This window comes from Falco cherrug, chromosome 7 (assembly GCF_023634085.1).
Source record: "Falco cherrug isolate bFalChe1 chromosome 7, bFalChe1.pri, whole genome shotgun sequence".
NCBI lineage: Eukaryota > Metazoa > Chordata > Aves > Falconiformes > Falconidae > Falco > Falco cherrug.
The window spans coordinates 13,986,962-14,123,950 of NC_073703.1; the positions used below are offsets into that span (position 1 = coordinate 13,986,962).

A 136,989-nucleotide genomic window follows, 5' to 3' on the forward strand; every position below is an offset into this window, starting at 1 on the left:
GGACGCTGAGACAATCAAAGCTGTCACCAAAAAAAAAAGTGTTAGTTAAAAGAGAGGGTGCAGCAGTGTCCTTATTCCTACAGATACTTCCCCCTCTGCAAAACGCCGAGAGAGACTGCACATAAACATTTTTATTATCATGTCACATGATGGTGCTGCATTGACGGTGATAGATTTCCTGGCAAATGTTTGTGTAGAAAGGCAAACATATGGCAGAGTGATCTACTATGAAACGGCTATTTGGACCTCCGCCCAGCCCTTCAGGGATTCTCTGGATCAGTGAGAACCAGTAGGTTCGTTATAGTATGTGTGTGTGTGTGTGTGTGTGTATGAGAACGTGTGTGAGAGAGAGAACGAGTTCATATTCAATGAAATAAAGGAATGTGTATGACATTCCTGATGTCTGAAGGTTTACATCAGCTTTGTGTGTGCATCCTTCACTGAATACATTTCTATATAATGTATGTATACAGTTTAAGTAACATTTAGTATAAATTTAATCTTCTGATTTTTCATTAGTGGTGTGTAAGTGTGCAGAACTACAGAGTATTTATAAGACTGAAATTCTGTCTGGAGAACTCAAATGCAGAATCTTGCTGGTTGTGCAAGTGGGCAGTCAGAATTAATAGGAGTTTACACTCGGCAGGCTTGTGTGAGTGTGCTCCCTTTCATTGCCTTGTGCAGCAGAGGACTGGGTACACCAGGTATACACTGGCCAAATTATTCCTTCTATTGGTGTCAGCAGAGCTGCACCAAAAGCATTTGGCCTTTTGGTCAAATAGACCCTCGTTGCAATTATTGCAAATTACATTTTTGCTGAGAAATTAATTCCTTGCTTTAATTCATATACCTGTTGTCACTTTATTAACTTTGGAAAATGAGCACAAAATGGAACCATCTTCTGCCTGTCAGTCCCATTGCTGAAACAAACAGACAAACAAATTGCACAAAGTCTATATAATGGCCAGTACTAGATGTAAAACAGCTTATGGTTTTCAGTTATAAATAATAGCCTGCTGTTACTGGTTTATATTACTGTCCTGAATCTCAATTGTTCATATCCCTCGTTAACAATGTTCATTTTATGTTATGCAGGCATTACTGATAAATAGTTTATATTGGTTTGAATCCTTCTGTGTTGGATGTTGAAGTCTACATGCTATGAGTTCCCAAAGCTACCACTGTAAACCAAAAACTATCCTGAAAGGCTGGCAGCAGGCAGAGGAGGACAAAGCACGGGAAAGCAAACTGCAGCTCATTTCAATTTCATGCCACTGCTGCCCGAGGTTTGTCCTTCACACAGATGTATGGAAAAGGGGATCTTTTCCTGTTGGCGGGGTCCAAAATGACACATAGGTCCAGAACTAGACCTCAGTTTAAGGGCAGCACAATTTAACTAAAGGCCTGTGGTGCCTAACCAGATGTACTAATTCTTGCCTTTCCACTACTCCTCTGCTAGCTATGCTCCAGAAATTCACTGTTGTTCACTGGATGACAAAAAGCAGCTGCGAGTGTTCAGACTTTCCCCTCTCTGGGCACCATGGGCCACATGGCAACACAGACTGACTTTTATCTTCATAGGGCCAGCATCTGCCCAGTACGGCAGGCTGTCAGACCCTATGAAGTTGCAGAGGGCAGATGTAATACAAGTAATTAATACAGGCACCATAGAATGGACAGAAGATTTGGGTATCACTGTCGGTCCCAAAGTCCCTGCTCATTTCTAGACAGGCAATATGCCCTTTGAAAGTTTCAGTGGGAGGTTTGCCTGAGTAAGAGAGGAGCATCATGTCCAGTGGGAGTACCAGTCTATAAATACCTGTCCATTATAAGGCTATCATTGCCAATTCTGTTTGGCTGCTTCATCTCATAATATTCTCTTTGACTTTCTTAATACTAACCAGCCTAAATATTTTATGCTTGTCTTCCAGCAATATACTAAGCCCCTTGCTGTTATTCAGTGAAGATAGGTATCATTTTTCTGTTTATTCTGAAACATTGTAGTTCTCTGAACTACAGTGGGGAGGTTTGAACTAGTGCTTATGTTCGATAAGATAGCATCCACTTAAACATAAGTGACAGCTAAAGAAGAAAATAAGTGGCCAGAAACAGGCCACTTCCTTACCAATCACTATGTTCTAATTAAAGAGCGATGTTGTCACTTCTCTACAAATATGTACATTTCCTAACTCATAATAATTCCTCTGAAAATCTGTTAAGATGTGTATTATTTTGTAATATTTATATTGTCTTTGTATCTTACTGAGATTTTACATTTTAGCAACTCAGTTTCTCAGTGAAATGAATCAGGAGCAACTTCATTGTATCCAAAGCAAAGTGGCATAAACAGCAGCAGAAACATACTCTTTGACTTCTAAGAGACCTAGTGCGCATTGGCTGTTTGCTAGCAGGTGCAGTAGCCCTGATTTATTATTATTCTATTTATTATTTATAAACATGTAACTTTCCAAACTCAGAAGAAGAAAACCATGCCGCCTTTGAAGATGGCAATGTTGAGGAAAACAAAGTCAGACTATGGGGAAAGGGATACATTATACAACAAAGGGATGACTGAAATGCCAGGCAAGGTGATGTTAATTGCAAGTTATAATCTTAATTGTTATTAAGCATGCTAACTTCCTGTCCTCCTCCACATCCTACTCGTGATCTTTTCTTCCCATCCTATATACCACTTTAATTCCAGGCTCTTTACATTCCTATGCTAACCCTCGCTCATTAGAGATGTGGTAGACCTAATCAGCTGTCCTGGGTGTCTGGGAGGGATGGAGTTTTGGGCAAGGAATTCAAAAGAAATGAGGCTGTGATTCTTGAGAAGCAGGATATGAAGGACATGTCACGAGCAGGGAGTATAGGCTGGAGATATCCGAGAGACAAATAGGTGAGCAGGATATTAGGTTTGGCATGGTTAATGGGGAAACAATCAACATGTGGCTGCCACATGACAGAATGTAAAGTAGGAAGGGGCAGTCTTGCAGGCCATCACCAGAAACATGATCTGGAGGTAGTGGGTATGTGGAATGTGTGAAGAAATGTGCTTTTAAGAAGTTCTCACGGGAGCCAGCTGGAACCAGTTCTTGCATTGTGCAGGGTGGTGTGCTGAACTTTCAGAGTATACCAGAAGGCTTAAGCGATAGCATTTCAGGCCAAGTGTGGTGGTGGTGGATTCGGCAGCTTCAGCCCCTCCCTTCCAGCTCCCCGTCACTCCCTGGAGGAGAAAGTAGCAGCCGCCCAGAGAGCGGGGGCCTTCTTTGTTGCAAATGAGGGAGGGAAAGAAAATAACTTGCCCCATTTCTGCCTGGTCAGTGATGACTGACTTCCCCTGCAACCCACCAGGCGCAGTATCATCCGTATCTACTTCCCCAAGCACTTCCTCATGCTCATTTTCATCCTGGCACCCATCAGGGTCACCACACTCAGCATCACCACAGCCACACAGCCTGAGGGCTCTCCTGACTGCCTAATGCCTTCAACTTCATGGTACAAAACAGCCACAACTTCAAGAAGGTGCACGCTAGCCACATTATTTCTCACTGTTCCTCAGCTTCTGACACTGTCATTCAGGTGACACAAAAATGAAGTTACAAAGCTCCTTAAATAAATATGTTCTGTTGTCCATGTTGGGATGTAATTATTCATTAAGTCCCATTCCAAAAGGCACTTTGATGAATGTAGCAGAGGGCATGTGAGAGAAATCTTTTTCTCCGGTATTTATGAGAGGAAACTACGATGGGGTAAGTGTCATGAATCTGGCACTAAATTTACTGTTCCTGTCAACTCTCAACATATTTCTCACCCAATAAATCTCTGAGGCTTTAGATGACACATTTAAAATATTTCACCAGAGGAGAAATGTCTGTTGCAGGTTTTCCTTCCTAGGTATTATGGCTTTATAGCTTTAGAGATGGAGTTTCTCACCTGGCCATTTGAAGAGGCATTTTATAGATTAGTATATCAAATGGAGCTGAGAAGTCATTAGTTTCATTGTAATGAATGATGTCTCTACCAAACACTAAAATTATGGGAACAGAGAAGTAGACTGTGCAACTTCTGTCCAAATAGATAATCTTCATATCACATGTAATGTTTACTGCACATTAATGGAAGTACTAGATTTTGATGAGTGTTTCTCAACAAACGGCTGCTGAAGCATCTCACATGCCACAAAAGAAAATTCAAAGAACAGTGAAGTTGCAAAGTCAGGGAGTCAAATGTTGGGAAATACTGGGGCTCAGGTTGCTGGTGCAACCTTAATTCTGCTGTCTTCTTGGGCGGTTTGTGATACAATCTTTAATAATCTCTTTCTGGGTTGGTTGGTTGTTTTTTCCCCCCCATAGAGAATCTCAGGCTGGTTACCACTGAAGAGTTTCTAGTAGGTCACAGAGTCTAATACCTTTGAATGCAGCGTCAAGATTTCCACATAGGCTGATGAGTTAACTGGCAGCATAGTAAGAGATCTTAGTCTTTAGATGAAGGAGTAACTGCCAGAGAATGAGGTGTACTGGGCCACAGAATTTTGTTAGATAAAGTGTGGGGTTTTTTGATGTATTCTAAGATATTTGGAAATCTTTGTCTTCTTACCCTTGTGGCTGCTTTGCTTTTACCTCTGTCTCCTAATCCCTTTCTGCTTTTCTCACATCCTTCCCATGCTTTAGCTCCTGCTCCCCTTCCAGCTTTTCCCAGTTCTCTCTCTGCATGCACATCTGGTCACTCCACCCCGGTATACTGGCTAGGTACTCGGAGGGAGACAGCCATTTTTTCCTCTCACGAGCTTTGCTTCCAGTCATCTCCCATCATGAGCTGAATCACATTCACTTTAGCCTGGAGCATGTTTAGTCCAGACAGACCATCTGAGACTTGTTTACCAACCCCTATTGAGTGCATATGAACGCTTTTCAGACTCTCACAACTTGGCTACATTTGTATGGTACCTGGCAATCTGGTAATTTTACAATTATTTCTTCTACTGTCATTCTCAGAAGAGTTTTGATTTTTAGCCACACTATGGTCATGGAAAATTTCAATTCTAATGGTTAAACGATAAAAAGTAATCAAGGAACTGAAAACAAAGGTTTGAATCAGAACTTGTTAAGCAGCATTGACGGTAGGCATCTTTTGTCTGGTGTAGCTTTAGCTGAAATGCCTGTGGAGAACAAGGAATGGCAGCAATGCGTACTTGCTGATAACATTTCCATCCCATACAAACCTTTTCAGCTCATAGCAGCAAGTTCCCAACCAGAGAAGAAGTTAATTTTAACTGAAGTGCTCTGGTCTTTTCTGCCTCTGGGGTACATGCTCACACCTCTGCAACATGTAAAGCAATCACCTTAAAGATTGTCTAATTTAACATGATTAGGAGATTGCTCCAGTGTATAACATAAGATTCACGAAACTGAGTATAGATAACTTGCTCCAGCTATGATACACACCCTTCTCCCTTCTACCATTATTACAGAGAAGGCTTGAGATCACCCGGTGAGCTTCTTATCTCAGCAATTAAGAATATCTTAATGGGCATGGTAAGTGCCTTTCTGTGCATGTTGGGATGGACATATAACATCGTGGCCTCTGTTTGCCTGACATGAAGTAGCTCTGTAATTTCAGACAGCGCTCTCAGACATGTCTTGCACCAGGGAATGGCTCAGTTGTGACTCAGAACAATTTCTTATTAAAATATTTAACAGACAAGCGCTAGCTTACTGTGGACATAGGCAAAATACTAATCATCACTGACATATTTTTGCATGCAGGGAAAGGAAATACAGAAGACAAGAACATGATATCAGCTATAGACGGATAAGTAAAAAGAAATAATTTTATTTCAGTATCTTACAGTAAAGTTGATTATACAAGTGGCCATCCTGCAGAGCATTTATAGCTTGATCTCAGAAGGGATGTGAGTGGGGAAAGCAAAAATTTTAAGGTGGCCAGGGACAGAATTACAGAGTTAAATATAATAATCTGTGTGGCTTCTACGGACACAATACAGACAGCATCTCACAAAACAGCAAGTGTGAGATGGCAGCATTAATAGGGTCCACATACAAGACAGCTGACATATAAATATATGTGTGCAAAACTATGATCATGGAGTATTTCATGTAAAACAACGTATGTTTAAAATTTTTTTCATTACTTTGGAGGGTTCTTTTGAAATTAGACCTTTTCTGTCCACATGCTCTTTTCTTAAAGATTGCTCCACACTTTTCCCCAATCAATGGAATTGTTTCTCTATGAAAATTTTCAACCAGGAATGTAGCTATTTTTCTCCTCATATGAATAGGGACTAGCTTCAAGCTTCTCAAGAGCTTAAGAACACTGTTTCCTGGAATTGTTGGGAAAGCAAAATTCAGTAGTATAGTAGTGGCTTCAAAACAGTCCGTCCTGGGTCTCACGGTTTCACTACTGACCACACCCCTGGCGCTGCCACCTCTCTGTATGGTCCTGCTGGGCCCCCGGCTTTACTCCCTTCACCTGCTCGCACTTGCATATACTGCCCTGGGCTGGAAACACAACCTGTCTGGCAGGATGAGAAGTGAGAGGGAACCTGGTCTTAATGTTTTGGGGAGCTTCGGGGGAAGGAGAGAGCCATCCCTGCTGCAGGTCTCCCTTGCTCAGTAAGAACGTGGTGCTGCTGCCTCTGTGACCTGCTGATCTTTGTCTGAGCACAAAGCAGACACAGCTGTTGACTTCTGCAGACTTGGGACCTGGCCTATACACATGTAGCACATATATATTAGCAAGCCTCTGCATCCCTCCATTCACAGTCATGATGTGAAACTGCTCTTGAAGTGTTTGGAAGAAACTCTCTTCGCTTCTCTGTTGCCACTTCTGTGTAGAAGGGGCAGATGAACTCCCCTTTGTAACAGAAGAGAAAGGAACAGAATACTAGTGACATAGCAGGAGATCTCAGGCTTTGTATGCTGTGCTGAGAGGCTGATGGGGTTATGCACACTAAGAAACTCTTTTGCCGTTTGTACTGAAGTGGTTTTCTGTGCTGTTAATGTGTGGAACATTTAGTTTGGCTTTTCATTTATCAGCAGGGAAATTTGCTTCTTCTTCTCCATTCTTTCCCAGCACCTTAAACCATGGCTTGATGGAGGAACTGTCTGCAAAGTGTGTTTAAGAGCTTTAAGCTGGCCAAACCTGAGCAGAGTTCTTACCTTGGCAACTCATTTATGCTTTGCAGTCTATAGACAAGAGGAAAAGAGCGCTGCACCCTTGCATGTCCATGGGATGGGTTTTCTTTGGAGCTCTGGCGTGTGATTATCTTCACTGCAGACCAGAAACGCTATTCATTCACTGCGTTCTCTGCAGACACCAATGCTGGGACTAAAGGAAGTAAAAAAGCAGGCAGTTCAACAAGATGTTTGGGTTCAGTAACACTTTGGATTTCGCTATTCTGACATTAGCAATACATTGTTGCATGGATGTGTATGTAAGGTGTACTGTCTCCTTTTGGAAGAAATTGGCATACATCCCACTTCTTTCTGATTTAAGGTCACTAAATAAGTTACTAGAAAGAGCTATTCATATCTGACATGAGAAGCAAATAATATATTTTTTTAAAAAAAGAGGTGGCTCCACCTCTCCAGTAAGTATTCTGGAGGTAAGGCTGGCCTGGGGAGATAATAGAGGTATGGGAGGCAAGACACAGCACATTGGAGCGTTCTGGACAAACTCAGATCAGGGTTCCCAGCTCCTATACTCAGAGATCTTGTATTACATTTTTCTGAAGGGAATTTGAACCGAAATAAGGTATCAATTTAAAAGGATGCAACATCCTAACCGATGTGAAAGTGAAAGTGAGCTGTTTGGCCACATGTCTATACAGAAGGTGGCTGCGTTGGCAACCCCATTACTGATCTCAGTACTTCAGAAACAGATAACAGCATCGAGCACAGTGCAGGCTAATCATCTAAATGTTTATCCAGCTTCTTGGATTTGTTCCCCCCCATTGTTAGTCTGCTACCGATACCTGAGCTAATGATTTTACGGCAGTGCTTCCCCCGGTAAAGAAGTGCTTATTCTATTTTATGTCCCAGAGTGACAAACTTTATTGACTCGTACTACCAACAGCAGCATTTGGGTACCAGAGCCACATCTGGGGACACCATAAGCAGTAAGTCTTCTTGGTTCTGTTCCAGCCCAGGAACAGATAGATGCCAGAAGCGCTTCTTTCTCCTCTTTCTCTGCCGTTACCGGCCCTCACAGAGTGCTAGTGCTCTCTATGGTCCCCTCATGGACCCCGCAGCCTTCAGCCTCCCGTTCCCTTCTTCATCGGCAGGGACTGCCTGTGGCCAGCTGCTTTCCGGGGGGGCTCAGTGAGGCACCCTGCCAGAGCTGCCTCCCTAAACCCACGGGGGTATTTGCCATCTTGCCTGTGGGAACAGTTGGGAAACCCACTGCCAGGGGTCTCAGCCAACCCCCGCCGCAAAACCCTTCCTAAGCTTTCGTGCCTGCGGCCCAGCTCACAGGTGCCTTCCTAGTTTTGCTCCTCTAGGCAATACTCTGGTATAATAAATATCAATAATAATTGATTTCTGAGCATTACAACTTAAGTGGTAACATTATGGTGAAAACATCTGGGTTTGTTTTTTTTTCTGGGGGTTGGGATTTGTAAGCTCCCAGCATTTGGCTCCCGCAGCGGCGTGTTGGTGACCACCGGTGTCCCGGGCGAGAGCCCAGCCCCAAAGGCCTGGGGGGGAACCCCTGCGGCTTCAGGCAGCCCCCAAGCCCAGGCCTCTGTGGTTGAGGGGGCAGGGGTGGGTTTGTGGAGGCTGATGAGGAAGGCGGAGAGGCTGCCGGTGGGGAAGGGGCTGGCTGCGGCCCCTGCGAGGCGCGGTGCCAGAGCCAGGCCTGGGCCGGGGCCGGGCTGCCCCGGGCTGCCGGGGGGCAGGCAGGGCGCTGCGGGCACGGCCCTGCGGCACCCCGGGGCGGGCGGCGCCGGGGCAGGGAGGCCTGCTGAGGGGGTGCGCCAGCCGCGCCGGGGGCCGCCGAGCCCCGGAACCGGCCTTCGCTGTGGCCCGGGGCGCACGGCACCCCCCAGGCCCCAGGGCTGGCAGCCTCTGGGCAGGGGAATTCGGGGGCCCCGCTGCAAAAGTCAGCCGGGCTCGGCAGGCTTCCCCTGGCCGCCCAGCCTCCATGTCGGGCGCGCATAAAGAACCGTGTCATGCTTCAGCTGGGAAGGAAGGGCCGGGAGGGACTGGAGCCGCTCTCTGCTCTCCTATTTTCATAGAAACCGATCTGTGTACCTAGAAAATAACAGGAAGGGAAAGCGCGGGGGGGGGAGGCGCGGGGTGGGGGGTGGGGGGGGATAAGAAGATCCTGTTTTCGGTCGCTGCCCGAGGAGTAATTCGGAGGAGACGGCTCCATATTCCCGCGGCCGCGGCGGCTGCGGCGGGGATGGAGCGGGCGGCGCGGGCGGCGTAGCCAGCTCGCACGGGGGGGGCCGCGGGCAGCGCCGCGCCCGCCCGCCGCCGCGGGGTGAGGGCTCCCCGGCCGCCCCCGCCCGGCCAGGCGCCCCGCCGCCAGCCGGCTCCCTGGTACCGGGGGCTGCTGGGGTTGTGTCCAAGGCCTCCCCCTCCCCCGCGTACACACTCACACACTCACACACACTCGCACACTCACACACGCACACCCCATCTCCTCCTGCCGCCGCCGCCGCCGGAGAGAGCGGGGATTGCCCGCGGCCCGGCCCCGCTCCCGGCTGCGCCCCGTGCCCGGGCGCATCGCACCCCACGGGGGCTCGCCCGGCTGCCCCCGGGGCGGCGTGTGCGGGGCGGGGGGTGTGGGCGGGCGGGGGGACACACGGCGGCTCCCGCGGCGGCTCCCGATGGCTCGTCCGCGGCCCCGAGAATACAAGGCTGGAGACCTGGTGTTCGCCAAAATGAAGGGGTACCCGCACTGGCCGGCCCGGGTGAGTACCGCGGCGGGGGCGCCCGGCCCCGGCCCCGCGCCGCCGCCGCCGCCCCCCTCGCCCTCCCGCCGGGCGGAGAGCGGCCGGGCCGCGGCGAGCCTCCGCCAGAGGCCCCGGCCCCGGCCCCGCCGGACGGGGGGCCGCCGTGCGCGCCCACCCCGTTATTATTGTGCATCTTTTCTTTGATCTGCAGATTTCTCCCCGGCCCCCCGGGAGGAGGAGGAGGAGGAGGAGGAGGAGGAGGAGGGAGCGAGGGAGGGAGGGAGGGGGGCGAGCGCGGGCTGTACCTGGGTTGTTATCGCGGGGAGGAGGCTTGGGGAGCCGGCAGCCCTGCCCGCATGACAGCGATGCTGTTTATTATACGCCCTCCCTCGCCCCGGCCCCCGGCTCCCCCGTGGGGCAGAGGGGCCCCCACCCCCCGCCGCGGCCGGCGCAGGGGCAGGGCAGGGCAGGGCAGGGCGGCCGCCTCCCGCGGGCCCAGCGCGGCCCAGCGCCCGGGCCGGGCACCGGGCTTCGGGCCGGGCCTGCGGACCCGTGCGGGGCAGGGGCAGGGCCGGGGGGCCGTGCGGGGAGGCGGCGAGGCCCGGCGGCGGCGGCGGGGTTGGGTGAGGTGAGGCGCGGCCCGGCCCCGAGGTGCGGCGGGGTCCCCGCGGGGGCCGGCACCCTGCGGCCCCCTGCGCACGCAGGCTCTGCGTTCTGCCTGGTTCTGCCGTGTACCGTGTTGACCGTCTTTCACAGTCCTTTGTCATTTTCCGTTTGACGCTGCCATGATACACCCGAGGTGGAGAGGCACCGTGGGCGCTGGGCGGCCAGAGAAGCGCCCCATTGTACTTGCAGACCCGCTTGCGGGGCCGCTGCCATAACGCGGAGCAGCGCGTTCCGCAGGGCTTACACGGCCTGACCCAGCCCTCCGGTTCCCTCGCCGTGGTGTAAACCGGCTGCGTAACACGTGTTGCCTTAACTCCTCGGCAGGCACCAGCCAGCGGGCGCCTCAAGTTCCTGGGCTTCTCCAGCCTTACTGGGACTGCTGGGCAGCGCATCACACCATCGCCTTCTAGTCAAGGGAAGTTGCCGGTCTTTATCGGCCGTCCGGAGCGTGAGGCGTTGCGTGCAACAATAGATGGGCAGGGTAAAGCTGGGCTGACACCAAGCATCCCCCTTGGCGAGAGTGCCCTGGAGGAGGCTGCTGTAGTGGTGGAAGGGTGCCCGAGTGTCGCTGCGGAGGCAGGAGGAGTGGGACGCGACAGCAGGCACACCATCCGAGGAGGGATGGCCAACACCGCAGGCTTAAGCAAAGGTTGGTGAAGAAAAAATAGTGAGAGGGTGCTAAATATCTAGAAGCACGTAAATAAGGTAGTGCATTCAATTATTTTGGCAGAGCAGGCTAAAATTAGCATGCAGAAGGCCAAACTTAATCAACGCTGGGTTGCAGTTTTGTTATTCTGTGATTATACAGGTTAGTGGCTGTACTACCTAAAAAATGGCAATTTATGTCAGCAGAACAGCACGAGTCACTGAAAATTGACTTCGTTTCCTACCTCTGTCATGGTTTAATTTACTGTGAAAATTTTAATGTGAACAGTTGAGACCATTACCACGTCGAAGCATGTTAATTCCTTTCCTTTTTGAGCCTTTGTAAAACTCCCATTTGTTTACCCAGAAGCAGAACAGGGCCTTTTGTTTTAATGGTATTTTCTTTCCTTTAAAAAAATCATTATATGCTATGCAGCTGGTCATAGCCTTTGCCTGGATGTCTAAATAGGTATCTGAATGGCGATAATATCCAACGGAGTACATCGTCACTAGGAAAAATAGGTGTGCTGTTAACATAACATACTTCCTTTGTGCAGACTAACAGGATGTAAAGTTCAAGTGAAGACAAAGCAGTCTCTGCTTTTAACATGACTTAGCAAGCGGAGGTAGAAACTGTAGAGAGTCCAGAGTCTGTCATCGGGTAGGAAGAGAGCAGTCGGGCTAGGGGAGCATTAGCACAGGGGTTTAGTTCACCTGAGTTTCCAGAGGCAGAGAATATGGTCCCGTAACCCGTGATGGAGTTACATACAACTTCATGTTAGGTCAGGCTGATGTCTGCCTGAACCTAATGTGTTGCTTGTGAAAAACACAGTTCATACCATCTTTACTAGGGCTTCTCTTCGTCTTGGCTGCCAAGTTTTGCCTGATGCACACTTCCTTTAAGTGAAGGAAAAACCTAGTGAGGACACAAGTCTTTATTGTGTTTCCCAGAAAACACTGCTATATACAAATAAGAAGAAAAGAAGTATTTGAGCTGAGAAGGCAACTCGGATACTCTGATTAACTGGATGCTGTGTAACCAGGGGATTCGCTTGTTTCTAGATCCTTGAGTGTTTGCTACCTACTTCTTTATTCATTGTGCAATTAGTGTGTTTGACTTTGTATTCTCATGTAAAAACTTAGATATTTCATGCTAATATCCTAGTTTAATAATACCACTAGCAATGCATTTACATGACAGTGCTGCTGCCCCTACCAAGTGGTGTTTTGCATCTCTGAGACCTTTGGCATGAATTTCCTGTCTAGGGACAAACTTCTTAAACTGTGTTTAATAAACCTGAGAAGCGTTAAAGCAGAACAGAAGGACTTTGCTGACCCTTTAATGAACACGCAGACATAATTGGCCTGGCTCAGAACCAGCCCTATACTTTTGTGTGCATGGGTGGTGTCACACAGAAAATCTAACTCTGTTCCCAGAAGCAGGCCAGCTGCGGTAGTGCCGATCTGCACCTAGCTCCGTTACTCTTGTCTCTTGTTAGGCGTAATGCTTGTGGGCTCGGCCAGCTCCATGTGGCACAGCACAGCAGACATAGCCAGCGTAGGCAGCAATCTTTAGTCCTGGACCATTAGCTTTCCACCCCCTCTCTTTGGAAGTTCGTTGATGTAGTGATCAGCAAGAGCAAGACCAGCAAGCCTGACTTTCTTCACTGTGAATGAAGGAAACCGTGAAGAAAGTGGTCAGATAGTGATGATATGCCCAGGGACCATCGAAAAATTTTGTCTAAATTTGGTCTAGAATTAATATGAAAAGGACCGAACTTGCCACACTTAGCCAAAATGGTAATGGACAGTAAATCTTATCTTTACATACCCAGTTAAAATAGAATTGGTGAATAAACCCACTCTCTTCAAAAGATGCTTTTAGATACTTGGTGTCTGAAAGATGTCACATAGGTCTTGTTGCCTGGAAGGGCTGCTTTGCATTTTGATACCATGTTTTCTTGGGCAAAGCCAAGATTTCCTTTAGCTTAACTGGAGGACAGTGAATGGATTTAGGGTTTAGGCCCCAAGAATTGTATTGAAACTTAATAGTAACAGTAGATAAAATACCAGCAGCAGTTTGGTCTAACACAGTTTTTATGGTAGCCTATGATGTCAGTTGTCTTCAGATGCTCATCAAAAATGCAGAACAAGTACCAGCTGGCCAGGTCATCAGTCGCTGTAATCCAGTAAATAAGCAATTGTGTGTCCAAGGTGTGCGCAGAAATTGAGGGAAGATGCTGTTGTGGTAAAATATAGGAAATAAGGATTCAATTTATTCTACGTTCCATGAGTGGTCTTTGCCTTTGAAGAACTGAATACCTCTATGTCTTAGTTCCCCGTTTGTAAAAGGCAGTTAACAACACTTTTCCCTTTAAAAAGGTGTTGTAGAGACAAAATCGGTAACATTTATGAGTTGCTTGGCTACTGCCTTGATAGGAGCTGCATTAGCACACACAGACAGAAAAATCTCTTTCTTCAGATACCCTAGTTTATCTAGGATAGATGTCCTGGTTTACTGAGAAATTGCCCCTTGAATAGTCACTCAGATGAGATAAAAGGGAAAAACTAGTGTTAGATTCAGAAAGATCAATAATGGTGTTCGCTTTATGAGTGACCCTGAAGAAACAATAAGCACTTAGTTGCTGAAATTAGCTGCTGATTTAAAAATAGGAAGGAAGCTGTTAATGCAACTGTAGAGAGCGGAGGGAAAAAGTCTGGAATGACCTCAATAAAATTAGAGTGTACCCAAGTAAATGGGTGATGCCATTACTGAACAGAAATCTAGGGTCATACATCTGGGGAGACAAGAACTGTATTTGGTTAAACACAGGTAGTTTGTGTAGGGATGGTAAAGTGGATCTGGGACAATACAAGAGAGGTCCAAGCAGGTAAGGCAATGTATTTTAGTGTAAAACACGTGGATGTTTAGAGCTGTTCAGAATATTCTGTGTAGGGAGGTGAACACAGCCGTTAAAGTAACAGTGTCACACTAACTAGTATGAAGGTGTATTATTTACTGTCTTGTGAAGGTGAATTTTCTGTTTTCTGAACTCCTGTTTGTCTTGTCCAGTTCCTTTATTGCTACTCTGAATTAACACCTACTTGAACTCCAAATTTGCTGGTTAGCTGACAGTCCTCATCTGAATATCACTATTGAAAAGCATCTGACAATAGCAATGGCAAAATAGTATTTGGGGCACTTTAACGTATTAGAGTTGCAAATGGGTCTGAAATTGTCAGTATATTGCTTAGAGTAATACATAGTAAATGCTGTCATTTTAATGGGAACTGGTGTCTGTGGCAGGCTGAGCATCATAAATGTAACGATTACATGATAGTTTTAAGCTGAGTGGGTTTTTTCAGTATCGTTGAGTATGTCCCCCATTCAGCAAGTAAGGCACCTTAAAGTATGAGGTACAGTAATCCAAGGAGAGGGCTTAAAGGTAAGCTTATGCTTAAAGACTTTGTTAGACTACAGCCTAAAAAGATAAGGCTAATAACACTATAGTATTATAGTGTAATATAGTATTAGAGACTATTAGAAGAAATTACGACTAAAAAGTGTCAGAACTCCAGAAGATTTTCAGTATCAGTAAAATAAATTTAAAATGTATTTTGGACACCTCTACGCAGGCATTATAGTAAATGAACGTCCCGCTCCCAGTTCAGTGAAGTATGGATGGAGCTAGTGGGTTGATTGTGTTGAAGCTCTCAGTGAGCACCTAGACCAATGTTCTGACATAGTTTGGTAAAATACAAGATACTTAACCAGGAACAACTTCGGTCGGTTATAATTGCAACTGTGACAGCTTGGAAATATCAAGCTCTCAGACACATCATAGAAGAAAGATTCTACATTTTAAGTGTTTGATATTTAAAACAGATCATTTGTTTTCTTATTATTGTAAGGCTATGGGAAGGTAGGCTTTCCCTGGCAGGGTTTATCTTTTTTGGCAAAGAATGACAGACAAAAATCAGATTAGATCCAGAAAACTTCAAAGCATCCATCAGAAATGGACAACAGATCTTTCTCTGTGTTTTTCTGCCAAAACTCAGTCTGCAGTCTTTTGAGCTTTTCTCTTCGGCCATTTGGGGCCTGTCCAGTCCTTCACTGTGTGCTTTTCTCCTTTTTCCCCTTTTGGTTGCTCTGGTTTATGACCTCACTTCTGCTGTGTTACTAAATATGAGTCTCCTGTGACTTCTTTACCAACTCAGAGCTTCTTCCGTCTCTCTCCCTCTTTAATTATGTACCTCGCTCGTACATCACTCCTTGGAGATCTGCAAGCAATTTTTCATGGCAGGTCTCTGTTTGTTCCTTTCCGAGATGAGACGTGATTTGCTGATCACTGCAAAGGTCTCTCTTAACCTAGGGACTAATGGTGAAGTTGTGGCTTCTTCGGGCAGCACTCCCAGGACTTCTGCTCTGGTGCATCTAAAGAGCCCATTTAAGGCAGTGAGTCCTTTACGGAATTGGGTTTTTACTTTCTGAACCTTCTGCACCAGGTTAGCACATGTTGCTTAGACAGCATTTAAACTTTTATTCGCAGATATCTGGTCGTATTTAGAGTAGGTGTGAGTGCCTTTTCAGTGACTTCATCGGCTCATCGAGTACCGTTTCCTTCACTTCCTAAAGCAAAAATAACAAGGAGTGAAGTGTGAATTCTCCTAGTGTTTGGAAGGTAAGGAACCTCAGCAGCTGATGGCCTGTCTCCATGCTCCTGCATTCTGCTTTAAGTGTGACTTAAAAACAGATTTCATCTGAGGATTGTAGCGTAAAGTGGAGTAATTTTTATACGTAAAGTTGAACCATAGCCTACAGTAAAACCTTTCCAGTTGCTCTTGTTTGGCAAATGAATTATTTTGGGACCAAGATGTTCTACGGTTTTTGTTAGCACAGCAGGGATATTTTGGAAAACTTTAAAATTCAGTTCTTTAAATCTCTCTCTTTTGTTTTGGTTGTTGGGTTTTTTTCTTTAATTAGTTTAAATAACTAGCCCCAAATGTGCAGGTCTGATCTCTTTGTGTAAATGACAATAGATGAATACATTTTCTCCTGCAGTGTTACGATTTTAAGTCCAAATGAAGCTAATGCAGAATGAAGACGGTTGTCTCAGAAGTTTTGAGGCAAAAAGCAATCAAAGTTTTTCATACCCATACTCTACAGACTTTTTTGTTAGATATTTTTCCTTCTCATTTTTGAAGCTACTGAATAATTTTCGTCAACTAATGTCTTGGAAATCATTGGATGTATGTTTTGTCTGAAGGAAGGTTGCCCCTTTCAGTGAAATCTGTAGCCTGTCAAGTCAATTGGTACGTTCTTGCTGCAAAAAGGTATGAGAAATGTTAGTTTCCATTACATTAATTGACAGATCTCTTTTTATTATTGTGTAAAGAACCTTTTAGGACCCCCAACTGGAATGATTTTTTTGTAAGCATGGGCAGCAAAATGAAGGCTGAGTTTTCAGTCTTAACTCTTCATTTCCTGATCTCCCCATCATAACAATGCATTAACAAGTCTTCCTGCATTTAGGGTAATAAAAATCTTGTAAGCAAGTGATTGCTGACAGTAAGTATATACAATTGTCATTTGAGGATAGATGAAAGAATTTCCTGATAATGTTGGAAAAGTGATGACAATGTAGAGAGCTTGGACATTTCAACTGTTTGAAATGGTGGTGTCTGAGCAGTGAAGACCTTTCCACTGTATGCTTGAGAGGCATAAAGGAGAAGGAGAAGTGATTAAATACAGCAACAAACACTGGAAAGTAGCCTGTGTGGAGCAGGCAGGCAGAGGTTGTGGACCCAGCTTTTTAAAGGTGTTAGGAATTAGCTGAGCATCAGTACTTTGCCATGTCTTTAGGTGCCTCGGTACTTTTCACATCTGCCCTGCATCATCTGTATCTCTGATCTCTACATAGCATGGATATGTGTGTGTGTACACGCACATACCTGTTCTGTGCGTAGGTATACACACTCCCACAGGAAAGATAGGTGCTTGAAACATAGGTGTAGCACATGACTGTGCAGCACATCACTTGGCTCTGGACTCCAACAGAGGAAGCATCAACAGAGAAGGGCCCAGTAGTTTGGCCGAAGCACAATAGGAGTGACTAGAACGAACAGTTGTTTGAAAGATTCCAAGAAATATCTGGCAAACAAGTGAGTATCATGAGTTAAAGCTTCTAAAACTTAAAGAAGGAAACAGATCCTTGTGTCTTCCTCTTGGGAAGTCTTTGCATTACTGGCTTTGCACACCTGAGGTGGTTTCATTCATTTGTGTAACAGCCAGTTCTAAACCTGATACAGAAACTGGAAATAAACTGCAGGTATATTTCCAGTTTTCCTTTCTTCTCCTCATTGATACGACAGTCTTGGTAATACTTACTTTTACTTGAAGGGTATATGAGACCTGGCTTTAGGGTTGGGTTTTGTTGTTTGTTTGTTTATATCAATTTTTTGTTCTAGAAAACAGAAAGCAGGTAAGAAATTTGAGTAAATACTACAGCATCGTAACAAAACAATGAACTTCCCATGTTATGATGTAGTTCTTATCGCCCCATTCTGAAGTTCCCCATCCTTCAGATGGTCTCAGGTCAATGCAGATATTATACTTGGCATCGTTACTGCTCCAGAAAGGCACATAATGTTCTTAAATTTCAGAAGGATTTAATTTCTATCTCCTGGTCTTTTTTTAAAGACCTGCTGAAATCTGAAAATGCCTTCAGAGTCAACATAAAGGGAGGAGATGAGATCGTGCTGTGCTCTGGGCAGCACTAAGCCCAGCGTTAGAAAGGACAGGTGTCCATTGACTTTGGTCTCTGCCTTAGAAAAGTACATTTAAATCTCTTTCAGGTTTCCATTAGCAGGCTGAAAGGATAATTAGCATAGATCTGTAGCCCCAAAAATGCAAACTGGAAACAACTGTTTATTTTGCCTTGCAGCAACGTGTAAAAAACCTAGAGAGAGGCTGTTTGCCAGCTCCAGTTTGGCTGCTCGAATAGAAGACATCATGTAACAAAAGAGGAAAAACAGGGCAAAGAATATCATACACCAAATAATTTCTTTGAGACCATCAGTTAACAAAGCATCCTACGTACAGCACAGTGAGTAGGGCCAGGGAGAAAGTGAAAAATTCCAGACTGTAGGGACATCACAGGTATCAATGTGGTGTCACCAAAGTCAACTAGGAAACAGTGTGTCAGTCTTTAAAGTCAGTAACTTTATACTCCTTGGGCTTGGAAAGCACCTACCTGTGAAACCCCTTGTAACACAGAAAGTAAAACCACACTGAGGCAGTGAGTAGAAGAAACTTTAAGTCTGGGAGAGCTTGAGACACTATTACACAATAACACATACTATTTCTGGGAATCAGTCCCATATCAGACTAGATTACTAAATGTAGTAAATAGAAGTACATATTGAAACTTAATAATAACATGAGGAGTGACCTTACAGAGCTATGTAGCATCAGTCTGGAGATGCAGTCCCAGGGGGGAGAACCAGGAAAGTAGAGAGCAGCAAATGCTAGAGTTGCAAAGAACATTCTAGAGTTGCTTCCCTTGAAAGTTTATGTGTTTTGCATAAAAAGTCATTGGATACAGGCAATGCTTTTTTTTTTTTGCAAGTTTTTCTTTGGGTCCTCAAATCTTATGTTCAAACCTCCATGAAAGAGGGGTATTGTGAACCCCTTCTTTTAATTCCTGAAGGATGGGGTATCTTCCTGAGCTGGAGTCTCCTCCACATGAAGAAAACAGGAATCCAGGTCTCCATTCCTGGCTGTTACCCTAGTTCCTAACCTATTGTTTGGTAACTAGAAGGCAGTTCCTCCAGCTCCTCCACGATCCTTTGGGAAAATTTTAGTTGTAAGGCACACTTACGGTTCACCTTTTGTATTGCACATACCAGTATTTTCCTGTTGCAGCAGCTGTGGGATGGGGGAAAGGGAGGAAGGCACTGGTGGAGTGGCGTTTAGATTAGCATGTACCATGGGCTGACCGTCCTGACAAAGCAGCATAAGATGATACCGGAAAGCAGAGCACCGTGCCTCAAGAGGTGGTTTGTGAACTCTCAGGTTTTGCCGTTCTCTTTCCTACTGCTTGTGCAGGGACCACCCAAGTACCAAGGGTGAGGGGGGCTCCAGGGCCAGCAGGCGTGGGGAGGGTGATTTGCACCCCATGTAGGAAGTGAGGCTATCCATGCGTGGCCTGCCCTCCTTCCTTGGGAGATAATTTATTATTCATCGCTGTATGTAAAGTAATCTCAGGCCCCATTGATTGCTTTTTGGTGTGTGCTTGACATAAATATCTCTGTATTTTTCTTTAGCTTCCTCCAGCTCGTTACCAGCCTGTACGGCCATGTCCTGCACGGGGCTGAAATAATTTTCCTGGGTGCGGTTGCACCACGTGAGGCTTGTCTGCCAGCTCTCTGGCAGGATGTGTGTTTGCATATGGGGATTTCTGCATATTGCCTTGACCTTTGCAGCACATCGGTTGTTCCAATGTAACTTGTGGTCCACTATTGGCTTCCTGTAGTATTGCTGCTTCCAGCTTTCTCTCTCTTACGTTGCCAATCCTTTTTCCCAGATGTGTTAGCTTTTTCCTTTTGCAAACTGAATTTCGGTTTACTTGCAGCTCATATTTCTCACAGACCCAGGGCTCTGTGAGTCAGTTGTCACATTGGTTTTACCATTACTGAGTGTAGTGAAGTGACTGCATGTTTATACATACATACATAGGAGCATAAGAGACTATCTTTCTCCTAATATTTGCAAAGGCTCCCAGCTTGCTGCCCCAGGCGCCTCTCCCAGAATGTGGAATAAGGTGTTAAGTGGGGCGCATCCTGGCAAGGAATACACCTAAGCAAGGCATCTCATGCCAGGGGCACTGTGCCCTACCGTAGTAGCATTTTTGTCATCTTGTTCTTAAGCTAATTAGTTGCTAGTTGGTTTTCAGCCCAGATGTCACAGTTTCCATCTGAGCCAGTGTAAATTTGTATTTCTGTAAAGATTTCTTCAGACACTACTATCTGGAATCCAATTAGGTAGTGTTCATTCAGGATTAATCACATGTGGAAGTGTTTGCAGAATTGAGATTCCTGTGTTCTTAGCAGCATACTGTTACCACTGTGTTTCATTATCCTCCAGGCACCAGCTTGGGCATTTCATGTGTTGTAGGAGTAGCCCCGCACAGATCCAGCGCAGGGCTGGAGCTTGCTGTCCTGGTTGTTACGGAATAGTGGAAGGAAGGGGATACCTATCCCATTAGTTTGCCCTTTGAAGACCGTGTCCCAAAGGCAGCAAATGAGCTCAACTGCATAAAGATTCCTTGATTTCAATGAAACTTCTTACATGTGTGCTGCCGTGCCTGTAGAAACATAAAGTAGGACCACAACCTAAGGGAGAAGGCAGATATTCCTGTTAAAAAAGGAGGGGGTGGGGGGGAAGATGACATTCCTTACTGCAGTGCCTCTCTACATACCAGGGCTTTTGAAAGATAGTGGTGTAGCAAACGCAACAGGTAATTCTTTTCGTATGGTGTCTGGATCAGGTGACTCACATATGTTCACATTTTCAGGTGCGCCTTTTGCTGCTTTTTATCAAGAGTTCTTTTTCAAAATCTTCCTCTTGTGCAAAGTTTATTTTTCTTTGTCAAAGTCAGTATTTCTATCACAGCTTTTAGAAGAAGGTAGCATAAAGTTATCAAGCCTTGTGGTTAGAATTTTCATGTCTGCTAAGATACATATCACCAGCAAGAAGCTTGTTCTATCTGTTAATATTTTGTTTTCTTAGCCTTTATTTGAAAGACTCTGCTTTGGAGCTTTTTATTGCTGTTAAGGGAGTCGGTCAGTTTTCTGAGCAGTGTTTTTGAATTGGTACTTCTGGTAAAATGACAAGAATTCCTCGTTAAAAGATGAGAACAGATTAGAGAAGACACATTCAGCAGACAGGGCTCTTCAGCATTAAAATGCTGTGAATGTTTTCTCCTTATCTTTTGGAAGATGTTTTATGCCATCTCCTGCCTTACAAATGAATGGATTCACCTGCATATATAATTGCCTGTGTTATTGTGCTGGATGGGATCTGATCATACAAAGACAATGGCTTTGTTTATGCTGCCAAACTGTATGCCCAGCTGTGCTTGCAGGATCAAGCCTCTAGCTGTTAAGTTTTTAGAAGCCCATAATAATAAAGATTTTAGTGGCAGTATGTTAAGAAGAAACACCAACAACTTTAGCAGATGTGGGAGCAAGGGGAACAATATTTTTATGAGATGCTTACACTTTTTCTGAAGCATTTGCTGCTAGATGAAGGTGCTCGTTTACTTGTTTGTCGGATGTCAGCGGTACAGTTGCCCTGGTGTAGCAGCAGGGGTGTCTCCATACTGCAGGTAAGACTGAACTGGGGATCTTGACACTTAAAAGCAGTGTGAGCTAAAACTCTTTGGTTGTGGAGCACGGTTTGGACACATCATGTGTCATCACCAGTGTGTTAGGAAGTAAAGGCAAGTGACACTTCGAATTAAAATTTGGAATGCTGACTGAAAGGCGCTTGATTGGATTTTGTTGATTTGTATGAGGTGTATCTGCATCCCAGGACAAATTCATATGTGCAGTGTTCCCTAACGTCCTTCCCTAGTTGCAGATATGTCTCCACTAACCAAGTTCTCTTTTATGTGTAATTGCCTTTTCCCAGTTATTTGCACAATATGAGTCAGAATAATATGCTGTTTCTTTACAGCTGCTTTTTAAAACAAAATGGTAACCGGATTTTAAACATGTTTTTTTTTACTGAGCTGCTGGGGGAGAGTGCTAAGCTCCTGTGCTTAGTATGGATGCCATTCCTGATTCAGAGGTAACGAGTGTTTTAAAAAATTAATATTAATGTATGCAGGAAAACAGCTATTACAATTCCACACATGCAATTTGTCTCTTGACAGCCTGTATCATTTTTAAATCACCATTCCTTTAAAATTAATCTTCTGATTACCCCTCCAAGTGCAGTATGGAAATGAGAGAGAGTGATGGCCAAAAGCCCTTGGTCTTGTTCAGAGAAGGAAAGTCAAAGAAAATCAGAGACTTTTGGAAGAAAGCAGATTCTGGAGTAAACTTTGTGTCTTCTGTAACATAACTGGAGCTGAGTCACTAGGTTTTGTAGATAACTAATGGTCATGGAAACACCATATTCTGAGAGGTTATTTGAAAATAATTCAAAATACTTACACATTGCTCATTGGACAGAAAGAAAAGATGTTATAATCTGCAGTCCTACAAGTATGTAAACATGTAGGCAACTTCAAGCCCATGAGTAGAGTACTCACATGCTTAAAACTCATATTTAGTGTTTGTGATATAAAATATATATTTTTAGAATAATGGGCATGCCACCCTAGCAAGTCTGGTCACTACCATATTGACCATCTTCCTCTCGGACATTAATGCCACTTAAATCTCTAAAAATATATCTTTTCATCTTTCATGTTTTTACTATTTCATTTAAGTAATTTTTTTCTAACATGATTTAGTAATTAGGATGCAAGTTCATAGGTCTGCATGTACATAATGGAGTGCTTTGTATATTTTTATATAAAAAGTTTCATTCCTGTAAGCTGCTGCTTAAGATTTTTATTGTTATTATCATTACTTTTAGGAAAATGTTAATCTTTTAGGGACTATCTAAGTAGATTTCAGCAACATACATTTTGGTCAAAACTCAATGAAAACTCTCATCCTGAGGTTTTGGAAACAGAAAAACAGGCAGGTGGGGAGAGTATGACTTGGCTTGGAAAAAATGGTTCCTGAGTCTATTTAGGCAGACAGATTAAAATTCCTAAGAGTTTAACCTAGACTGGGGGACTTTGCAAAGAAGGTATTTGACACCGTAATGACAGCTCCTGGAAATCTGAGCAGAGATTGAAAGCAAACCCAGTAAAAATACCAAAGCTGGGTCCAAGTGCTGCACAGAGACCACTGTGACTGCATGAATCTCTTCTCATTCCATGGTTTTAGCAACTCAGCCGACACAGGCAAAAGCTTCATCTTAGCAAAATAGTATGCCAGTTTAATTGGGTGTTTTGTATCATAGGTGGTGGCTAAGGCTGCAGGAGTAATAGAAACAATTATTTACAGACAGTTGCAAGGTTTATAGCCACCCTAGGCTTTCTACAGGCTCTGAGCTCTTCTGCAGGTACAAGTTTGCAGTTTGTCAGCCGAGTAAACAGGAAAACCTGCCTTTGAAAAATTATTGCAAATCACTCCATTCATGGGCTTTGCAATTAGATTTCATTGCTGCTTATTCCCCCCAGACTGTGCACACGTCATTGTACGTGTTATTTGCATCACAACAAAATAATTGGCCTGTGAGCCGGTGGTGATGCTTGGTGATTATACTTACCCCCTAGCCCCAAAATCTGGACTGAGGCATCTCCCCTGCGGAAGGGTCCCAGGCCACCACCTGCATGTGAGCACCCTCAGTGCTGCGATTTGGTGCTGGGAGCGTGGATGTGCTCCTGCAGTCCTCAGCGCCAGGGTGTGGGATCTGTTCAGGGGCCTTCACCATACCTGGTGCTGCAGAAGCTCCCTGTTGGTGCTGCAGAAGCTCCCTGTTGGTGCTGTGTACGCAGCCCAGCTGGTGCAGGCTGTCTGTGCCTGCAGAACGGTGGGTAGGTAATAGGTAAATTCCTTGTTTATGGTACTGTGAAACAGAAGTTTATGTTTTGAAGTTGTTGCTTTAAATCCTGCAAATAGGTGTTCTGGTGTGAACACGTACACTCAGGTATTTAAGACCAGGAGTCTTTATGGTCTGTGGGTCCACGGAGAGCAACTTAATGAAGACAAATACGTGCTTAGCTGTGTCTCCATTCCCTCTGCAGCACTGATCAGGACACTCACGTAGTCTCATCTCTACTGCTGCACCCAAACCTCAGAGGGGTGCAGGACACCAAAAATGTTCTGCGCTTTTAAGGGACAAAGATTTTGTGTTCTTTCCCCATGTAAACAGTATTTTTTCTGTGCAGGCACTTGTTCTGTGACAAGGAATGCTTCGGTCCCCTGGTATTATACTCCTTAGCTGCAACTGGTGGTAGCAAAACAAGTCACAGAGGAGACAAGCAGGAAGGTTTTCTGTACCCAAAGGCCGAGATGATAGTTGCAACCTCCAGTGTCAAGCTTGAGTCCTCCCTAGCAGGGGCCTGTGGGCTGCAGCAAGTGAAGCAGATTGTTCCCTTTGTCTCTAGTATGATTGTGTCCACCCTGACGCAGGCTGGAGGCTCGTGTCTGGGACCTGCAGTCTCCATCGATCACGTATCCTTACTCAAAACGATTTTAACTGCAAACTGTAGTATCAACAGGGTCTTGTGTACTTTGTGGGAAGCCCGACCAAATATTGCACAGGAGCGCTTGGTATTCTTCAGCCTGGAAATACGGTGCCAATCCAATTTTTTTAACTGACTTTTTTAGGAAGTAGATTACATTGGAAAAGAAATAGTAAATTAAGCCAGCCAAGTCTAGGAGACTGCAATCTTCCAGAAATTTGCTTACCTTTTGGCTTTAAGTGTGCCAATAGAGTATAAGGACTAGCAACACTTCTTTTAACAAAAGCTTGGACAGTGGAATATGGAGCCTGGGATATGTGGAACAGATGAGCCTCAAGTATAAAATTTGGTTGTGTATATTTGACCAAATGTCAATGCTCTAGGCAGGCTGTATCTGACTGAAAAGTTTTTGATCAAGTTGACTGGCCAAAAAATCCTATCTCATGAATATAACATTTTTCCTTAAATCAAACAAAATCAATGAAATAGTAAAATTCAAGTGTAAATATTGCAAGGCCAGAAAATATTCCTCAGTCTAATAGAGTTCTTACTCCATTCATCCATTCTTTCTAGCAGATGCGATATGGAAGGTGGCAGGGTTTATCTGAGCCTGCTTTGAGGCTTTTGGGGAGAAGATATGACTTTTCATGTCCCTTTGGCTTATGAGAAGACAGTGGCAGGAGAGAAATAGTGTTTGTGAGTGTGTAGTCCCCAAAATTTCTCTTTTGTTGATGTCTTGATTGGTTAATTAGTGTTTATTTGCTGCATGTCTTCCAAACACATTTTTGTATGTGCACTTCTTGCACGCTTTTGTATTTCAAGACAAAAATATTTGTAGTAAGATGATAAAGTAAGATAACCAGATTTGTCATCAGAAACTGTTTTCAGTTGGTGTTAGCGGGCTGAGAATGGTTTGCTCAGGTGGATGGACATCGCAAACAGTATTTTGATATCTGAGGAATAATTCAGACAAAGAACTATGCTTAAAGGGAAGAAAAATAAACACAAAATGCCTCAAAGCTGGCAATCTCTGTTGGAAATGAACAACCTCTCACCATCCACCCACAAATAAAAAGTAATTTTGTGAGCCATGAAACTTAAGCTTATTTTTCTCTGGCTTGTTTTTATGTGGATTCCCTGTTGCCTGATGTTTTGGTTAAGCCTGCATTGCAAGCTGTCTCTTAGCACATGGACTACTTATCTGTCCATCTTCTGATGGACAGCCTATTTATCACAAAACATGGGGAAACTAGTACCTCTTTGGCCTTTCTCCTTCTGCCTGGTTTGGCAAAATTGTCTGACATGTCCCTGAGTTATTGCAGGTAAAAGACTGAAAATACTGTGAGCACATCCTTTCCTTTCCTTAGGGACAGACTGGAGGGGGGGAAAATCCCAGGGGTAGCACCATTGCTTCGCTCACAGTGGCAGGGAAGCACTTCACTTGGAAAAGGTGGAGCATTTTTGCAGCAGTCTAACTTTGGGGTGTGCTCACTGGGAGGATTACAGTTTGGTAACCTGGAATCCTTCTCTGACAGAGCTGGAAGTACTTGCTACTAGTTGCACCTAGCTACTGTTTTAGCAGTGGACCTCGAGTGCTTTATGGGGATCAGTACCCCATTTGTACCAGTACAGTGAGACTGAAGGCGGTGCAGTGATGTGGCCAAGGTCATCCCAGAGGCTAGCGGCCGATATAGGAGATAGGACCAGTCTCTGTAGCCCCAGAGTCTCCTCCTGTGACAGTCTTCTGCCCACCAGCCGTGAAAGCTCACAGAGGAATCACATGAATAGATCTGTTATCTCCAAAGTCATGCATATAGATACCAGTCATGCAGAACTAAGCTTTGGCCCCATTTCCATCTTGAAGATTAAAGCAGCTCTGCAGAAAGTATATTTCAACTTTGTCTTAAAAATATGCTGCTAATTAGGGATGTAAAGGGGCTGAACTCAGCTGCAAGACTGCTGATCTTTCCTAGTGAGACACTGCCTGCCAGCATTGTTTGGACTCCCAACTAACCCTTCATTGTCTTCTATCTCGTTGAGGTCCTGAGCATGCACAGAAAAAAAGGAGGATTGATGTCTTTATATTGTCATTTCTGGCTGTTTGCAGGATACCCTTCAGCCATTTTCAGCAGTGCTCAAAAGTATGCTCTGCTGTTTTTAATCTTGTTTTGCTTTTTGTTTTTGCTGGTGGCACTCTTCTATGCCCAGAGACTTTTAATTTTTACTTTTGTAGCTGTGCAGTTCCACCTTATTAAGTTGGATTCTGCTTCTAGTCTCACCCTTCGCAAGGTTATCTTTTCTAATGGGTGAAAAAGTGCATATGCCAGCATTCCACACTAGGAGTTCTAGTATGTGATGTACATCGGGGAAGGAGTTGAGCTGTGCTTCAAATATCATATAGTCCTGATAAATGAGAGAAAAATTCTGCAGTCTCCGATCAGCTTTACTTGGATTGCTGTTCAATTTAAGGACTACAGAATTTGAGTCATAGTTTTTAGCTTGAGGGAGGTTGGTTATTTTTTTTTCTTTTTTTTTTTTTTTTATTTCCCCTCTACATTTTAGGAACCTCTGGGGGAAGAAAAGAATTAATATTTTACATTTTACAGAACAGTATTTTAAATAATGGTTTAGAAAAGATACTGCCATACTGCTGACTCCGGGTAGCATTAGCTATTAAAAAGCATATTAAATCCATCTGAATAAAAGTGTTGTAGAAAAGCAAAATACCCTATTTTAATAATGGATTTTGAAGAGTATTGCTTTTATCCATCTAGAGTTTTGCTAATAAGCTAACTGCAAAAGATCAAGCTGTTTGCCTGTGTTGGGCAATAATAAGCAACTTGAACCACTTTCCAGCAAAAATACTACAGGCCTTTGCTCGACTGCTGTGCAGTGACTCCGGGGATTTCAGTGGGAGATACTGATCTCTGCAATGCTTCTGTGTGCTTTTGCCAATCAAAGGCATTTACAGTGTGTCAAAACAACCAGTGATTTACTGCTCTGCAGTTTTAATGCCCTCTTTTTGCAAAATAAAAGGACATGTTCTTGTGGTTTCAAGGCCTGCATAAGCATCTCCACATGCTGAAGGAAAGCTTTCTTGTCTGTAAATGTGGACCCGATAGGTATTTTTGCAGAGTACCTGTTTTTTCGCAGTGTCAAATTCCGCTGGAATATAACGGAACAGGATCTGGGCCGAAAGCCACCCGGACAGCCTGAAATTCCTGCTTCTGAGCAGCAGCTTAGCCACAGCAGAGAGATTTTGTGATAGCCATACGAGGTGACACCTGCTGTCCCTCCAAGTGGAAGGAGACACATCTGGGCTGCCCTTCCGCCTTGATGGGCAGGACTGCCCCTTTCTTGACTGCTGCAGTAACATAAACCTCCACAGAAAGCTGCTCTGCGTAGACAAGCAGAGAGACAAAGCTTGCCGTTTTCCCAGTGTCTCCGAGCCGGTTTCCCATTTTGCAGGGAACATGGAGCTCTCTGGAGCAGAACACCCAGGAGGGGGTGCAGCTTCCTCTGGTTCTGCACCAGCCCTCCCAGGGAGCTCCTCTGCCTGTCTGGAATATGCCACCTTATCCCACAGGCAGGCACGGGGATGATTTGTGCTTCTGAGAGCCACCTCGGTGCTCCTTGCAGGGCTCCGGCTCTGCAGCTCCAGTGCGACCCCAGCCAGGGCCCCCCTCCCCAGGGTCCCTGACCTCACGGCAACTGGGAAGGCAGCGGTGCAGCACCAGTACTGCTAAACCCAGCCTGTGAGAACCAGACTACCTGGGAAGTCACCAATTGCTCAGCACCACTGAGAGCAAAATACTCAGGCTGCATATACATCCTAGCCTATAAACTACAACGCAAGGAGACAGATTTCTTGCTTACACATTGGTAGTCCCTAGCAACACCATTTGATAAAGCCCTGCTCTGGTTTGAGAGGGCCAGGCTGAATTTTTTTTTTCAGTGTTCCTGACCCTAGAAGCCTGGCATTTGTTTACCGGAGGGGTGGGGGGAAAAGCACAGTTACATCTTTAAAGCTGTGCTGCTTGGTTGGCAAACAAATGCTGGGCAGCGCAGCGCTGCTGAGGTTGTGCGAAGAGAAAGCAATTGTTATTCATTAAGCAGATGACAGCAACGGGAGCAAGGGGGATAAAACTTGAAATTTGAAACCACCTGCTTTAATTTTAGCCATAATTGAAGCGGCTGCCCATGATGTTGCTGATGCACGTATCAGATTCGCGCGCCATGCACAGCTCTCGGTGATTTCTGTGGCAGCAAGCTCCAGCCCACTGTGTGCTCTGGTTGGGGAGAGGATAGATCTCCTGTTTGATTGCAGGTTATAACGGGTACTTCAGAATCTGTTTGTTTCCTTCCAGAAGCAAAATGCAATCGCAGTCTGGCTCCCTGATAGATGCTTTAATCATTAGTGAGGTTTCTGTGACTACAACACTGTGCCCTAGTATGGGTGCACTTGCCTCTTTTGTTCCTGGTTCGAAGCAGTGATGCTTTTCTCGCTCATGTGCTCACGCGCTTGCTCTTTCTCTCCCTCCCTCCCTCTCTCCCTCCCTCTCTGTCTTTGAGCTTGCTGATATGGCGAAAAATATCAGATCCAAATCTTTGGCATATTTAACCAAAACATCTTGTAGGATGGGAATAAATTGCGACTGAGTGCAGCAGCAGGGGGCTGCAGTATGGTTGCTCGTACCGCTTGCTTTCTGTTGCTACAGAACAGCGGCAATCATCAGGGAGTGCTGGGGTTGTTCTGCAGCTAAATAAGCACTTGGGGGCTCAGCATGCATAAAGGGCTACGGTGCTTTTGCTGGGAATGGCTGGACTGTGCAAAGCTCTCCTCATAAGGTCTGTAATGCAGGGATTCGCATGAAACAGGTAAAAAGGGAAGAGATATTCCTTATTGGCAGAGAGGGTCTCGTCCTTCGCTAAATTCTGTGGAGTTTTTGCTGCGGAGTTAAACGGCCATAAGATAGCACTGTCACTTCATATTCAGCCTCGTTACAGTACTGGTGACATAAGCCTGAGAGCTGGGGAGCTCACAGCAAAATCGGTGAAGGCAGGAGAAGTCTTGACCTCAGCTGCACAGTGAAATGGTAGAGTGGGAGCATTAACCGTCTATCCTTGAGCTGTTTAGTGCAGATTTATATTGCGTGTGTTTGTATGTGTATGCCAGCTTTCAAAAGCTATGAAAAGCTTTTTTATGGTTTCCTGTGATGATACACAGTCAGAGGGGATACTCAGATGGATAAAGAAATATGCCACGAAATGGGGAGCAGGTGAGCTGCGTGACAGATGTGTGTGCTGTCCTTTGTCAGTTTGGTGCTGCTCCTTAGCTAACAGTATGAAGTGCTGGGAATGTGACATGAGGCTTAACTCCACTTGGGATGTTGCTTAGAAGATCCTCACTGCATTGGAGCATAGCACATTGTTGATGTAAGGTCCTCGTTCCCTTCTGATCAGCATTCCCTGCTAAGCATGTCTTCATTCCTTCACTTTACTGATTGTTTACAGCTGTTTGCTTTATTTCATGAGAAATTCTTAAAGGGCTGAGGCAGTAACTGGACTGCAGTGCTCTGTAATGCAGCCCAGAGCTGGTGCCGCCTTTCAAGTGGCCAGATGAGGTTCACACTCACGTCCCAGCAGACATTGTTTGTCTCAGGCACAGAGGCCCACATTTTTCTGGGGTCTGGTATCTCTCTGGACATCTTCCTTGTCACGATAAAGAGGAAGATGGCTATGGCATCCACAGTTGAGGTACCCTGTACTTGGCAAACTGCCAACGCAGCACTTTTTTGGTCTGATGCGTAGATACTTCCATCTTTAAGGAAGCATGAAATGTGTTGCAGAGTGGGACACGCTATCTCCCCGACTTGCTATCAGTTTGTGAAGTGAGTTATGAGTTATTCCCCTGCAGTCTTTTTATCACTGTTACAGTCTAACACCTGTATTTAAATGATGAATTAGTGAGAAAGTAACCACATTATGGGCACTTACTTAAGAACAAATAGTTAATGTCAGAAAATAACGAGTTCTGAAAAAATATCTTTGGCAGTCTTTCCTCTGTGTATTCCTGATGATGAAGAGAACACCAAACAGCCTGTCATGTCGTTTCAGCTCCTTCTTAAACATAGCTGAACTAAAAGGGAATGCATGCTTCCATCTTCCAACAGCATCTGTCTTCCTTCTATGTGCATTCAAATAATAGATTCACCTCTTATTTATCAATTCATTAGCTTTGTTGAATAGAAAAAGGTGGGTAATTGCTGTGCCCACGAGGTGTGTGACACCTCTGACTATCACGGATTGTCTCCTGCAGACGGTGCTGGGTTGTAGGTGACACGTGGCCCAGTGTGCCAGAGCCCCACCATCCGCACCCCTGGGTTGTGCCGCAGAGAAGAGACAGGGGATGCTTTGGGAGTGCTCTTCTATCCCCTGATTTTGGCATAGCTTCAGAGAGTGCTCTGCTTAGACCTAAAAGATAGGCATCCAGTTCTTTTGCAGAAAGGAGTCCTGTGACATTACAGCTCCACATGTGGCTCTGGTTTCTCTGTCCCCAACGGGTGTCCTTGCAGAAAGACCAAAAGTACTTGAATTCTTACAAAGACTTGTACTCCTTTGAGAGCTACATAGCCAGCAGATGCTTTACAGTGAAAGAGAACATCCTTTGAAAACAATCTGGTGTTTATTAATCAACAAGAATTCAGTGTTTGGGGTCCTTCGGCAGGAAAAGAGAAGGAAAGCACATGTGGGCCTGGCCTCCTGAGTGAAAACATGCAGGTTCCATCCCCATGCTCTGCTGAGGAGCAGATTTCGTGTAGCATTGGTATGTCAGCACTTTGCTCTCAGTTCCAGTGACATTTGGCAGGATTCAATATGCTTATGTTGAGATGAGTTCCCTCAGACCCAGGCAGCAAGCCATTCACCTGCTCTCTGGTGTTGCCCTATAGATGATACTTACATTCATTAGGCTCCCTCTTAGCTGGAGAGTTCTCTGGACGCTTAATTTTAGACACCGACATATGCTCAGAAGTGCCATTTCTGTCAAGGAGGGCACTTAGATCTTATTCAAAGCTGTGCTGATGTTCTGGTTGATGTGGGGAGGCACCTGGACCCTATTTCTCTTGCAGAGGACTGAAAAACTCCATACAGACAAGACTTAGTTATGACCCTGACCTCCAGCCTCGCCGCCAGGCTCTCAGCACTGGGAGATGGGGTCTGGGCACCGCTTAGCCTGGGGGCTTCATCCCAGTCCCAGCTATATCTCAGGAGAGCCCCCTCCCCATCCCTCCCTTAGCAGCTCTGCAGCTCTATCTTGAGAAATATGAGGCCAGGGGTAAAATGTGAAAGAAGCAGTGGAGTACAGAGGGGAGTGGTGACCCAAACCTCTGGAGGAAGGCGAGTCCCAGGCCCTCCTCCCTGGTGTGCGTTACGCATTGTACGCCGCATCCGACCATCGCCACCAGGAAGCACCGATGGAGGTTGTCTGGTTTTCCGGCTGCAGAGGTGCCATCTGTTCTCCATTTGTGGCAGAAGTTATTTAGGTGGCTGTGTGAGACAGACAGGATTACCCTCTGGGCTTTGGTGCCTTTGATGAGGCGGCATCTGAAGTTAACACTTAAATTAAGCAGACTTGATTTTATTGCCTTTGTGTGTTATAATGCCCATGAAATCATGACAACTTTTTGTCTGCTCCTTGCTCTTCTGTCGTGTCCCTGCAGTGTTTCTGTCATGCGCTGACGGCGTGTGACCTGCCTGCCTGACAGATCGGCAGCTGTCACCCCTTCCCCGTGCCAGCACACCGTGGGAACCTCCCAGGGCTGCGGCATACCTGCGCTACGGCTCCCACGGCTTGGTGGGGATTCTTGGATGAGGGACACCACATTTGGGAGTAATCCTTTTTCCATTTCTGTCTCACAGATTGATGAACTCCCTGAAGGAGCCGTGAAGCCTCCAGCAAATAAATACCCCATCTTCTTTTTCGGGACTCATGAAACGTAAGTGAATGAACATGGTCTTTTCCTTTGAAAACATCTTCTTCCACTGCAGCTAACTTCATCTCCACTGATTTTATTGGAACAAATCCTGACTGAAGCCATTGGGAGCCTAGAGATAGGTCCTATGAGCCCAACTCATTTGTACCAACACGTGAAAGCAGATGGGAACACTGCTGCCTGGATGGTGTGTTATGGGCTAAGCATAAATAACAAGTAGTGCCTGTGTTTCCCGTAAAGAAAAGTGTTGGCACGTATTTATTAAAGAGTCATCTGACGTCAGATGCATGGGCAAAAATTTGTTACTTGGATGTACATGGTAGCAGAGATCAAGCTGCTGTATTCAGACACGTTTGGGTTCCTGTCCTGTGTGAGAAATCACTTGGTAGTTTGTAAAATGAAAGGAAGCAGAGCCCGGAGTCTCACACAGTCCTCACACAGCTTTAAAATAACGTGCGTTCCTGTGAGATCTGTGCTGGGGGCACTGTAGGATGGACTTCTCGGAAGTAATAGAACAGAGTTGGCAGAGCTTATAGGGAAAGAAAGGAATCAGAACAGAAAGAGTAAGTTAGGTCTTACAGTAATTGCTACAAAGTACAGAGCTTCAAAATTATAATGTACGTGTCTCTATTTTAAACTGAGGTAGTTCAAAAAAATAAATCACAGGTTCTATTTTGCATTAAATGTTTACATTTTAAAACTTTTCCTTCCCCACTTGTGGGGAACATGTTTTCTAGCATTCCTAGGAAATAGAAAAAGGAAAAAAATGAAATTCTGATGACATTTTAAATTTAATTTTAGACATTTGAAGCTTTATTAGAAATTCTTGTTTGTTTTTGAATTTTAACATTATTCCAGAACATAATAAACCCTATAGCTAATACGTCACATTTTACTTCAAAAATCTTTAAAGGCAGTTTGTGCTTAATAAAGATCAAAGCAGCCTCTTTAGTTAAAATATTTCTTCCTATTACTTTGATATATTGTGATCTACTATTACTGTCACAAATTAATCTAAAAAGAATTAAGTTCAAGTAAACTTACGATGCTTTAAAATCAGAGCACAAAATATAATTTATTTTTTTTAATGGAAACATTTTTCTCAAGAAACATTTTGAGAAAAAAACCTCTGACCACTTTTATTCTGAATTGAATGAATCCCACACTGCTAACCTCTTTTGGTTTGGGTTTTGTCAGCCCACAATCTGACTGTAGCACCTGAAACAGGAAGAACGTTTGTAGTTACTACCTTAATAATTTAAAAAGCATACCTGCTAAAAATGAACTGTAGATTGCAGCTCCTTAGTTTGATAGCAGAGCAGTGGAAACTGTTATACTCTCCCGGTGGCAACAGATGTATTTCAAACAAGGATGTACACCATTTTTCAGTGTTGACTGTACATAAAAGGCTGTAGAAACATTTCCATACATTACTTTTGTGCAAAATTAAGGTAGCCCGTGGTAAGTTTCATTCAGTTTTCCTTTGTTATTTGTGTTAGAACTGTTTGTATGTATTTTTGGCAACAAGGAGACATCTAGTATTAGCAAAAGCATTCATAAAACAATTTATTCAGATCCCTTGCTCTATTGTAGCCTTTAATATTAACAAGACATTTGTTAGTTTGGAAATCGCTGTTTGGCTTTCAGGTAGAAATGCATTCTTGGCTTTGTAATTATATAATTGAGATACTTCTCAATGAGACGACTGCGTGTGGATACCGTTCTGTCTCCTGCGTAGTTCAAAGGAAGTTCCTTCCCCAGAGACTTGGCATTTGCTGCTGCCTTTAGCCACCCTGGCAAACTTCTTGGCCAGTGGGATCACTTAAGTGAATGAAATTTTGCACGTTTGTAAGTGCTGGGAAGAATCAGGGCACAAATTGGGCATTAATCTGAAGTACTGTTTACAGCAAGGAAGAACTGTGACCCTGTGATTAAGGTATAGGACTGAGACTGGAGAGAATTGGGTTTTCCTCTGTGCTCTTTTATCAGTTTGAGTTTGACCTTGGGCAGATCTCTGTGCCTCAGAAGCCCATCTGCAAAAAAGGGCAACTTCCCAACCTCATGGTGATGTTGCAAGTATAAATGTGTTGTAAATGGTGGAGCTCCATGATCCCATGGTAATGGGTACCATAGAGTTAACGTTAATTGCAAAGATCATCAGGAAAGTAGGACAGTGATTATAGTGAAGGACACTGCGACTTGCTCAGCTCCAGTTGTTGGTGACATAGAATCTTCCACGTGGGAACGAAAGGGGGTTTTTGCCTTCACTGTTTTTAATTTAACTTACCATTAGCCATCCCAGTACTGTGATACAGAGCAAAGTAAACACAATGGATATAGATACCCAATGAAAAAGAACTGATGCTTTCTTCAGTTTTATATAAGAAGTCAGAGTTTTATTGAAAGTAAAAAAAAAAAAAAAAAAAGGGTATGTAGAAAAAGCAGGATAAATCACCACTCTTCTTTTTTTTGTAATTATTTTTTCTGCCTTGTGGTGTCTGTGCCTGAAATTAGTTGGCCCAGTGCATAGCTGACTTATGCAGCAGCAGCAGAGCACAAAATCCCTGCTTTGCTGTGCTGTCTAAAACACAATTTGGCCACAAGCACCATGTGTCTCATTGTTTCCTTGTATTACTCATCTGCCTATATTCACCCATTGTTTCTTGGCTTATATGAAATTATAAGATTTTGGGGAAAGAGCATTTTTATTGTGTTTGCACAAAATCTAGCATGTGAGGGTCTTATTCCAAGAAAGAGGGTCCCAGGCATACCAGCAGTATAGATACTGGTAAATGCCACTGCTTTTTCTGTCCCGCGGTACGAGGGGTAAGTTCTGGCTTGTGGGTTCTAGGCACTCCTTAAATGCTTTAACTTTCTGTATGGTATTTTTAGGCCTTTCTGGATTTGTAACACACAGGACTGGAAGTTTGGTCCCTTGCTATCGCAGGCAATTACGTCATATAATCCCTTTCATAAACTGTTCAAGTGCCAGTTCCCAGCAGTAGTTAATATAACAAATGAGACTTGTTTTAGTTGTTTCTAGAGAGACCCAGCATGATTTTGCAACTTCAGACATAAGGATGGTGAGCCAATGCCATTAAATCAGACTCACAGCAGTAACTCAGTGTTAAATAAATAAATAAACAAGCAAACAAAACTGAGAAAGAAATGATGGAATGAGCAGAAGAATAGGGAAGACATTTGCACTGTTAATGGTTTGGGGTTTTTTTGAAGAGGAGGAATTTAAGTCCTTTTTTGAATGTCACCTTTGTTAAAATGCAGTGCATTCCTGGGGCCCAAAGACCTTTTCCCATATAAAGAATATAAAGATAAGTTTGGGAAGTCGAACAAGCGAAAAGGATTTAATGAAGGCCTGTGGGAAATAGAAAACAACCCTGGAGTAAAGTTTACTGGATATCAGGTAAATTACTTTCACTTCTATTCCTCCTTACCTTTCTTGCTTTCCTCTTTGAAGACTTCTTGTCAATGTAAAAATTGTTGAGTGGTGTGGAAGGTCCTGGGTTTGGTGGAGCTGTGAAGTTTCACAGCTCTTGTAACTGTGTAATGTAAAGACAACTGTGGTCTTGCACTCTGTGACAAATTGAACTTTAATCATACTGCAGAGCCCTTAGCTTTCTGCGATATTCTGGGGTGGTGAAATGGAAAAACCTGCAGCAGATTTAGTTGAATTAAAAATGGAAGGTTTTATTTACTCCAGTATAAACATGAATAATTTCTGACTTCTTCTTTCTGTTGTTTATTTTTATGTCCGGTTCAGTGTATTTTACACAGACCTTAAGGTCACTGCACTTTTGATTTTTACATTGGTAATGTACAACACGTAGGACACCGCTGCCAAAGTTGTGAGGGGTGAGAAGGTGGAGGTTTACGCTGCCGTTACGAGATAGTAGCTGCTGTACAACAGCTCTCCCTGTTGGATGTCCGGAGCAAAAAGTCAGGGAAGCTGGAGGGGGAGAGGAGTAGTTGGTGGGCTGCATAAAGCCAAAGAACTTTTCTCGTTAAAAAAATGTGGTCCTTTGAAGGTAGAAATCACCTCCAAAAGAAGGCAAACACCTATTACATTATTAGCACAAAACCTTACAAACCAGCGATGCGGACCACCTGCAGACAAGCTGCTGCCCCTCTCGGTTCCTGTTTCATATTTTCAGCCCTACAGATGTTTTGCATGCACTTGGGGATTTAAAAAAATCTAGTGAATAGTCTGTGGGAGATGGACTGTCAAAGAGCTCTCAGCCTTCTGGTCAGCGTTTGCTTTTTTCCTAACAAGGAGCTCCTGCCCTGTGAAGGGGTGGGGGGTGTGTGTGTGTGTGTGTAACAGCCATCTTCTCTCCTGAATAGGTCTCTCCTATTGCAGCCGAAGTCTAGAATTTTCCACAGTATTGCCCAGAGTAGAACACGCCAGGTCTGTCCGCTAAGCAGCCCTTAGTTCTCCAGCAAACACATTTTTGTTATCGGATCTTCTGTTTCTGTGTAAACCGTTCAGAACGTGCTATCCCAGAATCTGCGTCTGATAACTGTTTTCAAGTGGTGACTGAGAAAATTGCCTCTGCAGCCCTTTTTCTTGATAATTGCAAGAATAACATGAGCTCTTCCTGACTGTAGAGACTAAAGTGTAAGCTGTTTGTTACCAGTATTCCTATCTTCAATACAGAGCAAAAAATAAGTACTAGGTTTTAGTGATATTTTTGTTGTTTATATATTATTACTGTTATTGTTATTTTAAAGGCAATTCAGCAACAGAGCTCCTCAGAAACTGAAGGAGAAGGAGGAAATACAGCAGATGCCAGCAGTGAGGAGGAAGGTGATCGGGTAGAAGAGGATGGAAAAGGAAAAAGAAAGAATGAAAAAGCAGGCTCAAAACGGAAAAAATCCTACACTTCAAAGGTTGTCTTCAGTTTTTCCATTGTTACCCATATGCATTTATAATTAGTGTCCAGTTTTTGGCAATCTGTTCTTCCTTCTTTAGCGTTTTGAACCCAGTCCCATAACGATGCTGTTGAAACAGGCAAGGGGAAGTGCTCTTGCTTTTGTGGACGGCCTTGGTGAGACAGCAGCTGAAATACTCTGCCCTGTTCTGGTGCCCACACTTTGAGAAGGAGGTGAAAGAATGGGAAGGAGTTGAGAAGGGCTGGAAGGAAAATCCATGCAAAGATGGATTGATAGGTTTGGTCATCTTAGATTCTCCATGAAGAGCGAAAAAAAAGCCTTAGGAGCGTGCCTCCTTAGGAGTACTGTGTCTCAGACTGCCTGGTAATGGCTGTTGAATGTAATCACCTGCGTAGTGACTTTGGGTTCAGCTGTACTTCTCACCCGGGTGAAAGGGAGCAGCGTTATAGTCACTTCCTCCAGTTCTGTGTGTGCCTCCAGGTCTGTACTTGGCTTAAAAAATTGTGGGAAGCGTGGCAGAGTCATGTGCGCTCACATTCGTGTGACTCTTCTCTGTAAGTGAAAACTAAATTAAATGAGAAGAAGCAAGCAAACAATCTGATCCAGGTACAATTTGGGGGAGAGCAGGGATTTCTATGGTTCATCAACTGAACAAAACGTACTAAGTAATTTCACCCCCTTTATGTGTTTTACATTACAAATTCAGGTCTGGTCTACCATCTTCTTTCCAGAAGACTCTGGGCAAACAGAGGATTAGGAAAATGGTGGCTTAATGCCACAATTTATCCTTTTGTACTGTAGAATTGCATAACATAAAGGGAGCAGAAAAGATATATTGGTTCCACATGGCTTTAATGTTAATATATTAAAGCTGACAGCACTAAAAAAAGTATGGAAAGCAGCTCTGCTAATGTTATTCTCATTTTACATCTCTGTGTTTAATCAAAACTTTTGTCAAGCTGGCACCATCTGTTTCATTAACTAACAAAACCTACAGGTGACCCAACACTAATACCCATCTCCTGTTACTGTGTCTGTCTTACAGTCAGTTGTGCTGCCAACCTGTGTCAAACACCCAATTTCGCCTTTTGCTTCACTGATGGCAGTAACTCCAACTGCTTCACCTGAAAAATGCTTCTCACCCCACACATCCTCCCCAGTATTCACCTTGGACAGGGAACCGCATGATCAGACAGCATTCCACATATGTTTCAAAAGTGCCTTTCTGTGACTGAAGCTCAGTTTTTACTTTTTCACTTTGTTGTTGTTCGTTTTAGAAATCCTCCAAGCAGTCACGGAAATCTCCTGGAGATGAAGATGATAAGGACTGCAAAGAGGAAGAAAATAAGAGCAGCTCTGATGCTGGGGACGCAGGCAATGACACAAGAAACACTTCTTCAGATTTGCAGAAAACCAGTGAAGGGGTAATCTTCTGTTAATACCATTCACTTCCCACGCTGTTTGCTACCGGGGGGCTTTGGAGCTCTGGGTGAAAGGCGTTGCATTGCAGTGACCTGTGCATACCCCACGCGATCTTTTTACATTGCGTTTCAGTGCTCAGAATGTGTCTAGAACAGAAACGTGAGACCGGTCCCTGCACTGGTATCAGTTTTGCTCTAGAGAAATGACTGAATGAGAAAAGATGCTATAAGCATTATTTTCATTCCAGCACTTGCATGGATGTCAGCTGAGAGGAACTACTGAAAACCATGAGCTGGAATGATGCAAAATTGATGCGAGAGCAGAATCAGACTGTTTGCATCATGCATTTTGGCTTACTAAACAGGGGGAACCTGCTTATCCTTTCACACTTGTTTAAAATTTGTGCAGTCCCTCTGACTTCTTTGGAGTTCATGAGGGTTCATGTGCACATTACAGACTCGGCACACTGTGGGTTTCAGGGCAGATCCTGCCTTGGGATATGACCTTCCAAGGAGGGAAAGTACCGTCTGCTCCAGAGCAGCTTCATACAGTCTCCTTGTATGTTTGTGTCAGTTGTGTGTTCATATCAATATTATTTTGTTGTGACCACAACGACAGAAAGGAAGGCTGCTGAGCAGGGGAACTAGCACAGAGACTGGTTAATCGTCAGCCACCGTTAACAACCACTTCTATTTCTGAGCCTTTCGAGCAGCACTGGCCTCCCTGCTCCAGCATTTACAGCTCCGGCTCAGAACCAGTTCTCGTGCAGGTTCTGTGCCAAGGCTCTGCCACATGGCCAGCAGCTGGGCTGGGCTGTCACAGGAGCTGCTGAGTGACACGAATCCCCAGGTGTGACAGGAAGCCAGCCAGCACAGGCTCTCATCTGACACTGCCGAGGTGCCTCAGCACCCAGCTGCGTGCTCAGCCTCAACCCTTTCTCACAAAGCACAACCTCTGGGGAGCTGCTGTCGGCTTCTGCTTCAAGACTTCTCCCAGAGCTTCCTCTCCCCTTCTCTCTCTGCCGTGCAGTTTATGTGTTTCGTGGCTCTTCACCTTATAAAGACTTTGATATGTGGCTCATGGGGTCAGGAATGTGCCCTGAGCCTCTGCGTTCACTCTGAACAAGCCGCTGCCTTGAGCCAGAGACTGACACAGGGAGTTGGTATGCCCGGGGGTGCCTTCCCAGCACCTCACCCACAGACTCAGAGGGTCTGGGGCTGATAAGTGTGGTGTGTGTAGCGCACGTGTTGCCCATGTTCTGGCTAGTTAACCCTGTGATGCTTTCATATCTTCAAAGAGGTGTTTGAGTGAGAAGACTGGCCATAAGGTCCATCTGAGGTGGCAAGAAGTTCAGGGGGCCTGCTTTGTTTCCCACGTTTGTAGCAGTGGCAAGGGATATGCCCATGAGCTTCAGGCACGTTCTCCGTGTAAGGACCAAATTCTTTCTGGGTTAGGTCAGTCGCAGACTAAGTGGCAAAAAAGTCCCATAGGGTGTTGGCTGGCTGGCTGGTGACACTCATACAGCTCTTCCTTCTGGGGGTAGAGTCCAGCGTGCTCCAACATCATGGTCCTCTTCAGTGTTCTCAGGGTTGTGGGTATTTTAGCTTTTGTGCTGAAATCTCAACAGTTTGTCCTTCCTGCCAGCACCAGCTCCACAGAAATACAGTCACCACTGCCATACCCATGTGAGGAGCTGGCTCTGCTTCGACCTCTGCAACCCCAGCACTGGGGCTTGACCGCTGTTTAACTAGACTAGATCTTGGAAGCATTATGGGAAAGGCGGAGTTTTAGTAGCATGTACCAAGGAGAGATGGACAGATGGTTTTCAGAGCACTTTGAGATAAAAGCACTGATAAGTTTGGAGAAATTCACATCCTGATCCAGAGATTTCATCTGGATTTGTGCTGCAGAATCAGCGTTTCACATGTAAACCCTCTTCCCCGTTTCCTTTGGGCTGTTGTCGATGGTGCAATTCTCTCCTAGGACCAGGAGGGGACACTGCATGTCCTCGGAGCCAGACTAGGTGTCATTTTAGAAGGTACCATCCCTTGTCAGACACAAGGCACTCGGGGAAAGAGTGATGGGAATTTTTTTCCCAGTTGGAGTTACACAGCCGGTCACACACCGGTTACACAGTGTGCCTGGACTGACCCGCTGGGGTACTGGGCCACGCTCTGCCGGGCATCCAGACCGGGAGTCTGATGGGGGGCAGCGAGCTCCTCCAGCCCACCCGCCTGGGCTTCTCTTCTATGGAAAGGAAGGTCGAAAAAGACCAACACGTGCCGGCAGAGCTGGGATATGGTCCTCTTGTTCATGTGCATGAATTCAGAAGAATGTCTAGGTCTGCTCAAAGGCACCGTTATAGACGAGATTATGGTCTCTTTTGAAATCATTTGGCTTGTGAGAAGAGCATTGGAGCCACAACACGCAGCCTGCTGTGGGCTTCCTCCTCCCCAGCATGCAGCACAGGAGCTGCATAGTCACCGCTTCGCTGTCTTGCCAGGCCAGCAGGCTCAGGGCATCTACCCGGCCATGAGACAGCGCTGAGGGCACTCCACAGCGAGCGCTGGGGTGCAAACCTGCTCCCTCCCCCAAGGTAGGGGGCTGGGGGCTGCCTGAGACTCACACCAGGAAAGTTTGTGCCACAGTAACTTGTAGAAAGGTACCGCGAAGGCAAAGAGACAAGAAAAGCAGGAGTTCAGAGCTCTCATCTCAAATACAGGCTGTTCAGTTGCCCTGGTCTTGCCACTGTGACCAGCTGTTTGAAGGCCCCCGGCAGCAGGGGCTGGGAAGAGCTGGGGCAGGCGGGTGGGCAGGCGGCTGGGGGCTCAGCTGTCCTGCAGGTAGTGCTCCCCACCGGTGTGTCCTGGGGAGCCTCTGCCTCCTGTGCTCTGCACCTTCCAGGGTCTGACCATGCAAGATTGCCTAAAGGACACAAGCAACTTTCCTCATAATGATGCTAATAATAATGAGGTAGCAGTTACGTTCTGTAATGCCTGGACCGCAGGCTGAAGACACATCTACTCTCCAGATCAGAGGGAACCGTACCTTTTATGCACACCCTTACCCTTCACATTACAGGGATCTTCTCAAAGGGTTAACAGCTCAAGTCAAATGATTGCAGGAGTGTCTTCACCTATACTTTTTAATGAAATTTCTAACCTCCAGGTGGTAGCGGAAAGCTTGAAAATGTGAAGTGATGGCTTCCTAAAGACTGAAGCCCAGAGCAAATAAAAGTACTTCCAAAGCTATGATATTTTTTCAGCCAATTTCATACTGTTCAAGGGCTCGACTTGTGATATTTATTTTTTTCATCCCTGGGGTTGACAAAGCTGCTTTCTTTTCTTATCTCCATCCCTTAATTTCTCAACTGTTCTTGAGGACTGCAGGCACTCTCCACAGAAGAGACATTCGCTTCCTCAGACTCAGCCACACTTTATAATCGCATCCTGCCACTACCTGTCCTCAGGCTGCTGTTCTTCGGCTGATTCTTTCCCCAGAAAGATGCAAAACCTGAACCTCAGGGGTTTATTGTCTAATATTAATTAATTAATAACATGACAGCTAAGACAGCCTATCTTGGAGTTTGCTCAAGTCAAAAGTCACAGCACACTGCCCCCCTGCGCCATGACAGTCCTGGGCTGTTAAATACTAAATTGTTTTGGCTTTCTCAAAACACCACGTCAACAGACTATTCCAGTAGAAGGGTATTCATGGCTCTGTGTTGTTTACTTTCTGTAGTCCAAAATTAGCTCATAAATCAGTGAATTCATGGCAGCAGATTTACATTCCACATTTAAATCTCTGGTGACTTGTGTGTTTGGTTCTTGGGTGACATAACTCGGAATCTTTATAACCAAACACCGAAGTCGCGTTTTACTTTTACTCTCCGGCCAGGCGTGTAACGACGCTGGAAAGCTGGCGGTAGTCCCTGCCCTGTTAGAGAGTGTTTGGATGTTAAGGTCAGCACTCAAGAGTATGTGGCAAGTTTTTCTTTTGGTATTATATTGGTTACAGTCCAGACATTGTGTTGGTAAACAAGGCATTCTCTTTGTGTACAGACGCATGTGGTTGCCTTTCAGGAGGTGAATGGTTTTACTGAGTCTTTGAAAAATAATAGATTCGTTGGAAATTAAATACATTATTTTGCTCCTGGTACAGCCCAAATATTAAAGTGGGTTAAAGGACTGTGATCTTTTTACTCACACTGACAATCAGTTACTAACATGGGAGTCAGTGGATCTATTTGTGGAGGCAACTGCTTGCCAGCATGAATAAGGGGATCAAGATCTGGTCCAAAATTACTGCCATCGGATACTATTGCCATTGGGAGAACATATTTAAAATGCCCTGTGTCCAGGACATATTTTTTTGTTGTTATGTTCTTGTGGGGAAGCAACAATTCCAGTTACTGCTGTGAAAGACAAGTGTTAAGGCCAAACTGGCCAGAGAAACACAGGTTCACCGTGGCCTTCTGATGTGGTTTTGACATGTTCGGTTCCTTCACTCTTTCTTTACATCTCAAGAATAACATTGGTTAGGTGGCATAATAGGTTTGGGGGTTTACCAACATTCATTTAGGGCTCTATTCAAGGTAAAAGCATGTATGTGGGCATTTTTCCAGAAAATGAAAACAGAGTATGTATTTTTGTCCGATCTTTTTTTCCTGCAATTTGAGTAAGTTAAAATCTACCCCTCCAAAAAAAGACAGCATTTGCGAAAATATGTTTAACTGTTGCACAGTAAAAAGTTCCATGTAAAAATCAAAATAGTGGCACACACTCTGGTGCAAAGAGGTGTGTTGTCTGCTGCCTTCCTATAGCTCAGGACAACAGCACAACAGCACTGCTCAGTAAGGCAATGGGACATAACTCAGGAGAAACATCGATGTCTGGGTGCAAGTTGAGATTAAAGCAGCCAGTGTAGATGAAATATGCTCTTTGCATCTCTGTGTACATTGAATCCTGTAGCCATTTTGACCCCAAACCAACATGGAATAACGATGATCATATAGAGCAAGTAAATAATTGTCCTTCTGTCCATCCATCAAGAGCTTTTAAAGTACAGAACGGCTGAGTCAGTTGCAGAACAAATTTTCAGTGCCAGAAAAAACAAAGCCATTTGTGGATTTACTTTTATTCCCTGCTTTCTGTGTTCTCTGGCCTTCAATTTTGCCGATGACTGCGATGTTTCACTCCAGTCAGATTGTGTGCTGTTTCTTTTGTGTGCAGTAGCACTGGTCAGTGCGGCACAGGGACCGTATCTTACAGTACAGCTGAGAGACTTGTTCAAACAAAGATGACGAGGGTTGGTCCGTGTCTGAAGGGACGTGAAACCATGGAGACCATGGAAACCGCTCAGCTCTGCCGCATCCTTGTTCAGCGGCTGCTGCCATCCTTGTTCCATGGGTGCTGCGGGGGCCAGCAGCGCTGCCTGGGTGGGGGAAGGTCCCCGCTGGCCCCGGGGCTGCCGGCAGCTGGGGACAAGAGAGCTGCTGGCCTCTGGGGCACCTGGGACTGCTCTGGGGGACAAAGTGTGCAGAGTGGGTACTGGTAAAGGTGAAAATCCTAGTGGATGATGTGCACACCCGGCTCTTTGTTGTCCCTCCTGTGCCACGCTGTGGCCCGATGGATGCGTCTCTGCACAGCCAGTGGGGAGTGGGAGGGTGAATATTCCCAGCGCCCAGGCAAGAATGGCGCCCACCAGTCTCCTGGCCTTAGTCCAGCAGGGAATGGTTGTTAGTAAGTGCAAAGGTTTCACACTCCAAAAGGACAGCTTTCCTGGCTGGATCGGAGAGTGGCACTGTAGGGACCCACCGTTTCACCACCCACGCTGCCCGTCAGCGCTGGGTAGCAGCTGTCAGTCATTATGAACTTCAGCATCAGGCATGTTGTGATCCACTAATCCTTTGTAGTTGTTTCGATGGGTGCCTGCGTGTCCCTCTGAAGGGAAACAGCAGCAAACCCCTGCCAGCCACATCTCCAAAGCACCTGGAAGTATCGTCTCACCGACGTGGAGGAGAGAGGCCGGTGGAAGTGCGGCTGTGGGTGAGCCACGCAGTCACACCTTCTGGGGGAGGCAGGGCTCAGGCAGCGCCTGTCAGCCGTCCTTACAGGCATGAGCATTTTATAATTACCCCTTGTCAAGTGTCGGCCGTCAGGATGTACCAAGACCTCCCACACGGAATGTGCAGGTTTCCATTACTCACTTTGTAAAGCCCTTGTCGTGGGGGAGAACCACCACGCTGGACAAACGCAGCCCGTAGCTCAGAGGTGCAGTGGCCAGGCTGGCACCCCAGGCCGCTCCGCAGGCACTCGTATGCTCTTGTCCTCGGGGACAGGGAAGCACAGTCTGCTGTAGCCGTGGCATCGCACACAGCAGGTATGATGGGCCAGAGCGGGAGAGAGCTCAGGCAGCAAACTCCTAGTGCAGGGATGTTAAAATAAGCCATCTTTTCGTATTCTCTTCTGGGTCTTGTGTAAAGTGAGAATTCCATCATCCTCAGTGGATTTAACCTGTACACCACCACCACCACCACCACCACTCAATGTTGATTTTTTTCTTGGATGATCACACCAAATACAGTACTGATTCCTTCACACTGCTTGTGTGTCGTGTTTCTTTCCGTCCGTGGGGGTGTGGGTGGACAAGCTTTCACACTCTGAATTCTTTACGAAGGAGCAGGGGTGCCTCGCTCAGGGTTCGGTAGTCATGTAGCACTGCATGTCGTCGTGTTGCTGGACAAAAGTAGCGTGTCCTTGTGCCTGTAGGTGAGATTTGCTGTTTCTGTTTAATATGAAGAAACTGCGTTGGAGACACTTGGCATGATCACGTGAGGACAGTCTGATCCTGTTCACCCTAATACCAGTGGGAGCAAGAGCTGACCTTGACTCAGCCACGAAGTGGGAGTTTCTTCCTTTTCTGTCATCACCTTACAGTGAACTCTGAGCCAAACTGTTTCCTTTTCACAAGCAAAATCAGATATGTTAGCTATGAGAACTGTTTGTCCTTCTTTGGGCTTGCTAAGTGTTTGCGTGTTGGAAGAGCAGGGCGTTCTCGCCGCAAGGCGTCCAGGAGCACAGCAGTGCCGGAGCTTTTGCGTGAAGCCTGTCAGCGATGTAGTGTAGTGGAAAATTGCAAAATTTGGTTGCGTGAAATATGCTATAAGTGATTCATAATTAAGTGATTGGGGAAAAGAAAAAACCAACCCACACACGTGACTGGAGCTGCTTATTTGAATAAAGCCCTAAATGTTTACTTCTAAAATATGTTCTTTAGTATTTTATAGGGGTATGTTTAGTTGATGTAACATAAGTCGTTTTCTCTAGAAAAAAATTTGTTCGAACAGACCAGGCGGTTACTTGTACCTGTGACTTTGAAGTGTGGGAATAAGGCATTAATTATATCAAGTTTGTTACAACATGCTTTTTCTTACATTAAATGTGATTATTTTTTTTCCTCTCTCTCTCTTTCAGACTTAACCAACATAATGACTGCTGAATATTAAGGGAAAATACAAGAAGGTTACATGTTTGGTTGTCTAATATTCTTGGATTTGATATGAGTCACCACATCTGTTCATTACTATCATCAACAGCATCCCAGTTTGTATGCACATTATTCACATTCCTATCTGTTGTGTTTGCAGAAATGACATTTTACCCTTTTTTCTAAGGGTTACTTTTTGATTTTCATATTATTTGGTTGCATGAAGTTGCCCTTTACCAGTGGCTGAGGTTTATGAAGATATCGCATACTTGAACATGATTTAGATTCCTTTTCTAGATAGAAAAGGTGTAACTCCAAATTATATCATTCTAAATCAGCAATTTTTAAGAACAAGTAAATCTTAGAAATGAGTCCCCTCCATACAATACTACAATATCTTCCACGTACAAACATGATTTTAGATTTCCCTATATCCATACTTTGATTTTTGATCAGTTTACAACACAAAAGAAAAATTCTTCTTCAGTTGAGATCACCACCAAGTTCAATAATGTAATAAAATACCTTTCCTTATTAGAAGTACCTAGCTAGTTATACTCTTAATACTTCTCAAAATCATGATGTAATGTACACTATCTGACTTAGTTCCTATATGTGAAGTTAGTGAAAGTCTTTTTGTGTTTCTTTAGATTAATACAAGGATTTTTTCCAATGCCAACTCAATTTGAAATCATTCATTTGGATGCTTTCCATTTTTAAGCTTACTGTGATATAGAACCCTATGGGAAACCAAAAGAAAACATCAATTTTAAATAATGAAAGGCTTAAAAAAGGATGCTGTCATTCTGGCTTTTTTTTTTCCTTTTGGAAATAGAACTAGACTAGTAAGTAAGCATTCCAAATCCATTATTCTGTGTACATTATTGTTGCTATTGTGATAATAGAGATTTTTATTTATTTTTATGCCAGCTTTTATTGTGAAAACATATTTAGTCTGGTTTTACCAATCCTTGTTATGCTTGTCCTTGGAACATCTTTTGCGTATTCAAGGTTTGTAGTTGATGAGTTTACTGTAAAAAACTAAAAAAAAACCACAACAAAAAAAACAACAAAAAAAACCAAAACAAAAAGAAACAAAAAAATGTATTGTTTTTACAGAATAAATTTATTGGAATGTGTATTGGGAGTAAGGTTTGAGGTTGTAAGCAACTAAGTTAGCGTCATATTTGGCTTCATACGTGTAATAATGTGAGGTATTAATGTAAGTCAAGTATTAAAGCAAAACATTCTGTTAACATGAGTTGACCATAATAGATACAAGTGCAGGTGAGATCTTTATTTTTTCTGTACTTTGCCTTTTCTGGATAACAGGAGGTTATTAAATTCACCTTGAATGTATTCACAGTTTCTTTAAAAACATTAGAAGTAACATCGGAGGCTCAAATGGTTGTGAGCCAGCATGTCCTATTGCAGCCCCACAGCTCTGGGCTTGTTTTCTTGGGAAGATGTACTGGGATGGAGCTATCCCGAATTCTAGCGTACACAGAAGGAGCCCACACCAGGGAGGCTGGGTGCTGGAGGAAGCTATCCCTAAATTCCTTGTCGCCAAGAAACATTAATGAGATGCCTTGTGGTGAGTTTGGACCTGCCCCCTTGGCTGGAGGTGTAAACCCATGGGTTCTCTCCTGAGCACTGCTGTGAGCTGCACCTCAGTGTTCAGTGGGAACGTTAAAGCATCAGTTTCTTGCTGCTCTGCTGGTGCAGGGTGCAACACACATGCGCATGAGCTGATGCTTTCTTGTTACTGATGAGGTTTAAAAAGAAAATTAAAATTCTCTAAATCAAAATGCCCGAAAGTCAAGATCCCAAAATAACGTCTTTCCAGTTACAATGGATCAGCCAATTCCATCTGTGAGAAAGGTGCAAAGTGCACCGCTTTTAATATAAATACACATAGAAGGCATAGAAATAGCTGCCATTGCAAACAGAAACATAAATTACACAAACCAAGGTAACTGTATTTGCTGCTACTTGTTTATGACCCAGCAGCATTAGCAAAAGTAGCTGCGAAGAATGTGGCCCAAACCCCCTCCTCTCCAAAAATGCATGCTACGGTGTAAGGCGCCGCTGCTCACGGCAACGAGCCCTCCGTGCCCAGCTCAGGAGTGCTACTAAGCACGTGCTTAACTTCAAGCAGATGAGCAGTCCTTGCGGAAGTGAATCCTTAAAGGAATTAACAAAACTATGACTTGCTGATCATATATGGAGTTGATTGCTTCTTAAAAGATTTCTTGGGATTTTTAACAAGGCTGACCCACAAGACATACTTTTTGACAAATAAAACATGTGCATGTGACAGAGTTATGTATGTTAATTTTTCACACTTCAGAATGTTGACCTTCACGTTCTACAGTAGCTCTGTATAGGGACTGCTGGCACTGATGTTCCTCAGTGTGTGGAGGCTAAACACTGACATCATTATTATTATTTAACTTCATGCAGTATTTCTAAAACTGTCAAAGCAGCTTACTTAAAAATAGCTCCGTGAACTAGCAGCTCCACTGCAGCACAAAGTCAAAATGTTGCGAAGTGGTACTGAAGGCAGTCATCTTTATTTTCCCTTTTTGAGTAGGATAAACAAAACAGACCGTGCAACATTACACAATTTTACACACCTTACACGCTTCATTTGGGTTTCATTTGAGCAGTTCAGTTACATCCCAGCCCAATTATATACATAGCCAAAAAGAGGAGCTCAAAACAGTTGTGCTATTCTGTTTTTTCTTCTTGTTTTGTTTTCATAAAAAACTCTGGCTTGTTGACACACCTGTAAGCCAGCAGCTGGGGAAGAATCCCATACATTATGTTCAATATCAGGAAAAACTGTTTTGCTTCTTCAGGGACTCTGTAGATGTAAGGAGTTCGAGCATGAAGAGAAGCACCGATATGGGAAAATTGAGCCTGTGGTGTGTACATAATGTATATATTAAAAAAAGGTAAAGTTGATGTGTATTTTGGAAAGATGGCATAATCTGCATGCAAGTATGCATCTCCAGTGACATTTTCCAAGCCAGCCCTTTTATTTCAGGTATTTCCATCATACTTTTGCACCTCAGTATAAAAATACAGTTTGAACAAAGATCATTAATATCTTGGCATAAGAGGCATAAACGGAACCAGCAGTGGCATGGTAGGAGGTTCACTTTATGCATGTGGTGGCACTGATCTTTACATCAGGTAGAGGACTTCACCCTTGGCTTCTGAGTGATTAGTCATGCAACAGGGTCCACGATCCTTCCCCAGGCAAACGGCCGCTGAAGCGTGCATCACCGTAAAGGTCGGCACTCCTGAACTGCAGCACAGCAGTGGGGGCAGGACCTGCACCCACCTACCTAGGAATGTTGTCCTTGCCATCAACGGGAAGCAGACAGACACTCCCTCGGAATAAAGTTAGAAAAAAAAATCTTGGAAGCTGTGTTAGCTCTGGGTTTGGTTGGTTTTTTTAAATCTTAATCCCAGTCTTCCAGATTCTGATCCCAGAACTCCCGATTTCAGAAACTGTCTGCAATATTTGGCTTTTGGGTATAGGTTAAGTTTAGAGTGAAGGTTATAAGCAAAGACAAGCCTGCTGGGCTGAAGCATATTTTTAGCATAAACAAACATTTAAAGATAGAAGCGTCAGGATAGTCGCTGTCTTTTGTCTCCATCTGTTACCTGCTATTTCAAGCCACAGCTCATTCACATTAACTATTGTGTGTCCATTATTTATTTATTTTTTTAATGATTATTTAGCTAGTTAGCAGTGGAGGAGGTCCAAGAAGATAAAAATCATTTTGATCTTAAGCAGAGCAGGAGAAAGGGACACCAGGAATTTAGTAATGCAGGGGAGTACACTATGGCCAAATCACGTCCTCTGTTCTGGCTTCAGCAGGAGTTATTTTGGACTCACGAAGAACACAGTTCTGTTCACAGTTAGCACAGTAGAAAGTGAAATACAGCGCAGGTGTTTTAACACACCCCCCTCTAGCAAAAGGTTAGGCTGAGACCATACATCAAAACAGAAAAGGAAATCAAGTTTCCAGGTGATTCTAATCACCTCCACTGAATAGGGAGAGCTGATCTAGCAAGCTGGAGTCAGGAAAGGGAGTAATCAAAGAAATCAAACACAAACACACTTCAGCAGAGTGCCACTTAGCATGTTGCTGTAAATAGGTATTACAGAGTAAACAGATGTTCAGGGGGATGCTATCAGCAGCCTTTTTATATCAGCCTCATCATTCAGCCTGTCTCTTGCAGCCCTTTTGTCCTTACCTGTCTCAGGCAGGAGCTGCCTTTGGCACCTGGGTGGTTCCTGCTCAGACCCCTGCTACCTTCCCTCGCCTTGGCAGCCACCTCAGCCCAGGCAGCCAGAGTATGAGTGCTCAGCACCAAAGCCCTCTTGCTACATGAGGCAGCAGTTTCCTCAGCAGCCAGCCAGCCACCGTCAGGCTTCAGATAGGAGGTCTGGGTCTGCCTGAAGTTTTCCTACATGCTAACAGCCTCCTGGTAGTATTTTAGAGCCTCTTCCGGGATGAACAAGATGCTCAGCTATGTACTTCTCTGTGGAAGACTGCAAGGCCTGCCTGTCTCCAAGAATGGCCAGCTGTGCATCATAGTAAGTTGATAGTAAATTCATCATAAGTTCATAGTAAGCCTTGTCAGAAAGAGCAGTAAGGGGCTGCTTCTGAGAGACCCAGAGCTCCCGCAGCCTCCTAGCTGCCTTTGAAGATCTAAGCCTTACTGTGTGGTCTTGTCTCTTACAAGAGTTGTGACACATTAGTGAGCTTTGCGCCTTATAAAAAGAAAAAGCAGAAACATTTTGTTCTATTTGTAGCCAATGAAGATTTTGACTAGCTAATAGTGCACCATATAATGAAGTTACTGTTTATGTGACTTGTTTTTTCAGTATAACACAATTGCTTTTTTTCCTTTCATTACCAAGGAGGATATGTAGGTCTGTTAAATTATTTTATTATTATTATTTCATTTGCCTCTGTGGATATTGTGTTATGTTTTTAATCTCATGTGTTTGCTTTCTATGACAGTACTCTGCCATTTTTTTTTTTCTCCCTCCCTTGGGGCAGGGTGTGTGTCTTACAAGCAGGTCTGCCACTCACCAGTAGCCCAGTCCTGCTCTTGCTAAGTACCAGGCAGACTTGCACCAAATCCATAGTTTTAAGCAGCAAGACCAGAGCTGTCAGTTCCTGCAGCGCTCTCTGCCTGTTGAGCAATAAACGGGCTGGCATTGCGGTGAGAGCAACCTTGAGTCTGTTCTGTTACTCACTGTAATCAGGTTCTCTTAGCAAATCAGCCATGCCTTGGTGCTTTCTGTTATTGAACCCTCTCTTAATTAGAGAATTTTAAAGATCAGACACCTAAACCCTGGCTGAGAAACTGGCCAAATGAGATGCTGCAGGTAAACTTCTAAGGTAGCCTTAATGTTTTAACATGCAGCCTTTCTGAACCTCGAAGCCTCCGTCGGCCTTCTGCTCAGGCCATCCCACACAAACTGGAAGCTGCCTGGTGCCAGACGTGGTGCAGCTCAACTGGAATTTGTGTATGCCTGCTACTCATTAAGCTTCTTGTCTGTATGAAATAGTTTGGGTTTGGATTATTTTTTTTATAGTGTTTTTTGCCTGTAGCCTAATCATAGGCAAAACTTCAAATATTTCTTACCCTGCAGTCCAGAAAGCCTCCAGCTAGGGGCAGAGAAGGGCCCGGAAAAGGTTAGGAGTCATACTTCGCTCTGCACCTTCTCTGTAAAGCAACTAAAGTCAGGCAAGGACTCCAACTTATTTTGGAGGGGTTTGGACCAGGTCTTGTGAGCCTAAAGAAACCATCAAATAGAGTGGGGAGGCAGTAACCTAGAAAGCATGTTCCTTGGGTTTAGGTTCACTTGTAGACAAGAGGCACTGCAGAAGCTAGCCACCAGAAACTGCAAGATTAAGGAAAACACTTGGATGGAGAAGTAGAGGGAAAACTTTCTATGTCTGAGAGAACAGGGAAGCAGACTATGCAGAGCTGGTGAAACAGAATAGTTTTGGATAGCAGGGTTATGGCTCTTCATCCCTTCTCATGTAGCTCACTCGCATAGGGAAATAGCAATTTAATCAAGTTCAGAGGCTATTCCAACCCTTTTGTGTAATCAAAGCTCCTGGTACTTTAGCCGTGTGACATTTAAAGAGCTCTTCCTGAAGCTCCTGAAGTCTAATAAGGGTCACAACCTGGTTTTGGAGTCTGAATGTTAGTAACAGAATAATACAAGCTGAGACCTGTATGTAATTCTGAAAAACAGTAAATATTTCTCTGTGTGTGAAAGGCTAGGCACTTTTAGAGGTTCTTAGTTTAGATGCATCACATGGTATTTTGACACCTGGTTTTTGTAAAAAAAAAAGTTAATACTTCATAATGATAGAAATAAAAATACTTAAAATCTCACAGTCTCCATCTGTAGGAGCAGTGTTCATGCCAGGGTAGCAATGCTCACTGTTTTGTTGTTAGGTATTTACCTGTATCGGACCTTTGTGCATAATAGAAGAAAAAATGTGTTTCAGTAAACTACATATGCTTTAATCATGAATTACAATGTTTTAACTTGAGAAAACAGTAGACAAACCTGGAAATGTGTTTTCTGTCTCAAAGTGACCAAAACCAAAAATAACATGAGTCATCAATTCACTGTCTCACACATTCTTCATCCCAGGTTGCTCACAGTTCACCAAATCAAATTAAATCATCTTCAGTTGTGGGATGACTGAAGTTCATTCTGCAGTGCATTAAAGTAAACTCCAAACAAAACCCTCCCAAATGTAAAGAAACTTTTTTTGAATCAGGATAAAATGTGCAGAGTGTACAGCAATGTACAGTTCTTTAAATCAGTTTTTGTCAGCCCATGGTTTTCACTTGTGTCTAGGACAAGCTTTAGAGAGTAAAATGGGGAATTTTGAGTGTTAGCTTTGGGTTTCCAGTAGCTTTTCTTCTCATTGTCTAATGTGTAAATTGGCATTCTCCTGAAGCCAAACCAAATGGACAACAGAGAGGGTTTAGACTTCAGCAACAAAATGTTGCATGTATTAATCATACAAAAGGCGCAAAGGCAGAATGTGCCATTAAAGAAAAAAGTGAGTGTTTGTTATGGGAAATATTTAAGGGGGGCGGGGCAGGGCACGAGCACCCAACAACAAACCAAAACCCAACCAACCAAGAATCACCTCCGATCTGGGATGCTGAGCTTTTAGTTAAGTTTGCAAGATTGTGATAGCACACTCTTGACTTCTGGGTAACTTTTCCTTGTGCTAAATAGTCTTTGAAGGAGCGGTTTCTTTCCTGACTGACTGGGGAATTCATGAAACCTGAGTAATCTGTCAGAGAGAGTTTCCTGATACTGGCTTGTGCTTTTTTTTTTAGATTAGATTTAGGCTAAACACAGTTGTATAATATTTGTGATACCTTTTGAGCATCTAAACCTCCTTGTTTGCCAGATTCTGTTTTGACATCATTTGGTAATTCAAGGTTCTCTATAAACTCTTTAGAAAAAAAAGTCATATTCTCCATTACTGCTCACAAACAGAAAATGAAATGGCACTCCCCCCCCTCCTTACTGGGCAGTTAAGCTGGATTGTGGTTGGTATCCACGGATTGTTATCTCAGGCCTGAGGAATAAAGCACTGCTCTGTGTTTGTGTAATAGCGGTATTTAGATTACACTTACTGCCGTGTCCCTACATTTGCATTATTGTTGCAGTATTATGTGCGTATTTTCTGCACTGTCTGGATGATCAGAGCATGTTTCATTTCCTACATACAGCACAAATCAATTGTCCCTCTATCTCAGCTGTTCAGTGGTCATCTACATGTCATAAGAAGTCATTTACTAGTTGCTGTTGAATTTTTTTTTTTGTTTCAGTCAGTCTTCTCGTAAGTGTCAGCACCATCTAGTAATTAACTACAGTTGTTCGTTAAGAGACTGAGAAGAAAATGCGTTGAGAATGTATGATCATTGGTCTGCCTCTGGCAACACAAACATGTCTTAGTGTTGCTGTGGTTTGTGGCCCAGGAGGTTCCCCGTGTTCTATCAACATAATTGTCCGTTTTCTGTGACTAGTGAATACTTTTTCCATTTATATTTTTCAAACTACCTAGATTGCCAACACATATTATGGAAACAATGCATTGTACTGTTTTGCTGTGCTTGGTGCTTTTTTACATGGTTGACTGTTACAGCTTTAAGACAATCCTCCTTCATGGTCTCAGCTAAAGAGTGCATTGTGCTTAATAAGGTTTAAATGAGCGCAATAAAAAGATTCTGCAGGAGAGAAGTCTCCTAAAGCAAGAACGCAGTCATTAGAGACAAGTAATAGGTTTGATTCTCCACTCCCTTAAATTAGTTTGTTTTTTTTTTTTTATAGATACAAAAGGTGATCTGAGTTACAATGGCATAAAACCTGCATGGGAAGATCAGGCCCTGGGCCCCATATTTATTCCATAGATCTCTACTTATTAACTTGTAATTCAAGAGTGAACATTTTACAAAGAAATACCTGAGCTAGTCCTCCAGCATGTATAAGGGTTAAATCAGGCATCCAGGAACAACCAGGCACCAGTAGGCCATACAGAGCAATCACATAGTATGGCACAGAGTAGAACATGTATGCCAGCATCTGCATTTTAAACAGAAGTATTAGTTGCTTTGTAGTGTGAGGGAGATGCATTTCAAAATTAGCCAACTGCTGACTGAGGACTTGTGACTATTCAAAGCTACACTCCTGGCAGCGATGATTCCCAGGCCTTTATGCAGCTATAACTTCTTTGAGAAAACAATTTCATACCTGGATGCTGTTGACTGGATCCAGATACCCTAAGGCCTCCGCTAATACTGATGCCTGTTTCTCTTTCCCACATCCAAATCCACTTCATCCTAGGACATGTTTCACTAACCTTTGCCATCTTGAGACCATGCCAATAAGCGTGGCTTGACCTAACTCAACACGAGCGTCCATTTCTCAAGCTCCATGGCACTTTCAGTTGGGAAGTATGAGATATACCCAGGCCACCCCTTCATTCCCAGAAAGAACAGGTCAAACAGAGATATATTTGGTTTCTGCTCATTGCCTCACTCGTGAATCCTCTTACTGCTTCAGGCCCTGCCCCCATGTAGCAGCCAAAGTTGCAGAAGAATAGCAACCTTGCAAGTGCTACAAAACTAAAGCAACAGCATTCTCTCCTCTGCAACGCTTGTGTAAATAGGGTTTGTAGAAAGTGCTATGTTTCAAGGAGTGTCACTGGTGACAGAAGCGTAACATCAGCTTAAGGAATCTAGTCCTACTACACCCCTTTTTGGTCCATTATTCCAGACTGAAAGTCTACTTTGCCCTTATTCTAAGGAAGGAGAATGATGATAAAAAGCATGCAGCTCTGTTTCATGGACTATATTAAAAGAAGCCTGAGTAACTGGGATGTGTAACTCTTAAGTAACTGATTTGAATCTGAGTTTATCACAAGAGTTGGTACCTTGTAATGGCTGTAGTACGAAATATGAAATACTGTTTAACTTGCTGTGAACAAATACTTCCCTTATTGATCTTGTCACCTGTGAAACCCATAGCTTCATATTTGTGCCAGTTAACAAGTCACTTAACACTCTATGCTCCACAGTCAATGCTTTACCTGAAGCTTAGGATAGGCAGCAGGATCTTTTATATAAGGCTCGTGAAGTTGAATATATAGCCGGCAGAGTTCAGCAGGGCAATCCAGAGCAATCTAAGAAGAATTTTTAAAACTTCCCGTGAACAACAAATTTGTTCGAAAAACGAGCTAACCTGTTACCAGCCCTAGATACTTACTTAGTGGCCTGCAGTACTGCTAGCCTGGAGGCTTGCTAGAAGTCCACTACAAAGGTGATCCACTTGATCACCAAATACAAAACTGAAATACAGCCTCCTCTCAGCTCCTACTCAGAGGGTTTGTGAGGAAATACTGACAGCCTGCTTTAAAGATTTTGACTGAAGAGAATTCAGTCAGTTGGCTATGCTGCAATAAAAGTATAATTGCTATTGATTTGCTCTGAAAAACAGACTTTAATCCCAGCAAGTGAACTTTCCAATGGAAAATTGCTCAAATGGGAAACTTCAGGTTAAGCATCCAATTTTAGGATAGCAAGCTATGGATGTAGTACAAGAAGAGAGTTGCTTTGTGGCGAGGTAGCGGTGGAGAGCAATGCAGAGAGACGGGTGTTACTCGCAATAATAATAATTTTTAAAAGAGAGTAGCAAAGGAGAAATTATTGGATTTTACATTCCTATAGAAAGAATAAAATCCCCAAAAAAATGGACTCAATTGCAAAAGCAGTTCCTTTCCATAGTAGCCCTTAAAACAAAAAATACTATTCTGAGTTAGAGTGACAGCTGTTGACATGGATTGCTAAGTGTTCTATGGCGAAGCACCGTAAATGCCTAAGTTACAGGACTGAACAGTTAAGTTTTGCACGACTTAATTTCATGCGTATTCATTGTGTGACTTTGAGTGGGAAATAAAAAGGTTTACAAACAGTGGATATTCCTCCCTGTTCTTTTCCAACATGGGCATCCAAGAAGCAGGTCTGAGTGGACTATAATGGATTATGTTTTATTAGCTTTATCACAAAATCACAGTTACTGCAGCTTACACAGAGATGTTCCATTGATCTCTGCATGTAGGTAAGGCCAGTAAACAGTTCCCATTTGGTAAAGGAAATAATGACCACACTCTCAAAATCAACAAAAAAAAAATCCTCTGAGAAATTAAGAAGTGGGACTGCAAACCAAGTGAGCATGAGATTAACATTGCCCACAGTGAAATTACAGGTAAACCAGCTGATTAACCTGCATCAGTGGTGCTCTGAAGGAGCATGATTTATAAGAAATAAAGCAGTCTGTGACAAGTTAGAAGAAAAAAATGTTGTTGACAAGCAAGTTTTCAGAGAAACAGCAGAAGATGACAGAATAATGTGAGCAGCAGAACTATAAAAGGACAGTCTGCACTAGGTAAATAAAATGTTGCTTGGGTACTTTTCATCACCTCTTAGAATTATTCTAGACAGGATCAGATCTACAAATCAAGCATGCAAGTGGTGGTCTAAGACACCTGAACGTTTGAGCTCTGTTCACTGAATGATACACAACTTCCCTTCTGCTTTAAGACAGAAAATGCTTTAGAGCTGACAAAGGACTAGATTTACCTACTACTGGATTTATCCACTTCAAGCATTTTCAGTATTGATCCATTCCCCCAGAATTTTTAATTCAACCAACTATGCTTAAAAGCAAACATTTTTTAAAAAATCAGCTCTTGGTAATAGAAACAACATGTGTTTTTCAGGTAAGGTGGACATATTTTTTTTCAGGTGGAAATGTTGTCCTGTATCTCATGCAATATAAATTAACTTGGTTTCCTATATACTTTTAACTATGCATCTGTTTAGAAAAACATGAATACAGATTTAATTTAGTTGGTTTGTCTCAGTGTTCCTGGCCATAAATGTAACACCAGGCCAATGAAAACAGTTTTAAGTCATGTTGATCTGCACTTGGGATGCTACTTATACTTGTGATTGTGCACCTCCTTCTGAAAAACACACTTTAGAGAGGACAAAATTAAGAAGCAAAGCACCACTAATTATCATAAATAATCAATTTGTCCTTTTTATATCTAAGGCCTATTCCAACCTTGAAAGTTACAGGATTTCCCTTAACCAAAATGTACATACTTTTTCACACAGCCACAATGATTTCAAATTTAAACATCTGACTTAAAAATTAAAGGCCAGAATATTAAAATATCTTCAACTTACCATGCCCCTAAATATGCAAAACCCCGTTGCTAGAATGAGGTACGCAGCTAACATTAAATCTATTGGTCGTCTTAGGAGTCCTTTCTTCTGGACTTCCTGAACCACCTGCAACACAGAACATGTGCAGTGAGTACATCCCAGTTCCACATGACATGTTTAACTCCAGATCAGTCACTACAAGAAGGGATAAGTGGTGAAAAATTATGATAGACAGAGTTAATTCTCAGTTACGTTACCCTATTTATCCACTGATTTCAGAGAGACACAGATTTCCGCATTTAGAAAAGGTGACTTCAGACTTTATAGGATGTAGTGAGGAAAATTAATCTGAATAAACCCTAGAAATGGATGGATCTAACTAAAGCCATTTCAATACAGATTAGTTTACTTTCAAAGCAACCTAAATCAAGCGAATACTAACTGCAATCACATAAGGCTTTATAACGCCTTCAGAGTTGTGGGGTTTTTAATGGGAATGAATTAATTTCCCTGAATGTCCCTATGTAGAAAAGCTTTGGAAATGTAGGATTGTCTCAAACATTTGGAGTTGAATCTAATACACTTTGTAAAAGGACTGTCTGGAGGGACAGCAAAAAAAGGATCTATCTTATTACTGATAGTGACTTTCAAAGCAACCTAAATCAAATGAACGCTAACTCTGCAATCACATAAGGCTTTAGAGCAGCATAACTAACTTCTTCAAAGTTGTGTCTTTTGTTAATGGGAATGAATTAATTTCCCTGAATGTCCCTTTGTAGAAAAGCTTTGGAAATGTAGGTTTGTATCAAACATTTGGAGTTGAATCTAATACGCTTTGTAAAAGGACTGTTTGCAGGGACAGCAAAAAAAGGGTCTATCTTATTACTGATAGTGAATGGTGGTTTTCAGCAGGCTGTGACAGGTATTGAAATTAATGGCGTATCATTGGCACAAAATAAAAGCTTTTCTGTGGGTAGCTGAGTTCTCTGCTGAGTTCAGTGAGCAAATAATGTATCTTAATATGTAATGCAGAAATAGAGAATGAAATATGTGTGTGCATGTATGGAACACATGGAAAACCCTCCTTTAATTCATTACTGTATGCTATGGACTCCTCTGATGGGCACCGAAGCACTTCTTGGCATCTGGATCTGATCTGTTCTGTACCTCCTTTCCTCAGCCTCAGAACAGGAATCCCCTTGCTGCACTGCACAGGCAGACGTGAGGGGCTCACATTCTACAGTAGCAAAGGCCACATAGGTATCTAACAAGGAAGATAGCTTGGAAAAACCAAAGTAATCTCTTTGCTCACGTGGTAAAACTTAAAAAGTCTCATGGAAATAGTTTGAGGTACATTTTCATCACTATGTAGTCACAGACAAAATTATAAGAATGCCAAAGTATCTTTCTGTAGTTCAGAGGGAAAACTTCCCCATTTATATGTTACTCATTTCCCCTTCCTTTTTATTAGCCATGTGTTGTCATGCAGACAGCAAAAGAAAAACCTGATTTCCTTCCTGTTACACACTTGTGGAATTGTCTCCAAAGCACAAAACAATAATTAGGATGTAGAGGCATAGTTAAAAGCACTCAGGATCAAGATACTCACAATAAAGTTATTGAAACAGGAGAACCAATCTTGCAAGCACAATTCCTGAGTAAGAACTGCAAGATCTGAATTGTAGTTTAACAAAAATAAGGCTATTTTACACAGAGGCCATGTCCTTTCATAAAACGCTTTTTTTTTTTTTCTTTTAAAGGTTCTTTTTCAGAAAAAGAAAGTGACACCTTTGCTTTTTTATTTTTCAAACACAAATAACAGGTCTGTTTTGGCAGTATGGTGTCACTTCACAGTATTTACAGTACCAGTGTAGGAACGTTCACAGTATTACTTGCAAAGAATGTCTATATTCTAGTATTTAGTCCCATGAAGGACAAAGGCCTCCCATGGCTGCCGAGTTGCAAGTCATTTTCAGATGCAGACTACCTAAGGATAATGGAAAATTGAAGGGTTGATATATTTTCTTTCCACTTTGTCTAAGTATGAAGCTTATATAGATGTATGTCACTCCTCGTTTCAAAAGGTATGTTAAATGAATGTGCATGTTTACTGTAATCAGAAAGCAACAATAAAATTTTGTACTTGGAGGTTTTTGAGACAAAGCCACTATTAGTGGAAACAACCTTTGGTGCAGTATGAGTTTGTGAAATTGCCAAGGTACAGAAAAGCTGCACCTTTTTTCTCTATGCATATATATATATGCATTTTTACAAGTAAAATGAAAATGAAAAGCTTAAAAGCAGAAGCAAGAATTTGAAAGAGTGTGCACTTCGCTGTCAGACCTCAGCTACACAGCAATTTTGCCTTGCCTTTCTTTTACACAGCAAAGTCACATCAATACATGCTAAAATTAATTACATGTTAAGTACTCTGGCTGAGTGGAGATGACCTGCTACAGGTTGCCCATTTATTGCAAACACTGAACTCTGCACAGATCTCACCAACCCTGCTGTTTCTTTTGTGTAGCAAGGAAGTGTGTAGGCACGCTTTGCAATTTCACTTCCAGGAAAAAGCTGTTTTCCATAACCTCTGTGAGACTGTTTTAGGGAACAAGAATAATCTGTCCACAGAAGTCAGTCCCTTCAGAATTCATGTGCAAATCTGAATTTATATGTATTAATTCTGAATTGTAAATTACATTAAACTTTTCTGAGCTGATATACTTGTAGATAAAGCTACTGGGCTTTGTAAATACTGCAGCACAGCTTGGTTTGATTCTAAATGAGGGTGTAACTCCATTTCTCTCCCATGCAGCCATCTCTACTAGAAAACACCCAAAAGTTCATTAACTGTCTCCACAGCGATTTTTTTTTTTTTTTTAAAACTGGGTTATAATAATATTATAGCAATGAATCCCTTGCTTCCACTGCTTTCATGTAAGTATTTTTCCATATACTTGCACTATCATGTTTAAAAGCATTATTACATATTCTTCCTAAACCTTTTAATACCAACTCTGAATAATGATAGCTAAAAAAAGTTAAAGTTCACAGCTAATTGCAAGTGATCTATTGAAAGAACTAAATATTTTCAGGACTTACAATGATTAGCTAACTGATAGTAGCATTAGACACAATTATTTCCTGAAAACAATACTTCATTTAGGACTGAGGGAGTTGTATAAAAAATAAGAAAAATTCAGAAGTAGTCATGTTAAGATTTAAAGGCATTTTAAGGTATACAGTTATTGGACCCAAGTATTCATGCTCGGATATGGAGCATAAATTAGCTGAGAAGATAAAATATGACTTCTAAAAAAGAAACAACTTAGGAAGGGTAGAAGGCCCCAGTGAAAGGCATCAAGGCTTTTTCTATGACCTTCCGAGCAACAAAGTTGAAGTTTACAAGAAAGGACTCACTAAGAAGTGCAATGTTAAATTCTCAGATCACCAGCTCTTTCTGCACTCTCTTTTTGAAACAGAGTTTAAAAACTAGGTTTCTCTGCAAATATATACCAAAGTAAATACCAAAACTAGGTAAGCAATTTAGCTCCTGATAAGCATAGGAGACGTGGCTATATTTCAGCAAATAAGCAGTCTATCACATATTTTCTATGCTAGCAATTGCTGTGGTGTTCACAGTACTATGAAAACAAACTGAAATCTTCATTCGTCCTTCATGCAAAGGATGTTCTCACTAATACATGGCCATCACTACCTTCAACTACACTTAACTTCTCTACCCTGATGACTCTAAAGAATGTGTTTCTGGCCAGAATTAGTGATGCCTTTAAGTAAATCAGCTCAAACTGCTTTGGGATGGGACACACTGTTTCCCGTAAGCCTACACAGGAAGGTAGAAGAGTGTTTGGCACCCGAAGTGTCCCCCAATTTGCCTTTCATAATTTGCCTTTCAAAGAGATTTTCCCTGTAAGTGGTGATTCTGTAGTGGTTCTTCATACTTCAGGAGATATGAACATCTGTCTATACCTCTTTCCTACTGAAAAATCACAGATGGATGACTGAATGTTACCTTTCATACATTTCTGGGAAAATGTCAGTGCATCATCTGCTGTTATTCTATGCCGTAGGCTACACCACTTGCACACTGGCTGTTTATTAGCTATGGAATGGGAACTAACTCCTTCATCTGTGTCTGTGTTTTCAGTTACAGAATGAACCTGACTGAGACTCAGGAGCTCTTGTGATGCAAAACTGTTAATTGATTATATTACCTAAAACTGATATGGTGTGCTGTGGCAATAAACTGTCTTGCTTATAGCAACAAAGAGTTAAGAGATCTGTTCTGTGCTTTGTACTGCAGGGATTTTTTTAAAATATGAAACAGTTCATAAACTTATTGCATTTTTTGATTGCTCAGTTAATCTCATTACAGCCCAACTACTAAATTCAAAGGCAAAGATCTAAGGAGTTTTAAGTAAATATTTTTACAGATTTTAATAAGTATGTAAATAATTCTCATATCAATTAATGTACAATGTCTTACCTGTAAAATCTAATATTGCAGAATGAACATACAAAAAATTATTACATGAAATCTGTAAGTTGTCTGCAGAATACTTTCCTGCAGAGCTTCTACAAGGATTTTGTGGTGCTTTATGAAGCTGGCATATGTCAGTATTTTCATCAGCTAAGAAACTGAAACAGTCAGAAACTGAGTAGAGGGTAGTAACACAATTACACCTAGAAATGGGTTCTTTATTCTAAACATAAGATTCTTTTGCTTTTTCTTTACCCCACCATAATGAAATGATCCTGCAGTATAGGTATTTTTACAGTGTCTACACAGCCAAGAAGCAATTGTCGTAACAGTGAACATTTACAGTACATTCCATGCTCACAGAGGGACCTATAAAACTCAGCAGAAACAGCAAGCATATTTCAGTTTTCCTAACAATAGCCAACCTTAAATACAACAACATTACCTTGACTGGAGTGTCGTGAGTCACCGAAGGTTGGTTATAAATTCGGAACCCAGCCCATATGGGAAGGCAAATATATGGTACACTTAAGAAGAAAGCAGGACATACTTTTGTTCCGTATTTGCCTATTAAAAAATAATTATAAGATGTTTGAGAATTTGTAAGCTGTGTTGCAGAAAAGCTAAAACATATATGTAATACCAAACCTGAAGCAGCTCTGGTAATGCAAACATAAAGTGTTAGAAATCGCTGTTAAAGCGACACACTGATCTTGTCGAAAATCACGGGCTCAGGATAGTCGTAGAGTCACAGGTGACAGAGAGGCAATAGACCAGAAGCCATTTTAGAAATTAGGGGGGTTTTGCAGGGACGGCAAACCACCTTTGTCACTCTGCACTAGGTAATCCTATAATGTGGGACAGCTTTGAAATCTCTTAATGGAACCTGCTTCAAATAGAGACATCACTCTTTAAAAAATGGAAAAAATTAACGTATCCATTTTTTAAGATCTAATATTGCATTTGTTTTCCAAAGTCTTGATTTCTCCTACAGACCTGTACTAATATTTGAGGACAAAGCATAAATTCAGAGAGCTATACTCAGCCCAGGTAAATCAGGAAAATCTGTGTCTTTTACACTGGCTACTCTCTATGTCAGAAAGGAAGGCAGAAGGCATGCTCTTGAGAGCAATTCTCTCAAATTTCCCTAGAGGGAAGAGGAAGAGGTATTGTCACATTAAATCTGCTGTTTTCTCTGTGGTGCATATCTACAAAGGAGGGAACTGGACTGGCCCAAGGCTGCACCATGAATATTCCTCCCCTGTCATAAAAAGGAGGGCCAGAGTAAGCTTTTATAAAGCTGACTACAGGATTCAAACACATGAATATTTTTCTCAGTTGAACACCTATCAACTTTGCATCAATTTAAGCTTTGCTAAAAAGGAAATCTTTAATTGAGGGGAGTGGCACTCTTAAAGGACCACCTACCTAATAATGATGTAAAATTATTTTATTAAAATTCTCAACCTCTAGGAGCACAGCTATGAGCTGATTTTTGTCAGAAATCTAGGAATGTTATATTCTTTTTTGAAAATAGAATAATTTCCAGATTTCACTTTTATAGGTGATTTGGATGTCTCTCGTAAGCTGCTTGAAAGTCAGACTACTAAGTAAATTGGAAATTTCATATAAAATAAAATTTATATTTTCATGATACTAAGACATGGTTATCGTCTCATTGCTTAAATTAAACCTAGTTTGGATGAAAGCCATATGGGTATAACAAAAGACTATTTTTTTTCCTCGAGAGCAATGTCAATTGAAAGGATTTTTTTTCCTGGTCTCCATCTTTCCTTCCTCATATTTAAATTTCAAAATATCTTCCATCTCTCTACTGATATTCCTAAAATTCCTCTTTCATATTATTACAGAAAGGAACCAATGCTGCAGTAAAATATAGATAACCTAATGCTAAATTTAGAAAACGTTTCACAGGAAGAAGTTAGTCATATAAATTATGTCCTTACCCACAATGTTTCCAGGCATAAAGACAATGATGCTCATGATAATGGAACCTAGCCAGTAGAGGCCGATGGTTCTATAGCTTTGTCTGTTTAAAAAAGGAAGTAAGAAATAATTATTGCACCATCCCTAAAAATCCCCTACCCCAAATCACCCTCAAATATTATACTAATATCCATGGTTCTATCCAAGTAAGTAAAGGTTTTAAAATCTGTACCATAAGTCAACAGTGGATTCTTGCCTCTGAGAGGGGGATGTGGAGAAATCCTACATTCATGTGTGAGAAAGTTATCACATGAACAGTACAGCATTAGTGCATACTCAGTTATTTGCTGTTATGTTTCATTCATCTGAAGACTGACTGCATGATTTTGCACATCACAGGCTGTACAAAACTATAAAAGAATTAATAATGAATTATTAATTTCATTTTTTTAATGCTTCTATTACCAGCAGGTGCATTCACTTCTGGAATTTAAGTACATATTTTCTCAAACTCTTTATTCAACAGCAAGAAACATAAGAATATCTAGAAATTGTGTCTGACACTGACGAGAGATCATCATCATGCTAAGCAAGACACTATTCCTATCATAAATATGTTATCTGGAAAAAAAAAAGAGTTTTCACACGTGGTTTTAACATGCATCATCTTTAAGCTTTCCTTTTAACTAGCACAAAGCATGCAGATGGGCTATGATCTCTGCTGCAGAGTGAGGAAGACTCACTACAACTCAATGCATTTGCTAGGCTTACTCAGCTGAGAGAACGAATAAGTTAGCAAGGGTACAATTCCTGAAAGCAATGACACTTCAGTAGTGTTGCTTTGGCCTAAGACATTAAACAGTCCTGAAAGAAAAATCTAAATACTGCAAAGAAAGCCCTTTGTAGGTTGCACAAGAACGCAAGCAAAACAGTACACAAATCAAAATTACTTACTCCCATGCAATAGCTGCCACCATCAACAGATACATCAGATAATGAACAGAGCCATCCCAATAGCAGATCACATGGCCATACGCAGTGTTCAGATACGGTTCACCCTAGAGAGTATTTATTTTTAAGTAGATAAAGCGATCAGAGGAAGAATAACAAATAATTAATGAACAGCAAGAAACAATTTCAGAAAAGTGATGTTCTTTCAATCTGGAGGTACAGTTTTTGAGTGACAATACACATTTCCAAGCACAAACCTGATTTAGGTAGGATCAGGTACAATTAAATCACTTCTACAGTTGCAAAATGGGGTGCAAGATGGAAGGGAAAACGTCTATGCATGACTGTCAGCATTGTTCTGCTGTATTATGGAAATACTACTTTTCCGTATTTTAGTGATAAAAGCTACAAAATAAAGATAAATTTAACATGGAACAAATAAAGATATATTTAGCAACCTAGAGATCTACAATGGTATTGCATATATTGACGACAATGTATAACCTTGTAAGGTCCAACTCATTTCACGCTAGAGTTCATGGAATCTTTTCAATTACTTCAGTGACTTTCGTATCAAGCACTTACTGAGCTATTTTTGGTGGATGTTGATATTCAGCAGCAAACAGATTCTGCTGACTAGGTATCTGGCATCATGGAGTTTTAACTCTAATTCCTTTTAGTAAAGTGATTAGGCAAAAATAAAGGAGCAGTTTTTGTTTCCGTCTTGGTAACACGTTTAGGTACTGCAGTACTCATCCTCTCCTGAGTGCTAGCTATGGCTTTCTGAGAACATGTACAGTTTATTCAGTTCCCACAGAACTTAATACAGAATGGTATTACCTAAACTAAGTGAAATAACACTGAAACTTGAAAGGTATGACATTTCTCCCAAATTAGTCAAGTGATTTCAAGTCAGTGGAGGTTTTGTCCATAACAATAATGACAGGTCAATGGCCAAATCCAGGAAGACCCTGAATGTGTAAGTGGCTATTTTTCTGTGACAAATACTATACCAAGTTATTTATAGCAAAGATTTTATTTACATTTGTAAGCCAAACAATTGTTTACCTCTCTCAAGTAATGAGTCATGAATCCATCAATAATTCCATCCTGTTCCAGTCCAATTATTAGATTCACTACACTGGTAAAGGCAAATACGGCATAAACTGCAATAAGATAAAGGGGGGGGAGGGGCGGGGATAAAGACTTGGGATCAGCAGTTGCTTCACAGTCCAATAAATTCAGTCAGGCAGAGATCTGTTGAACTAGATGCACGTAGTTTGAGGTCACAGATATTTAACATACAATACGACTTTCCCACATAGCTTAGTATTTTTTAGTTAGTGGTTAGTCAACAAAGTTCTTGGGAAACTTAGGAACGTCAGTTCTGTAGAACTGTAGGCACAGCCTCCATGGAAAGCCAGTGTCTGCAGCAAGGACTATGTAGTCTTTCAAAAATCTTGGTCACACAAAGTATGCAACCTTGACTGTAGTCACCTCTTGGAAAGGAGAAAGGACAACAGAAAGGAAGTGGAGAATGTGAACTGCCATTTTTGGAGGTGAGCAAGGCAAACTGATATAGCCACAGCAGTCCAGAGGACCTATCAGGCAAGTTAGCGAGACACTCCTTTGAGACAGGAAATTTATTTGCAGAAAGTTTATGTTATTTATTTCCTTTTATTTCAGTGTGAACTGAGAGTTCCCAGCCTCGTGTAGGACACTGGGGACAGATGCCTGTGAGTTGTAATGAGGAGGAAGACAGAGGGCAAATACAGGTGGTTTGTACGCTGCTTTGCCTGTGGGCCCATCTTGTAAAACTTCAGAAAATAGCAGTGTTTTTTTTCTTCTAGATTTTTGCTATAAAGTAATCTAGATCTAAGGTTTCCTTTTAAAAGGTAATCAGTATCTCTATTCTTTTATGGCAAAGTATCAATATAGAAATGTTTGCCCAAGTCTGCAGACAACCCAAGCAAGGAGTTGGGGTGGTTTGAACTTTCTTACGTGTCACAAAGGTGAATTAACACAGAAGCCTAATGAAAACAGGAGAATTAAGGAATTAAATCACAGGAAGAACCAAGCCATGGAGGCCAAAGGTCCAAAAATCCCAAATGAGTCAACTCATGAGAGGTCTACTGTGGTGCCAAAGTCCTGCTACAAGGAAGATCTCAACAAAGTGGGTATGACAGCATTTCAACAGTTTCACAGCCCAACTCGAGTGTTATTCTTTTCAAACAGGAGGTCTGTCTTGTCCCTAAGCTGGATCTCCTATTTGAGAAGAGTAAAAAGGCACAAAAGAAGCATGCTTTCTCCTCCTCTTTCCCCAGTCTGTCTTTCCTGGCTCCTTAGCACCTCACCAGACTGGATTCTGAAGCCATCTCTTAAACATTTAATTTGAAACAACCATCATATATTATAATTTATATAAATTAACACTTTCTGAATTTAGATTTCTTGTTACCAAGACATACCATAAAACAGCGGGTCTTTTGGTGGTTTTCTTTTGACAAGAACACGAGCCAACAGAGCAATAAAAACCATAACCAGCAGTCCAACTGCAACAATTGCCCAGGAACTGCAACAGTATTAAAAAGAAAAAGAATTCATAAGACAGGGAAAGAGACAGAGCTGTTTTCTTCAGCTTTTCCTACCATCTATTCTCAAATGCAAATACTACTCTTGAAGTAACTTTTAATACTTTAAAAGGCTGTTTTTAAAGTCCATTGCACAGTCTGTCATAGTATTCATTTTATAGTTTTGCAGAATTTATGTGCCTGTCTTTTCACACGTGATCATCTAAAAAAAGAAAATACAAAAATAGCTAGATAAATAACATATGCCGGAGTCTAGATTTGTTCAACTAAAATCAGTTTTCATATTGGTATCTGCAAAAATAAACAAAAATGATGGAAAACTTAAAGGCCAACAAGAGGTGAAAGTCAGAAACAGAGATTTCACAGATGAAAAGGATCATTAGGGACATTTAGTCTAACCTCAGCAATAAATTATCTACTCAGGAAATTACATATTCACAAAGAAAACACATCAGTCCTGTGGAATGGGAGTAGCAGTGTGGAGTGCCTATGATGGATCTAGGTTTAACTTCCAGTTTTGGAAGTGCTACCGAAGGTCTCTCCAGCTCTATAAGGCAGGATTGCTTGGGGGGTTGGGGTGTCTGTAATTAATGCAAGCGGGCTCAGCGGAAAAGACCTTTGCTCTGAAGATGGGACTATAACGTTAGCGCATGTAAAGTGGCAGTGGAGAAAAGCACAAAAAAGTTGGGCACAAAGCAGATTTGTCTCCTTCCCCAAGAAAATGCCAGCTAAGAAAATCAGTTTGATATTGGCTTACAGCTCGGAGTGCGTAAATTGTATTTAGTTCTCTGAAGACTTTATTTCTCCGTCTTCACTTTTGTGCTCATGCAGGGGGAAAAAAAAGGAGGGGAAAGTCAGGTACTAAGTCCACAAGTATAAGCTAAAAATATTTGGTACATGATTTCATACACAGTACCACTCTGTGTGTCAAGAAAACAAACTGTGTACAAACAAGTATTACTATGACAATTTCAGCCTTCGTGAAATGTGACTTAAAAGTTACTGCAAAAAATTTGCAAGATCAAATATTTCAGAATATATACACAAAGACTTTTGAGTCAGGCTCAGCAGTACTAGCTTATTGATTTATTTTACTGTTTGAACCTTTTGCTAGTCTGTTTTCCCTGTGATTAATTTCTTCATACCATTACAGCTCTTAATACTGCAGTGACTTTTCACCGCGGTCCATCAATTTGAAATAAACATTGGCAATGAATCAAGTAAGTCAGTGTGCGTTATTCGGCATTTCTCTAGCAATGAGAAACAACAACAAAAAAAAAAGTTATCGGCCAGAAGGAGGAAAATGAGGAAGGCACAGATGTGGCAAAGCCTTAGAAACACGAAGCAAATACTTGTGCAGTAAAGTCGCAGAACACCCCGGGCTGTGGGATCACAAAATACCACACAGACCTGTGAGTACACTGTTTTTTTTCCATGAAGAAAGACCTTCCTTTCCCAGACCTGCGGTCTATCCCGGGATCCTATTTTTTTGGCAGAACGAAGGCACATGGACATTTTCAGTTAAAACTCGCACGTCTTACGGGGTGCCTGGAGCGTGCGGCTCGGAGCCTCCCGAGGCCGGTGAGTTCTTCCATGCGTTCTCCAGCAGCGCTGGACGCCGTTGGCGGACGCCTTGCAGGGCAGGCGGCGGGAGGCCGCGCCGCCCCGGGCCTCAGGGCGCTGCGGGGGCCGCGGGCCCGGCGATGCCGCCCGGGCGGGTTTGTCCTTTCGGCGCTGCCAGCCAGCCCCGGCGGTGACCCGAGCTCCGGGGACGCCGGGACAGGCTCCAGGTGATGCGAAACCGGCAGTTCTGAGGGTCCCGGGGTGGGCGGCCAGGCGGGGGCCCTCGAGGCAGGAGCCCCTCGCGTCTCCCCGGCCGCATCCCGGCACGGCTCCCGTTAGGGGACGCGGGCGGGACCCGGGAGCGGGGTCCGTCTCCCGCCCGAGCCGCTGCCCGCGGCGAGGCCCGACGCCGCTCCGCCTCCCGCCCCGTCCCGCTCAGCGCCGCGGCCGCAGCTGCCCTCTCCCTGCGCCGCCGCTAAAAATACCCGCCGGGGCCGCCCGCACCTCCCTCACCGCCGCCGCCCGCCCGCTGCCCTCCCCGCAGGGCGGCCTCGCCCGCCTCACCTGCCGCTGGCCGCCAGGCAGTTGAAGAGGTACGTGACGGGGATGGCGGTGAGGGAGAGGACGAAGACGCCGGTGGCCGCCGAGGCGCTCATCCCCGCGGCGGGAGGCGGCGGCCGCCCTCTGCGCCCCCGGCCGTGCCCCCGCCGTGCGCCGCGCCTTGCCCCAGGCGCCGCCTCGCCTCAGCCCTTCACGCCCCGCGCAGGGGGCGCCCGCCCGCGCGCGCTCCGCCGGCCCGTGCCCGCCGCCCGCCCCACCGCCGGCGCGCGCCCCGCGGCGGCCGCCCCCTCCCGCCCGCGCGGGAAAGGTTAAATCCGCCGCAGAAACCGGAGCCGCCCGGCACCCCGCCGGCGGCACGGGGAGGGCCGCGCAGCCTCCCGCCTGCCCCGGGGCTCGCCGCGCTCCCCTCGCCCTGCCCCGGGGGCGCGGGGCGACGGTGCGGCGGAGGCCGCGGTCCGGGCGGGGGCAGCCCCGCCGGTAACCGGCAGCAGCGGCGGCGGCCCGCTGCCGAGCGATGCTGCAACAGTTGAACTGAGCGTTGCGAAAGAGGCGTCGCAGGTTAATTAGTGACCGGTGGCCCTGCAGGGGGCCGCGGGCGGAGCGGCCGTGTGCGCGGTGCCCGGCGGAGGCCGCCTGCTCTCACGGGAGGTGGCGGTGGGCGAGGGGTCGCCTTGCTCCGGCCAGTGCAGGAGGCCAAGAAACCAGTGAAAAAACGTCTGCATCTCTTTTTGCATCAGAATTTAGCAGGATTATTAAGAACAGGGGCATTCACCTTCTAAAAATGTTGTAATTGTGAACTCGCCTTTTCCATTTAAATGTCAAAAAAATAACAACAGTTAGGCATATGTTTGAATTTCTCCATCAGCGTTTTATTTCTGGCTTCAAACTTTGTTTATACTTGAGTGTCAACACTATAAACTGCCATTGTGCAAAGGTGGAAGGCAAACAAATGCAAACCGCTCTTCCTGGAAGTTACTGAGCATTTAAATCCATTGGCAAGAGAAAAATGATCATCCTGTGTTGCCCGGGGAAAAACAGCAAATGCATTTCTAGCGTGCCAGGCAAGCGCGTTCTGGTAGAGATCAGGACGTATTAATGCTGTTGTAGAAGGACCATCTGCAGTAGTGGCCACGATTCCGATTCCCTCGTGTTGAAATGATACAAAGGAGTGCTAAGGTGGCTGGGGAAACGGGGCACCTGTCCATCAGGAACAGGCTGAAGAGCTTGGCACGCTAGTGCTCTCCATAAATACTTGAGGAGTTAACACCAGGGAGAGGAAAGAACTCTCTAATTTGAAGGGCAAAATTGTGAAGATACTTTAAGTCGGTTTTGGAAACCGATTTTTAGCTATGTGCAGTAAAGGGTCTTCTAAGTCTTTTACAATAGGAGTAGTGAATTAAAAAAAAAAAAGTCCAGTTTTAAGGTGTGATTTGGTAAGTTAAAGCAATGCATTAATTAATGTGATTGCCTCTGACAGAAGATAATGTGGTCACCCAGAACCTATATATTATATACAAATTCTTGCATAGTTATTTCGAGTGAGAAAGGTCAAGAATCTGGCCACAGGTATATGAATGGGTTAAACCATGCTCAATCAAACTATCTGGTAAAAACATGATGCAACTCCTAAAAGTAATTTAGTCCACCCAAGTGTCAAAATTGCCATCGAATGAGTCAGGGCTAAATTTACCACGTCCAAATGCCTACCTTTCAATGCACAGCCGGTTTACTTCTCAAGCTTTCAAATGTATAGGCTGCTTATTTGTATGCAGCTGCCACAGTGCAGTCTCAAGATTCATGTCTCAGGCTTCGCTGCTTAGTTCCTGTGTCCGTAAAGTCAAATGCTACATGGGAAGCTTCGTCCTTACCACTCTGTTGGCGTTAACTGCAGCACAGATTTGCACTGGGCTTGTCGACCAAGTCCCATTTCAGCTTCTGAGTAGAAACTGTCAGGGCACAGCGTGTGGTAGGCACAGAGCAACTCACCTGTACGGGGTGCAGTGTTTGAGTCTATTGTGTTGAGATCTATCAATTTCTGATTAAAAAAATAATAATGAGCATCTGGTAGCAGAAAAGACCCCTCAAATGGAATGTTTGAAGTGTTTGTTCAAAGGGGCCTGTTTTTTCCTTTCATTTTCATCTCTCACCCTGTGACAGAAGCACTAGTGAGCCTTCTAGCTCCTTTGTTCCTTACGTTTCCCGACAGAGGAGGCCCCCAAGCCCACCCATGACAGTGCTGATCACGTGGATTCTGGTATCCCACGCTTTCCATATCAGAAAACTTTATTCCTAGTAGCGACAGATCCTTCTGATTCCAACCTTCCTTCTCTGTGCCAAAATATCCTGGCTTCTATTTCAGTTTTATGAAGAAAATAATATCCCCAGCATTCTTGTTGACTTTATTTGTATAGTTGACAACAATTCTAGAGAAAAAGGGAAAACTTGCTTAGTTAGCACAGCCCAAAACCACTGACCGACTTCCCCAATGGCAAATAGTTCAAAATTTGGCTTTGAGTCAGAAATTAAGTCAAACAACAAGCTGTCTTACTGATCAAACAACACCCTCAGTTTAAAAGCAGGAGTCCTCAAAAACTAACACATGTATTTCTTGAAAGCTCTAGGCGGTCTTGTGGTGGAGGAAGGGGAAAGAAGAACTTTGAATTCAACTGTATGTAACACCACCCTCTGTTCACATGTACCAGAACAGCAATACAAAAATGATGGTAGGAATAGGGTGTCTAACAACTTAATTACTAATCAAGATGTTACATGAAAGTGGTGTTGATAACCTGCCATCACCAGAATAAGCAGAACCTCTCAGCTTCCTGTCACATGCTCTATTATATTCATTTCTTAATGTTGCAATATCATTTTTTCGTGCTTTTTCCTGGATTTTATAAATGGTAACATCATCACGAGGCACGTAGAAGCCATCACTTGTAGAAAATCATACAACTATTCAACTATTTAGCAATATTATATGTCAGGATAAGATTGAGAAATGCATATATCCTACGTAAGCTGCAGTGAAGCTTAGGAAAGCAAAATGGAGTAATGAAAACAAGAAAATTAAGACTTCTTCCCACACAGAAATTGTCAGAGGATCATATTTATTGACAACATGAGATTCCTAGAGTTTGGATCTTATGTTTCATCTGAAAAACAATCCCTTCAGCAGCACCATGTCAAAACCAATGATCCTTCAGCACCCTGTAACATTCCTGTGTCAGAAACGGCATGATTTCTGTCTAAATGGTCATTTTAAAATAGGTAGTCCAACTATCTCTGAAATGGTAAGCCAGCCTTACGCCACATGACAGATTCCTCACTGGGAATCCTGATTGCAGCAAGAAACCAGGCCCACTTGTGTGGCCCCTCGGCTGGCAGTACTCAACCTGCAAGCAATGTGCTTGGGCTGTGTTTATCAGCTTTTCGATTAGAGCATTACTGGATCAACAATCTGTATTTATAATGTGGAAGATGTTTCTCTTCAGGCTCTCTACTAAATGGTGCCAGATCAATCATGATTGTCAGGACTAAGGAGGCATTTGTAAGTGTGCCGGAAAAAGAATACCATGGAGGACGTAAAAATGCTTATTTATTAATGGTCAGCTTCAAAGTGGGAGACTAACTGGTCAGTAGGTCTTTGTTTCTACTTTTAGTCTGGGAAAGAGCGCTTATCTTTAATAACTGCCTGTTAAATCACGGCAAATTGTAGGGTTTAACATTACACTGAGACATAGCTGATTTTATTTTAAATCAAAGAAATGACATTAATTCATACAAATATAGGTAGGTGAACCTTAAACAAGCACAGGAAGATCAATGCAAGGATTAAGAGACGCTATTTATAGCTCATGGAAGCATTGCTCATGTGTTCACATATGGCTCTGCCAAGCAGCACACTTTATTGCATTATTATGCCAGCTACAAAATACCATGCTGGTACAAAACAACTCGTGTCATTCAATTTTTATTAACTAAGCTGATACATTCTTGGGAGTGTACTTCCTGTATTTGCAAGTGAGTTTTTAAGTCAAGAGAAGTCAGTAACCAATAGTCCAGATAAAGATGGATTACAGGGTGAATTTAAAGATGAATTAAAAGCTTCATGTTTGAGAGTTTTGTTAACTTGTTAATTTGCTGAGGGAGCAGCTTAGACCATGTGTGACTGCAATCCTCCAACAGCCTTAAAGCCAATCTATTCTGTTTCTGAATTTCTTGTTAGTTGAGGGTCTAAGTCCTAATAAATGATGCTGTATGGTAGACCACAGGCTGCATGGTGCACCAGAGGCAATATAATGTACTTCATATGGTATGCGCTGGGGGTCAGGAGGCCACGTACAATGAACTGCTGAGGATTTGAGGGGATTCTCCAGCAGCAATCATAGCACCAAAGAATCACGCAGAAAGGAGTAAGTGATCAGTGTTCATTCCACTTACAAAACTGAGGATCAGTACCTCAGAAGTTAAGCTGCTTTTTCTGCTACAGCCCACCTGTTCACCAACAATTAATCTTAAGAGGGGAAGAGACATGTCAGAGTAAAATTAACAGACATTATGGTAAAAGGGAGTATGTCAATTGTGCTCTTTAAACTGTAAATGGCAAAGGTGGCTTCTCAGTAAGAATCTTGTTAATTGTGTGGAAATTTAACTGCTAGCTAAATACCCTGGTGGAAATGAAGGAAGTGTGTGCTCTGTCTGGAATTCTGCTGTGCCTCAACACATTTAGCAGGGATTGACGAGTAAATAGCGTGACAAAACAGTCACTCCTCAATCATAAAAATATGCTGATAATAACTAATAACAGAATTTCCCCTTCTTTGCTTCTCCAGATATGCAGTAACAGAACATACTTAATGATTTAAAAAATATGTCAAAGTGTAAGATTTTTCATAAGCCAGTCATGTCAGTATTTGACATTATATGTAAAATAGGGGTGAGGTGAGTAGAATCTTCTATGACTTAAATAATTGGGTTTGGTTTGTAATTACTTTCAGAGAAGAGATGTGAAGAATGCTGCTGTTGCCCTTTGTTGTATATTGAAAGATACAAATGTGCAGAATGAAAAATGGAAAAGCTAGCTCCACAACTGGAGTGGTTAAAAATTTTCATGTGATGTTTGCATCAGTTGTACACATCTCTAAGTAGGATTCTGAAAATTTTCACAGAAATATTTTGATTAGCAGGAATGATCATTGCAAGAGTGTATTGTAAGCAATAATTACAATATATTGACATAAATTAATGTAGAAAAGTATTATCACTAAAAATCAGAAAAGTGTATCAATATAATTGAAGGCACAAGAGAGACATAAGAACTTAATACTCCAGGACAACTAATCAGCACAGCTGAAATGCACAGTAAAGTGCTCACATACGAGAATTACTTGTAGAAATGATAGAGCAAAGAATTATGAATTTTAAAAATTCCAAGGTGGTTGCACAGTTACTATGGTCAGTTTTAGATTGCAGTTGAATTTATAACACAGAAAAAATAACAATTGCTCTTATTATGGCTTCTTTATCAACATTATGTAGGCACTTTACAAGACATAAGAGAAAACCATAAACTCTTCCCTTAGTGTTTCTCAAATCTAAGACTCTGAATTTGTTTTCTGTGCATGCATAGATACAGTGCTCCGAAACCTGCAAGGTTACGCTGCCTGCAGACCCCACATCACAATAGTACAAGTTAATGCAAACTAGAGATAAGTTAATAATAACCATAATTAAAAGCCCAAGGAGATAACAGTAATACTGATACTAATAATAAAATAATTGTTGTTGTTATTATTAAGCATGGTTATTACATATTTCCACATTTGAGTAATGTTAATGCTACTAGTAATTCAGTGACAGGAATGGTAATATGCACGCCTGTCATTCACAGCCACAGCACAGGTCCGATGTAGGGGATTTTAATAATCTAATGGAGCACAAAAAGGAAGAGATGTCATCATATGGCCCCAACCAGGAAGTTTAATCAGAAACAAATCTGTGAGGTACTTTGAATTATTCTCTTCCCCCCTGAAGCAGAGAAAGGATGCTAACCGTTCATGAGAACAATTGTTAATCGCTGTAAAAATATGTGCCAGCTCAAAAACTCTGATCATAACAACAAACAGCTCCTTAGAACATACACAAAGCGGAGTTCATGTGGGGAAAAGAAGGAAAGGGAGGAGAATTTAAATAATTTCAGGAACAAATTATTGAATACAATATGCTTTGTAACCCAAACCCTTTTGATGGCTCTCACAGAACTGGGCAGGCATTAGTGTGGCTCTGGGACACCCCTGGCATCAGAAGTATCCCAGAACTCCCTGCAGTTTGATCATGACGTTCTCTGGTTCTTCTTTCCTCCCTCTCCCTGCTGACGGGTAAAGGAACCTCAGAACTTGGAGAGTACCTCCTTCATGAATTTCCACAGAAAAAAGGCACCAGGTCAGCACGAGCTTGCTCAGGCCATTATGCAGACCTTGAAAATGAGTTGTTCTGAAGTGTAGACACTCCCTGACCACCTGTTTTGCTGGCTAGTGATCAGGAAAACCTTCACAGCTATAGAATATAATACTGTTGAACTTTTGTCTGTAGCCCTTGATTTACAGCCATTCTGTTACGTGAGATGAAACAAAGAGTTCTTCTTGAGCCAATTTGCACAGCTTATGTTATGTAAATACTTTTCTCTGTATTAATTTCTGCTGTATGTCCTAGACAAAAACTGAGCATGCTAAGAAAGCAAACAACAGAGCAGCATTTTAGTGACATTCATGTGTAGCCCCTTTTGGGAAAAGCATTGTGTATTCTTTCTTATTTGGACCAGTGAATACAATCTATGACGTCATATTTAAAAATGGCTGTGATCCACCTACTGATAATGCCAAAGAAAAACTGGCTGAATTTTTTTTAGGAAGGAAGCTGGCATGAAGATTACAAGGTGAAACAAATGTCTGAGGCTTATTGTCTACATGCAGAAATGCCCAGTTTCAAAAGGAAATCTGTCAATATTTTCTTAGCTCTTACTTCCAAAACTGTTTAGATTAGTACATTTGGCTTTTAGTTGATCAGATCTGATGGGCATCCAGGTCACATTTCTCCTTTTCTTTGCCTCCTTTCCTGTTTTTCTTTTTTCAAACTTTTCATTTCTTTCATACTATTTTTATTTCTGTTTCTTTCCCTTCCTTTTCTCTCTCAGCTTGCTTTCTCAGCCCATCTTGTAGGTCTTTCCCATTTTTTCCATTTTGCATAGCTTTTTCTTCTGATTATTTCTCATCCCTGAAGCTATCTTACATACTCTGCCCCAGCCACCCTCCTTTTAGTTCTTTGGCGTACCTTTCCCTCTTTTTTACTTAACCCTCTTCCATCCTTGTTGACTTCCTCTAGCCTGTTACTGGCAATATGCTCACTTTTTACAAACACGGCTCTCTGTAAGCAGAGCAGTTATGGCTGTTGGCTTACAGGCTAACCTGCGAGTGAACACAAAAAGGTAAAAGCAGAAAGATGGCAATGACAGAAACTCTCATTAATACCCAGATCATCCTGTGACTGAAAAAAATACCCCCAGAAAACTATTTTTTTGTATCCGTGGTGTCACCATTTCTCTCATTATTTTTTTCATCTCCACCCCTAAGCTATTGGAGGGAATCTGGACTTCTCCAGTTTCCCTACTTTGCCAGCCTTAGGACAGGAAGAGCACAAAGGTGATACTTTCATTCTTCTAAGTCAGCAGTATGATTCTATTTTTAAATATAGCCTCTGCGCAAAGCTACTTGCTGCTTTCTGGTTGGTATACGATGCCTTCTTGTGCCCCTTTCCCACTATAATTTATCCTGCTGAAATTGCTTCCATCTTGCTTAAGTTTCTCTAAAACTTGTTCTGCGAAGCAGACCACATTTGCTCCGTCTCAGTTGTGTCCTAATTATAAACCTAAATGCAGAGTGGTGACCTATTCCATTCCTCTTTTAGCCATACACTTCCATAAACGCTGACAAGTCAGAAGCTATGATAAATAGCTTTCAGCTCCGTAATTTAAATCGCTGCTGCATTTACAGCAGAACTCCAGCAGATGGCAAAATGATCCACTTTATTTTTCAACTGACTGCGTCTGGTTTGACAGGACTATGAAAACGCAAAGATACTTTTTCTTTCCCAAAAGCCACCAAGATAGTACGCTAAAAATGATCCCGTTTTTCTAGTCAGAATTTGCCATATTAATTCACCACCCTACATGCCCTAGTCCAAGGAGGTTAAATTTGATGGCTACTGCGTTAGGCACAAACGCTGCCCCTCTGCTACACTCACTATTGCTAGTGTTGCTTTTTCTCCTCAGTTTAAAACACACCATGTCAAGACACATGGTGCATGGATTTCTTTTGTATAAGAGCTGTAAGGTATACGTGCCAACAGTCAATAATGTTTCAACAGTATTTCAGAAACAGTTGACATAGGTGACCAATCCTTCTTTTGGCTGTTATTGTCAGGACTCAGATATTTATAAAAACGAGTTTGTATGTCATGTGCCTAAACAGACAAGCTGCAAGATTGATTCATCCCCACATGTAACAACATGAATTTCTGTGACTCTCGCAGTGCTCTGCACGTCTGGTTTTTCCTCTTCGTGGCTCTGGAAGTGCCGCACATGCAGCTATCAGATACCCCCACAAAACTAATAAGTGATACCGACCCAAAACACAGCCTAGTGGACCCCGCCGGCCCCTGGGGGACCACGCTCCTGTCCTAAGGCCTCCAGTCACCTGCGCCGCCCCTCAGCTGCCCGCGCTGCCCCTCAGCTGCCCCTCAGCCGCCCCTCGCACTGCCCCTCAGCCACCCGCACTGCCCCTCAGCCGCCCCTCGGCCTCCCGCCCCGCCCCTCGGCCACCCGCCCCGCCCCTCGGCCGCCCGCCCCGCCCCTCGGCCGCCCGCCCCGCCCCTCGGCCGCCCCTCAGCCGCCCCTCGCACTGCCCCCCAGCCGCCCGCCCCGCCCCTCGGCCACCCGCACTGCCCCCCAGCCGCCCGCCCCGCCCCTCAGCCACCCGCACTGCCCCCCAGCCGCCCGCCCCGCCCCTCAGCCACCCGCACTGCCCCTCAGCCGCCCGCCCCGCCCCTCGGCCACCCGCACGGCTCCTCAGCCGCCCCTCAGCCGCCCGCCCCGCCCCTCAGCCGCCCGCCCCGCCCCTCGGCCGCCCCTCAGCCGCCCCTCGCACTGCCCCTCAGCCGCCCGCCCCGCCCCTCGGCCGCCCCTCAGCCGCCCCTCGCACTGCCCCTCAGCCGCCCGCCCCGCCCCTCGGCCACCCCTCAGCCGCCCCTCAGCCGCCCGCCCCGCCCCTCAGCCGCCCCTCAGCCGCCCCTCAGCCGCCCGCCCCGCCCCTCAGCCGCCCCTCAGCCGCCCCTCAGCCGCCCGCCCCGCCCCTCAGCCGCCCCTCAGCCGCCCCTCAGCCGCCCCTCAGCCGCCCGCCGGGGCGGAGCAGCCGGGCAGCAACAGCCTTGCCGCCCGCCCGCTAGCCTGCGCGAGGCGGAGGCGCATGCGCGGCGCAGGGCCGGCGAGCGGCTGACGTCGGGGCGCGCGGCGGGGGTTCGCGTGCCGCCGGCGGACGGAGCGGCCCGGCCCGGCCCGGCCCCGCAGGGCGGTGATGGCGGCCGCCGGGGGTGGTGCGGCTGCGCCCGCCGAGACGCCCGCCGAGACGCCCGCCGCCGCCGCCAGCGCTGCCGCCGCCGCCACTGCTGCCGCCGCCGCCGTGGAGGCTGGCGCGGTGCTGCAGCGGGAGCCGCTGTACAACTGGCAGGCCACCAAGGGCTCGCTGCGGGAGCGCTTCGCCTTCCTCTTCTCCAACGAGCTCCTCAGCGACGTGCACTTCGTGGTGGGCAAGGGCAGCCCCCGCGGCGGGGGTGGGGGGGCGCCCCCCGGGCCGGGCCAGCAGCGCATCCCCGCCCACCGCTTCGTCCTGGCGGCCGGCAGCGCCGTCTTCGACGCGATGTTCAACGGCGGCATGGCCACCACCTCGGCCGAGATCGAGCTGCCCGACGTGGAGCCCGCCGCCTTCTTGGCGCTGCTGAGGTCCGGCCGCGGCGGGGCGGGGGCGGCCCCGGGCGCGGTAGGGGCTGCGGGGCGGGCGGGCGGGCGGCCCCGGGCGCGGTGGGGGCTGCGGCGCGGGCGGGCGGCCCCGGGCGCGGTGGAGGCTGCGGGGCGGGCGCGTCCTCCCGCCGCCCTCGGCCGCCGGAGTCATCTCCCCGCTCGGCGCCGCCGGCTGCCCTCCCCGCGGAGCCCTGTCGTACCCCGGGCCGGTGGAGGGAGATGCCGCGCAAAGGCGCGGGCGCCCCGCGGGCTGGACCGCAAGGTCACGCCGCCCGCCAGCACCGCTTGGCTCCGTCTTGCTCTTCCCTCTGCATCCTCTTCCCGGGAGAAGTGACCTCATTCTAGGGCAGCGCGTTGTCCACTCAGAAAAGTTCTCTGCTGGTGGTAGGTGGCTGGTCTGGCTGTTTGATTCCTCTCTTTTTTTTTTTTTTTTTTTTTTTTTTTAAGTAAGATGAAGGGAATCCGTGGTTCCTCTGAGTGTTGCAACTACCCATCCTTCGTCTGGTCATGGCTAAGAAGGGGCAGAGGCCGTCGTACCAACCTTTTCATTTCATTTGCTACTTACTTTGAAATCTTATTCATCCACTTTTCTTTTTCAGCGGTGGTAATAAATTGTTATATCTTTTCACTAGCATAATACCCGTTGTAATCACACTTATTTCAGATGCTTTTGGGTGTAGAGGGGACAGTAGTAACTAACTGATTTCTAAACTCAAACCACCCAAGTGAGACCATGAGTGCAGTGATGGCAAAAAGCATGTAAAATAGGTTAGTGATTTCTAATTTGGGCAGAACAGGATCTGCCGATTCTCATGCTCACAGAACTGAGTTTATTTGCCATTTGCCAATTCTCTTGCTAACGGAACAGATGAGTTTATCTACCATTTCTTTTTATACGGTCTAGTAAATAAAATTTATGGTGTTCATGGAAACAATTACTGACAGTTTCTTTGTGCGTCAGGCTGTGGTGTGATAAATACAACTAAACTGCTTAACCTTAAGTTTTTTTCCCAAAGAAACTCTTCTGCTGGGTAAAACCTATATAAAATATACAAAACAGATTTCTTTAATGAACGTTTGGGAAGCAAGTAATAATGTTGCCTGGAAATAAATATGTAGTGTCTCCAAGATTTCTGTAATGGAAAAAGCTCCAAAGTCTTAGCAACTTTCTCTTTGTTTTGAGGCCTAACAGGTAAGAACAGTGAGAGGAAGAGTCACATAGTCCTTTTAGTAATCATGGACACAGGAGCTGCAGCAACCAAATTAAAAAAAAAAATCCCAGCAAACCACCATGCAGCAGCAATGTCTCTCTGTTGCTGTTAGCAAATGAACTGTGTTTATTTTGCGGATTCTTAGGGAAGAATGAGTGGCAAGGTGAAAAGTTTCTGTAGCAGAGTGGGAGACAGTGGGTAAGTGTGTCTCAAGCTAAATAGTTTCCCAGGTTAAAAGTAAATGTGCACGTATATGTGTTTGTCTATATATATGTGGAAAAAACACTGGATGGTGAAAGTGGATATGGTGGGAGAAAAAGGTTGTCTGGATAAAAGTATAAACACGGAAACAGGAGAGTTCTAAGCAAAGATAAGAAGGTGGTATTTGAAAGCTGTAGAAATGAATGAAGAGATGTTAGAAGCAAACAAAAGCCATCTTGTGCTGGTAGAGCTGCTAGTACGTAATGGCCAGGGGACTTACGTAAGTAAACTGATTGTACTTGTATCTTGTCTAAATATCACCAGACTGATGAACTGTTGAAACATCTCAGGTTTAATGTCTTCTTTCGTAGGAAATACATGGCAGCTTTATAGAACATTCTTCCACATTCCGTATTTTGAGCCTGTATTGGCATAAATACACATTGCAACGCCCTGTTAAAAACATATCTGAGGAGAACTTCCTCATTACATACCAGTACTGGATGACTTCATGCTTGTATACACTGTCCTGAAAGTATACCAACTGTAAGACAACCTGTTATTTTTTTCCTGGTGTTGGCCAGAGGAGGCAAGACTTACAACTTGCACTGTTGGGTCTTTTTTGTCTGTCATTAGTAAATTGTCAGATAGTGATGGTTGCTTTTTATAGGACCTGTCTTTAATCATTGTAAAGACCAGTTTGAAGTGTATTGGCTAGAAATTAAGGTGGCATCTTTGAATATACTTAGCAAATGAACATCAAGGTAAAGGAAATGTTTAAGTGATGCAAAAACTTTTAGGGATATTTTACCCATTATTTAGTGTTCCACAGCTTGTTCCAGTTTTGTTTACTTACGTGTTTTGTTAGGTACTATCTGTAGTTGACATGTTTCATAAAGAACTACTTTATGAAATCTACTATTATCTTCATAAAGATTACTTTACAACAAATGCTGCTTGTAAATTAAAGTCAAAAGACAAGATTTTTTGATGAAAATTTCTCTGATTCTCTTAAAATTCCGTCTGTATCTGTCTGGTGATGTAAACTTTTATCAGTGTTAGTGTTTTGTCACAAAACAGATGGTAATTCAAGAATTATTTATAAGGAAGAAAAAGGTAGTTAGAACAATTTAAACATCTGATAGTCACCAAGGTAGTGTGACATCTTTTTTTAATTATTTTTCTTTTGGATATATTTGTACACAATTTAAAATGGGCTACAGTTGCTACTTTTTTTCTGACAGAGGACTCTAATAAATTTCTAGAGTTAAGGTATTTTAAAATAATGGACTGAGTCTTTGATAGTACCACTGTAATTCTCATTTCAGGGTTTCCTTTTTTTTTTTTTTTTTTCCCCCCCCACCTAGAGAAAGGTGGGTAGTTGTGCTTGTCTGTGTACTAAAATCCTAACTGTAAAGATGGCTGAAGGGGAGCCTTTTAAAATTGGCTGGGGAAGGTGAGAGAACTTTTAGGAACAGTTGGTTGAGCTCAAAGGCTTAGAAATGACTGTGTTGTGTGTTTTGGCTTATCATCCAGTATTCCTCTTGCCTTAAGAGTTTTAGAACCTGAGACACAGGAGTTTTTTATAAGCAGCTTACTACCTCAGTAGTTTGACAGATAAATCCTTAAGAGCTGAGATAGTATCAGTCACAAAGTCAGAATCTGCTTCCCGATTAAAGCTTTTTTTTGTACGTTTATAAATGTACAAATTGAATAGCAATGATCAAGAAAATTAAATTTCTTAGTAGAATTCTGCTTTCAGTTTTCATTTTTATTTTCATTTAAAAAATAAAATCAAATAAAAAAAAAATCATTAGATTTTTAAAAATTTCATTCACATTTAACAGTATGTTAACTTGTCCTTTGATCATAGTATAAAGGAAAGTGACGACATCACACAGATTTAGCAGTCAGTCTTCCAAATGTCTTTGCAAAGGACTTTGGCAAGCAGTACATAAAGGGGTCCAGTCATGACTAACTGGAAAAAGATTCCTATGTGCTTTTATAATGGTGAAAATATTTCAGCTGTTGGGAAGATGCTAAGACTAGGGGAGAAAGAAGTGCTGAGAGTAAAGAAAAGTGGCATAAAATGTCTGGGAGACTTACGTAAAGTGAATGATCGAGTGGTCACTTGGAAAAAATGTTTTGGTCGCTACAAGTGTTCTTCCACTGTGCACATACACACACACCCACACACAGACCCCCATCCTGGATGACAGTAAAATTAACCGATGTCTAAATAGGTTGTTTCTATAAGTCTCTCAAAGAGGAATAGAGGGAAGAAGGCAAGGGGGAGGGGTAAGTGATCTTGAGCCCCACTGATTTAAGTGAAGGAAAAATAGTGGTATAAACATAAAGGTGTGCTGGTTCAGGCATGCCACAAATAGGAGAGTTAACAGTGAGACAGAGTTCTTGGCACGTGAGCAGAGGGATTTTTAGGCAGAAGGGAGTTCCTCTTCTATGAGTACATGAATGCATCATTATCATCTATCTGTATACTTACAGGAAATGGGATTATACAGCATCCTAGAGCAATGTACTTTATTACCGTATTTCATGGTTTTTACAGCTACCTTTTAACTTTGCAAATTCACACTTTTTTTGTATTTGCAAAAGAATACTGTTTGGCTTTGAAAATCCCAGAAAAGTATTGGTGTTGTCAAAAACTGTAAATAGTAAATACAAAAAAATGACAGTGTGACTATCTTAACGTATTTGGACACTTCTTGTCATGAGTTTTCTCAGTTTCAGAGTATGTAACTGTGAGTTGTTATGCCCCACTGACGATGGATGTCTAGAAACAGATAATGAGGTCAATAGTGCCCAGTAACTCCATGCAACACACCATCTCTCCTGTCCTGAGTAATTATCATAACAGATGGAGCCCAAAGTCATAGACCAAATGAACTCAATGAATGTTTTATGGATATTTATGTACATTTTACAGGCGTTTTACGGGTGGAGAGGTGGTTGATGAGGATATGTTGCGATAGTGTGGGACCTGAACATGACGTAACTGGTATGCAATAAGGGTTGGAAAATGTACTGGGTTTGGCTGGGATAAAGTTAAATTCTTCATAGTGGCTTGTACAGGCCTATGTTTTGGATTTGCACTGAAAATAGTGTTGATACCTTTCTGATGTTTTGGTTACTGTTTTGAGATGCTGTACAAACTTTTTGTCAGAACTTTCATTGCTTAAGTCCTGTTAGTTTGTCATGGATGCATTTTAGGTTGGGGGGTGTCTCTTAATGTATATCTAGCCATATGGCAGGGGAGGGATTGAGCATAGAGCCTCAAGTGTGTCCTTCATAGGATGAAAAAACATCTAGTAGCTCTTAGATCTCACATGAATGAAAAACCTGTATATGTCCCATTGCCACATTTGACTTCCTGTCATTTGGCCACATAATTTTTTTTGGATCATGTGAGGAAAAAATTGCAAAATTTTTGGGAAAGCAAGGATCAGAAAAGTGCAGCTTGGAACTGCAGCCTGATTCTTAAGAAGGTGTAGCAGAAAGTGAACCACAAGCCAGATAAGCTGCTCTGGTGTGTCAGTTCATTGGCTTCAGATTGAACCAACTTAAGGAATAAAATCAAGATCATAGTCCAAAAACAACTTGATGATTATTTTTTTTTTAATTAAGTAAAATTTGTAATGTAATTTGCATGATACTGCTGGGGTTTTTTACAGCCTGTTAATGTTCAGCTCCTGTGTGATTTGGTCTTCAAGCTCCTAAAAAGTCATACGGGGAAGGTTAGGGCATTTAAAACAGATTTTTCTAAATCTCAAAAGCAAAATCTAATAGCACTATCTTAGTGCTTTAATGAACAACTTGCCAGTTTGGTATACAAACTTGTGTACTTGTGCTTCTGTACTTATGAGATCTCAGGTTTTTAAAAGTAAATTTGTCACTAATTTTGACCTGCAAGGCAGCCCATCATTCTCATCAACAGATAATTCATAGCTTTCATAAATCAGTTCTAAAAGAACTGTATGAAGCTTTCACTAAAAAAAGCTGGCATTTAATTAAACTTTCTATCTCAAAGCTGTTTGATGTAAATCCAGTTTAAAGAATTAATCTAGAATATCACATTTTCTAAGTGATGTGAGAGCTGACTGTTTGAATAGATTGGAGTATTGTAATGGTAAATATGTACCTGTTGGTAAGTGGCAGCAAATTTAATATTGAATGCCATATTTAGTTGTGTTAGCACTTACTGAGAATTAGAATTATTTTTGGAGTATAAGAAATACAGTGAAGAACTTCAGTTGAGGCTTTAATTCTTGGTTTCTATTACTTGGATCTCCCCGTTGTTTGAGTCTGTTACTTTCACAGGTTTCTTCTGTTATATACAAACTTCATATTGTTACATTTTAAAACCCTTCTAAACACGCCTTTTCATCTCTGTTGCTTGCCATTCGTTTCCAGGAGGTTCTGAACAAAAAATTTTAAGAAATATGAAGGAAAGGCTTGGTCTTCATTGTGGAATTCCTGCATTTGCTAATGTGCCCTGGTTTATTATGTTTAATCGTGTGTGTGTTGAGACAAATGTATTTTTGTAAATCACAGGCTATTCTTGATTATTATCTGAAAAACTGGTGAAATGTTGCGAAGATTATCTTCAATGTCACCTGTAAGAAAAATTATTTTAAAAAAGTCATCTTTTTCCATACAGAACATTAAAATAAATCTTATCTTTTCTGGTCTCGAATAACAGCTGCTCAGGAAACAGGCTTTTTTCCCTGGTTTTGGTGGAGGCTTCTATCTTTTGGTTCTCAGCTTATGCTAAAATTGCAGCTAATCGTCTAGCCTCAAACAGTGGAGGCAAGCCAGAATGTCTTGCTATGGCAGGAATAGAAGCGTCAAGGTCATCTGCTAGAATATTGCTCCCTTTTCTCTATCCTCTGAACACTACAGAATGGTAACTTTGACTTGTTGTCACAGTATAAGTCATTGACACTGTTCTCCTCATGGCGGGGAAGCTAGTGTGCAGTCAGTAAATTAAGTTCAGTAATATAGCCGTAGAGGGTTACGTATTGATATTTAGAAGTACAGCCCTTCTAGTGAATCAAAAGAGTATGCATTCGTATGTTCAGTAATTCTGCAGCTCAGCTGTTGTTTACAGTTTGGTAGCTATGTATAACTAGTACAGCCAGATCAGTCTTAAGGAGTAATACATAATTAAAACAAATGTATGCCATTAGGTTAACGTAATAGCCTTTCTTCACCCCTTTACCTAGCTTATTAATTTGTAAAAATGCTACATGGTCAGCTGGTGCATGTTCACAGTGCAAATCTTTGACCTGTTTGCTGTATGCAAAGAGACAGTTATGTGGTGCTTGAGTGCCCTCCTCAAGATATGTTTTGTTTTGTGTGTTGATTTCTAGGTTTCTTTACTCAGATGAAGTTCAAATTGGTCCAGAAACAGTCATGACTACTTTATACACTGCTAAAAAGTATGCAGTCCCAGCCCTGGAAGCACATTGTGTGGATTTTCTAACGAAGCACCTCCGAGCAGATAATGCCTTTATGCTGCTTACTCAAGTAGGTAAATTTAAGCTTAGTTTTTATTTACTAGGAAAATCTGTATTTGGTGGGAAATTACTTCACAGTGGGTTTGCTATCACATCGTCTCATTTATGTAGGAAAATGTCTTGTTGGTCTGTTAGCATTTTTACAGACTCAGCTTCTTAATGTGGAGGAAAGGGGGTTTTTTTTCCTTTCTCTCTCTCTCCTTTTTTTCCATATGCAATGGACTGGGCCATTTCAAGTGGAGCCAGTTTATTCTACAGTGTATTTGCATGAATCTCTTAACTGTTTTTTATTAAGACTGTGCTTCAGTTCACTACAGTGGACTTGATGCGTACTTTTTTTTTTTAGTTATATTGCCAATATTAAACCATAAGCATGAAGGAAAATTTGCATTTAGTAAGTTCTCCTTATGTACTACTTTGAAAATTTAAGTGCTCTTTAAGGTATAAACACAAAGAGTACCTAAACAAATCAACCTATTTTAATTTGGATCTATACTAGAGTAAAAATACTTGCTTTTTAAGGTAAGTGGTTTGTCAATTTATGCTTAAGATGTGTTTCTTTACCTTTTTAGGCTCGTTTGTTCGATGAACCTCAGCTCGCTAGTCTTTGTCTTGACACAATAGACAAAAGTACTATGGATGCAATAAGTGCAGAAGGCTTTACTGATATTGATATAGGTAAGCATTAAATTCTGAAGGGAATTGTAGGACGTGAGAAGGCTTTTGTTACAGTAACCTGGGGTAGTTCACCTTGCCTAGCCAAGTATGTAGGGTCCCAAGCACATCTTACCTCCTTGTCATGGTAGCGTGGGGTGGTTTGCTTTCCCCCTCCTCTGCACCCACCTTTGCATGCGCACCAATGTGACAGCCAGCTGTGGATCTCAGGATTAAAACAGCACCTGCATTACATTGGTGAGTTTGCTAATGAGCAAAATAGTACATTGCATATGTATGATATGTTAATCAGTGCAGGTTTGATTACCCACCCCTGCACTGCTTTCCTTTGAGCTTTGCTCCTGAGCAGGGTTCCATTGCGTTGGGGTCCCATTTGATTAATGGCAGTGTCCGGAGGCTCCCACTGTGGTAACACTACACTTTCATTAAAGCCAGAGCTTTCACTTGCGGAGTGTTGTGCCTCCTCCCTGAGGGATCCACACCTGCTTTTCACGTGTAATGGGAATCACTGTTTTGTTGCTGCATGGTACTTCTCTATTCAGAGTTGCACCCATCAGGTACAACTTATGAAATCTGCTTAAAAGAAATAAATATCTAAACTGCTGGTTTCTATGTTTTCCCTTGTATGAAAAGCTAGCAGTTGTAAATTTGCATACTTAATTTGAGTGCTACTATATGTTTCTAAGGCTTTACTCAATTCAGCTAGACTGTGTGAAAAACTCAGACTGAAGGAAGGTATTCCAGCTGCTTAAAGTTTCTTTACTTAAGCAAAGTCTGTTAACTTGTGTTCAGTGAGATTTGTACCAAGACTATGAGTGTTCATCTCTACTCTTGATAAGTCCCAATCTGTTTTGACTTTCCAATATGATATTTTCTTTGATTGTAAACATGCCTTGCTTAAATTCAGGGCATATAAAAATTCCAAAAAACAACAGAAGATTCAGAATATGAAAGCACATCTTTTTTCAGGCTTGTGTTCTGTGATAATCTTTTCGTACTTGTTACTCATAAAATGCTGGAAGAAGTAAGAAATACAAGAAAACTCGCTTTTGCAAAACACATGAGAGTACCTTGCCTCACATCCTGTGTTTCACCTTCAGGCTTTGTGGGTGGCAAATAGTCAATGTTTAAGATGACTTTCATGCGTCTTTAAACTGGTTTCGTGTGCACCACTGCTGCTTGTGTCTGTAGTTAATCCAGAATGACAGGTGGCTACTCGGATGAGAATATGAGTGTCATTATGAACAACTTGTTTTTTCAGTAGTGTGCATTCACCGCTTGGTCACTTCCAGTTTTGATCTTGCCTTAGCCATAGAAATTCTTTAGGATACTGATTGTCATTGCATAGATTATATATAGTAACACACTTAGGAATCAGGAAGGAAGTTCATATGCTGCCTTCCTAGCAGGAAAATTATTTTTTTTACTTTGGAATCTGTACACCATTGGGAGATTTCTTTATACATAAGTTATCTTTGATGTCTATTACCAATGTTCTTAGTGTTTATATAACATTTCAAGCTTACTTCATGTGCAGCAGTTACGGGTTTGGATGAAAACTGACCTAAATCTGTTAACTTTTTTTTTTTTCTTCAGACACATTATGTGCAGTTCTAGAAAGAGATACCCTTAGTATTCGAGAAAGTAGACTCTTCGGAGCTGTTGTTCGCTGGGCAGAAGCAGAATGTCAAAGACAACAACTGCCTCCGACATTTGGAAACAAACAAAAAGTCCTTGGAAGAGCTCTTTCCTTAATCCGTTTTCCATTAATGACTATTGAAGAGTTTGCAGCAGGTGGGTTTTGGGGCTCTTTTTCTTAATGTTAGGTGATATCTCTGCGATGTTTGCTTGTGAGTGTTTAGATGCTTAACACGTTATTCTGTTATTAATATTGTACTAATAAAATATGTGATTTCCAACATGCTTTCATTTGTGTAATGTTATTGTCATCTTCAGTTTGCAAATATGTGTGGTTTAAATAAAACAGTCAAAGTAATTCTTTGAATCATCTTAGAAGTTTTTTCTTTTCACAGGTCCTGCTCAATCTGGAATTTTGTCAGATAGGGAAGTAGTAAATCTCTTTCTGCATTTTACTGTCAATCCTAAACCTAAAGTAGATTATATTGACCGACCAAGATGTTGCCTTAGAGGAAAAGAATGCAGCATTAACAGGTTCCAGCAAGTGGAGAGTCGCTGGGGCTATAGTGGAACAAGTGATCGAATTAGGTATGGCTTTTGAAACTATCAGGAGGAGAAACAGAGAACTGTGTGGGAAGAAACAAACAAATTTCTCAACTTCTTGGCATAAGATAGAGTAACAATCATGCTGATTCTGTTTGGGCATGTTTGATCTTTTCTGTATTTTTAAAAATAACTTCAGCTGTTGTGCACATAAAGTAGAAAGTAGCAAAAAACGAAGTCCTGGAGGATTGGGTGTATTCTAGTGTGATTAGGTGTTAGCTGCATATTTCTTTTAAAAATACCAAGTCTTGATCTGTTTTTATTTCAGAGATATTAAAAAGAATCTGTTCATTTTTTGTTTAGTCATACTGAGTATCTTGGGGTAGTTAGCAAAGCTTTAACCTATAAAGTTGATACCTTACAATGTATTTTTTACTATTGAAATCTAAATAGAAAGTTATTGGAAAAAAAAAGTCATTTTTAGTTTACTTCCCTACTCTTCAGTGGGAGTCTTTTTCGTGCTTAACTGGAAATAAGGTAACGCACCTATCACAGTTGTATAAATTCCTTTCTTGGCTTGTGTCTTACTAGGTTCACAGTTAATAGAAGAATTTCCATAGTGGGATTCGGATTATACGGATCTATTCATGGACCCACAGACTATCAAGTTAACATACAGGTATAGTATAGCCTATTTAAATAGGCTTATGCAAAAACTACACTTGTAGTACTTGCAAAAGCTTTAGTGTGTATTTGGCTAAGAGCAGCTGATAGCCCAGAAATCTAATCTGTGGTTTTCCCCCAACAGTGGTCATAAGCAGATGACTAGGGAAATGTAAGAACAATATGAAACTCTTCTCCCTTTCTGCTGTATTCCTCTGTCCTTCAATCATTTTCAGTATAGGTGTTTCCCGAGACAGATTATTTTCTCTATTTAGTAGCTCCTGGCGAAGCTTTCCTCAGGATACTTGCCCAGTCTAACCTTGAATTCCTGTAAGGTTTCTGCAGAGGAATTTCATAGCTTTGTAATGTGTTCAGTTGTGCACAAAGTCTGTCCGTTAATAAATGTTTCTAGTAATTAAGGAAAGAGATCTTGGATTTGTCCAACAGCTCTCTGAAATCAGTGACATAACATGTAGTGACTGCTAAAAAAGCTGCTGTGTCATCAGGAAGATACTGAAAACAAGGTAAAAGGTGACATTGTGTTGCTGTATGAAAGCAAGGTATGCCTGCATCTTGAGTAATTTGTGCAGTTCCCAGTTTCACACAGTAGAAGTGGAAGGTAGAGAAAAGGGTAACTAAAATGATTAAAGGGATAGAGCTGCTTCCTTATGAGGGGAGTCCAAAAAGGCTAGGACTCTTCAGTTTCTGGAGGAGAAGGCTATGGGGAAGTGTGAGCAATGCTGCTAAAATCACGAGGGCAGTGGATAAGGTAAATGCAGAACTGTTTGTTCAGTTCACCAAACCCCAGAATATAACCAGGAGATTCTTCCTGATACTAGCAGAAGATCAAAACAGATCAGGGTATTTTTTTAATGCAGAGGATACTAACATACTGCCTCAGGAAGCAGATACGCTGTTTGGAATTTGGTGGTGTTTGAACATGTTCATTCATCAACAGCAGATCCATTAGAAGATTCCAGAAGGAACAGAAGGGGGATGTACACTGTAGCACCCCTAGTAGACCAGATGTGGGTGCTGGGGCAATGGACAGCAGAGTCCAGACTTCTGTTCTTACCCTCAGCAGCATCTCCTCTTGCTGCTTTTGGAGTGCACTGGACCGTTTGTCTGTTCTGGTCGGGTATTCATTACGTTCTTCGTTCTCCTGGTACATGTGCTGGGGCTTAGGGGCTTGTCCTTGCCTAGAGCTTTTGGGGAAAACTGACATCTTATTTGCTACTGATTCAGTCTTAGGCAGGAGGTTGTATGTTACTGTTAACCGTAACTACTTCTGTAAAGTTACTTCAGTTTTAGGTTTGCTGAAAACATTGTCCCAGCATGGAAATCTCCCCAGTTTCTTCTGCTGGTAAATGATTTATTTGTGTTGCTGTTCTCCAGGCTCCTATGTGAAGACTATCCTGCTGGTACTCATTTTGTATCTTCATTGCTGTTTAGCCTGCCAGGGAGCGTCTATAAGGCTTTTTTCTACTGCTGTGTTGGAAGAATGATGTAACATTGGTTTTGATGCTTTCAGATAACTGTTTCTAAACCTTCTTTTGGGCTGCCTAATTCTATATTTTACATTTTAACGTGTCAGTTTGACCTATTTTAATCTGTATACAACTTCGTATTTCTAAAGGATGCTCTTTTTTGCTTGTTTATGTCCAGTAATAGCCTTTTGCTGATCAGCCATGCCAGCATTTTTCCCCTTTTCTTAAGCCTTTCCTAATAGGTGATACGTACTGATACTGTACTTGGGCATGCAATGTCCTTCAGTAGTCTGCATGCTTCTTACAAGGATTTGATTTCCTTAATTGTTCCTTTTAGCTTCTTTTGAACAAGCTTCCTCATTTTTCTCTTGAAATTTAGCACAGCTGTTACGGATTTGCTTTTGTTGTTCACGTGGGAGCATTGTCTCTAGGTATATAATGGACACTGTTACATAGTGTTTCCATTATGAAATTTTGGATCTGATCCTGCTCATCACTCAGTACTAAAGCAAGGGTTGCGTTTCTTCCTACTGAGCAATTGGTTAGCAAGCCCATGAAACGGTGAATGATAGCATCTAAAAATGTCACCCCTGCTTCATGGCTTGATGTGATACTTGCCCGGTCTGAGTGGGTAATTGAAGACACCACTAAAATTGTATTTCCTGCTCTTGTAGCCTGATTGATCTCTCTTAACGTATTCTGATCAGGATTGTAGTCTTCTAATATTGTTCCAGCAGTATATATTTTTTCTTTTTTAATACGGAATTTCAGTCCATTTGAATTCTCTTTCTTGCTGAGATCAGTTTTGATTTGATTCTAAGCTTTCTAACAAGGTATTAGCATTCCATGACTGGCACAGTTTTATTCTGTGCTGTGTATTTTGTAACCTGGTACTATCACATCGGTATATAAGGTGTGGGGTAAATTTTGTGGAAGAAAGAGTCTGTAACCATTTTGGGGACAGAAATTCCATTGTCTCTATCTGATTTCATAGATGTATGGCATGTGCTGGAACTGCTGTTTCAGGTCATTTCTGGGCATCCTATTTAAATGACAGTTTGTCTTCTGTTTCCTATTTGATGATTACTACTCTCTGACCATCCTGTACTTAAGGGTAGGAATTTTGTGTCTGTCTCTTAAGAAAATAGTGCTGTGCCTTTCCTCTTACCTTGTTCCAAACAAAATGTATCTGGAATGAAGTTTTGAAGGAATTGGTTGGCTTTTCTGCATTCCTCAGTTTAAAAACTCACTTTCAAATTCCTTGACTTGAAGTACCATCAGTTTGGTTTTCTAAAACTATACTTCTGTGTAAATGAATAGCATAGTGTACTAGATGGGGTCTTCAGAACAAAAGAGTTGGTACTGAAGATCTAGCAGCTATGCTACACATTGTTTGTGCATTTCTACTTTGCATTAACTCTTGTTTGATTCTCTTGGCTAAATTCCTGTTAGCAGATAAGAGCATTTGGTGTGCTCCCTCAGAATGTTTGCTGGGTTTATTCCATCAGAAAATAATGTAGTTCTTAGAAGGCAAACTGAAGCATATTAAGTGGGAATGAAGAAGAGATTCACTTGAAAACAAGCTCCTGATCCATACTGAAAGGCAGATGTACCTTTGTGGTTCAGATAAAGCCATCCATCTTGCACAGTTTCTTTTTATTCTGGAAGTATCCCCAATTCCTGGTGATACTGAAACTTTCTTGTCACCATCTTTTCAGATGAGTATTTCAGTCCTGTGTCTTTACTTTTCTTGGACCTGCATCAGTACTAGCAGAGCTTCAGAGAATTAAACATTTAATGCCCATCTTAAAATAGTGATAGTGTGGATTGCAAATACATCTTTTATGTGAAAGGGGCTTAGGACTTCAGCGTTATAACTGTTTAATATTGCTATTGATTGTGGCTGGGGGAAAAAATCGGAGCACATTTTGCCTAGAATAGGGCTTCACCTAATTTGTGCACTACTAAAAATTATATGGCAATTTCATAATAAAATACTAAAATTGATGGGATTCTTGTTAGCACAGTGATAATGAGAAATGTTCATGTTACTCTGAAGCTCTGATATCCATCTTCTGCAGCATGGATCAGGATTGCTACCCAAAATGAAAAATGAGTTATCTGCTATTACTGTATCTTCACTAGTGATTCCTTTTCGCCGCTAAAATTGAAGGCAAAAGAAATAATATGTAATGCGAGCATAGTTTTTATTCTGAATATAGAATAGAATTGTATAAAACATCGCAGTGCAAGTTCTTTTAAGAGTGTGTCATTGACTTCTTACATTATCAGTAAAAACTTGTTTTCCAAATTAGCTGCAGCCAGCAAACATCCTTCCCTCATGCGGGCCGTGTAGATACACAAAGATCAGCAGATCTAAGTACGGGATTACGTGTAGTATGTGGAGGTCAGAAGCTGAAGGTCTAAGCGCTGTTCTTTGTCTCCCAAGCAAAGATCGTATAACCTGGTTGGAGCAGTGTTGAATCTAGCCCACAGGTTGGGGCAGCCCATGTAAAACTCGCAAGCCATCATTCAGCACGCTGCTGGGTCAACCCTAATGGTATCAGGAAATTTCACCTACTTCGCAGTTCTGAGATTGCACTATCCTTGCAATTAAACTGGGTGGAGTAGGCAAGTGTTTGCTTGTAATCTAGTTCTAGTATGTGCACGGTAAGAATATTTCTCAAGCTTGTAAACCTAAAAATAATGTTTTGTTTTCATGTTTTTGTACAGATAATTGATTATGAGAAGAATCAAACGCTAGGACAAAACGATACTGGATTTAGTTGTGATGGAACAGCCAGCACGTTCAGAGTTATGTTCAAAGAACCTATAGAGATTTTGCCAACAGTTTGCTACACAGCTTGCGCAACATTGAAAGTAAGAATCCTAACAGTACAAAAGAAAATGTTACTTTGATGCAAGAGTTGCTCTTTTATCTGTCTTCTGATGGGAAAGTGTCTTCTAGGTCTTGAATTTCTTTTAAATTTAGTGCTAATGAAGGATGTAGTTCAAGTCTACAGTAAACTGTACGACTGCTACCTCTCTTCTGTGCCATAGCACAGAATTCATAACTGGATCTGTTGTGCCTTCCGATTTTCTGGCTTGATGTAAGAGGTTGAGTCATAATGGAAGCTGCTGCTTTTGTGTGAGCAAAAGCACTATCTAGATTATTTAATCTGGCAGCTCTCTTTCAAAATGTAAATTGGATTTCTTTTATCAAGGATAGTCTAACCACTAGCTAGAGTCAAGAAAACTGAAAGCTTTTTTTTCCCTCCCCCCCAGTCACTTTTTAAATACTGGTGCTGAAATATAGGAAAGAATTATTTGTTCTAGGAAAGCTTCCCCTGAATGTTATGGACAAATTTTATTCAGTGTTTTACAAAAAATCTTCTAATATCCTTTTAAATATAATTCCCTATACAGAAGTCAAGGTTGAGTGGGTTGGGGAAAAAATGTTGCACATGAAAAGAAGCTGAGGCAGGGAACTAGGTAGGAATATAGACAACCTGTAAGACAAGGAGAAATACTAGAAAGTATTTATTCATTACTAGTTGGATAAAATAAAGTGGTTTAAATCTGCTGCCAGAGGAACTTTTTTTTGTTATTTAGACATAGGACACTTGCTTCTGTTTGTGATTTTTCTATATAACTTGCATGATGTGGGGTCAGAAATTTTGTACTATTAAAATAATCTTAGTAGTGTTTGAACTTCAACATCTTGGGAGTCTTGCTGCCCATTTCCAATCAGTTGCTAATCTCTTCTGATGTTTTTCAGGGTCCTGATTCTCACTATGGAACAAAAGGTTTGAAGAAAGTGATCCATGAATCTCCTACTGCTAGCAAAACATGCTTTGTCTTCTATAGTTCACCCGGTAACAACAATGGTACATCAATAGAAGATGGACAGATACCAGAAATAATATTTTATACATAATTTCACATGATCATCTCAAATGTGTCAGTATATCAGTGGACTTCAACTCACTATTGGCAGCAGTTAAAAAATTCTGTGAAATTACATGAATGTGTGAAAGCATAACCAATTTGTTTGAGAGGTACCAGAAAAGCTGTTTTCTCTGCATTGTTATTGGCAGGATGTAATATATCTTTTCATGGTCAAGTGGAGTAAGTACTCTGTATATTGAAAAGATGGTTTGAAACGGTGTCTTGTGATGGCTCTGTATTTACACCCCTTCATTTCTTGTGTAGTAAAATTCATTTCTTTGGAACTGGAAAATCCTTACTCATTATGAACTTCTTGCATATGTTTTCCCCAACCTGTCTTCAAAGGACAGTAAAGCTGCTGCTGTAGTCCAAGCTTCCACTTTTTTTCTGAAATGACCTTGGAATCACCTTACGGACATTAATTGCTACTATAGTATTCTGAAGTACGCTGGATTCACATTGCTATCATCTTGGCTTTTGGATGAGCTGTGGAGAATTAATGGACTTAGGACTTCAGAGTGCAGCTGCACTGAAGAAATACAAAGTCAAATTCAGCAACACCCACCTTTCCACAATCTCTCTTAATCCAGAAGGGCTGTTTTGGAACATAAAGCTGGTTATGGAAATAGCCACTGTATATACATATGTGCCTATAAGAAAATGTATAATGTGAAAACGAGAATACAAGACTTGTAACGATGGTATTTTATCATTGGACATTGTAATACTAAGAAATTAGGATGAACTAAGGATTATTTGTGTGCAACTAGTTTTACAGATTGCATACACTAATTTGATGCAACTGCTGTATGTATATAGTACTCAGCATCTCATACCATGTTTGTGTAGTAGTAGAATGCCTTCATGTACAAACCCCTCTCCCCTCTGCTAAGTTATACTAAAGTAATAATTTGAGAACACAGGAGGAAAAAAGAATACCACCCTCTTTTCCCTAATTTCTCTTTAACTACACCCGTTGTCGCGCAGGCCTCGGCTCTCACACCACAGGCCTAGCCCAGCCCACAGGGGACGGGGCGGCTCCCCGGGCCCGGGCGGGCTCCCCCGAGCGGCGGCGGCGGAGCGCGCAGGCGCGGGCCGAGGCGGGCAGCGGCCGCTGGCGGAAGGGCCCCCCCGCGCCATGCCGGCGCTCGGCGGCTTCCGGCGGCTGCTGGCGGCGCCGGTGCGGCGCGGCGGGACCATGCCCCGAAAGGTGCGGGCGGGCAGCCCCGCGGGGGGGGACAAGCGGGTGGCGCCCGCGCTGACCGCGGCTGTTCCTCTGTTTCAGGGAAAAGGAGCCGGGAAGGAGCCCGCGGGACCGGGCGCCGCCGCCGGACCGGTGGTGGCGGCGGGCGACGGCTGCGTGAGGGTGGCGGTGCGGGCCAAGCCCGGCTCCCGGTGCAGCGCCGTCACAGGTGGGGCTGCTTCCCGGCCTGTCTCCGGTGCCCCGCGGGGCAGAGCGGGGCTCGGCCGCCGCCGCGGGGCTGGGCGCGGGGGGCTGTGCGCGGCGGGGCCCGGGTGCCCCCGGTGAGGCGCGGCGCGGGCCGCCCGTCCCGCCTGAGGAGGCCGCGGCGGGAAAGCTGCGCGTTCTGGCCAGCCCTGCAGCCGGCCCCGCTCGCCTGCGCTACGGAGACAGCCCAGCAAGCCAGAAGCAACCAGAAACCTACCGGGGCCCCGCAGCGAGCTGCAGAGCGCGGCGGTTGCAGGCCTGCCGCGGCCAGGTGGTGCAGCGAGCGCGGTGCGAGCTCCCGAACGGGCTTTTTTGCGGGGAGTTGCAGCAGAGGGGCTCGAGCAGCGCCTCAGTGTGACCTGTAATTTCGTGCATGCTCTGTATCGCAAGAGCTTGTGCGGTTTTATTCAAACTGTAGGCGTTTGAGCTAATGAAACACATTCTCCCTCTACAAATGCGGAGTTGCTTATGCACAAACTCAAACCTGCGTTTTACACAGGTATGTGCATGACACAAACGTGGTGGACTGTAGTGGAGTATCCAGGCTCGACTGGCAACGGAAGGAAAGCGGTGATGGTAGCGCAGCTCGCTGGGCAGGCTGCCTTAGCGTGCTTTTTGTGTTGGGGTGACGTGATTTGTGTTACGCTACGTGGTGCCGAGCTGGGCTCCACCTGCATCAGAACGGGCAGCGTGGCGCGGGGGGCTCAGAACAGGGCCCTGGTTGTGTGAGGGCTGAGAATTCCTGGCTGCGCTCAGATCCAGGTCTGAGGGCTTCACTGTTCGTTGTATCAGATGATGGGCTTTGTCCTGGCTAATAGTTTTAACTTCAGGGAATTTGTGAAGTGTAAAAATGGGGTTACCTGCTAATCTAGAACTTTATTTGGTTTTAAATTAAAATGCTTTTGAAGGCGTAAACATTCATTTTTAGGAGATGTTAACTGAATGTTTTGAGCTTAAAAACCTTAAAATATTTGTTGCAGATGTGACAGCTGAGGCAGTAGGTGTAGCTATTGCTGCACCTCCATCAGAAGGGGAGGCAAATGCAGAGCTGTGTCGCTACCTCTCTAAGGTGCTAGAAGTGAAGAAGAGTGAAGTAATTTTAGAGAAGGTACTTCCTTTATTTTCCTTTGCCACCTTTCTTTCAGTCTTGCCCTACTGCAATTTAAATTCAAGACTTTGAAACCTGCTCGTTGAGTACAGGGAGCTTCTCTCCAAGTTCAGCCCAAAAGTCATTGTAAAGGTGTGTAGTCAAGTTGATGGAATGGTTAATTGAGAACAAACCTCGTGTATGAAGAGCCACAGCTGATCTTGAGTCAAAACAATTATCATGATGTATTTTCCAAGTATGTGTGGTTCATGTTTTCTGTTTTTTTCAAAGATTCTCTTGTTTTCACGTCAAATGCAGCTCACAAAACTTGTGGAATGTGCATTTTATTAATAGCTTTTCATTCATTTTTTTGAAGTAACATGTATTTGAGTGAAAAATTTGTGACAACTGTCACACATAAGCAAGAGCACACATAAGCAGTTGGATTATAGCTGGGCCTCGAGTTTCTTTGTGTTAGAATTTACATGTCTTGACTTTGGCGAGTGGAAACTCTTTGTTTTATTCATTGCACTGAATAAATAATTTGTTTTATTCATTGTACTTAAAGTCAGTTTTTCCAGCCACGTTCATTTATAGTTTATGAACATACGAGCACAGTGAAAAATGGTGCTTTTTATTTTTGTCTGTTGGTTTAATATAGTAGTTGTAGAAGTCTGTTAAAGGGTAGTGGTAAATGGCAATGTGATCAATGAATTGAGCAGCATGTTGCCAAAAGGTAGAGATGCAAAGATTTGGGTCTTGTTTTTCGTGAATCATGGGCAAACTGCTTCATTTGTTTATCAACATTTTACAGATAACATTGTTTTCCTACCTTACAGGGATGTTCAGGTTTAATTAGATCATTCTCATAAGTGTCAAGTGGACTTGAGCATAAAAGGGGTCAGTGTTGTCTGACCTTGATTCAGTTATTCTGACCTATGGTGTCCGAATAATTACATGCAAATGTTTGTTTTTCACAAGCCACTGTTTGTTTTCTGTGAAGTTTTGTCGTAAAGTCTGTATTTTACCTGTGGCTTAGATTTTTTTTCTGTCCTGATCTAGGTATAAACAGCAAGTGATTTTTGGTACCGGTCACTCTCTTACATGCTACTTGCTTTATAAGTGCTGACATTAACAAAACCAACCTAAATCAGAAAATTGGTGGGAAATGATCCAGTATAAAACTGAAGTTACCAGATTTCTGTGCAAGGGCCTTGATTTTCATCACCAGCTGGCTAGACTGCTTCAAAAATCTACTTTAAATTTTAAATCTCATGCTATATTTCTGTATAGTGGTGTTAAGGACTTATTCCTCCTTCAGGGTGTCCCTTGTGGGATTTTCAAAATTTTCACCAGGCTGCAGATCAACAAGCAACTTGTTTCTCATGATTTACTGAATACTATCAAAGTTGTGTCTTCAGGCAATATGAAATGAGTTTGCAGGTTTGCCAGTTCCTATGTGAAATAGCCTTTTTTTTTCATTAATAAAAAAACAGGTCAATAATATTTCTAATAACGGCTGTATGAATCTGAATGTCTTCTAGATTATATATGATGTGATTTGTTTTCATTTAGTTGATATTACCAACCCAAGAATTCAGCTTAAGAGTAACTAATACTCTATGGGAGACAACTCTGAAGAAAGATATGAAAACGCAGTTATCAAATGCACACACACCTATATAAACACACCCACTTTTAAAAAACAAAAATGCAAGTTAGTTGGAGTCTTGATTCTAGGTGATAGAAGTGAATTACGGAAACGTCACTCTTTGCTTTTTGTTCTAGCCTAAAAAAAGACCATCATTTCAGGGCGTGCTTTGGGACCTGTATCCTATTTTAAAAAGACAGTAGATAAGACATTGTTTTCTACCTTTCAAATAACTAGAAAGGACATTGATGAACTATCACTTACTGCTGTTAATCCTGCATACCCACGGTTTAAGAACTATTTTTAAAATACCTGATGTGTTTGGCATTACAGTGAGGTTTTCTTGGAATGTGTATATGGTGGTGATTCTCTGAAAGATTTTTTTTTTGTGTGTGTGTGTCTAAACCAGGGTGGTAAATCACGTGAAAAAGTGGTGAAGATTTTGGTGTCAATGACACCAGATGAAATCTTAGAAAAACTGAAAAAAGAAGCTTCCAGTTGACCTAAAACAAAGAGTGGGAAATGGGACAACGCATCTTGGTAAACGGACTGATACTGTCTCTTAATGTAAATCTGGTCATGTTGAGAATGTGAGTAATGATTGGGGAAAGATACTTCTTTCAGTACCCCCCTTGTTAATGTAACTGCTGTGTAGTTGAGGGTTTTGTGTAGGTTTGGTTAGAAAATCTCACCTTTACTGAGGCTCTGTATCTGCTTCTGTCACTACAGACTTTTTTTCCTCTCTGGATAGTTTCCTGTTGGTAAGATTTTTCCTCTTCCCTGGTCCCTAAACAAATGGTTTAGAAAACTTGTTTCTTAGTGAAACCAAGTTTGGTTAACGAAGTGAAAGGTTTGGAGTGACAAGCTTCAATGTGAAAAGTGGTACAAAAGGAAGAGTCTGCCTGAATGGTAAAGACCTTGGAAGAACATTCTCTTCAATGTCTAATAGCAGGTACTGGCTGCAGTTTTGCGCTATGCACATATGTCATCTAAAATAAACATACCTGAAGCCAATATACTATTGTTGATCATACAGGCAAGGTAAAAGCAGAATGGCCTGAAGGACTGCAACAAAATCAAGTTTACGCTATGAGAAACCGACCCAGAACCTGGTAGTTGCATACACAGTGTCACTTTATAGTAGTCTGTAGTTAGTTTCCTGAAAAGCAGAGATACAATTTTTTATCTTTGCCAAATGTATATCAAGTGTAATGACTGTTTTTAATAAAAGGGGCAAAAAATATTATCAAACTTTGTTTTGTGTTTATATTTTTAGCAAAAAAAAAAAAGGGGGTTCCTAGAAGTCACTTATTGGAGTGTTATTTTTAAACAGGGCTTTGTTGCATTTTTTGCTTGGTTTAAAAATGAGTAATATTCCGACATGTAGAGAACTGAGCAGTCTCATTTGTAGAACAGAACAGGAAGTCTGAAACAAGATGGGCAACTGTACTCTAGTCTCAGGGCTAATGAGAAGGCGGCTTAACCTCTCTTTATCATGCTTTGGATGTCAGAGTAGGATTTAACTAGTATTTCCTAAAAATATATGTGATATCTTACATGTCTATGGTAAGAGTTTGCTTTTTTGTCTGCATCACTGCTGATGTCTGAAATTGTTCTATCTTTATTATGGTTGTAATTTTATATATATATATACATATATATACACACATATACTAAAATAATACCTAAAGTAAAAAAGAAAAGCTGTTCTGAAGTTTTGCTTAAGTTTTGTCATACCTTCTTCTGGAAAGCAATGTTATGAATACGTAAGTTACAGCTAAATTTCTTTACCAGCTTCATGCAGTGCAGACTTCACAGCTCATAATATATTTTTTCATGGACAAAAGTCTTTTGCTTTAGGAGATTCTTTCTGCTTCCTGTTTTCATAAATATTGCAACCATTGTTTTTAGAGTTGGAGAACTGGTGTTTGTCAAGATGACAGCTCCTTTAAGGTGACTCATTTTAAAGCTGTTACGAAAAATGTTACTGTCTTGTTTGGACACTGCTTGGAGAACTAAGTCTCCAGGGTTTTTTGCTGTTTGCTTAATGGTTTGCATTTGGGCTCCATATTTTCTCAGGCTTTTGATCAGCCATGCATTGCTTCAGTTGACTCTCTTTACTTATCCTTTTCAGTCTATGTGAGGCTGGCTTTTACTGTTCAGTTTTGGGTTATGACTCCTTGCTGTTTCATCTGTTCTTGCCCAGCAGGGGGGTACCATGTCTTGGAGAAAAATTAAGGCAAAGCAAGCAAACGGCGGTGGTGGGTTTGTATTTTTCGCATTTCCTAAACTTCTTCTTATTGTGAGTGGAGAAAGCAATCCAAAGACTGAGAAATCCTGCATTTAGAAGTTATATTCTGAGTTGGATGCTGTAACTGTCATTATGAAGATTTCTTTGGAAGCTAATGCCATGTGCTATATTATATGTATTATATTCTATATTGAAATAATGTACACTTTTGCATTACTTCAGACCCAGATTGAGGTAGGGGCTGGGTAGGCAGGTACAGTCTCTGAAGTACATTGGTCTTTAGGGATGATTATCTACGATGATGGCCAGTTTAATCTTTTGGTTCCCTCTGTGTCTTGTCAAAATGTTCTGCCTGGTCTTTGTTAGCTTCTGCCTCAGAGGTTCCCTGAAGCCTTTCCTAAATACCTTCAGCTGGCATTTGGCATCCTAATCAGTAAAGTAACTTGAAGACAAATAGGGTGCCTTCTGTGTATTATGCTGTCGTTTTTATGTAATGTGAGTCAGTCATATTGTCATATTCATCACTTGTCCATCAGAAGACAAGTACTGTTCGGTTAGGAAGTTTATTAGTCCTTGGGAAAACAACCACTGTGCCCTCCTCCCTATTGCATTTCTGTTTTCCGTAGCATTTACAAGGGGAGAGCCATGTATATAACACTGATTTTTTGCTTGGCCAAGCCAAGTACTACTTCTGTCTGGATTGTAATATGGCATTTAAGACTCACTTCAATCTGTCCAGTTCAGTCATCATACAGTATTTTTTCAAAACATGTTGCAGTTGGTAGGTTTTTAGCTTTGTTTCTTAGGAAGCAGAAATATTGATGGCACGTATTGAAGCCTTGGCTTCTGTTGCTCAAGGCATTACTTAGTTGGGGCCTCAGTGATTGTGTAAAAAAAGCCACAGCAGGTGGATGTCACAGTAGCAATTGAAGCAGAGGGGTGGAAATTAAATTCTCCTGGTGGTAGTGCCCTGTCTCACTTAAGATCAAAATAGTGGATTAGCTAGTACTGTGGCAAATAAAGCTGTTATGTGCTAGGAACAGAGAATTTATTTGAGTAACCAAAATTATTTTAGAAAGGTAGCATAAATAATGCTGGGGTGCCATATGTAATATCTGAGAGCCTCTCATATCAAAGTTTTTCATGCAGTCTTCCCATTATATCAATAATATCTTGGTTGTGGATACATGTATCCTGGTGAAATGCCTGGGAGGCAGGAGTTGCTGGTCCATTGTACATCAAAAGTGAGGTACAGAAGAGTTAAGCAGCTTGCGTGACCAAACAGGTCAATGCCGAAACTGATACAAGCCTAGCTCCTTCAAATCTTTTATTAAAATCCTAACCTGCCAACGATTTCTTCATGAGTGAGACAGTGAAATATCTTTCATTCTGTTGAGAAAATTGTGGTAGCAAATATCCCTAACTCTTCACCAGTGTATGTTTTTAACAGAATAGAACGTTGTGGTATTCTAGGAGGCTTCTTCAAAGAATTTCAAAAAACTTTTCATGTGCCCTGTCTCAAAATGAAACTTAACTTGTAATTTTAGACCTGTTTAAATACATTGTGGTGCTGGTTGCTACCCTCCTTTTACTTGGTCTCTGCTTTATCCTTGTGCATTAAGCTGCATGATTACTCAACTACTTGAAATCCTACTACTGACTCAGGCACTGTCCTCTTTTCCTAATACATTGACCCATTTCAGTAAAATCTGTCTAATGATGATTTAATATCTTACTGCTTACAGACGTGGGCAGTCAGTGCATTTTTTTATATAATTATTTTAACATCAGCAACATAGAAGTTACCTGAATAAATTCTATGCCTGTCTTAGGGCATAGAATATTCTTGGTCTTTCATCCACTCGATTGCATTTATTTTCTAAAATCCAACTTTGAAAGTAGGTATATGGTTTCATTAAAGTACTCTAATATGCTAATTAAGGGTATTTAATTATACCCTCTGAAGCTGGCCTCTTTGCTGTTTTACTTTCAATCTACTCCATTTATCATCTGCAGTGCATTCCTATCTCTCCTGTTAGTCCCAAGTGGTTCTAAATCCCCATTTCTCCAGGTATCATCGGTCTAAATAATCCTGTGTAATTGACAACTGTCAATAACTGGCAGTGGCAATTTACCAGAAAGCACAGTTTAATATCTTCCTGCTTGCAGCTTCCAGGAGGATAGATACACCTGATCTTTCTACTCATTACTTCAGGTCTCACTCTGTGTTTCCCCTCTCGTAATGTTTATTTGCATATGCAAAACCTGAACCAGCTGAGGCCCTTTTTTTTTAATTGTTCACTTTAACCTACTATAGTCCCCTCTTAATGTTTTTAGTCTTCATCTTAGGAGGATGATTCATTGCCATGTTAGGTGTTACAAAAACATGCTCCCCTTTCTGTTCTGGAACACAGTGCTTTACCCTCATGTAAGGCATATCTTGGTTATTATTTTCTAGGAAGGCTGCTGTGCTTGGAGCAAAGTGCTGTTAATGTAACCAAAGCACAATAAACAGTCAAAAAGCTGCTGAAGAAGTAAAATACTTGCCTGAAAGGAGTAGTCTGATACTTTCCTAAGGTACTGGGAATTAATTTCTTCCTGGTCCTTTATGTATTAGCTTTTCAAGTAATTGTTAGTGAGCCATGAAGAATGTTGCTTTCATCTATAAATACTGCATTTATTTGTTTTTGCATTGTTTCAAGAGCTGGGGAAGTTAGTGATGAAGTAGTCTACCATACCATTTTACTAGCTTGAGGCTCAGGTTTTGGAATATTTTTTAAATAACGTTCTGAGTTTCCAAGTCTGAAGTAAGGCAGGTGGAAAGGGAAATGTATTGAGAATCAATTTAGCAGTTGGTCGCTATAGAAACATGCTGTAAAGAGAACAGTTAACCATGGACTTAAGGAGAAAAGAATTCTGGAATGAACAACAGAGGGTCAAAGCCTCATTTTGTGCTGCTCAGATAAAGCAGTTGTCTGCCTTAAGAGAATAACTGGGGTTACAAAGTGTAATTGTGGGGTCATTGTCATTAAGTTGCCTTTTTTCTGTTACCTGCAGTGCACATGGAAAGGGCTGCAGCGTGTTGTTCCTTTGGCCAGCTTTCACTGCTGTAGTATTTTGCAAACTAGGATGCATTGAGGCATAATTTATAAAAAAATTCAAGGCTTTTAGTACATGGTAGGACATACTTGGTGCCCATCTGTCTGAAAGGGGCCTTAGCAAGTTGAATTTTACAAAAACAAGCTATTTATAATGGAACCTTTTTTTAACAGCGCTACTTTCAATAGCTTGTCTTAAAATCTACAAAATTTTCTGCTTCTTTTCTGATGTTCAGAAGGTCTGCAGGGTTACATTTGATAGTGATATCAGCACACGCGCTCAGCTCAAGCAGCCGCCTGCCTGGTGTCTCTGGGCCCTGGGTTGATATGCCCTCTTGGCTGCCTTTCACCTTCAGTTTTGCTGCTGTTGTTTCAGGTAAGTGCCCTCCAGCAGGACCAGCTCTCTGGGGTTGTTTCTGCTCTTTGTCACATCAGAATTGTTGCCGATGCTTATCTCCTTAGACGCTACTGCATTTCTTTTCCTGTTTCTTGGGCCTGACAGCTGTTAGAGATGCTTTCATTATGGAAGGGGGGAAAAAAAGACCTTGTGATATAATCCTTGCAATCAGAGGGCAAAGCTGTCCCTTCCAGTGAAGGCCTGTGGCAGCTCTGTGTAGCCTCCTGGCACTTGCCCTTTAAAAAATGTGTGCTTTTGTCTTCAGTAAATCTGACAGCAATCAGCTAGCCTGTATGTGAGGTCGTGTTCCTGCTATGGGGGAAGATTGCTATTAGCTACTAGGATGCACTTCTGAACAGACAATTTTCTTCAGTTTCTTAGCTGCCTTTTTACAATTGAAGTGCAATCTGCTACTAATAAACCTGATAGGTTTATGGTTGAGGAGGTGGGGATTTTTTCTTTTTTGTTTGAAAAACCTGATTAAGCTCATCACTGGCTGAATATAAATACTAATACATAGAGAGGACCAGCCAGGCAAATTGCACTTGGCTAATTTTACTTAATAAGAATGTCTGATTCTGCTCAGTCATGTCCTTGCTGAGTTCAGGTTCAGCTATTAAAGCAGACCCAGGAGCTTTTTGTTAAATATTTTTAAAAGATGATCAGCCTATAATGATGTTCTCAAACTATTTGACTTCTGTTTGTGGTGATTGCTGTCACTTATCACCTAGAATAATTTTTTTTTCTTTACTTAATACAGTGCCAGGCAATATTTCTGGCAAAAGGTAACTGTGAAATTAGAGCATCTGAAAACACTAATTTGACAATAGCTGTCATCCAATTGTGGATGTGTGGCAAGGCCAGTCTTTCAGTAGCCAAATGCCTGTGTGTAAAATTAGAGCTAATTAAACAGAACTTTCAGTAGTCAGTATATAAATCCTAAATCTGCAAAAATAAGTTAGCTTTCAGGTGTTGGATATACATGTTATGCACTTAAAGAAACAAAGATAAGAAGAACCTGTAATACTAGAGCTTGTCATAAGCCTTTCTGCCAGCTTGATGGGGTTGCATTGCAAATCTGAATTTGAAAGTATTTTTTCTCTGATCTTGCTGTAAGATAAGCCTCCACAAGAAACAGAAGACTTTCTGCACCACTTTTCATCTCACAAGGCTGTGAAGGGAGGTTCCACTAAAGTGTGTTTTATGGAAAATGGTGTTTAACAACCTTTTATGTAGAAAACCTTTGGTTTCTCAGCTGGATATGATTCGTGCTCACTTCAGTGGACCTACTTGGTCTTTTTACCTGGGGAAGAATTTAATTAAGTGTTCCGAGTCTTACACGCTTGGGTTTATAAACTTAAATATGCAATTTCTGTTAGTTCATTTTCAGATCTGAGCTATTTCCAGCTTATCCAGTGGGAGGTACCTTGGTTAGACTCTCTGAAAAAACAGAACTTGTTTGTTAGATTCCTGAGTTTGCATACTATGTGAACTTCTCCAATCCAAAAATAAAGAAAAGAAAATACGGAGGGGAGAATCATTTACATTGCTCCTAGCCTAATAAATGACCTTTGATTAATTTTGCTTGGTTTGTTGGAAGTATTTGCTGCACGTCCTTCTAAGCTCTGCTGAGCAGGAACGTGCACAGGACAGAGGGTGTGATAGACTAGATATTTTATAGCACCTGCTCTACTGTTCATCACTCAAGTTAGAAGGGGGGGAAAAAACCTGTCAAGTTTTCAAAGACTGTAAATCTAATAATTTGCAATGTAACTTTCACAGCTATTTTTTACTTGTAATCTATGAATCTAGGTGGGAAAAGAATATTGCCTATGGCTCTCAGTGTGAATCCTGAGCCCTTAAATGCTAATCTGAAAATTTTCAGGAAGGAAAGATTCATCTTCTAAAATGATAAATTCATGTGAGGGCCATTGATGTGCAATACAGAAAGTGCATCTACTGATGCTATTGTTACTTAGGGTTGCATGGGTTAAAATACAAATTCGCATGGAAAAGTTGGTGAGCTGCTCATAACTAGTTCATCTATTCTGCCTTTCCATCTCATTTAAGTAAATGGATTCTACAAAGGCAGCTACAGTTTGCCAGTATTTTTTCATTTTGGTGACTGAACTATTATCCTTCTCAGCAAGTCAGGACTAACACTTTGTAATTGCTGTGAAAGGCTGGCACATCCCCTTCACACCAGAGTCAGCCAACTGCAACTCCCAGGGTCTGGTCTTAGCTGCAGAGCTTTGTCCAAAGTACTGCGAAGTCTCCCACAGGTTTCCATTACGCCCAGTTGGCAGCCCTGGGATCCCAGCCTCCAGCCTTTTGCAGCGGGAGGAGCTGCTGCCAGAAATGCTCATTCAGGTTAGTGGATATGGTGAGAGTTTGCTCTGCAGGGGACGATAGCTGTGGACTGTATTAAGAATTGTTTCAAAATATGAGACACTGTTCTATTTCTGTATCAGAAAAGAAAGCACTAAGACTCTAATTAGAAGAGAAGTTTGAACTCGGAGAAATTCATACCCATCATTGCCACCTTTCATCTCCAAATTTTAGACCTAGCCCTTCTGCTGTATTAATTTCCACTGTAGAAAAAGTACCATACCAAAAGGGGATGACACTTCCAGGTTTAAGTAAAATCAGGTCTTCTGATTAACGGACTCATTCAACAGTGTAGTATGTGAGAAGGTAAATCAAACACTTGTTTTCTTTTGCTTTACTGTCTCCGAACAGCATTGAGCAGAAGAGCCACCTGTCTTTGTTTCTTCCAATACTATGTGCTTTCTCCACAAAGGAACCTTTGATCTACTGCTACATGCCTGTTCAGTTTTAGAGGATAAATACAGCCCACAGTTTTCAAGGATAAATAGATCTGTGACTTCTTAGTTGCAACAAAATGTATGACTGGAGGCAGGTTTGGCAGCAGAGAATAAGCTATCAAGACTGTTGTGAATGTTGGATTGGCAGCAGGGGAGACAGCAGTATTTAAGGATTTCAGAGAAGAACTTGTCCTAAACAATAAGGTTTGAGCCAATTCTAGAGACTAGGACTGCTCTGCTGATGATCTCTGTGTCCAGTTTCATGAAGGACAGAATCTTCCAAAGAAGAATGTCAGATTTCTTCTAAATTTCTTCTAAAGTAAGAAATTAAGAGCCTATAAACTAGGTATAGCAACCTCTGTTTTGTGCCTTTTCCCCAGTCTTCTCTGTGTGTAATAACCAACAAATTCTCATTCTGGATTACAATGCAGGTTCTTGGAGATGCACATTCCTCTGTTCCTTTGGTAAAGCTCAAAGTCTCTTGTTGCCACTGTGATACAAATAATAATAAGAGCATAATCAAGGTTGTATTTGTTTTGTTGTTACTCTGAACACTAGAGACTTACAGTAATTATAATACCATTAAATAGTAATGGAAAAAGATTTAAAAGTAGATCATGAGACTCCTGGAAGGAGATGAAAATCTTGCCGTTTTCTTCACTACTCCAGACATTGCATTCCTCTCTTTTTATGGCAAAAAGAACAACCTAAGATGTTTTCCAAAATCCTGGGGCATAGATCAACCTCTCTGTGCTGGGGGCCAAGAGTGCCATATAAAAGACAGGTTTATGGGGGAGAAACTAAACAGGAATGAACTGAGTTCCATAATTACAGAAAACTGATGGTTTTTTAAAAGGGCATTGTGTCTGGCTGCATTTAGTAGGCAGAGATACTGCTTTTTGTGCCCAGAGACAGGAATATAACTGAAGAAAGCAGTTCTTCCATATACCTCGGTATACCTCTCACCATGGGATCTGATTGCTTTATAAATCTATGCAGCCAGTGTTACAACTCTATTTCAAAAATTTTTTTTGAGTGTGCTGATGTGAAAACATTGTATGATACAGGTCTATGACCCAGCCCTTTGTTTCATGAAACAATACTCAGTCCCAACGTCATGATTTGTATAAGCCGGTGTAAGGTGGTGTTTGTCTCCCATCTTTTTTCATAATGTGTTCACAGTGTAAAGCTCCTGTTATGTACTTGAAAGTCTGTGTAAATACAAGGGATAAGAACACTATCCATCTAGAAGCCAGGTAATAAAATTGGTTGTGCTAAGACTTATGGTGGCAAGGTCCCACAGGGCCAGAGGTGTGCGTGTGTAGGTTCTGTGCTTTGCGCATGAGATAGAGCAGCTCCAAGTCTTTCAGCAGCTGCAAGGCCATTGCCTTGCCCTTTCTTTGGGATGGGTATGTTTTAGGGAAAAAAAAATTTCTTTTGGGTATGTTAGTCTGTCTGCTCTTGTCTTGTGTGAGCCACAGTGTCTACACTGGGCCCCGATTATACACTGTCTCTGTGGCTGTTGCAGTGTTTACAGTGTTCATTTGTGAGGGAGAGATGATGTATGTGACTTTGGTTAATGACCCTTTAACAAACAGTGCTTCCAATCCAAATTGGAAGAGAGCATCCAAAGAGGACAGGCCATGCATGATAAATACTTCTCCCACTGCACAGTTGGAGTAGGCTCACAAAAAATGTGAAAAATGCAATTTCATTTTCCTTCAGCTTTTCAATTTTCTGCTAATTCCTTTCACAGAGGAAAAAAATGGGTTTTGTCAAAATCATTGTCATTTAAAGCCATATAAATTTGAAAGCTCTTAGAAGGTTACAAAGATGAATCAAAATACCCATTTTAATTGTTCCTTAAGCATACTAGGTTTGATTTTGGTTTATTCCTTTACTTCTTCTTGAGTATAGTGAAGATTCCTGACAAAGAGCCAATTAAAAGGATTAATTAACTGATTTTAGTATAATCACGTTCTGGCCTGTATCAGTATTGGGGATGTACTGCTTATGGTAACCTGAAGTGATGTGTTGATTTGACTTGGAAACAGAGTAAGATGTGGACACAAAGTAAACAATTTATTGAATTAAATAAAACTGTAACTATAGATGAGTGATTCTGCCGTAGTGTTTTGCTAGTTAAAATAGAATGCCTTGTCGTTACTGCATGGGAATCTGCAGTTTATCATCTGCTGGCAGATAATCAGCCCCGTTACCAAATTGTGCACTCTCCAATTTTGCCTGCGGGCCAGCAATGTCACAGGGACAAACAGGGCATCGTCAGCCTTGGAAACAGCACGGACCCAGCGTGGCACTTCCCCACCCCAGTTGTGATGCAGATGTTATACGCACAAGATCCTTCATGCATTATAACATTTGTTTAGGTTCTCAGCATGCTGCAGACTGCTCCTATATATTTATATTTGTTCTGCTTGCAGAAAAGAATGTGGTTTATTTAGCAGCTTAATCTGTAGGAATTCAAATAAATTCTACTCTTTGGACCCTTTGCTTGTTTTCAGGTCCCTAGTGTTCTCCACCCCTGCCTTAAGCCAGACAAATCCCAGTGAGGTGTCAATGACTTTTTATTACCTACATTTTCTTTTGTTAAATAACCTCTCAGCTGTTGAAACTGAGGCACTGTTGTGTAGTTAACTATGAGATTGCCGTATTAAACTCTGCGCCTCTCTTGCAAGCAATAGTAGGGGAGCTCGTCAGAGATTTTGGTAGGTGTCCCGGGCTCTCTGAACTCAGCTGGGATCTCTGAATAAGCTGCCTTTATCCCAAGTGGTGCGGGCAAAAATACTGTAAGGTCACTGCCACACGCTATTCCACAATGGAGCTGTCCCAAAGTAACAAATACCATAGCTGATGATAAACAATGAGAGGAGGAAGAGGTCCCATATTTAAGCCATTGTTAAGAAAGAAGGAATTGGCAATGAGCTCCAGGAAGTCCAGAAAATAGCTTTCAGAGGGAAGTGTGGAAAATCTGTCCCTCAATGCATCTAAAATCAGACTGGACAAAAAAACCCAAACCCAACTACAAACATCCTGTGTGTGGAAGGATGGGATGATGGTGTGGTGGCATCACAGCAGGTAGAGTGGAGGATGCTGGTGGTGGACCGGGACTGTTCCATTTAGAGACTTTTTTTAAAGCCCTGCTTTGCTTTTGCCAAATGAAACCCAAGATGCAGATATTTGATAGAAGTTTAACTCAGGGCTGACATTTTGGTCATCTTGATCTTTGGTCACTTTGGGAGGCATGAATAACCAAAATTGTGCTGACATTCGCTTGTTAAGATTTCCTTTTTTTGTGTGTGTTACAATTCTTAGTTTTTTCTTGCAATCCTTAAAGTTTCTATACTAGCAGCAGAAAACGTGAAGAGCCTGGGAAGGTTTTCTGAGCCATGTCTTGGGTGGCACGGTTACAGACAGGTTTCTGCTTTTTAAAACATAGTACAGGTATGATCTAAAGAGACAGAAATTAACAGTTAAGTCATTCATCTGCCAATGTCCTGTAGCACTGCTGTGTGCCATATGCATGTGCAGCAAAAGTGGAGTTTAGCCAAAGAGCAGCTGAGTTTGTGGACAGCTTTGAATCCAAAGTCACGACGGGACCTGCTGGGATGTCTAGGATCCTCCCTCAGAGCATTAATGAGAAATAGATGCCATCTGGAGGAATTTTCTTGCCAAGAGACTGTGATGCCATCTTTGTCTTCTAGTTCTCATCAATCATAAATGGCTTTTAAATAGATTTGTATTATACCTTCAGTCAGATGTTTTTGTTTTCTCAGCTGCTAAGGACACTGACCTTTCCACTGACTTTTTTATTTCTGATAAGACATGTTTGTTGCCTTGGCTGCTCTGTCACTCTTTCCTTTTCCTGCACCCCACTTTCATCATAGCTGACTCATCCACTCCTCCCCTGACCACTGTATTTTCTTTCCTCTTCTTTTGCTGTAGGTGCAAACAACTTGACCTTTAATGTTTTTGAAACTCGGATACTTAACTACGAATTCTAGTAGTTTGCATTAAAATTTTTGCATCTACTCGATCTAAAAGAAAACAAGCACTGTAATACTTGCGTAAGGCAGGGATTTTACTCACTCTTGCCATGATTGCATGGTGTGTGCATGAACGTTTTAAAAATCAATTAAATATAAATGAATAGTACATTCAATAGAGTAACTATCACAAGTTTCATGGATGTGGGTCTAGTCTGCATAATTGCCCCCTTGTTTTTAATTTCACCTCTCTTTAATTCAATGTTAACTTTCAAATTGGACTACCTTTGCCTCTTGGCTATGATGAGGCTGTTTTTATCCTACTTATATTTTTGAAGGGCTTTTCTACTACACCCATAGAATTAGAATCACTTATTGTTTAGTGCAGGACGAGCTTTGAGAGTTTGCTAGGGCACAGAATCCCAGCTATACATCTCTATAAATACTATGCTAAATAACTACGGAGTGACGTCAAGGCAGTGTTTAAATCAAGTCACTGCCTTGATAGTATCTGTATGTTTGGGTTTAGTTAGAAAAAAAATTGAAAAAAATCAGAAAAAAAATTAATTTGCTCACTGGAATGTCTCTAATGTGTTATGTTGGGACATACAAACCCCAAACCCCAAGTGAGATTGTTATACACCACACCTGTGCTTTAAATGGAGTATCCCCTGCCTGGGAGGGTTTGTAGCCGAAATACAGAGCTCAGAGGAGGGAAACAGGGCAGACACACGGTTTTCTGGATGGAAGCTGAGACACAAAAGCATTAAAAGTGTTTTGTAGCTGAGCTGGGTAGTAACATGTCTGTCTGGTTCTGCCTCTGAAAACATACTTTGAACTTTCTTTTTAGTTCAGGTAAAATGACTGGCACGATGGCAAAATTGTCTTTTTAGAGTTTTAAAGTAGCTTTAGAAGGTCTTCTTTTCAGGAGTGTTCAAGAATATGAAGAACTAGTGGAACAGATCTGAAATAAATAGGCTGGTACCCACATAGTGATAGGAAGGAGAGAGTAAAAACAGTATCAGATTTAAAAAACATTTTTAGGCCAGTAGTAAGAATGTGCCTAATGCAGGTATGGAAGGAAGTAAGATTAAGCCAATCTTTTATTACCTTGCATTAAATCCGTTTTGTCTCTTAAAAACTACAGTCCTGCTGGTGAGGTCTAAAGAGGTTCTTCAATTGGATTTACCTAGACTGCAGGGTATGTGATCAATAGCTATTTGCTTATCATCCCTTAGATCTCTCCACCTTATTTAAGGACTTAAACTCCACCAGTGTGATGAGCCAGCTGCTTAACTGCTTCCAGATGCCTAGGTCCGTATTTTGCTGGCTTGTTTTGTGCTGCGGAGGTCCCTGGAGTCTGTGGAGAAGGAAAGAATTCCTCTCCCTGCCCCAGGCTCCAGGCTGTAGCATGGCAGTAGAGTCACCTGATAACCAACAATCAGATCTCAACACTGAGTTGGGGATACAGGAGGAAACAACTGGTCCTTCAGCTCAGGCAGGCTCCTTACTGTCATTTCCAGGGTTGTATAATGTACCCATCCGCTCCCATCTTATCTTAGAACAACAAAAAAATGTAATTCTGCTGATGGAAGTATCCTCTGAGCTGCAGGGTAGGAGAAATAGGATTTGCCCGTGTTGGCAATTTAAGGTAAAGCTCTTCTATGTTCTTATAGCAGTTTAGCTGTAGCAGGGGGTTAGAGAAGGGTGTGTGTACACCAAGCCTGATGCTCCATCAGCTCATTCCCTAGCAGGTGTTTCAAGCATGTGGCTTATAAATGAGTAACATGAGCTTGATCAGAGGAGAAGGTGTGGCCACACAAAGCTCTTGCACTGAACTGATCTAAACCCCAGAGGTTTCATAGGCTGTTTTTAAATGTTCATACCATTAAAATTGCTGAAGCAGTATTCTTAAATGTACTTTGGTTTAGGTCTCAGTGGCATTCATAAATCATAATGACTTGATGACTACAGAAGGGTAAAACTTAAAAACTAGGCCTTTGCTATGGAAAAAATAGTTTTACTTTGTAAAGAGTATGTAGTCATTTGGGGCTGGTTGCACTTGGCAGTTATGACCGTTACTTTATTCTTCTTGAGCACATTTTCAGCAGTAAATGTGTAACTTCAAGCATTTCTTCAGAAACAAACTTCAGACATGATTTCAGACAAAGAGCATCCACTTTCTGATCATGTTAAACTTGGAACATGGTGGCGAAAAACAGTGTGAAACTTCTTATGTTATACTTGGTTTTTTAACATTTTATCTCCACAGTACTAGTTATAATCTTAAGTATTTAATTTATGTGGATATATAAATACCAATTGTCTTTCCTCACATTGAACAAGAGCTTTGAAAAAGCCTAGTGTCTTAATCATTCTTTTAACATGTAACATGTTTCTGTTTGAAGATTCTGCTTGCATCTTGAAGATATTTTTTTTATATAGATAAGGTTGGGCCTTGGTTATTTTTGTAGTTCTATAACAAATAGATTGTTTTCTTAGCTTTATCTCATCTCTTGAATAGATAATATTTTTTTCTTCAGACAGTGAGGAGGAGCAGCTTTGATCTTTGATACTTGTTATTGATACATCTTATTAGTGAAGCAAAGTTTAAATTACACAATATGCAAAAAATGAAAAGAGAAGGCCCATACTTGTAGGGGCCCCCAAGCGCATAGTTACGAAAAAAAAAAAAAAGTAATCCAGCTGCTGAAGTATTATTTGAAAAAAAGCATTTTTGTGTTAGGAGAAAGACAATGTTCATGTGTATTTCTGCTAGTCACAAGTAACACAAAAGGTAACCATTGGGGCTGATAATATGATTTATCCTGTTGTGTGTTTACTAGACTTGTAGTAAAATATAGTTATTACCAGTTTCCACCATCTCTTGTAATAAATTTGCATTTTAACAGGACAGAGTGCTTTGAAAGTCAGGAGGTGCGCTGTATAGAAATAACACTTTGCCACGACTATTTTGCATAAGTCAATGAGGACTGACAACTAAAGCAGCCTGTGCTTTACTGAAGCAAAATATAGGCCATGATAAACACAAAAATAAATTCCAGCCTGCAGGGCCTCATGGAAATATAATTCTCTTGAGAGGCAAGATCATAGTGCACTACTGTAGTACGGCTGCCATCCAGTCTCCTGGCAGTGCTGGAGCTGCTGGACTCTTGCTTTGATCTCTAGGATTTACCTCTGTGGGCCTCGAATCAAGCTGCCTGTTTTCTAGGTGCTTTCAGGGAAACCTAACCTGCCCTATAATCTTGCTTAGCTTCTGGTCATTAAAGTATCAGTGCTGTGCATAATTTAAGCAGGGTTATATAGCTCTCTTCTAACATACAGGGACAAGGGGACTGATTATAGTAATTTTTCCAGATTGGGAAATGAAAGGCAAAGGAAGATGCAGTTTCATGAAATTGCTCCCAAGGCGACCAGTAGTTGCTGTAAGGAGCAGTCCTGTTTTCCCTTCCTTCTTGCTCCATGTTCCTACCCCGTCTTGTTTGTCAGAATTAGAGAAGGTCTGACTGCACAAGTTAGATCAGCTAACAAAATTCACCCAGAGTTGTGTAATTCAGAGAATTATTTTTTTCCTAAGGAATAGGTGTGGTGGCAGGCAAAACCTTAGCTTAAATTTGATACAAAAAGAATTTTCCTTCCAACATCTCAGTATAAAAACCAAATGTGAACGTATTTCCTGGTTAAGCAGGATATTTATTAGCAAATTAATAGTACAAGTTTAAATATATTCAAACATGTTTAAACAGTAGATTAAATATCTTTCTTGTTCTAGAAGTTGAATGTTGATTATATGTATAATCAGAATTGACACTTTGTCTCCCCTGTCTGAAATCTCTACTAGAGAGCTTCTTGAGAGTAGTTCAGCTTCTAACAGTTCAAAGCACGTCTGCACATTTCAATTCCCAGCTGCAGAGCTAAGATAAAATAGAGGTTGAATAGCAGTGAACGCTTGTAAAACTGTATCTCACAAATCACACTAAGATTATTTTTTTTTTTTTTACTGTGTACTTTGTTTTGCCTTCAAGTATCTAGTGGCTTAGTTGTGATTTGAAAGCCCTTAGCATTTTCTAAAATCCTAGTTAAGAAACTGTATAAAAGGTACTGAGTTTTCTTAATAGTTTGTCACAGCACCTGTAACAGCATGATGATTCTTCAGTATCAATTAACAGTTTGTCCAAACTCACTGTGTGTGTTCAGTAACGGATTTAGAACTGCTGCAAGAGCCATATTGAGAACTTCTGGGGTGTTCAAACTCTTGGTAATGTGGCAGTCATTTTTTAATACATGACACTTACCTTTCTTTTGTTTTATTCATGATAATAATGATGTCTGAGCAAATGTCAGATGGAAGAGATCTCTTAAAGTCAGATTCCAGACACTGAATTTTAATATTTACCCTGCAGTCTCCAGCATAGTTAAACTATTACTGTAGTGTTTGAAGTTGCAAATGTTAAAAGTTACCCAGCTTCAATTTTTTCATCTGTAACACACAGTAATGCACAAACCCTAATTGCAGGCAATACTTACTGGTTTTATTTAGCTTGACAGAAACAGTAAACCAGACTTTATCATAAATACTAACTCGTCTAAGCTGGAGGTAACATATTTTGCATTCTATTTGCTTTTCTGTCCAGTGCAAGGCTTGCGTTTATTTAGAAATGTATTCGCCCCCCAAATTAGATTCTTGCCATAATTGTTCCAAGGAAAAGTTTTGTAAATCATACAGATTCTAAAAGCTGAATTGAGAGCTCTACATTCCTCCCATCTGCCTACCCATTAAAGACAGAAACCATAAAGCTGCACTGGCCTGTGTCCGTCCTGGTCTCACAGTTAGGAAACTCAGAATAAGAGCTGAGATCATGAAAGGTGTGATTCCAGTTAGTAACTTCCACTTCAGCCATTCAGCTCTACCTGCTTCTACAGTTTGGTTGCAATGTCTACACCACGTGGCATTTTTTGAGTGCTTTGCCATGCTGTTGTGAAGACAGGCTGAGAGAGCTGGGGTCGTTCAGCCTGGAAAAGGCTCCCCGGAGACCTTATAGCTGCCTGCCGGCACCTAAAGGGGCTGCAAGAAAGCTGGAGAGGGGCTTTATACAAGGGCATGTAATGACAGGACAGGGGGAATGGCTTTAAACTGAAAGAGGGAAGATTTAGATCAGGTATTAGGAAAAAATTATTCACTGTGAGGGTGGCAATGCGCTGGCCCAGGCTTCCCAGAGCAGCTGTGGATGCCCCATCCCTGGCCGTGCCCAAGGCCAGGCTGGACGGGGCTGGGAGCAACCTGGGCTGGTGGGAGGGGTCCCTGCCCGTGGTGGGGGGTTGGAACTAGGTGGTCTTTAAGGTCCCTTCTGACCCAACCCGTTCTATGATTCTTTATTCACTAGCTGAAAAACACTGAAAATAAAATAGTTATTGGGCTTGAGGAAAGGCGACAGATAAGAGAGAATCCATTCCTTTTGCCAGGTTTTGTTTCAACCCGAGATGCTAGTCCAGATGGTAAGGAAGAACATCCTTGCACAGCCCGACTTCCATGGCATAGCTGGCAGTGTCAGGCTCTTCGCAGAAAGAATGTGCTCCCTTCTTGGAGGTGGGATATCTGGCACTTCTCATGTGGTTCTGCATCAAAAGGGAATTCCGGTATACCAACTTGCAGGTTCTCTGTAGTGCACAGACACGAACTTTGCATGATCTTCTATCCCACAGCGTTAACAGCTCTGCTCTATTAGAGGCTTAAAAAGGGTGCATTTCATCTAGTAGAGCTCCTTAAAGAAAAACAAACCTCTCACTAAATTCTAAAGTTAAACAACTGAATTCAAGGCAGATAATTCAGGGAGTAGGATATTAAACTGTTATATGAAAAGCAGAAAACAGAAATACTTAGCAGGTAGGTGGAGACACGTGTTTGCTTTTGTATCACAGGCTATGTAAAAGCTACATACAGTGTGCATTTCTAAGATCAACAGTAAACATACTCTGTAGCTCTTCAAAGCTGCTTAAAAGCTGGGGGACTGTGCTTTTGTCTTCTATATTTAGTCTTTGTTTTAAATCAAGATGTGCTAATTTGTGCTCGTTATCATATAATGTCGTGACTTTTACAACAGTCAGCATGGATGGTTCTGTGTTTCTGTACAACAGCTGAAGAAAATGTCAAGTACAAAGAAACGCACTGCTCTCCTTACACAAATCAGCTTATCATGTAAATGGTGAAATAGAGAACTTTGACCCTATTACAGTAGAATGTAAGATAGTGGATTAACACTGCAGACTTCTAATCAATCACAATGTGTCTCATCCTCTTGATTGTAGCTGAGTAGGCCATTCTTCAACTTAAGCCAGCAGCTGCCCAGCATTAGCACTTCACTGTTGGTACTGCTGCTTGCGCAGCTGTCAGCCGAGATGACAGCGTTGCAATTCTGAATGTCTCAAAACTAAGTCTCAGAAATACTCGGAAACATTCTTACACGGGAACTGTACTTTTATTGTGTGAATACTTAAAAGAAAACCCACAGAATTTAAATGCTAAGAACCAAGTAACACTCTGCACTGCTTATGCTATTTTCTCATGCAAAAATAGTACAGGACAGTACTGATTATGGTTCCTTTCCTCTATAACGTGCATAAAGTATTTAATACAAACTAATTACAATTATCATCAAAGTTTTACAGCTTTATTGAAATGGGAATTCCAAAATTTGTTATGCACGTACCAAATATATATTAAGAAGATACAAATTAATCCAAGTCTGATATCACTTCTCGGGTAAAACTTGCATATCACTGAACTACTTTAGTAAGAAGATACCTATTTAAACTACTTAATTTTTATTTCAAGTTTTAGACCATGCTTTAAGAGGACTAATGCAAAAACATTGAAGCCATTGAGTCAAAAGACACTATGCCAACCCCATAAAATATTTCTGTAATAGCATCTCTCCTCTCACTTTTAAGGCATCTGAAATTTCAAACCAAACTGAACTTTTCTCACTATCAAAAGCCAAACTAAGAATAAGCTCTTCAGAGGAAGACATAGTATGTCACTTTCTGTAAGAACTATCTTAAGGCAATATGCCACTGCTATAGGCTGCACACAAACCACAGCTATTTTCCCCTGACCTGTTGCGTTTTCTAATGTAAGAGAGAAATATCAGTGATGGAAGAAAAGTAGTGTACTAGTATGTATTCACACAAAAGAATGAGATAGAAATTTAATCTAGGAGCTACAGACTCTAAACAAACTCTGTATAATACACTTTTTTTTATTCATAAAAGGTATCCCCTTTTCAAGCTCATACTACACATAAACAGCAATGGACTCAATACTGATTCTTCAGTTATCTATAAAACTGCGGAAAGTAAGAAAACTGAAGTCTAACTGAATTTGCTACACTGCATTACTGGACTTTCAAACCACAAGTATCATCAGTAGGGATGGTAACGAGGCCCTGCATTGTAGGAGTTGTAGCCATATTGTCCGTAGTGGGAGGAGTATGATTGTCCTTGTCTGTGCTGCTGGTAGTTATTACCCCAACTTCTTTCTGGCCTCTGATTAGATCTATAGTCACCTTGCCAGTTGTATCTGTCCCCTCTAAAATATCTACCATCTTGAAACCTGCAATGAAAAAAAAATGTCAAAGATTCACATAAATTGTGAGGTTTTAAAAAGATGAACGATACTTAACTCTTAAATTCTACACTTCATGAAAACTGTCACGTAACAGTTTATACACTCAATTACTTCCCTGTTTTTATGACAAACTGATGAAAACATACCTACAGTCATCTGAAATCATTAATTTCTCGCTACTACCCAGCACACTATTTGCTAAGCAATAGAAGGATCTGTTTTCTAACACAAAGTAGTCACAGGCATTAGGTGAACCGTTGGAACTTTTGAGCAGAGAGTCAAACAGGACATGTATCTAAAAAACAACCAGAAGATAGATCCGTAGCTTTATCAAAGCCAGGTTCAATCCAGTAGCTTCATAGTTGAAAGCTGTGGCAAGGCAGGCTTAAGTACAATTCAGCTACCTAACAGCACAGACTCCTAGAATTTGCATATTCCTTAGAATACATACTACCACTGTTTCATGGTCTCTTGTAGTTTCCATACTCAAGAGAGGGTATCTTTTCACCAGTATTTAGCCATTGTTCAGTCTACATTTTGGCTTTTCGGCTGTATCTCAATTCCTATCAACGCCTGAGCTGCCTCACAGTCATTTTATTTGGATACGTCAGTGGTGTGGTGTACACAAACAACATTTACGTGCGGTTCACTTTGTGAGCAGATATAAGAGTTCATTAGTTCAAAGAACCACAAAGTTTTGTAAGAACATCTTATTAAATAATCACCTTTTTTTTTTTAATCTGTAGAAACTGATTCCGTGTTTAACTTAATGACAGGTTTCTAGGGGGAATGTTGTCCTCCTTTTCTTCAGATAAGGCACAAATTCTATTTATGTAGCTAAGAAGTCCTCCCAGTTGTTAGTTGGACTGGAGTTTAACTACTTTATATTAAAGGCTGATGTTAGTATTACCGAACATACTATATGCTGTAATCACTGTTTTCCAGTCACACAAAATCAGGTATTACTGTCCAGAATTCAGTAAAAAGCTGCAATTACATCCAGAAGAAGTAATTCAAAATATTTTGCAGTAGGCAGTTACCACTGCACTTGCTAGGCAGATTGGATGATGGATTTTTCAGTCATTTCTACTAGATAAAATAAGTAACAGGCTAATTAACAAAGTACAGCAAGCATTTAGGTTACAAATGAAACATTTTCTGGACAGGTAGCAACAGATAATCACATTATTAGCCTGTTCCTTTGCACATTTTCCTGACAGTTATTATCCAACAGAAGGCAGGCTGCTTAGTTTTGCAGAACTCCCAGCCTTCCCCTCTGGCAAAATGTTCCTGGCTGAGTAAGAACAAACTCCTGGGCAATGGGTTTGCTGGTTCCAGGTCAGTCCTTACTAAAAAGCAAATCACCTAATACTTTTATACACAATGCAGAAATTTTGACTGTTAATACAGAGAAAATGTAAAATCTAATTATTTTCAGAGAAGACTATTTCTCTGAAACATAGTTACCTGTGAACTAGTAAGATACTTCTATTAACAGCACAAATTCCTCTTTCTTCTGAAATAAGTGATCACCTAACTATAAATCTGCGAAACTACCAAGATTTTAAAATTAAGAAGAAAAAAAAAATAAAACAGTACCGATCTCTGTTTCTCTGGTTGCCACCAGATCTGCTTCTCCATTCTTCAACTATAGGAGGAGGATCTGCAGGGCGTTTCAGATATTCTTGGTATTCTTCATCATCTGATGTGAATCGATGAGCAAACATCTTTTCATAATTCAGGGGCATGTCAACCAAGGAAGTCATTCTGAAAACTTTAAACGTGAACACAATAAAAGTGGCTTTAGCAGTATATGAAGAATATTATTATAATAGCTACCAAAATCCACTTAGGGCAAATGAAGACAAATGAAGGCCAATGAAAAGTTACACTCAGATTAACACAGCAGTTAACCTTTGGGCAGACAGCATAGATGACTAACTCAGAAGTTTTGACAATCTAAGACTGTAAATAAATCTCCTGAAGATGTTTTTGCTGATGGAAAACAATTCCTACTCCATGTACAGTCTTTGGACATCTACACTGGATATGCAGACACTGATCTGTCTAAACACTGGGAGTGGTTTTAAGGGACTCCATCCACACAGGAGACGTTCAACTCAGATTAATACCTAATTAATACCTGCCATTACACAGCAACATCTTGGAATCAGTTTTCATAGACCCAGATCAGAGCAGCCATGGTAGAAAGGTATGAGATGTTTCTGAGGGTTAGTAATAAAGAAAAGTACTTCTGCAGAATGCACTCCCAATCTACTCCTAATCCATTTTTGACAGGAAAAACACTAATACAATCAACTTGAAAAGCTTGCTAAGGTAGAATATCATGCAAAGCCTACACGTACACATAGCCAGCAAAGCAAAATAATCAAGATTTATTCACAATAATTTATGTGCTAGTATCTTCATTCAGGGAAAGAACAGCACCTAAGAGGATGTTGAATTACCTCATAATATGCCCCCCTAATGGGATTTGTGATTAAGGTCTTAGTTTCCTTATTATCTGTCTATATAGACATTTGCCCTTCAGATGTTGGTGCTATCTAGTATTGTCCACCAGTAAAAGTCTGGCCCTAATAGCAGATGCTGAGAAAGGCTCTACACCTACCGTTTTAACAAGCCCTGGGTAATTTAAAGCATTAAATGTCTTTGCCTCTAGACTTCCAGATTAAACTCTTCTGCTGACTCCTGAAGATTTGCAAGCAGGACCAACATTCACCTGGCAAAATGGAGGGAAGGAAAGAGGAGACAGGTTTGTTTCTTCTGGACCCTGAGAACTAAAATATATACCCTCCATGACCAAGCTCAGTTTTTCCTCCCTGCTGTACCCATGAGCAGCTTCAAACTACAGTAAGTGGGACGTTTATGGGGCGTACAGCGCAGTGCTCTTTCTGCAGCCTGAACTCCACTTTTCTCAGCTTCGGAAAGTTCAGCGTCCAGTGACCTCCAGAGCCCATTGCAGCCTTCCCCCTTCCACCCAATGACGCAGCACAGTTTTCTGAGGCAGGTGTAGGAGTTTCTCCTTGCAGTACGTCCAGTGACTTTTCTGCAACGAGCCAACCTCATTAGCTTTTATTATGAGCTATCTCCAAGGAACTCTGCTCCTCAGGGGCTCTCTCGGTCGGGGCAGGGCGGGTGTGGTGTGTAACAGCAGCGCATACTGCTCCAGCCTTTTGCGGAGAGCAGCGGGACCTGCTCTCCTCACCATTAATAATTTTAGTACCAGTGCTCACCCCACGGGGGCCGGTAACGGGAGGCCCGGCACTTTCCCCCGCCTGCGGCCAAACACGGCCCACGGCAACGACGGGGCGCGCTGCCTCCGGAGGGCCCGCGCCGGAGCCCGCTCCCCTCACGGCGGGTCAGGCCGTGCCCTGTCCCCTCACAGCCGGCGGGGCCCCGCTGCAGCCGCAGCCCGCCGCGGGAGTACCTGAGGGAAGGAGCGAGTCTCTGCTTCCCGCCACCCTCCTCCCTCACAGCCGCACCACCACCACCGCTGCCCCCTCACCCAGCGCCGCCAGCCGCCGCCGAACCGCCGCCGAAAGCCCTCCTCTTCCGGGCCGGGCCCCGCCGCTTCCCGCGACCGTCGGGGCGGTGCCGCCTCAGGCCGGCGTCCCCTCAGCGGGCCGCGGGGCCGTCTAGGGGCACACCGCTGGGCTGGCCGGGGTACCCGGGGCTCGCTGAGGGGACCCCGCGGGGCTCGCTGAGGGGACCCCGCGGGGCTCGCTGAGGGGACCCCGCGGGGCTCGCTGAGGGGCCGTCGGCGCCTGAGGCGACACCGTCCCGCCATCGGGGGCAGCCTGTGACGCTGGAGGGGTTGTTTTCCCCCAAATTAGTGTTTGATACAAAGCACGTTGACCTGAGTAGTACTGAGATTTGTGGGGCGCTTCTCTTGGCTCCTGCGCGGGTTGTAAGGAGGTGATACCTGAAATACTCCGATTTTAACAGGAAGGTGCAACTGAAAAGGGTAAAGCAAAAGTGGCACCTACAGCCATAGCCCTGTGGCTGTTGATAATGTAAGTGTATTTCAGGCATTAAAAATCTTAGCGATGTGTTGACTACTTACTGTGCGAGGAAAACAAGATGGCAAGCCTTTTTGGCAGCTAAATCTGCATAAACCAAAATAGTTCTCTTTTGGCGTTGGCCTCAGCAGCATATTTATGCTCCCACCTGGTTAGTCCTGCCACCTTTAATACATGGAGTTACGTGTAAGCATCACAACTTTTCCTAAACGAGGTCCTGTGCACGTAAATAGCTGAAGGCAGGGAACTGTACCTTCCCTCCTGTACTTCTGCAACCCTGGGTGTTATTACTAATTTATGAAGTGCCGCAGCAGTTATTAACAGCTCGCTGCCCAAAGGATTTGCAGCACTGGGATGTGGTGTTGCCTCTCTCCTCTGAATGACTGGTGGCATCAGGACCTTCCTGTGGCAGAATTGGTATTGGCACCCATATTTGCCTTGTTTCCACAACGCTGACATCTTTGCATTGCTGACTTATTTTCCACAACTCCTAAGCCAATGATTTTTAAATGTTCTCTTGTGCTGTGTGTAGGAAATGGGATTTTTTGTAGGACCCTTTCAGAAGGCGATGTTTTCATAAGCTCTCATAAGTACTAGCAAACCAGAGTCTGAAAATCAAGTACGTCACTTGAAACAAAATACCCCAGCAACAGCGATAGTGCCATCCAATTCTCAAAAAATATTAGACCAGAATAAGTGCGCTTTTGTTTGATATAAACAGCAATAATTACAGTCTGCTCTCCTGCATGACCTATAGCAGCAGTGTATTGTCACTTGCAGAATAGGAATGACCTCAATCCAAAGAGCCTAATGCAAATATCTTAGCCTGGATAGCTAGTTCTAAGCCAAAGAAATTGTCATTGTGGCTGAAAAATAATATATTTTAGCTTAAGTTTTCCCTATATAATCCCTGTTCTACTAACTGCCCTGTTAAAACGGGCAGAAGTAAGTAGGATTTTATTTCTTCCCCAGACATGTTTCATATTGACCACTGGATATTGCAGTTTCAGGTGTGTCTACAGAGGATTTCATGCATAAAATTCATGAGATGATCCTTAGTAATTTTTTTTTGAGGCTCTAGTCTGCTGTTTCATGGGTGACATTTTTCATTAAAAGGCCAATCTTATTTTAATATTAAACTTTTAATTATAGACTCAAATAATCCATACATTTAAGCATATATATAATCTGAGTGCAAATATATATATATATTTTTATATATAAATTCTGTTGAAGGCATGGGCCCCTTGTAAATGCTGTGAGCAGTGTACTTCAGAAATTAGTTTTGCTAAGATACTCTAATCAGCGTGTTCCACATAGAAAAACACTTACAGGGGATGGCTAAATTATATATATCATATGTATTTATATAGGATGCTTGTGCTTTGGATCTTTTTTCATTACATGTCTTTATGCTTGCTATGGTTTATAACATCAAGTAGGAGATCATGATCCAGGTGGCAATATCCTAGGATTTCTCATAGATGTTATACTGAAGTTCAAATTGCATGTAAAAAACCCAAAGTGACAGGTGATTTTTAAGGGAATAAAGGCACTCAAAAATGAATATTGTCACCAAGTAGGACTTTCAGCACCCATTAAATGCCTCACATAGCACATACCTACATAGTAGGTGCCCAAGTACTTAAAAGGTCTAGCTGCAAGTGTTGTCAAGACTGAGGACTTGATAATCCACTCTTGCAATCTTTCTGCTCACTTCAAGGCGCTCTGGGTAATTAATGTGTTGGTTTTGTACTAACACAATCTCGTAATCAGCATCTCTGAAGTCTACTGTAGTGTGATAAAGCCTCAGAGGGTTTGCTTTCCTTTCTGTGGATTTCATTATGTTAAATAATGCACTGTTAGATGAAGCCTTATCTTTTAAATTTTAAACTAAGAATTACTCCTTTTAGCCTATTGGAAATGAATGAAGCATTTGTAGAACAGATCTTCCTGACTGAACAAAGGAACATGCACTAAAACTAGTTAAATCTTGTTTGCCTTGAAACAATGGAAAATGACAGTTCTTTTTCTAATTATTTAGTCTTGGTAACTCTTACTGTTCCATTGCAATATTTTTTATTTGATGTTTTACATAAATCCCCAGCTTCTGGACTCATGTGTTTTCATTGTACTCAGCTTTCATTTAAAAATTAATTTCTAGCCCTTGCCATTATGGACGCTCCTTGGGAAAAGAAGTAAGTCTGCCATATAGGATAACCAGCCTGTACCAAGAAGCAAAAGGAAAGCATTCTTCAAGTTTTATTTGTTTAAAGTCTTATGGGTTTTGGAATTTTCCATTTCTTTATGGCTAGGTTCATTGCTTTATCTCAGTAGAGGTTGACAGCTGTGGCATTTTTAATAAAAAGTCAGCAGGTATCTCAGCAGCAGGAGAAAAGAACTACATTTTTTGTTCATTTCTGTATCTTTAAACAGGAGTGACCCTTTTACTTCAATGTTAATACCTACATTGAGAAGTCAGTGAAGGAACTAACATCCCTTGTAACTGGGGCCTGTCTGATCGAGGAAATATTTATCTATAAATGAATAAGCAGAGAAACCTCCATAGATTGTTACGGATCCTGCTGGGGTTTTTGATAACAAAATAATACATCAGATAATATTTTAGTAAAAAATTATTTATCTTCGAAACTGATTTTTTTTCTTAGCTTGCTGAATCTGCTCAGTAATTTACTGTCAGTTCCCCTCTCCCCTCATTCTTTTTTCAGTGTCTTGGTTACAGTCTAACTGAAAGCCTGGTTTGTTTGTACAATGAAACCTGATTTCCCCAGATAATTTATTCTAGGAAATGGTGATGTCTGGCACTGCTAGAGAGAGCAAGACTTTGTGTTCTGGCTAAAGGCAGGTACAAAGGGTGTGTGTGGCAGCCTTGTTACTGATTACACACTAAAGGAAAGCTGTGTTTCTGTGGGCACAAGAGGTTGTAAGATCACCAGGGGACATCTGAGTAACTAATTACTGCACAGTATTTGCTCTAACATTCATTGCCCTGAGAGATAGGTAAGCAGAGATACTCTTTAACCAAGCTGCAGAAATATTTGGAGTTGCGCTCTTTCTCTAGGACCTCCTGTGCTCGGAAGGTAGTTCTCATCACGGTATTATCCCTTTGGCTGGAAAGGATTATTGCCTAGATGAAGCTCGCTTAAATAACAAGGAAGACGGAGATGTAACAGCTGTTACTGACAAATGCCTCTGAAGCCCGTGCAGTCATTCTGTCAGATCTCTGCCTTGCCTTTGCTGTTATATTGTACAATATCGCTGAGCTTCAGAGTGTCTTTCACATATCTCCATATGGTATTGTAAAGTGAAGTCCATAAAGGAACAGACTGCGCTGTTTCTACCAACTTCACAAAACTTAATACAAGAAGTGTTTCCTTCCCGTAACAATGACCTTTAAATGTTAACTGCCTAAAAAAATAACATTGTCCTTTTTAAAAAAGAGGAAAATGCAATTCCTGGTGCTTCACTGTGTAACAGAATAATCGTTTTGGTGCTGTAGGGCCCAATTCCTTTGCATTAAGCTTACAATAATGTAACACTTGATTAGAAGGAATTTATTCCTAATTTATGCCAGTATGAAAGAAGGCCTTTAATTTTCCTAAGAGCTATTTCTGTTGTCAGCTTTTAAAACTCCCAATCCCATTAAATTCTATTTCTAGCATATTGTTCTTAAAATTAGTGCAGAGGCAGTGTTATCTGACTGTCATTTATACATATCTATATACACATATACAAATTTTAAATCACTACATTCTAGCTGCCTTCTTTTATTTTCACCTTTTAAACTGACTAAGCCAGCTGTGCCCTTTGGGGTCTGTAAGAATGAATCATTTTTATTATTTTTGCTCTCTTAGACAGTAATTACAGAGTAGTATGCTGTCTCTGTTTTTTAATATTATGGTGCCATTTTAATCCATGGTGCAACACCATTAACTTCAGCAGAGTTACACTAGAAATGAATTTGTCCCCAGGAGGCTTATCCAAATGTTCAGTTCTTTCCTCATGATTACCCGGAGGAACAGAGAAGAAGGCGGCAAGACAGAGGGCCCTTTGATAGGAGGAATGTGGTTCAAAGCGAAGTCTTGTTTCTGCCATTCATGGTGCTCCATATGTTCCTCATTTGGGGTGGAGGTGGGTTAGACCCCATGAGGCACACATGCTGTGGCTGAAGGGCAGGCAGAAGTTTTTACATAGCACATCTGGTGCACAGGTTATGTTCTTTCCCAGATGTAGGTACTGTACAAATGGAAAAAAATAAGAAAAAAAAAAGAATAAAATGTGGGAGGAATATTCAGATACGTGCTTCTGTGGAACAGCTTGAAAGTCAGAAAATGGAGTAGCCAAACTCTTAAGATATCAAACTCATCATATTCCTCAGGCTGTCTAAACTCCAACTCAGATGCTTTTTAGATGTCAAGTAATCCTGCAAGTGGGGATGTATGAATCAGTGCTACCATGGATTGCCTATTGTTAACATAGTTGCAAAATGTAAAGGCAGTACTTGCAGAAGTTTCTAAGACCAGATTTTATTCATACTCAATTTTCTTTTATAGTTGGATATTTAATTTGGGCTCATTTATCGTGTCCACATCCAGTCTAAAACATTAAAAACTGTTGCAGTACTGAAACACCAGCTTGTAAGTTAGATACAAATTAGTAGCACTTAGCTGAATTTAGAAAGGGAATTTAGAGAATTTCCTTGTTGCTGTTGGGGAGCAGAGAGGGATGGGGAGCCAACAGCACAGCTGGCAGGGTAGGGGGCCCATCCCACTGCCCCCGGGCAGAGCTGGCCAGGGCCGGCAGCTGAGCGCTCAGAGGACCAGACAAGTGCGTGGGGATGAGACAAGTCCAAGGCAAGTCAGACAGTCAGCGGGTCACTGCCCAGATCAGCAGGGTCGGTGGCCAGCCACAGCACGGCCGCAGCGCAGCTGGATCTGAAGCCTGGCACAGCCGCAGCAGCGCTGGGCAGGGACCCAGGGCCCAGGGCTGAGCTTACATGAGCCCCTGTGCCCAGGGCAGGGGTGTGGGGGAGGCCCCAGCGGGGCTGGTTGCGGCAATTAAGGCCTGTCAGTGCGTTCAGGGCCCTGACATGCACATTTGGTAACAATTTCTGTTATGTTTCAATCAGAAACTGAGATCCCTGCAAAACCTAGGATCTAGCAGAAGGAAGTGGTTATGCCTTTTTAGCAAACGTCTAGCATTTCTCCTGGGTCGGATAGTTTATGCAGTTCGCAAGTTGCACACCAATCAATTGCCTCAGATACAAAGTCAAATATTCAACCTCTAAAGAGGGTCTCCCATTTTACTCCCATAGTCTCCCTTGCCTGGATGGTGACATTCCCCAGGCACTGGAGCATTGCCATGAGGCTCCTTGTGTGGGACTCCTGTGTCCTTTCCGAGGTCTGCCATTGCTGCCAGCCTTGCAGATAGATGTGCAAAAAGGTCCTGCTCACACCTGCCCTCCTGCTTCTGTGTGTCAAAGCCACTGCAGATGTGTAAGCGTGTGTTCAGGTTCTGCTAAAGGCAATGGAATACAACAGTATTTCAGGTTTTTTTTCCCTCTCAAGGTCAGTGGAACTGGTCTAAGTAATGCTCCCTCCATTAGATACTAAACATGGGGCTCTCCCCAGATGGCTTTACCAAGAGGCTGTTAGCACAGAAATTTGTCTCCCTTCTTTCTCTTCTCTTTGCATATAAGGGGAGTTCTTGAATGTTCTCTGCAGTTCCTCTTAAGTTTAAGGGTCATTAAAGAAAGCAAGGGCTGAAGTATAGGCCAACTTTGTACAACTTCAGGGTTGGAGTGTCTTCTTATTCTGAAGTAATTTTTTAAAAAATTGTAACTCAGTATTTTCCAGACATACAAATCTGTATTGAGACCACACTGTGCTAAAATGAAATCAGGTATAACTGAGTTAGCTGAGCTACAGGGAAGCCTGCAGGGTTTTTGAAAAGCTGGACTGAGCACTCCGCTCCTTGTTCTGACATTGCCTCACTACTGCCATGCACTCCCCTGTGCATCCCTGCATTCTCCCTTGCGCTACACAAAATGGGAAACTCTTCGGGCAGGGACTGTCTTTAATCAGTTTATGTTTGTGCTATACTGGGGCTGGTCCTTGTCTGGAGGTCTAGGTCACCACTACTCCTAGCAGTAATAACTCTCCCTCCTGTTACTAAATTAGGACTGGAGATCATTCTTTCCAGCAGACAAGGGTTCCTAATCTTTCAGGAGATTATGCTGTGGCTGTCACCCCTCTGCGGCCCCTCCAGCCCTCCCAGAGACCTCTGCCTCAGATGTCAAGGCACAGTGTCCTTGCCTGCCCCAGCGCTGCAGTAATTCCTTCTCCACCTTTGCCCCAGACTCCTGCAGCAGTTTCCTTTCCCGGAACCTTTCCACAGTGCTTCTGTTCCTGTGGCCCTGCTCACCCTCCCAACTTAAGGTCTCTCTTCATGGCTTTCTTGAGCTGTGGCTGTTTCTTTCCCAGCCCTGCACCGCCTGTGGAAGCCACGCTGTGGTGGCAACCAGCTGCTTACCGTGCTAGTGCTCAGCTGAATGCTGCTTTCTAACATGGGTTGGGAAGCAGTGTAGAAGAACATGCTGACTACTCAACAGTCTAAACTTTAAAAATGAGAGAGATGCTGTCTTGGAAAATGCAACGTCCTGATGTAGCCTCTGATGGAGTTCCTTAAAAACAAGTTCAGAAAATCTCACACATAAATGAAAACCACACAGAAATTTTTGGTGAAATGTTGCATACGATTGTTTCATATGGCTGCTCATTTTAAGAATAATACACAGTTATTTTCTTAGTCTTAAATGCTGGTGTGGGGGTATCACAAAATTCCTGAGTAAAAACTAATTAAAAAGCAAATGTTAATCTCCAAGCAGTAGCATCTGCAGCATATTGCGAGATAAGACTTCGCCAACCTGAAAAACTAAGCAAGATTCTAATTAAATCAGGGAAGAAAATAATGAACTAGATATACATTTTATTTAAGGATGGCAGTTACATAAGATATCAAAGATCTCACTGTTGCTATCTGATGGGAAATGTTGCTGCCAGATCTTGCAGACTATTTCCAGGGAGAGAAATCCTTGTTCCACTGGTTCTAAGTACTGTTGTGATTTTGCCTTCAGCAGGGTCAGGACTTTGCTGTGGCTCTCCGTTTGACTCGGAAGTCACGTCAGCCCTGTTGAAAGCTGCAGATGATCCAGTAATGAGGCAATGTGTCAGCACGGTATGAGGAAGCACTGTCCTGTGAGTGCTGCCATCTTTCCAGTGAGGTACAAATACGAAGTCCTGACTATTTATGGTTATTAAAGGTCCCAGTGCACCTTTTGAAAAGTAAGGCTCTTAATCCCCGTATACTGGCCAAAATCTATTTTCAGTGATGCCACTCTGGCTATCAGCATTTCCTGTATTGTTCCAGATGGAGATAGTGTTGGCCATTGCATCCTGTTCCAAACTGCGTGCTCGGCTCCCCTCTGTTTTGGAACAGCTGGTGTTTTCCAGAAACAGCCATGCTAGTGTTTGTGTGTGTGAAGTGATCTCTCTATATCTCTCTCTTGTCTCACAGGAATGGAATGAGGATTAATCAATTATGACAAAATCATGATCCCAGTGAAGTCAAAAGAAAGGTTTTTTCCGTTGGCATCGTGGGTGCCAGGGCTGGCTTCTGTGTAGATATTATTGTTTTGAGATACCTGCATGTAAAAACAAATGAAAATGCAAAGCATTACCGCGATGAAGGTGTCTTGAGAATTCCTTTAGTTGTAGAGGAAAATGCATTTTAAAGGCTGTTTCCTCAAGAGTCTAGTTACTTGCCACAACAGGCGTTATTGTGCTTGAGGAAATTCCGGTTCATTGAATGTGGCTTTAAGCATGTGGTGTTGGTTGGCTGGCATTTGTGGCTTTGCATGTCCTATGCATTCAAAAGATGCTTTGTTACACTTTCAGGGCTGGCTCCTGCTCTTTTCCCGACGCAGCTAATGGTGTGGAATTGTACCTCAGAAGCCATGTTCTTAAAACCATTGATAATTCAGTTTTAAATATTAGAATACTGAGTAACAATAGCTGCAGGTTGTACTCTGACCAAATGTTAATTCTTCTGGGCAAACAAACTGAGGATCTAAAAAAGGGCAACTCTGGCTAGATTTCTAAGAGACTACTGCAGAATATTTCCTGCTTAGGTCTTCTGTCACATGCCACTTACAATGTCACATTTCAAACTGTAAATCAGTTTACAAGTTGGACAAGTGACATCACTGAAAAAGATTTTTGCAGGACTGCCTAACTTCTTCCATGCAAATATAATAATAGTATATCTCTCATGCAAATATAGGAAAGAGTGATCATGGACTATTTTGGGAAAAGCGTACTCACCAGATGGACACAGAGAGAATATTCAGTCAGCCACTGAGGAGCAGAAGAACAGTAATAAATATTATTAAAGGCAGGTATGGAGGAAGATTAGCCTGTTCCTGCAGGGAAACTATCACATTAAACTTAGAAAAATGTTGGTACGTTCGCAACATAAATCATGTGCTCTTCTGCAACTAAACAGTAAATGAAAAATAGAGGATATGTCATCCATACTTTGTAGTGTTCACTTTATTTTCTCAAGTATGTAGAAAAGGTTTTGATGTATGTCTATTAATATTTCTCTATTGGCTAAAGATTAATTTCAAACAAAATATGGTCAAAGTTTTTCTGAAAGTTGTGTTGTTCTGCTCCACCTTCCACCAGGTCCCATGGAGTCAAACTGAGTTCTGCAACTGCATCTCCCATGGTAGTGCACTGTGATCCCTCCGCTGGCTCCAAAGCCCTAAGTGAGCTATGGCTGAAGGACTTAATATGATATTAAATCATGGCTGCTGCTGCCTGCCATGCTTTTGGTACTTCTTCAAAACCCAAGGAAGCACTCTGGATCTAGAGAGTGCTCCTCCAGGTGTTTGAGCTGCAAACATGTCCCTAAAATGTTTTTTTAAAATATTTGCCAGTGACTAAAAATTTTGCTCTGATTTCTCAAAAACTATGGATTTTATACACCCTCCAAGGACTATGAAATTTCCCCAGAAAAGTGGAATCTGTTTACCATGAGATATGAGCACTTTTACAACTTCTGCTAACTAGAATTACATAAGATTGCATTTGAGAGTGTTGACAGTAAATACTTTCTCAGAAGCAAAATACGGAGCTGAAAAAAATCTGATTGTGTTTGTTTAACTGATTGGTAGTGTTTGTGTATTTTGTCATCCAAGTATTGTTGTAGAACAAAGTTATATTAGGTAGAATTAGGAATGCAGAAGCTCCCCTTGAGCTACTATTATCTAGAGAAGACATGCAGCCCAACTTGCCACCCAGTAGATTCTTTTAAAGTGTTTCCTCATCATTCCTGGCATCTTTCTTCATGGGAGCTGTATTCTCATTGTTCTTTTGTCAAATAACTATTTTCCAGATATTAATTATTAGTGTAGGAAAGCAAGAACAAATTCTGCATGATTTGTGGCCTTCTGGCTTTGCATCTTTTTTTGATTAATTATTGTAGTTTAGCGGGACCAATGTAAGCCAAGGTCTTTAACTTTATTTGAAAGTGGTATAAGTTAAATCCAGTAGGGTTTGTTGGTTTTGTTTTTTTCTAATGCATTTTGCAAGCATAAAAATATTAGCGTACTTCTTAAATGCATCTTAATTGCTTTCCATAGGACAGTCTGCAGGATGAAAACCTCGACGCTTTTCTCAGAGAATGGTGCACAGTGTAGTTTTTGTGGTGACACATGGTTTTCTTCTCAAATGAAAGTTACTCCTGTCTGTGAAAAGACACCCATAGCTGGACACTTCCAGCTTCGTATCTGTGAGACAGGTCTGGCTTCCCTGAGCTCAGGAGATTTCCCACAATAGCAGGAGAGAAATCTCGGGCTGTGGTGCCACTTGCGTCCTTATGAGCTCTAGTGAGAGCGGGATGCTCGCCACTATACCTCAACCATCAGTTTTTGTAAATAAGCTTGGAATCCCATGTGGCTCCATTGCCACCTGGCACTCTGTCTGTACTGCCCAGTTCTTGGAGAAATTCATCTGGGCAAGGGATCCAGATGCCTCTGCCCACAAGGAAGCACATAAGCCTTTATCAAGCCGTTGGGCATTCATGTAAGTGAATCAGACCTCTGGTGTACCCAGGGAAATGTCTTCCTTTTCCAGTAAGGCAAGCAAGGAGCTGATTAAGGGGCAAAGTCCACTGATGAGTAAGTTCTAAAGAAACACAAAGAATGAAGTATTTAGCACCAGTCTGAAGTTTGAATTCCTACAAGCAGCCAAGGCAAGCAGTTCTGGAGAACTAAAATGCTCTGAAAAGTCTGACCCTAGCCTCTCTTCCTCTGTCTTATTCTATATGGGAATGATGGGGGTTTTTTGGAAGACTTTACGGTGGGGATGCAGTGGGGAGTGACCTTTCAGAGAGGTGACTGGGGGATGGAGACCTGCCTGCTAGCATGTCCAGGACCCTGGGAGAAAGGCAAGGAGGAGGTAGGGTGTCTTGGAGGAGGACAGGCTGCAAAAAGAAAATATGTTTCTCACCACAGCCCCTAGGAACATACCACATTGCCTTCTCATCCCCTCCCCTGGCTCCCACTGTTCTGCCCTCCATTACCTGTCTCCTGTCCCCACATGTTCCTGATTACACTCTGAAATTGTACCCACCACTGCAGAAAGTCAGGTGTGGGGCAGCAAAATTCAAGTTTGCTTATGCTGCTTGAGCTGGAGCTGGTCTTACGGGCAGGATTGGTTTCACACACGCTGCAGGACTACAGCAGAGTCCCAGGCTCAGCCACGGTCCCTCAGCCCTGCAGCCCCCCTTGGAGGCTAGACCCCCTTTCTGGTGCAGGACAGCTGGCTGCAATGAACCTGGGGGGGGGGGGGGGGGGCAGTCTTTTCCACCTCCCCTCTTCCCTGTCCCCTCAGCTTCTGTGGCAGCACGACCCCCTTGACCAGCTTGTTGTCCCACACCCACACCAGACGTTCATGCACCGTAGAGCCCAACACAGCCAGTATAGTGGAACGGGCTAATTAAAAAGGCAGCATTTAAAATGCCAGTCCATGGCTGCTTGGAAATGTAATCCAACTTCAGTATTATTTTCAAGCTTAGATTTTTGAATCCAAAATTCCATGTGACGGAAGAGATGGGTATTTAAACAGATGTCTGCAATTTCTTTAAAAAATAGAGATTGAGTTACAGATGGTGGAAAGGGCCTGAGAACTAAAAACTCCTGAGCTACAAGAAAATTTACATGTGAGCAAAATGATTTGCTGAAATGAATTGTTGTGTAATTCTGCACGTTTGAAAATTAAACTTCTTTCACTAAAAATATGACTATCTTTTCCCTTCTGTATTGTCTGCTTCACTACTAGTAGCCGTGGCTGTCATCATCATCGTCACAGCCATGTTGCAATATGAGGGTCCTGTTTCAAACAGACATATAGTTCTTTCCTTCTCCTATCTCTTCTACAGTTTGGCCTGCCAGGACCAAAAATTCTGATCTGAATTAGTTTAAAAGAAAACTAATCTACCCAATCTGCATAACCAGTGCCTGATTGCTTTAACTTCCATTTTATAAATCATAAATAAATGGAATGTTGTGATATAAGCCTGGAAGGAAACCAGAGTCATCATCTGTACTTGCAGATGAAATGGTGGGGTTTTTTTTTCTTCTTTTGGGGATTTAAAAAGCAAATGACCAAAATAAACTGAGTGAAAAATCTGATAACTTCTAAAGTGACATATGTAATGCAAAGTGCTGCATATTGCAAGGGAAAAACTGAACACATTTGGTACAGTTTTGAGGAGCAATTCAGGATCCAGCTCATCAGCTGGCAGAGCTGTGCATTGCTCTGAGTAGCTTTATGAAGGTCTCCAATCATACATGTGTGCCCAAAAAAACCCCAGTATTAGGATGTATATGAAAGAAATGCATAGACTCAAATACAAGCTATAAGGAGACTGTTACGTGAAGTGCTCCTCACCTACTCTGCAGGGTCCCAGTCTGTCCATTGCAAAACCTGTGCAAATTAGTATGATTTCAGAGAAAAGCAGCAAGACCCACTGGGTGCAGAAAAAAAGTTGTCATTGGAGGAGTGACCAACCTTATTTACTCTACAGTGGAGTGGAGATAGTAAAAGGAATCATTCAATCATTGATGAAAACACTGAGAAGAATTGGGAGTATCTGTTTTCTCTGTCTTACATTGTAAGTGCAAAGAAATAGGTCTGTTAAAGGGAACAAGCTT

At 42.3% G+C, this 136,989-nt stretch overlaps 6 protein-coding genes and 1 long non-coding RNA gene across 18 annotated transcripts; 3 read left to right on the top strand and 4 right to left on the bottom strand.

The window, feature by feature from the left end:
• Positions 1–5,815: 5,815 nt before the first annotated feature.
• LOC114015110 (translation initiation factor IF-2-like) lies at positions 5,816–12,063 on the bottom strand. Its single transcript, XM_055716858.1, has 2 exons — positions 10,225–12,063; positions 5,816–7,350 (listed from the first exon to the last, which is right to left on the bottom strand). Exons 1-2 carry the CDS (start codon positions 10,975–10,977, stop codon positions 7,318–7,320), a joined length of 786 nt encoding a protein of 261 aa, XP_055572833.1. The 5' UTR covers positions 10,978–12,063; the 3' UTR covers positions 5,816–7,317.
• HDGFL3 (HDGF like 3) lies at positions 9,348–47,711 on the top strand. The gene is made up of 6 exons (XM_055716859.1): positions 9,348–9,937; positions 32,461–32,537; positions 35,817–35,955; positions 37,281–37,439; positions 38,720–38,866; positions 46,340–47,711. Exons 1-6 carry the CDS (start codon positions 9,854–9,856, stop codon positions 46,343–46,345), a joined length of 612 nt encoding a protein of 203 aa, XP_055572834.1. The 5' UTR covers positions 9,348–9,853; the 3' UTR covers positions 46,346–47,711.
• LOC129736526 (uncharacterized) lies at positions 32,552–37,274 on the bottom strand. The gene is made up of 3 exons (XR_008733262.1): positions 35,987–37,274; positions 33,806–33,943; positions 32,552–33,063 (listed from the first exon to the last, which is right to left on the bottom strand). It is a non-coding gene; the product is annotated as an uncharacterized LOC129736526 (long non-coding RNA).
• Positions 47,712–48,906: 1,195 nt separating the features above from the next.
• TM6SF1 (transmembrane 6 superfamily member 1) lies at positions 48,907–70,534 on the bottom strand. Of its 7 annotated transcripts, none has more exons than XM_055716851.1 (10): positions 70,275–70,527; positions 68,025–68,128; positions 66,625–66,722; positions 65,560–65,663; positions 64,626–64,708; positions 63,104–63,225; positions 58,179–58,283; positions 56,018–56,110; positions 54,892–55,011; positions 48,907–49,751 (listed from the first exon to the last, which is right to left on the bottom strand). In XM_055716851.1, exons 1-10 carry the CDS (start codon positions 70,364–70,366, stop codon positions 49,542–49,544), a joined length of 1,131 nt encoding a protein of 376 aa, XP_055572826.1. In that variant the 5' UTR covers positions 70,367–70,527; the 3' UTR covers positions 48,907–49,541. The 7 variants fall into 7 exon arrangements, with proteins under 7 accessions (XP_055572826.1, XP_055572827.1, XP_055572830.1 ...); XM_055716852.1 differs by having other exon boundaries at positions 48,907–49,274; positions 70,275–70,520; XM_055716855.1 differs by lacking the exon at positions 70,275–70,527 and adding an exon at positions 69,689–70,187.
• A 9,199-nt stretch (positions 70,535–79,733) lies between these two features.
• Positions 79,734–97,182, top strand: BTBD1 (BTB domain containing 1). Its single transcript, XM_055716850.1, has 8 exons — positions 79,734–80,325; positions 87,146–87,302; positions 87,865–87,970; positions 89,564–89,761; positions 90,001–90,193; positions 90,740–90,827; positions 95,032–95,178; positions 96,077–97,182. Exons 1-8 carry the CDS (start codon positions 79,901–79,903, stop codon positions 96,233–96,235), a joined length of 1,473 nt encoding a protein of 490 aa, XP_055572825.1. The 5' UTR covers positions 79,734–79,900; the 3' UTR covers positions 96,236–97,182.
• A 157-nt stretch (positions 97,183–97,339) lies between these two features.
• C7H15orf40 (chromosome 7 C15orf40 homolog) lies at positions 97,340–101,682 on the top strand. 6 transcript variants are annotated; one of them, XR_008733263.1, is made up of 5 exons: positions 97,340–97,456; positions 97,532–97,658; positions 98,674–98,801; positions 100,102–100,971; positions 101,161–101,682. XR_008733263.1 is itself a non-coding variant. In XM_055716861.1 (5 exons), exons 1-4 carry the CDS (start codon positions 97,385–97,387, stop codon positions 100,213–100,215), a joined length of 441 nt encoding a protein of 146 aa, XP_055572836.1. In that variant the 5' UTR covers positions 97,340–97,384; the 3' UTR covers positions 100,216–100,223; positions 100,841–101,682. The 6 variants fall into 6 exon arrangements, 5 of the variants coding, with proteins under 5 accessions (XP_055572836.1, XP_055572839.1, XP_055572835.1 ...); XM_055716861.1 differs by having other exon boundaries at positions 100,102–100,223; positions 100,841–101,682; XM_055716864.1 differs by having other exon boundaries at positions 100,841–100,971.
• A 17,997-nt stretch (positions 101,683–119,679) lies between these two features.
• Positions 119,680–124,284, bottom strand: RAMAC (RNA guanine-7 methyltransferase activating subunit). The gene is made up of 4 exons (XM_055717023.1): positions 124,178–124,284; positions 123,281–123,391; positions 122,251–122,425; positions 119,680–120,636 (listed from the first exon to the last, which is right to left on the bottom strand). The coding sequence occupies exons 3-4, from the start codon at positions 122,415–122,417 to the stop codon at positions 120,447–120,449; spliced, it is 357 nt and encodes a 118-aa protein (XP_055572998.1). The 5' UTR covers positions 122,418–122,425; positions 123,281–123,391; positions 124,178–124,284; the 3' UTR covers positions 119,680–120,446.
• Positions 124,285–136,989: the final 12,705 nt, after the last annotated feature.

Coding starts and splice junctions, on each gene's coding strand:
- HDGFL3 (XM_055716859.1), top strand. CDS start 9,854: ATGGCTCGTCCGCGGCCCCGAGAATACAAGGCTGGAGACCTGGTGTTC. Junction 9,938..32,460: donor ACCCGCACTGGCCGGCCCGG/GTGAGTACCGCG, acceptor TCTGTCTCACAG/ATTGATGAACTCCCTGAAGG. Junction 32,538..35,816: donor TTTTTCGGGACTCATGAAAC/GTAAGTGAATGA, acceptor GTTAAAATGCAG/TGCATTCCTGGGGCCCAAAG.
- LOC114015110 (XM_055716858.1), bottom strand. CDS start 10,977: ATGCGCTGCCCAGCAGTCCCAGTAAGGCTGGAGAAGCCCAGGAACTTG. Junction 7,351..10,224: donor TCCCCGCGATAACAACCCAG/GTACAGCCCGCG, acceptor TACTTCCTTTAG/TCCCAGCATTGGTGTCTGCA.
- TM6SF1 (XM_055716851.1), bottom strand. CDS start 70,366: ATGAGCGCCTCGGCGGCCACCGGCGTCTTCGTCCTCTCCCTCACCGCC. Junction 66,723..68,024: donor AAAAGACCCGCTGTTTTATG/GTATGTCTTGGT, acceptor ATCTTATTGCAG/TTTATGCCGTATTTGCCTTT. Junction 49,752..54,891: donor ATGCTGGAGGACTAGCTCAG/GTATTTCTTTGT, acceptor CTTTATTCCGAG/GGAGTGTCTGTCTGCTTCCC.
- BTBD1 (XM_055716850.1), top strand. CDS start 79,901: ATGGCGGCCGCCGGGGGTGGTGCGGCTGCGCCCGCCGAGACGCCCGCC. Junction 80,326..87,145: donor GCCTTCTTGGCGCTGCTGAG/GTCCGGCCGCGG, acceptor GTTGATTTCTAG/GTTTCTTTACTCAGATGAAG. Junction 95,179..96,076: donor CAGCTTGCGCAACATTGAAA/GTAAGAATCCTA, acceptor GATGTTTTTCAG/GGTCCTGATTCTCACTATGG.
- C7H15orf40 (XM_055716860.1), top strand. CDS start 97,385: ATGCCGGCGCTCGGCGGCTTCCGGCGGCTGCTGGCGGCGCCGGTGCGG. Junction 97,457..97,531: donor GCGGGACCATGCCCCGAAAG/GTGCGGGCGGGC, acceptor CCTCTGTTTCAG/GGAAAAGGAGCCGGGAAGGA. Junction 97,659..98,673: donor CCGGTGCAGCGCCGTCACAG/GTGGGGCTGCTT, acceptor TATTTGTTGCAG/ATGTGACAGCTGAGGCAGTA.
- RAMAC (XM_055717023.1), bottom strand. CDS start 122,417: ATGACTTCCTTGGTTGACATGCCCCTGAATTATGAAAAGATGTTTGCT. Junction 120,637..122,250: donor AACCAGAGAAACAGAGATCG/GTACTGTTTTAT, acceptor TTTTCATTGCAG/GTTTCAAGATGGTAGATATT.